The 144,179-nt window shown below is 36.0% G+C and overlaps 3 protein-coding genes across 6 annotated transcripts; 1 reads left to right on the forward strand and 2 right to left on the reverse strand.

The window, feature by feature from the left end:
• Nucleotides 1-16,765: 16,765 nt before the first annotated feature.
• Nucleotides 16,766-64,593, reverse strand: Mttp (microsomal triglyceride transfer protein). Its single transcript, XM_047566667.1, is given in 19 exon segments — nt 16,766-18,133; nt 19,810-19,980; nt 21,941-22,065; nt 26,994-27,221; nt 28,921-29,042; nt 29,134-29,231; nt 31,383-31,594; nt 33,511-33,723; nt 42,814-42,921; nt 43,799-43,967; nt 45,246-45,333; nt 45,336-45,402; nt 47,534-47,684; nt 49,452-49,591; nt 49,908-50,024; nt 51,209-51,316; nt 57,017-57,160; nt 58,420-58,607; nt 64,454-64,593. Coding segments are annotated over 19 exon segments (2,685 nt in total). The 5' UTR covers nt 64,515-64,593; the 3' UTR covers nt 16,766-17,958.
• Nucleotides 64,594-74,582: 9,989 nt separating this feature from the next.
• Nucleotides 74,583-88,228, forward strand: Trmt10a (tRNA methyltransferase 10A). 4 transcript variants are annotated; one of them, XM_047566594.1, is made up of 8 exons: nt 74,583-74,719; nt 78,839-79,032; nt 79,879-80,041; nt 80,608-80,679; nt 81,825-81,899; nt 82,877-83,026; nt 84,056-84,161; nt 85,771-88,228. In XM_047566594.1, exons 2-8 carry the CDS (start codon nt 78,851-78,853, stop codon nt 86,037-86,039), a joined length of 1,017 nt encoding a protein of 338 aa, XP_047422550.1. In that variant the 5' UTR covers nt 74,583-74,719; nt 78,839-78,850; the 3' UTR covers nt 86,040-88,228. The 4 variants fall into 4 exon arrangements, with proteins under 4 accessions (XP_047422550.1, XP_047422551.1, XP_047422549.1 ...); XM_047566595.1 differs by having other exon boundaries at nt 74,628-74,761; XM_047566593.1 differs by lacking the exon at nt 74,583-74,719 and adding an exon at nt 74,994-75,299.
• A 4,602-nt stretch (nt 88,229-92,830) lies between these two features.
• Nucleotides 92,831-113,563, reverse strand: C10H4orf17 (chromosome 10 C4orf17 homolog). Its single transcript, XM_047566000.1, has 8 exons — nt 113,431-113,563; nt 104,547-104,756; nt 102,373-102,437; nt 99,284-99,427; nt 96,700-96,781; nt 95,565-95,772; nt 94,537-94,580; nt 92,831-93,027 (listed from the first exon to the last, which is right to left on the reverse strand). The coding sequence occupies exons 1-8, from the start codon at nt 113,561-113,563 to the stop codon at nt 92,831-92,833; spliced, it is 1,083 nt and encodes a 360-aa protein (XP_047421956.1).
• Nucleotides 113,564-144,179: the final 30,616 nt, after the last annotated feature.

The following is a 144,179-nucleotide window of genomic DNA, read 5'->3' on the forward strand; positions in this document are numbered from 1 at the left end:
ATTTACTGGGATTTTTTTCCATTAACAAATATAATACAGTGCATGTGGAAAAGATTTTCTTCCACTCTGTAGGCTCTTTTTTCACATTATTGATTGTATCCTTTGCTGAGAAAAAGCTTTTTAGTTTGAATCCATCCCATTTATTGATTCTTGCTTTGATTTCTTGTGCTTTGGGAGTCTTGTTAAGGAAGTCTGATTCTAAGCCAACATGATGAAGATTCGGACCTACTTTGTCTTCTATTTGGTGCAGGGTCTCTGGTCTAATTCCTAAGTCCTTGATCCATTTTGAGTTGAGTTTTGTGCAGGGTGAGAGATAAAGGTTTAATATAATTTTACTGTATATGGAGTTCCAGTTTTCCCAGCAACATTTGTTGAACAGGCTATCTTTCTTCCATTGAATGTTTTTGGCTCCTTTGTCTAATATGAGGTAACTGTATTTATGTAGGATTGTCTCTGTGTCTTCTATTCTGTACCATTGATCTCCCTGTCTATTTTGGTGCCAATACCATGCCATTTTTATTACTATTGCTCTGCAGTATAGTTTAATGTCTGGTATTGTGATACCTCTTGCTTCACTTTTCCTGCTCAGGATTGTTTTGGCTATTCGAATTCTCTTATTCTTCCAGATGAAGTTCATGATTGCTGTCTCTATTTCTATGAGGAATGTCATTGGGATTTTAATTGAAATTGCATTGATTCTGTAGAGTGTCTTTGGTAGAATGGTCATTTTGAAAATATTAATTCCCTATCCAAGAACATGGGAAATCTTTCCATCTTCTAAGGTTTTCTTCAATTTCTTTCTTTAGTGTTCTGTAGTTTTCATTGTAGAGATCTTTTACCTCTTTTGTTACATTGATTCCCAAGTATTTTATTTTTATTTTTTGAGGCTATTGTAAATAGAATGGTTTTCCTAATTTCTCTTTCAGAGGATTCATCACTTATGAATAGAAATGCATTAGATTTACACATATTGATTTTATATCCTGCTACTTTGCTGAATTCATTTATTAGTTCTAGAAGTTTTCTAGTGGTGTTTTTTGGATCTTCTAAATATAGAATCATGTCATTGGCAAATAGTGTCAGCTTGAGTTCTTCTTTTCCTATTCGTATCCCTTTAATTTCTTTAGGATGTCTAATTGCTCTGGCTAGTGTTTCAGGGACAATGTTGAATAGAAGTGGTGAAAGAGGACATTCCTGTCTTGTTACAGTTTGAAAATCTTTGCCACACGCACTTCAGCTAGAGCACTAATCTCCAAAATTTATAAAGAACTTACAAATCTTTACACCAAAACTTTAAAGAATCCAATCAATAAATGAGCCAAGGAACTGGACAGACACTTTACAGAAGAAGATATACAGGTGATTAATAAATATATGAAAAAGTGTTCAACATCTCTAGTAATTAGAGAGATGCAAATTAAAGCCAGCCTAAGATTTCATCTGACTCCAATTAGAATGGCTATTATTGGGCTAGGGAGATAGCTCAGTTGGTAAAGTGCTTGCCTTACAAGCACACAAACAGAGGGCCCTGGGTTCAATCCCCAGCACCGCAAAAAAAAAAAAAAAAAAAAAAGGAATGGCTATTATCAAGAACACAAACAATAATAGATGTTGGCGTGGATGTGGGAAAAAAGGCACACTTATACATTGCTGGTGGAGTTGCAAATTGGTGCAGCCATTCTGGAAAGCAGTATGCAGATTCCTCAGAAAGCTTGAAATGGACCCACCTTTTGACCCAGTTATCCCCCTCCTCAGTTTATACCCAAAGGACATAAAATTCGCATACTACAATAACGCAGTCACATCAGTGTTTATAGCAGCTCAATTCACAACTGCTAGATTGTGGAACCAACCTAGATGCCCTTCAACAGATAAATTGTGGTATATATATACACAATGGAATACTATTCAGTCATAAAGAAGAATAATTATGGCATTTGCAGATAAATGGGTGGAATTGGAGAATATCATGCTAAGTGAAATAAGCCAATCCCAAAAATTCAAAGGGCAAATATTTTCCCTGATAAGTGAATGATGATATATAATGGAGGTGGGGAGTGGGGGGGTGAGAGAAGAATGGAGGAACTTTAGATTATGTAGAGGGAAATGAGGGGGGGTATGAAAAATGGTGGAATGAGACAGACATCATTACCCTGTGTACATGTATGTTTACATGAATGGTATGAATCTACATCGTGCACATCCATAGAAATGAAAAGATGTATCCCATTTGTGTACAATGAATCAAAATGCAGTCTGTAAAAATAAAAAAATAATTAAAATAAAACACAAATATAATGCAAATTCATTGAAGAAGCTTTGGAAAATAGCTTAAAAGTTGAGAACTTGAAAAATCAGGCAAAGAATTCTTAAGCACTTAGAGACTCACTATACAAGTTGCCTGTAGAAAATAAATATTTGTAAGTGTATTTCATACTTTACATACTATTTTGCAATCTACTTTTTTGCTTCATAATGTTATAAATTTACCTCTTCTATTTTCCAATATTCTTGGAGGAACAAATATTAATGACTGCATCTTATTTCTTCACATTGCTGCAACATAATAATGTTTAACTAATTTCTTATTTTAAGTATTTGGCTTTTCATAGTTTTGGGCTATAAAATAATGCTGTGATGAAGATCATTAAATTTAAATCTTTGCAAAAGTCTCTGAGTATTTCCATGAGATTAAGTTGTCTAGTTAAAATTATTGAATAAAGACCATGAGCACTCTTAAAATTATGACATGAGGGCTGGGGATGTCGTTCAGTGGTAAGGCACTTGTCTAGCATGTGTGAAGACCTGAGTTCAATCCCCAGCACTGAAAAAAAAAAAAAAAAAAATATATATATATATATATATATGACACAAGATTCCCAATTCCACTATTTTCAATGCACTTAAATTCTCAATTCTTTAGACATATTTGATTCTAGTGAAGAGTTGTCTTGTGAACATCCCAGTTAGAAAGGTCTGTCTTTGTATTTCCTTTGACATTATCCTGCAAATGGAAGGATAAGAGGCTCCTTGTTATTTGCAGAAATACATATGTTACTGCAAAAAGTACAGACTTTACTTTTGGGTCTACCCACCACCATCCTGCAGTTTATAAACATCGGAAAGACTAATAATCTTATGATTTTAAGTGTCTTCCTTCTTCCCTGGGTCAAATTTCTCTTCAGTAGGGCTCTCAATAAGCAGGGCTCTCAAAGTGTGGTTGCCATGCCAACAGCATGGGCATTACCTGGGAAACTTATCTGTTTTCAGTGCAAATCCTCGGCCCCCTTCAGGCCTGTTTATCAGAAATGGAGGGAGACTGATGAAGAGCAGCAATCATGTTTTAACAAGCCCTCTGGGTGCTTCTTGTGCAAATTTAAGAACTGCTGCTATGGACCACAGGGCAGTGACCACCACAGGTTTTATATTTTTCTGGAGGGCAGGAAGAAGACTGATGTGTTGAGGAGAGAACTCTGCTTTTGACCCATCAAGCTAGTGCAATAGTACCCAATGAAATATTTCCTCTTGAATCTTCTTTTCCACAATTTTCTTTTAATGGAGGCAATAAATGCCTGTCTCTGGATTTTATTTTCTCTTTTTGAGGGGGAGTCTTTTTTTATTTGTTATTTTTAGATATACATGACAGTTGAATGCATTTAGAAACATCATACATACAAGGAGTATGACTTCTCATTCTTCTGGTTGTACATGATGTAGAGTTACAATGGTTATATAATCATATATGCACTTAGGGTAATAATGTCTGATTCATTCTACTACCATTCCCCCCCCCTCTTTTCATTCCCCTCTGTCTGATCCAAAGTACCTCTATTCTTCCTTAGCCCACACCCCCTATTGTGGATTAGCATCCACATATCAGAGAAAATATTCGACCTTTGGTTCTTTGGGATTGGTTTATTTTGCTTAGCATGATGTACTCCAGTTCCATCCATTTACCAGTGAATGCCATAATTTCATTCTTCTTTATGGCCAAGTAATATTCCATTGTGTATATATACCACAATTTCTTTATCCATTCACCTGTTGAAGAGTACCTAGGTTGATTACATAGTTTAGCTATTGTGAATTGAGTTGCTGCAAACATCGATATGACTATGTCACTGTATATATGCTGATTTTAAGTCCTTTGGGTATAAAACGGGGAGTGAGATAGCTGGGTCAAATGGTGGTTCCATTCTAAGTTTTCTGAGGAATCTCCATACTGCTTTCCAGAGTGGTTTCATCAATTTACAATCCCACCAGCAATGTACAAGTGTACTTTTTCCCCCATATCCTTGCCAACACTTATAATTGCTTATAGTTTTGATAATTGTCATTCTGATTGGAGTGAGATGAAATCTTTGAGTAGTTCTGATTTGCATTTCTCTGATTGCTAGAGATGTTGAAATTTTTTTCATTTATTTCTGGATTTATTGTGTTTCTTCTTCTGTGAAGAGTCTATTCAGTTCCTCAGCCCATTTTTGACTGGGTTTTTTTTTTTTTCTCTCTTTCTGGAGATTAATGTTCTATTTGAGGTGCATGTGGTAAAGATTTTCTTCCATTCTGTAGGCTCTCTCTTCATGTTCTTGATTGTTTCCTTTGCTGTGAAGAAGCATTTTAGTTTTCTTGCATCCCATTTGTTGATTCTTGATTTTACTTCTTATGTTTTAGGGGTCTTGTTAAGAAAGTCGGTTCCAACCAATGTGGTGAAGATTTGGGCCTACTTTTTCTTCTATTAGGTACAGGGTCTCTGGTCTAATACCTAAGTGCTTGATCCACTTTGAGTTGACTTTTGTGCAGGGTGAGAGGTAGAAGTTCAATTTCATTCTGCTCCATATGGATTTCCAGTTTTCCCATCACTATTTGTTGAATAGGCTATCTTTTCTCCAATGTAGGTTTTTGGGTTCTTTGTCTAGTATGAAATAATTATTTATGACTCTGTATATGACTCTGTGTCTTCTACTCTGTTCCACTGGTCTTCATGTCTGTTTTTGTGCCAATACCATGCCATTTTTGTTACTATAACTCTGTAGTATAATTTAAGGTCTGGTGTTTGTGATGCCTTTTGCTTCACTTTTCTCCCTGAGGATTGCTTTGGCTGTTCTAGGCCTCTTATTTTTCCAAATGAATTTCATGACCACATTTTCTACTTCTATGAAGAATGTCATTGGGATCTTTGTAGGGATTACATTAAATCTGTATAATGCTTTTGGTAGTATGACAATTTTGACAATATTAATTGTTGGAAGCCCTAAATGGATTATGCGTTTGTTTGAGCCACTTGCAGAAGAGGGAAGCCGCTCTTCTGGGAACTCCTGGGTAAAATTCCCTGGTTCAAGAAAGACTAGATCATGCTGGCTCCCTGTCTTAGCTCACAGACTGAAGATCAAACAGCCTCCCAGAGATGAGCAGAACCTACCAAACATCAAACAACTGTTTACTGCAAGACCCCTGCTACACTGAAAAACAAGCACCAAAATAAGACTCCTACACAGAAACCTTATCCCTGCCTTCGATTTACTTCCCCTTAAATAAAGAATTGGGACCTTTTTCATTCATTCAGTTCCAATTCCTATCAGGGTTGGAAGATCACCAGGTGCCTTGCTTTTAAATCTAATCTTCAACTTTGTCCTTAATTCTTACTGATTATTTCAGACTTTTTATTTTCCCAGGTGGCTCACACCTCTTGAGCAGGAACCTGCTTTGCCAGGGTGTTGTTCACCCTGTCAGTTAATTCCACCTATCCAAAAACGTGTGAGTTCTTTCCATCTTCTAAGGTCTCCTTCGATTTCTTTCTTTAGTCTTCTCTAGTTTGTGATGCCTTCATTTTGGTATTAGGGTGATTAATACTAGTTAGCTTCATCAAATGACTTCAAGGATCCTTCCTTTTCTATTTCATGAAATAATTTGAGAAATATTGGTGTCAATTCTTCTTTGAAGTTCTTTTAGAATTCAGTTGAGAATCTGTCTGGTCCTGGACTTTTCTCAATTGGTAGGTTTTTGATGGTGTCTTCTATTTCATTGTTTGAAATCGATCTATTTAAATTGTGTATGTTCTCCTGATTCAGTTTGGGTATATCCTATGTCTCTAAACATCTGTTGATGTCTTCAAGATTTTCTATTTTATTGGACTATACATTTTCAAAGTAGTTTCTGATAATCTTCTGTATTTTAGTAGTGTCTGTTGTGATATTTCCTATTACAGCACAAATTTTAGTGATTTGAGTTCTCACTCTTCGTTAGTGTGGCTAAGGGTTTATCAATTTTGTTTATTTTTTCAAAGAACTTTTTGTTTTGTCAGTTTTTACAATTGTTTCTTTGTTTCAGTTTCAGCTCTGATTTTAATATTTCCTGTCTTCTGCTTTTGGTGTTGATTTGTTTTTCTTTTTCTAGGACTTTGAGATATATTGTTAGGTTATTTATTCATTGATTTTCTATTCTTTTAATGAATGAGCTCAATGCAATGAACTTTCCTCTAAGTGCTGCCTTCAAAGTGTCCCAGGGATTTTGATATGTTGTATTGGTGTTCTCATTTAATTTCCTCCCTGATTTCTTCTGCTATCCATGCATTATTCAATAGTATATAAATTAGTCTCCAGGTATTAGAGTAGCTTCTGTTTCTTATTTTATCATTGATTTCTAATTTCATTTCATTATGATCTGATAGAATGCAGGGTATTATCTCTATTATTTTTTGTGTGTGTATTTGCTAAGAGTTGCTTTGTGGCATAAGATATGGTCTATTTTACAGAAGGATCTGTGTGCTACTGAGAAGAAAGTGTATTTGCTCATTGATGAATGAACTATTGTATATATGTCTGTTAAGTCTAAATTATTTATTATATTATTGAGTTCTATGATTTCTTTGTTCAGTTTTTGTTTGGAGAATCTATCCAGTAGTGAAAGAGGTGTGTTAAGGTCACCCAAGTATTATTGTGTTGTGGTCTATTTGATTCCTGAAATTGAGAAGAGTTTGAATTACTTAGATGCTCCATTGTTTGGGGCATAAATATTTATGATTGTTATATCTTGTTGATGTATGGTTCCCTTAAGCAATATGAAATGTACTTCTTTGTCTCTTCTGATTAACTTTGCCTTGAAGCCCACTTTATCTGATATGAGGATAGAAACCCCAGCTTGTTTACACAATCCATGAGAATGTTATGTTTTTTCCCATCCTTTCACCTTCAGTCTGTTGAGGTCTTTTCTATGACATCATATTGTTTGGAGACAACATATTGTTGGGTTTTGTTTTTTAATCCAATCTGCCAGTCTATGTCTTTTTTTTTTTTTTTTTTGGCAGGGCTGGGGATCGAACCTAGGGCCTTGTGCTTGCAAGGGAAGCACTCTGCCAGCTGAGCTATCTCCCCAGCCCCTAGTCTATGTCTTTTGATTAATGAGTTTAGGCCATTAACATTCAAGGTTATTATTGAGATATGATTTGTACACCTGGTCAATTTGGTTTATTTTTCATTTTTCGTTTGAATTAGTTTCTCCTTTGAATCACTATTCCTTTAGTGTAGTCCTTTCTTTTGTTTGTTTTCACTTTTTTTTTTTGTCACTTCATCTTCATGGAATATTTTGCTGAGAATATTCTGTAGTGCAGGCTTTCTAGTTGTGAATTCTTTTAACTTTTTTTGTTATCATGGAAGGTGTTTATTTCATATTCAAATCTGAAGTTTAATTTTGCTGGATATAGGATTCTTGGTTAGCATCCATTTTCTTTCAGTTTGGTATATGTTATTCCAGGACTTCCTAGTTTTGAGGGTCTGGGATGAGAAATCAGCTGATACCCAAATTGGTTTCCCCCATATATAATCTAATATTTTTCTCTCACGGTCTTTACAATTCTATCCTTATTCTGTATGTTAGAAATTTTAATTTTAATGTGTCTTGCTATGAGTCTGTTGTAATTTTGTACATTTGGGGTCCTGTAAACTTCTGGTATTTGATTTTCCATTTTGTTCTTTAGGTTTAGGAAATTTTCTGATATTATGTCATTGAAAAGATTGTGCATTCCTTTGATTTGTAGCTCCATACCTTCATCTATCCTGATAAATCTTAAATTTGGACTTTTCATGACATTCCATAGTTCTTGGAAATTCTGTTCATGGTTTCTTAATATCTTCTCTCTGTAGTCAACTCTATTTTCAAGATTATATGTTTTGTCTTCATTGCCTGAGGTTCTGTCTTTGAAGTGATCTAGTCTGTTGGTGATGCTTTCTATTGAATTTTTAATTTGGTTTGTTGATTCCTTCATTTTGAGCATTTCTGCTTGGTTTTTTTCAGAAGTTCTACCTCTTCATTGAAGTGCTCTTTCACTTCATGTATCTTCTCTCTGATTTCATTTTTTATACCATCGTTTACTTCACAGATCAGTTTAACTATGGACATTCTAAACTCCTTCTCTGACATTTCTTCCACTGTCGTGTTGATGGATTCCGTTATAGGAGTACCTTGGTTTGTATGGGACAATTTGTTCCCTTGCTTTTTCATGTTGTTTGTGTGTCTACTCATTTAATAGTATGGATCTGAGGCAGTAGAGTTTCTACCCTGTGGACTTATGGTGTTCCTGAAGGTTTCCAGTACCTCACTGTTTAGGGGGAGACAAATAATGACGACAACCAATACAAACAATATACAGCATTAAACCAAATAGTTCTTACTATGATGCCTACAATGTTAACTATCACAATACACAGAAATTATATAATCAGTTATTGTCTACAATAAAAACAAGTTTATAAAAGGGTTTATAATTTCACATGGTGAACAGGGAGAGAACAGAAGTGATATAGGATATAATGATTATGAAGGAGGAGGAGAGAAGATAGAAGAAAAAAAATTAAAGGAAGAGCGAAAGATAACAATAGAGATTGGCTGTTAGAGGAAGAAAAGAGAGACTTGGAAACAGGTAGGAGAAAAAATAAGTATGTAAAGTAAAACTTTGAAAAATAAAAATAAAAGAATACAAAACAAAACTAAAATATCATAATCAAGCATACTAGTTCACAAAAAACTAATCCGTGAAAAATAACTGGCTTCAAAAATGCTAGAATTGAGAAAATAAACAAATATGAAAATGTATAAATGTCCATGTACCATTAAGGTCACAATTAAAGAGAGAAAAAGAATTTTTGAAAAGGTGGGAGAGGAACTTGTTGAAGAGTTAAAGAATTCTTTCCATTGAAGTTCAAAATATTCTCAGCTTCTCTTCTCAGAAGTTTTAGGTGGGGTCATCCGGAGCATGATGCCCCACCCTGTGGATTGCTGGAGTGAGGAGGTAACCCCATAGGTGGAGTTCCTGGAAGCAGGGTTTAGGCTTAGGTGGGCTCCAGGCTCTTTGCTGAATGCTAATTGGTCTGGAGAGTTTAAATAAGCGCACCTCCAGAGCCCAGTAATTGCTGGTCCATGCTGGAAGACCATACCCTAGGAATCTCCCCTGGGTTCCAATCATGTGGTGGGGGAGCCAGTTTTTAGTCCCCTACATCACTTGTGAACCCCACATTTCCTGGTCTCAGGTTTAGTCTCCAAACGATCGCTCATGTCCCTACCTTTCTGCATTCCTGGCCAGATGCAGCTCTCCCAGCAGGTCCTGCAAGCAGTTGGACTGGAGGGGGAGGGGTGGAGCCAGGTGGGTTTCCACAACCAGTTGTCCCCTGTGTAAAACTCTCTGCACATTCAATTTTCTCCTTAAGCACACTATGTTGTGCAGTGTGTGTTTACAAGGCCTGTGTTTCAGGTCAAACTCGGGTTTGCCAGGAATCTGCTCCCTCAGCTGCCGGCTCTTCACCACAGCTGCCAAATGATTTCTTCCTTTGTCCTCCACATGCTGCCTGGAGAAATGGAGGCTTCTTTCTCCGAACACAGGTATTATGCAGTATGTTTTTCAGGTTTGTTGGACATTGTCCCTGACCTCTACATGCTGCATACCCAGACACACCAGACTCCCCCAAAATGTGGGTTCCTTTAATTCCCTTTTCCTTCCACTATGCTCACACAGGGACTGCTCTGGCTGGTGCTTCTTACCTGGCCATGGCAGCAGTTGTCGATTTTTTTTCATGCTTATTATATCCAACCTACTGTGTTCTTGGTCTGCTTTGAATGTCCAGTTTTAATTCCAATAGAGTCCTCCTTTTTTTTTTTTTTGTTCACCCACCTTGCTGAGAAGCTGTCTGTCTGCTTTCATGGTTTCAAGCCATGGAGCAGCCAGGAAAGTGACCTCCTCTATTCCTCTATTCCACTATCTTTCTTGTCAATTTTAGTCACAGCAATACAAAGCTGACTAAAATAGTTCCTTTCTTTGTCAAGTTAATCTCATCTTTAGTTTTTGACATTTCATTTAGTTTTATTCTTTTGAGGGGAGTGTAAGAGCACTGTGCTATGGAGGCAGGGTACGTGGCTTTGCTATGGAGGTTGTGATACAAGTCTGTCCTCTTCAAATGGCACCTTAGCCATCTTGAAGAGCACTTCCAGTTAAGAATGCCCTGGGAGTAGTTTGGTAGTCATTGAAAACCGGTCACCCACTGCATGGAGGATACTAAAGACTATATGTATGGTCCTAGCTTGAGAAAGTTACATTTTATTTGGGAAGATAAGATTCTTACATAAGTAAAACAAATACATTAAAAAACAAAAACAAAAACAAAAACAAAAAAAAACCCTAGAATCCAACAACAGGAGGTAACAGAGGATAGTCATCCAAGTTGGTATGGTTAATTCCCATGTGGGTGTATGTATAAGAATACCTGGGAAGCAGGTATCTTTGTGGCTGGCAGCTTCTATACACAGGAAGTGTGATGGGAGCTTGAGCTTTAGGCAGAAAGGAAGAAGGATGAGAAAAGAGGAGTCATCAAGAGTAAGGTCTCTTTGGGAGAGATACCCTGCAGGAGCAAGGGGGAATATTGTTCATGACATCATGCATTCTAGGCTGGAATGAAATGCAGAACCTCACTAACACTTTATGTGTTTTGGTTCTCCATAGACAGAGGATATAGTCCTTATCTGATTTGATTCTTTAAAGTGCCTATAGCAATATCTGGCCTTTAATGTAATATAAAATGTTTGCTAAGAAATAAAGATAGAGGGAGACTTTAGTTGGGCATAAATAGTTATAATTTGGAGGACTCATCCGATCATTCGAGTACTTTGTATTTACCATGCTTCAGATCTCATTAAAGATCTGAACTCTTCTTTTCTTGTTAAGGAATATATAAGAACATCTCTATCTTTTAGCATCTTTGTATATCTCAACAATCTGAATGTTTCCTCTCACACTGACCTCTTACTTCATGACTATGTTAACATAGTTAATCTTTAAGAAAATGAAGTGGGAGAAATGCATTTTTAAAAAGTAGAAATAGGTACCCTAAAACAGAATGGAGTTGATTCTCTTTCAAAAAAAAAAAAAAAAAATCAGGTAATTTAAACCTGAAACCTATTCTGGAAAGAGATGTCCACACTTTTTACATGTAATCCTAGAAGATTATGGCAGGAATCTTTCTAGTAAAAATAGAAGGGTGAAAATAGTTTATAGGTCTATGTGATGTTCCAAGTCAACTGTGAGTAAATTAAACTTTTATTAATAGGAGAACTGCAAAGGATTACTAATGTCATTCTAGAGTAACCATAATCCCATGATGAAATAGCCAATGTACTATCAATGGTGGAATTTTTATGAATCTAAATTTTCATATTCTTTTCAAATCTCATCAAAAAAGTTTTACAATTGTATAGCAGGATCTCTGAGAGTGCAAAATTTTTACACTCCCAAGTGGAAGATAAACAGGCCTGACTCCACCCTGGGGTTTCAGATGCCATGGATAGTACAGGAAGCTGATCCACACAGCCAAAGCAAGAAGCCAGTTCTGGGTGAGTAGTAACTGAGGTAATGACAAAGAAAGCATGGGACCTAGTTCAAATATCGCCACTTCCATGATGTTTTCTTTACCTTTTCCCTCTTTGTGCTGCCTTAAGATTTTGAACTCATTTGTGGGGTGACATTTATACCATTGTGCCAAAATGGCACAAAACTATTTTTAGTTGTATTGCTTTCCTCATTTCACTGTTTCTTGAGGTAAGGCAAGATATCTTCCTTCTATTTTTTTAAATCTAGTACATTCCTTTATCCTAATGGACCCTCCATGTTGTAGAAGACAAATAATTTAACAAATTAACAAATTGTAGGAAAGGACCCATCACATGCTTGTGCTAGATTTCTCCCATTTTCCCCCTCCAAACCAGTCTTGCTCTCTCCACAGGCTTTGTGTAGTCTGGATCAATAAGCACTTTTGCCCTCTGGCTATTTCAGTGGGTACCATCCTCAGGTATCAGAGGGAAGAAGTTGAAGTCAAGCATTTTGTTTCTTCCCTGGTGGAGATAAGAAAGGCTGCTTGTTCCCTTAATCCCAAACCACAGCTCCACTCAACCTGTGTTCTCTGGGCACCAACAGTTCTTCCCTCTCTTGACTTTTCAGGCTCCTTGCTGTTCTGAGACTCAAGGTGCTCATCATCCCCTGTGGTTTCCCTATACCCTGCACATATCTTTATAAAGTTTACTGAGCTTTACTCAAATTACCCAGTTTTGATTTCATGTAGTAACCCTATTTTTTGCATGCACCTTGACATAGAAAAAGAAACGGATAGTGAGGGAGATAGTGATTAAGAACGGCAGAAGTTTAGACAGTCTTATGCTCAAGTCCTGAGAAAGATAATGATTAGGCTGGAGTCTGGTTTTTCAAAAAACTATCCACTTCACTTATGACAATGTTTTAATCAGCATTTTTGCTGCTGTGATTAAAAGACCTGACAAGAACAACTTTTGAGCAGGAAAAGTTTATTTGGGGGCTCACAGTGTCAGAGGTCTCAGTTCATAGACTGTAGGCTCCATTCCTCAGGGCCTGAGGTGAGGAAGGACATCATGGTGGGGAAGAAGCAATCTCCAATTGCTTACAAGGAGGAAGTAGAAACAAAGTGCAAAGAAACCTCTTTTATCAACTGACCCTTGATAAGAACCCTTGCTCACTACATCTCTGAGAGCACACGCATTAACCAAATGCTACTGTGTGCTGTACCCCATGCTTTACAGGCATTTTCTCCATGGATCCTTAAAACAGCATAGTGAAATAGAAATTATCCTACCTCTTTCAGCAGTGACAACCTGAGTCACATCACATGCCCCAAATCATTTAACCAGTAGGGAGTGGAGCTGAGATTCCAGGCCAGGCCTCTCTGTCCTGCTCCCTTTTCTTCTCCACTGCCTTATTTAAGCGATGACTATCCTGGTAAGGAGCACTGAGGTTTCAAATTGATGCAACAATCTGAATCTTGAACAGATTCTGAGTGCTGGGATAGGTATTCCCCGAAGTTGATCCTAAAATTCATATTATATATGACAGTAGAATGCATTTGTGCATTTTGATAAATCATACATGAATGGAGTATAATTTCTCATTTTTCTCGTTGTACATGTTGCAGGATCACATCAGTCATGCAGTCATACATGTATGTGAGGTAATAATGTCTGTTTCACTCTACTATCCTTCCTACCCCCATACCCCTTCCCCTCTACCTAAAGTAACTCTATTCTTCCCTACCACCTCCCTTATTGTGAATTAGCATGTGGCCATACTACCAAAACAATCTTGAAAAAAAACAAGATATGTTTTGGTTGCAACTTCCCATTTGCATTATTTGGTTGCAATAGTAAGTGTGAAACAATAGTCATCAAGACAGTAGAACAATGGCATGAAGATGGCACGTAGATTAGGGGACAATCCAGAGGTGAGCCTGCCTGATCATGGTCAACCAATTTTCAGCAAGGATCTCAAAACAATTCAAGGGAGAAAGAACAGATTCAAGGTTGCTCCTGGGACAACTAGATATACATAAACGAAGGAATGAATTTGGACCCCCTCCCACATATCATAGACAAAAATTAACTTAAAATGAATCTGGTGCCTAAATTTTAAAACTAAACCTATAAAATTCTTGGAAAGAAACATAGGAGTAAATCTTTGTGATCTTGGATTTGGCGATGACTTTTTCTTGATATGACACCAAAAGCACAAACAAAATGAAAGAAACACTGGATTTCATTAAAATTACAAAAGATACTGTCACTGAAATGGAAAGACACATAATGGTAGAAAATATTTGCCAATCATATATATCCTAAGGGATTTTTACCTAAAATATGGGAAGGACATTAGCAACTCATTTAAAAGATAACTAACTCAATTTTTAAAAGGGCAAAGAATCCTAATAACTGTTTCTTAAAAGAAGATAAACAAATGGTCAACAAGTACATCAAAAGATGTTCAACATCATTAGGTGATAAAAAAGTACAAATCAAAACCATAGTGAAATGCCAGTTAATATCCACTAAACTGTCTCTAATAAAAAAGAAAGACACAAACATTGGTGAGAACCTTTATGTGCTGCAGTTGTAAATGTAAAGTGGTTCAGTCACTTTAAAAAAATAATCTGACAGTGCTCAAAAAGTTAAACGCAGAGTTACATTTGATAGGGCAACTCCACTCCTAAGTATATATTGAAAAGAGATGAAATAATATGCCTACCCCAGAATCTGCACACAAATGTTTATAGAATTATTCTTAATAGTCAAAGCTGGAAACGAACCAGAAGTCCATCACTAATGAGTGGATAAACAAACAGCACATCCATATAACAGAATAGTGTTCAACCATAACAAAGAATAAAATACAGATACATACTACAATGTAGAGAAACTTTGAAACATAATGCCAAGTGAAGGAAGTCAGCCACCAAGGAACACGGAAAGTGTGATTGCAATTACATGAAATGTTCAGCATAAATCTATAACCACAGAAAATAGGTTAGTGATTTCCTAGGACTGGGAGATGGGGACATTGGAAGTAAGAGCTAAAGAGCACAGATTTCTTATTAAAATGATGAAAATATTTTAAAATTGATTATGGTGATGGCTGTACAGCACTGTTAAATGTGCTGAAATATTGAATTCTTTACTCTAACAGTGAATTTATATAGGGTGTGAATTATATCTCCATGAAGCTATGATGAAAAAATGTGCATTCATTATTGTAAATTCATATTTGCCTCTGGTACCATCACAGAAAGAGACTCAGGACCCATGGAGTAAAGGCAATGACTCTCAGAACTTTGTAACATAAGGCTTTGTAGCCACAGTCCTGTTTGTCAATTTCATGACCTACCATTTGCATTCTCTTAGAAATAAATCTTTAAAACCAAAAGAATCCAGCAAATATAGCATAGTGGGTTAAGAAAGCAGATTCTGGGGTGAGACCACTAACATCTGAATTCTTGTTCTACCATATTCTAGGTGACAAAGTGTCTTCTGTGGGGTTAGGTAAATGTCTTCTGTGCCTCAGTTTCTCCATCTGTAATTACTTTGCTCAGTACAGTGGTCACTAGCCACATGAGGATACTGAGCACTTGAAATGTGCTGTATGTATAAAAGATGTCACATTTTGAAGACCCAATCCTTCCCCCAAAGTAGAATATCCCATTAATGATTTTATATTAATTGCATGTTGATATGATAATACTTTGAATGTATTGAGTTAAATAAAATGCATTATAAAATTCATTTCACCTGTTTCTGTTTACTTTTAAATGTAGCTACTAGAAATGTAAAATTATTTGGCTCACATTATATTTTCCTGGATGGTGCTGATCTACAACACGGAAATACTACTACCGCTTTTTAAACAAGGTTTCTGTTGAGGGTTAAATGATTTGATATATGTAAAACACTTAAAAATACCTGGCAAATAATAAACACTAAGTAAGTGTGAGTTTTAACACTTCTTTGAAGGTGAAGACATGACAGGGAACAACAGCTCATAGAAGAGAAGCGTGGCTACATCCATAGCACTCACAGGAAGGAACTGATGGGGCAGAGGCCTGGAGACTCACTTTAGAGGACCATGTGGTTTCCAGACAGACATCTGCACAGAAGGCAGAAGCTGTCTGACATTTGTAACTGTGAAGTGGTCAGAGCTGGTTTGGAAGTGTCATTTCCAAATGTGGAATATAGTCCATCCCTTTAAAAATTCTACCTTGTTTATCTAAAAAGGAGTCACTGTTTATCCTAGGCTTATGGTTTCTTGTTTCGTTGGAGAATGCTAAAGTTGCCAGCATTTCCTGTCTCCAGTGGGTGAGCAGCTCTTTGGTTAAGTCTGCTAGATAAGCAGACGGGAGGTGGCAAAGCACAAATGTTCAGGGCACCACAGTCTCATTTCTAGGGAAGTATTTTACATTTCAAAGAGGCAGCTGTGATTTGTGATCTGTCGGCCCCCTCCATCTTCGGTTCATGCCCTGGGTCAACTTGCCCTGCTGCAGCATCAGTATCTTTATGGATGCTTCCTCTATGGCCAGGGCCACCCCTCACTGTGCTCCTGCCAGCCTCAGTTTCTGACTCCTTTCTCCCTTGTTAGTAGCAGAACAATAAGATGCAGGATTGGAGTTTTCTTTTCTTTCCTTTTCTTTTCTTTTCTTTTTTTTTTTTTTTTTTTTTTTTTTTTGCAGTACTGGGATTTGGAGCTTTCTGAAAAGTGGGTTTACACTGTTTTCAGGCTCACATGTCCCAACTGCCCAACTGCTACCGTGTTTAGTGGCCTGTTCTCCAAAGGGCTCTGACTTCCTATCTAGTGACCTTGGCCAGCCCTATACTGCTGTGGAGGCTTAGCTCTGTGATCTTGGGCTCATGGTGTTGGAAGTAACGAAAGACACAAGGATTTCAATAAGATTTATTGAAATTTATTTATTACATTACACTTCATTTTCAATTTGCAGCTCTTAGTGGGCTAGCTAAACCTTCATGGTATGTGTGTATGTTTAATGGACAAATAAGCACCTGTCATTTCTTTTGGGGTTTATCACAATAACCCACACATCAATTTTATTAATAAATATTTTTAAATGTTTCATATGGCTCTTTTAATTCATACAAATGAAGACACTCTTTATTTGATTTCATACTTTTGAAATCCAAATCCATTTCTTGAAGCTATGTTCTCTCAGACATGGTGGTTATCATGCAGGATGTCGTCAACTGACCGGAGCTTTTACCACAAAACACACAAGGCAGAGGTAACCGAGATTACTACATGAGGAAGTCCCTTATAGGAAACAGTGTGCCACGTGTCTCAAGCAGACATGGTATAGAGTACTCAAAAATGGAGTTTCTGAAATTAGTTTTTTTTTAAATTCCTATGTGCTAATTCCAGATTTTTTGGATAGGAGGTAGAGATCTGAATGGATTCCCAGTAGCCTCACTACATGACCAGCAGAAAGATAAAATGATATGTTTTAATTCTGTGTGCTCTCTACCTCTTAATGCTTAATAAAACTAACAATAGCAGAAGATGTACATATTAATTCTAGAAGCTGGATAACAACATTCTTTTAAAGTCTTATCCTCAGCCTCTTCCTGCAACCTCCCCACCCCCCCAAAGAAAAAAGAGAAGAAAAAAGAAACTGGTGTGGTTTTTTTCCCTTAGCAGACAATATGCTTCATAGAAAGCAAGACACGCTTAAGGTTCTATCAAAAGCTTCATATCTATTGACAGCAAACTGTCAAAACAAAACTGGATTCTCCTGAGTGTCTGTGGTTTTTTTGTTTGCTTATTTTTGTTTTTAACACTTGTTTCTTTTTAGAGTAGAACTATTTTCTCTGTGCTGGATGGGATTTGAGAGAGATACAAGAAAAGTAAAAAAGTTGTTGAAAGTATCACGTGATGACTCACAGTGACATTGCAGGTTAGTGTATTGAATAGGCCCAAATTTAATCAATTGAAGTTTCCATGACTTCTTACAAAAATCTTAAATACAGGTAAATATGTAAACACTGTGCTCTCAGAGAGCAAGTACTTCGGCATGTCACATTGTTTCCCTTTGGAGGAGACAAATTCAAGTGAAATATCAGCGGTCACTTTCAAAACCATCCACCTGAAGAAGCGCTCTCCGGTTGCTGGGGGAACACCACCTTGCACATCTCAGAGTTCTCTTGGTGGAGTGGGAGTTCACATCCTGCTAGTAGGCTTTCTTTTCTTTTCCGAGAGACATAGCCTCTGCCTGTGGACAGCCTTTCATACTTTGTCTCATATTGCCTGCATAACGACAGTAGCAACAACAAAATCACACACATTTTACTCACCCATACCATCCCAGGTTTCTGAGTGTGCACTTGAAGCTTCTGTCCCAAAACAATTTGAGAAATGACCTGAGTGCCAAAGACTATTGTGCTCCACTCCCTCCAACAGGGTGGTTTTCTTCTTCCCATTTCCTTGTATACTACGCATTACAATCCAAATGCCTGGGATGTGGGAGTCCTGCCATATATTTTTCTGGAATGAAGGACTGAATTCCTTTCGTTTCTTTGGGGATGCTGTTAAGCTTCACAGGCTTTCGATGTTCCTCATTCCAGAAGCCCCACCTTGAGGGCGCTCCCCTTTAGGGTAAATAGCAAGTCCACCCAGATTTAAGCTGAGAATGCTGACAGGAAACATTCCCAAGGCTCCGACCCAAGTGAAACAAGTAATCAAACCAGGTAACCATGTGACTGGGTTCGTGGCCACTGCATTTGGCTATTAGAAGGCTGATTTTTTTTTTTTTTATGCATGTATGGAGGGTTATTCTAGGGGTAAGTTACTATAGGTTAATGATGGCTTAATATTCTAACTGTAAGACCACTATCGTTTATCATGAAAATATAACCTATTCATATTTTGTACTTATATTAGTGATGCATTTCTTATATGGATCATGAAATGTCAGTAAAATAAGACAGTTATCAAAAGATGATGTAAATTGTGACTTGCTATTTTAAGTACACAAATTATGTTACGGACAGATAGTTTATGTCAAAGAGACCTCTGTAACTATCACTGAAGAATCAGTGCTACCTAGACTCAAAGCATTCTAACTCCATGGGACAGTACTGCTCCAAATAATGGTTAAAAGGTTCAAGGACACAGTGTTAGTGAGACGCTCTAGAACGAAGAGGATGTTGTGAAGTTACATGAACAAGTATAATATTTGTTTATTAAGCATTTTAGTAACACCTTTTTAAAAAATCTTAAATACAGGTAAAAAAAAAAAACTGCAATTTTTTGAATTTGTTTTTTAAAAAAATCTGAAATTTTTTAAAAATTTCAAAATCCTAAACACTTAAGCTGGAACTCAAAGTTAAACAAAGTCAAGTTGCTCTTATATGAGACAACTAAGAACTGTGAATTCATTTGATCCTTTAAATCATTGTAAATAGATTGCCAGGTGTTTTATTTTGAACTTCTGTCCAGAGGGAAATTGTGAAGAATATCAGACAGCAAATGTACATCTGGTCTTTTGGCTGAAACTATGTGGTGACTTCTACAGTAAATCAAATCCCTTTGTTATCCTGAAAAGTTATTTGTGGATTAGAATATGATTTAATTCAAAATCAAATGAACTAGTCATTGGAGTTGCTTGGTATCCTAGGAACTGACTTCTTAGTTTTGAAAACACTTTGAAAAAAGAAGATAATTGGTTCAGTAGGAAGCCCCAACTTATGTTGTTGGTCTCTGACCATCATTTCCATTTCTCATTCTTTGGTTCCAAGTGTTCTTCTATCTAATTCTTTAGAGAAAGTTCATTTTTTGCTTGATTTCTAATGCTTGGTGTTTGTGGTTTTTTTTGTTTGTTTGTTTGTTTGTTTGTTTTTAATTCTGAAACTGAATGCTTAAAACTGAATGCAGTTCCTGGTGAGCACAGATGGTTCTGGAATATTCATGAGCACTCATCTTACCTGAACGGAGCTTCAGCCCTATCCATCTGCATGCAAACTAAGAACGGGTACTGAGAAAACTGCACTGTGGAGATGAATTCCAGGCCTGCCTCTGATTCTACCCTGGTTTCCAGGCCAGCTTTTACAAAAGAGGAGTCCACTGTGACGTCACCAGTTATTACCACAGCCACCCTAAAGATTGAGAAAAAATATACGTTCATATCAGAGTTAGTGGAGCTGGATTGATAGGCCAAATATCACATTGTCTGAACTTATGACACTAACAACTAGAAGGAAATACTTAGCAATTGAGAGGTGACCTGAATGGGCTTAGGGTCCTGCTGCTAATCAGGGACTGTTTGTTTGGTGTCAGAGATCAGTCAGGGAAATTTGCTCTACTCCTCCCTCCAGTTCTAGACATGGGAACCAAGTGTGTACCAGGTCTGACATTGTTTATCCTCTTAGGAGGTCAAAAACATGTCAGTTATCTTAAAAAGAAGTATAAAGTCTCCACAAAGACAACTGGTGTTTATAACAATATTCTTGTTAACTATTGCTCTGCTGTCTTCGAGGTAGCTATTTAATTCCATTTCATTACTTCCTCCAAAGAATTTCTAGTGGCCTGAGTCTAGGTTGCCATGATATCTGAAAGAGTATTCATTACAAAGAACCATTCCTATAATGGGGCATGTGCAAGGCATCTCCAGGAAGGTAGGTTCAACAATGGTCATCTACAGAAAGAGATTGAGAGAGAGAGAGAGAGAGAGAGAGAGAGAGAGAGAGAGAGAGAGAGAGATTGGACTGGCTGGGAAATGTGGCTTGAACAGCAATAAAGAGGATAAAAAAAATTTCCATAGGAGGTTTACCACCAGGATCACTAAGGAATTATAGACTTTAATCAAACTGTGGGTAATTACTCCCATAATCAAATCAGAGTCCTATGTCTATACTTTTCCTTTTCAAAGAAAAGGGATCATCTTAATTTTTGTTGTACAAACTAAAACCCCTACTGCTGTGATTGCCAGCATAAAAGTAGGTCAGTGGTTGTTTTAATCCCTGAATCCCTTACAGAACCTTCTAATGTCCTCTACTCAGCAAAGGCTTAAGAGATATTTTTTAATGAATGAATAAATGCAAAATGGAGAACAGATTAGTTACAATATGGATGCTGGCAGTTTCTTAGGGATATTGTGTCCTCTTTAAATATCCAGACTATTTTTGTTGCTGTTGTTGATTTCTCTCTGCAAAGAATCCAATTCAGTTTAATTTGGGGAAATTTCTATCTAGAAAACATTTTGAAAAGAGAAGATAATTGGTTCAGTAGGAAGCCCCAACTTATGTTGCTGGTCTCTGACCATCATTTCCATTTCTCATTCTTTGGTTCCTTCTGTTTACAGTATGTGTCGCCCTCACATTAGATGTGCCACCTTGGATTGATCTCAGTTGCTTCATCCATCATTCACAATGAATAAAAGTTTAGTTTTATCATTCTTATCTCACTTCTGCCCCCCTAAATATCCTAAACGGTGAAAATAAATTGAATTTCCTCTTCATATTCTTTAATTTTTACAACAAACAAAATAATAGTTATTTTGATTATCATTGGCTCAAAGACATTGTTTTACATTCAAAGTAAAATATTTTCATTGAATCTCATGCTAGATTAGAAAAACTAAAGGAGATGAAAAAAAGTATGTTGATTAAAAAATTTAAAAAGTTTAAGGACTCCTAACATTTAAAACTTATATTCTGCATAGAAGAGATTGTCTTTTTATTTTAATCTATTAAAAATAGCAAAAGAGGAAAGGTTTTAAAGTCCAAAAAGTGGTTAAGGCTAAAAAATTTGTTTGAAGTGAAATTTCCTAGCAACTTTGTCAATTACTAAAATGGAATAGAAAGAGAAGAGGAGCCCCTTTTTCACTGGGCCCAATGACACTGTCTTTAAAACTTGGATAATTCTCAGTTGAGTTCTATTAAGTACTAATCTACTCCTAAGAAGTTATGGACAGAATGACATCCATGGTCAATTCTAACTCTATAATTTAGTGATTACAAACAGAAAGCATAGATTTTGAAAACTGTAAAGGTTGAACAATTCCCAAAACATAGGTCTGCCATTCTTTGCATAGAGTATTAAAAATCTTTTGCTTACCGATTTTTCACTCGGGTTTTAGACTCACGATACCACAGACTAAATTCCATTGCACCCGAAATATCAATAGCTAGACCACCCTGGACCTCTATGTTAGCCTTTAGGCCAGATTGCAACTGAAGCTCCTAGAAGAAGAAGAAGAAGAAGAAGAAGAAGAAGGAAAAAAAAAAAAATATATATATATATACACACATATATATATATGTGTGTATATACCCCCACACACACATACATACACATGTATGTTAATAGTGGTAACAGTAATAAGTACAGTTTAGTCAACTCTTTTTCCCAAAGTACATTCAAGTTCTTGCTCTAGATAATGCCATTTGACTTGTGTTGATGTGAGAGTCTTTCTCTAGGCTTGGAAACATGTTGGTCCTATTTTGATCACCAAGAGTAGCTACTGATTTACTAAAATAATCAGTCCTTTAAAATACTAGAGAAGGGTATTTTCCTTCCATGGTTGCCTCACTTTGGGAAGGCCAAATGGTTCTCAGTATGTGGTCTAAGAAGCATCATCAGCATCACCTGGGAACATATTCAAATGCAGATTCTCAAGTCTCCCATACCTACTGAATGAGGAACTCTGAATTGAGGCCTAGTGATCTAGGTTCTAATGGGCCCTCCTGTGATTCTGACATGCCTAAATTTGAGAAATCAGAAATCCAGCTGTGGCTTTTCCTTTTTTGTGGTGGTGAGGGATGGACAAGATGATCTCTTCAGGTCCTTTAGCACGTCTCTAATTATATGCTGTGTCAAATACAGACACTTCATCTTTTTGACAAAAGGTAGGATTAAAAACTCCCAGAGCAATATACAAGTTCCAGGAATTGCCTAGATTAAGCTTGGAAAGGAATGCAAGGCATCTCACTAAGCTTTAATGCCTTGCTTTCTGACATTTGAAATGACATTGAATTAACAGCCAAGTCCAATATGAACTCAACAGCATTCTAATTTCAAGGTTGTCTGAAACTCATTGTTTTGTGTAGTTTGCCTGCATTTAACCTTTAAGTCTTGAATTTTCCATGTACATCAGGCAGGTTGATGTTGGCTGAAACTTTTTTCAGCCAGATTGGAATCAGATTGCCTAAGGGAAGTGTTGAAAGTGATAATGATTCTGGGAAAAAAGTTCTGTGTCCTTAATTTTGATATTCCTCCAAAGATTGTAAGTTCCTGGCAACTTGCAGCATGACTCATTTCTTTATGTAACTGCCTTACTCAGCCCAAACAACCCATGCATTTGCCAACTATAAATGCCATGATTTCACTTTCTGGAAAGGATTGTGTTGATCTCCCTGAATTTCAAAAAGTGTGGCAGGAAATCTTAGACAAAGAACTTGGTTGATGATCAGGTGCCCTGAGAGGGTATGGTAGTAGCATGAAACTGCTCTCATTCCGAAGGGTCCTCCTGGCTGGAGGCATGAGAGTCTCAGTGCCATGCTCAGGACACATCAGACATCTCTACAGATACTTAAAACTCTGTTCAGTCTAGAGTTAAAATGTGGTTGCTATAGGATACAGGGGTTGCATCATGTACCACAACAAATGAACACATTTTGCCCTGAGAAAACCACAATAGTCATGCCTAAATTTTAATCTATGCCAATGAATTACAGGGCCAGGAGATCTGATCTGCATGTACACTCTAACTGTGGTTATGTCAAGCAAATTGTACCCTGCCTGAGAAGTATTTCTTTCTTTACATCTTCTCCTCTCTTCCTGATTTGAAAATCATAATCCTGTTAGTCCTTCCAGCCCAGCAGGGACCTGTAAAGTGGATCTTGTCTTTCCCACTGACCATACATTAGGTGGATGTCAAAATGCTTTAAGTGCTATGGAAAAGAATATTTTATGGTTATTAGACAATCCACCTTTATAAGAAGAGAGCATTTATGTTACCACGTGATTTTGAGGAGCACCTTGGATTTCTAAGAAGATTCTTTTTTTTTTTCTCATGCAAAGGGACCATGGAAGAATCTTATGTTGATGTCATAAAGGAATTTTCTTGGATCTGCAGTATGTGGTTTAATCCTCTTCAAAAAAGGAAAAGTAGTAAACCACATAGTTCAGTGGTTCTAATTTTCGAGGTATAAAGTAAGTGAAACTAGTAATTTTGAGGGCCTACTATGTGCCCAAAACTCTACATTTGGTAACTCATTTAATACTCATACCAAGTTTCCATGGTAGGTATTATATCCGAAGGCTGAAAGGACAAATCAGGCCCAGCGCCTACACTTGGAGGCAGAATAAATCCCCAGACTGTCTCAAAAGTGGAGATTTTTCTACTATTATGTGTGGCTATCCCAAACTCATAACTCTTCTCCTCATGTGCAAGAAAGTCTGTTCTAAAAATACACTGCCAAAAAGAAAGAACATAGACTTATGTGCTCATTTGACCCAGAGTATGTATTTGTTTCATGTTTTACCTAGAAACTAGAACAAATTACTAGAACTTTGATTTGTAGTTAATGTGATCAAAGGCTTTTACTTTGAGCCTGAAAGGTGTTTCTTACTGATCAGCCACCAACATTTTGACAACTGATCCCATTGCTTCCATTTATGAAAATATGTTCTTGGCTAAATAAGAGCCCCTTATTAAACTGACTTTATCAGACATCCTTTCCTGAAGAGTAATCCAATTATCCAGAGAGAAAGAGAGAGAGGGAGTGTTCACAGAGTAATTCCATCTGTTCCAGTGGCTGTGACAGGCCACCTACTGCCAACATTTCCTTCAATGTCAGCACTTGACCCAGAGTGGTATGTGCCTACAAAGCGAGGATGACATTACTGGAGTGCTCTGCAGAGCCAGGGGACCACAGACAGCTTATTTGTATAATAACCTCAGATCTGCCAAACACTTCAGCCTGACACATGCAGACATTGGTTATGTTTAATAGCTAGGGGACCAGCTTTCTCATAGTGCCTTGCCGGAGGCACCCAAATTAAGGAATAGAAAAATCACATAAGATAGTCTCAATCAGGGTCTGAAGGCAAGCCTGGGCCACTGGCTGTTTTTGTGAATAAAATTTTATTGGACCACAGTCCTACTCATTTGTTAATATATTGCTGATGGCTATTTTCACTGTACAACAGAGTTGAGTAGCTGCAACAGAAACTGGGTAGCCCTTAAAGCCTAAAATATTTGCTTTCTGCCCTGTGTTTATAGAAAAAGTTTGCTGACCCAGATGTAGATTACTTGCATTGCGTTTTACACAATAAATCATTAGGCATTGTTAATGGTGATACTGAACTGTTGTCCGGTCTTAAATTGTGAACTACTTCCTTGACACTCTTGGGCTCCATTTAGAGCTTTCTTCCATTAAAAGTGTGTTGGAATTGCAAATGTAAACTTTTGATGTCATGTGAGAACTGCCTTTCATGGGCGATTTGATAAAGAGATATCAGAGACGCTCTTCATTCATGTTAACAGAAACATGGTTTTGTTTGGAGTGTTCCTACCCCTGTTACAAACTATATTCACCAGCTTCCCTTGTAGCTAGAGGCAGTCAGGTGATACAGTTTTGTCAATTACATTCTAGACAGGGCTTTGAAAAATGTTCTCCTTTCTGGAATGAGGAGGCCATGCTGCAGATGGGACAGCTGTGTCATAATCACAAGGGGACAGGTCCGAGGTTAGAAGCCACATGTAAGGGTGGCTGAGTTGGAGGAAGAGAACTTGGATTCTGATACCATAGGTTTTCCATATTAACCCTGGACCACCTACTTTCAAATATATATTACACTATAAAGTTCAAACTATTTGGTTAAGCCACTCTAAAATGTTTTTTTGTTGTTGTTGTTTTTGTTACATATGGCTATCCCAAACTGATATCAGGAATAATAAAGATAGAGAATTAATATTATTTAGTTTTCATTATTAATGTTTTGGAAGCTTTAATAAAATCTGGTAGCTAAGATTTGTCCAGCTCTTAAAACCTATTATTTCACCACCAGAATCTAACAAATCAGAGTTGTCAAAGAACAACAAAGGTGGTAAAATCTTTGGATCATCTTTTCAAATGCCCCACTTTATTAGTAGGAAGTCATGACTTAAAGCTATTAAGTAACTGCCCAAGAGCATACAGCAAGGAAGTAGGGGAGCCAAAATTCAAACCTAGGCTTTTACCTATGAATTTAGTAAACCACCAAAGCAGACTTCACAAGTAAATTCTACGTCTATAAATTTAATGTTCATTCTCTTTATACAGCTTCAGTATAATAAGTATTAATCAGAATGTACCATGATTTCCCTTAAGATTCTTATTTAGCCACCATTCCAGTTTTTCTTTTTGCTTTGCTTAGACAGGAAATAAAATCAAGCCATTAAAGGAAAAATATTAAGCATGAAACATTCAAACTCAGCATTCAGAGTAACCCTCTTCTGTTTCTCTGAAAATCCAATTAAGCAGACCAACTCCCATCCCATATAGAATCTTGGTCACCTCAATCTTACCATAGAGATTTAGGATCAAGGACCGTTGAAAAATATTCTAGTTTGGGCTTTGAGTGAGTGAAGTACTCCTTCCTACTCTCTAAGAACAAACAGCCTTTCAAAGATTCTATGATCATGAGAATTTTGGGCAAAGAGTCTCCATGAAACATGTGGCTGGCATCAGTGGTCGCTTGTGCAGGGTCAAAATGATGCTCTCTGGGATCTTCATCATTATCATAATTATGAATGTTACTGGTAACTTACGAAGCCATGTGGCTCAGCAACTCAGGATAAATACCCAACCTCTCATGCCCAGGTAAGCCCAAAAAGGAGGCAATGCCATTCCTGCTCTGCTACATCCTAGGCAGTCTCCACAATCTTGTTTCTGTTAGCATCATATTTCCCATTTATCTCAAAGTAAAGAAATCCCAGAGTCAGCTAACAAGTGCAAAAGAAAATAACAAAGGAGAAAAGGCAATAATATCAAGAGGGTCAAATGCTTAGAAGGTGAGCTCCAAGATGGGCAGAACTTGGTCTTGTATCCTCCAGACATACAGCACATTCAAAATGCACCTTGCAATTTAAGAGACTGAATAAATACTTGCAGACTTGAATTACCTGAGAATGATCGACTAGAAGAATAAGTCCTTTCACCACGCTGACAGGGTCGCTGGATGCTGATAGCATTTTGGACATCAGATCACTGTATCCATTGAAAAAAGTGACAGGTCTGAGCTGAACATCAAAAAGGATGGCTGACATGCCGGCGTAGGAGTCGAGATTCTCCTCCCCCTCATCAGGAGTGGCTGCAATTAAGGCCTCCAGCCCTTGGGCTTCAATGACCACCTAGGGAAAAGTGGATACAACGGTTATGACATACCTGCTCTGTAAGTGATGGTGAGGCTTCTGAACTGCAGCTAAAACTTTTCTGGTGGTCAAAACCTCAAATGTCTGCAGTAGGTAGCCCAAAACACAAACTAAAGTCAAACAAAACCTCTGTGCCCAAATATAAAGCAAATTAGTCTCTTCCATGTCATCTTCACAACCATTCTTTAAAGTGCAGATGATTTTACCCATATTTTAGGTGAGGGGGGGAAAAAAGGCTCAAGTTCACTCATTTAGTAAATGGTAGAGGGATACAAACTTCTGCTGTCAGACTGCAAATCCATGAGTTCTCTTTTCTTTATTTTCTTCCTTCCTTCATTTCTCCCTCCCTCCCTCCCTCTCTCTCTCTCTCTTTCTCTCTTTCTTTCTTTGTACTGTGGATTGAACCAGGGGTACTTTATGACTGAGCCACATCCCCAACCCTTTTTATTTTTTATTTTGAGACAGTGCCTTGCCAAGTTGATGAGGCTGGCCTCGAACTTCCAATCCTCCTGACTCAGCCTCCTAAGTTGCGAGGATTACAGGCATATATGTGCCACTGAGCCTGGCATGAGCTTTCCATCTTATTGAGGCCCTTGGTCTTCTCAGGACTGTTACATATAATAATGAATCAGCTATACTGGAGAGCTCTGAAAGGAGATAGAAGGGTATTGGCACAGTTGTCCCAAGGTTGCTGCCATGAGAGGGCCTGAACTTTCCAAGCCATGACTCATACATTTCTATGTCAAACTTTTCTCCCTTGCCAAAAATTAAAAACATTTTTAAAAAGACGACAAATACCATAAGAAGGTTCACAACCTGATTTCTACCACACAGGAATTTTAAACATTTTCTGTCCTCCCTACCCAGCCCCAAACCACTGGGTGCTTGACATTTCTGAGCACATATCAGAAAACAGATGGCGAGTCCTCTGGACAGAAGGACATGGTATTCTAACTACAGTACAAGTAAGAAGGGAGGCAATTGAACATTGAAGGGAACTCAATGTTTCTGTGGCCCTGGATCACTTCTAAAGCTTCACTATCTTCAATTAAGAAGGTTATAATTTGATAGTCATAAAAACTAAAAAGAAGGTATATTTCATAATAGGGTAGACTTTGCAGGTCATCACCCAATTTTGGATAAAACTAACAGAATGAAAGCTGCCAACCAGTTGTTAAATGCTTACACTGTATTTTTTTTTTTCCTAGCTGTTTTGAAGAAATACAGATGGACTCCAAAGTTAGAGTCATATTCTATTATACAGTTTCATTTATGTTGAATCAATCTATCTGTAAAGACACTCGAAAAGGCAAATACATCTTAGAATTAAATACTCACGGGGTCCAAAGAAATATATTTATGAATACAAATAAAATATTATTTAAAAAGTTTAAGTGAAGAAAACAGACACAATTTCAATTTTGTGAACATGTATACCTTTGAAAGACAAATGGATCTCTGGGAAGTTGTGCACATCAATTACTTACATTCTAGGTTCATATTTGAAACTTCCTCTGGGTTTACAAACCTATTTAACCTTTGCAGCTGATGGAATCATGGCAACATATGACAGAGCCATCATTAACTGACACATAGTGCTACCATCAGGATATTATATTTTACCTTAGACTCATTTCTTACACACTTTGTTAAGCACAACCCATGGAAGATGAGTTACCTGGCTACCGTGAAGACCAGCCTTCCCAATGTACTGCAAGATGTTCAGGTTACTTCTTCTCAGAATGCCAGAACCCGAGTAAAGAATGTCAAGGCTGTAGGTAGATGCTGCTCGGGGACTACCTAATGACAAAGCAACCAGCAGCTTAGCAACAGTTCCAGCATGCCAACTTGGGGATGGGCGTGGAGGAGAACCCCTCTGTGGGTTACATACGTTCTATGTAGCCCGTGTAGGCAGAAGAGGATCCACTCTTGGAGAAACGGTCATAATTATGAGTGGCCATCTCCTTGAGAACTCGACGGATCATTTTGCTGCATGTAAGAAGAAAAAGCTGAACATTCATTGTAATGGCTGTTTCCCAAGTCGAATTAGGAAAGAAATCAAATCCTTAGAGGAAAAAGAAGGGGGTGGAATTTTCCTCATGCCACTCCAAGACTGGGGGAGGTGCCAGCTGGACATCAGCATCAAGATTAGGGCTTTCCCCTTCATTCCACAGATATTTGAAATTTAGTTTGGTATCCAAATGACAGCAAGGCAAGGCTTCCCAGCTATGACAAGGCTTCAGCTGACAGTGGACACAGAGTGGAAAGCTTGGGCTGAGTCATCACTCTTCTGTTGTTAACTTGTATAAATGTTTAAGAAAAACGGTACCAAACTAAGGTGGTTGCACACTGTGTCTTCAAACATTTTTCTATTCCATTTAATGTTATCACTGGTTAATAATATATAACAGCAAATTTCCAGGATTTCTTTGTACCTGTGTAGTTTTCAATTACAGACACAGCTCAATAAAACACAGAAACGAACCATTGTCTCCAAGTCTTCCTCCTTACTCCATGTCTCTGTCTTTTCTGTGTAATTAGAGTTGAGATTTTTTCATTTTTTACTGTGTAACACTAATAATATCAGTCATAATAAAATTATGACATGGTAAACATCTAAATAATCAGCCAAAGTAAACTGGATCTAGATCTGAGGTAGGAAATTTTTGAGGGGAGGAAATAGCAATTTGATATACTCTCCACCCTCCAATATCACTAGGTTATAAGATTTCAGCAAAGAGAAGCAAAGAAGGGGAGGATCATAAAAGATGCCCTTAAAAATTCAAAGGGTATTCATGTGGCTGAATGATTATACATGCTTTGCTTCGCTCCAGAGATAAAACGAGAGACAATAGGAAGATTTCAGTTCATACAGAGACATGTGGGCAGAGTCTGAAGAATGAAATAGATTTCCTCACAGGTGATGAGCTTCTTGCCACCAGAGAGGAGCAGTTGAAGTCTGGACACAAGATCCCTACACTGCAAAGTGACACTAAGCAAGGTGGCCTTTACTGACCCTGCCCACTGTAGGGTTTCTGGTCCTAAGAATCTGACCCACAATGTTTGTGATTGTTTCTTCCCATTTCCTAGGCTGCTCTTTACCCCCATCTTCTTCCCTGTGCTCTGATTGCCTCTTCTTTCCCATTCCTAAATTACTAGACTCACAAGACAAAGTCAGCAAATGTGCCTGGGACCTCCTTCACAAAGTCTCATAAAAGCAACAAGGAAGTAGAAGCAGAATCACATCCATTCATCTGGAAATCAATGGCTTCCCATAGACTTGGCTTCCTCCTTCCTCCCTCCCCTGCTCACCCACTCCTTTCATTTCTCTTTGTCCTACTCTTCTCTCAGGTCTTCTCACGCCCCCTATTTACTCTTCTTACTTCTTATTTCTCTTCCTTTCAATCTTTTACTTTCTTCTTTTTAAGTTTTCTTTGCCTTTGTTTTCCACCCTCCCTCATCTGTTTTCCTTTTCTTTGGGGACCATTAAAGTTTGTTCTTTCTTGGGGGTCCTATTCCGCAGGTACCTCTGGGGAAATGGAAATTCCTTCTCTAGACCTCTGATTCCAGTGAGAAGGAGCTTTGAGGGTAGCTACCCTGAAGAGTGGCATTGGTGAATTTAGGAGGAAAGACTTGGGGACCTGAAGGAGATGAGTCCAACAAGAGTGACTGAAAGCAGCAGAGTCTGCTGTTTCAGACCTTGAATTGACCAAAAATGTAGGCATGCCTAACATTTTAAACCTTAATGGCAAATTTATAAATGAGGCTTCAAAGATCCCAAACATATGAAAAATTAAGATGAAAGACAAATTGGTGAGAACTAACATCACTTTGTTGTGCTACATATAAAAGAGTCCTGCAATTAGATTTTAAAACATTACTAACATTTGGCAATATGTACTTATCAGACTGAATAGTATAGCCAGAGTAAGTCAAACTCAGAGCTCCCAATTAGAAACAGCCAATATGAAGCTATTTTAGCTGATTCACTAAACAGTGTTCTCTGGGTAAATTTGTCACCTTTTTGTTCCATGCAATTTTTGTTCCACGCAATATAACACCATTATTATTAGCCACATTTGTACCATATCAGTATGTAAATAAACTTAAACAAGCACAGAGACATGCAATGTGTCATACCTTGCAGGCATTTCAAAACGCAGAATGTCTTGAATAATGGAGAGCATGTATTTATTCATTTCTTTGGGAAGTTCCCCAATAGAGAGCAGGATGTTTTTTACCTCCATGTAAGATGGGTTGTTTTTTAAAATGACAGTAGCTGCAGTCGTGCGCACAGTCTTTTCATGGACTTTACGATTCTGGTGGTATATCCTGTTCAAGGTCTTCTTTACCTGCTCATAAGATATTCAAAATTAGTGCACAACCAGACCTTTAAAATTGATAGTGTAGCAGGGACAGTGAGTAAATATGTGTATTACTACATTTCCCAGGTTCCTTTGTCATTAGGTTGGAGCCATACAACTAGTTCCAGCTAATAGGCCATGACATGACAGAATCAATATGGATCACTTTCAGGTTGAGGCAATGCTTTCCCATCTTTTTCTTCCATGACTCAATGCACTGATGGCCACATGCTCCCTTACCCATAGTAGACATATCATGATAAATAAACTTTTGATAAACTGCTGAGATTTTGAGGTTCATTTGTTATGCAGCATAGCATGGTTCTACCTAACTAATATATTTTTATGGATACTACTGCCACATGGCAATGAGGATTTGGAGAGAAATGGCTATATGAATGGACCTTTCTTCACAATGAAATACCTCAGAATCTTTTCTTTTCTTTTTTAAATTACTAGGCCTTATTACTTTTTTTTTTAGAGCAGTGTAATAAGGTTCACAGAAAAATTGAGTAGAAATTAGATAGTTTTAATATATCCCCAGTCATATACATGCACAATCTCCCACTCTGTTCACATCCTGCACCACAGTTGCTATGATTTGAATGTGGCTTAAATGTGTCCCCCAAAGACTCATGTGCTAGAAGCTTGGACCCCAGTGTGGTGGTGTAAAGGTGGTGGAACCCTTGAGAGGCAGGGCCTCATAGAAGGTAATTAGGCATGGGATGTTCGACCTCAGGAGGAATTAATGCAGTTTTATAGGACTGAATTAATTCCTTCAATAATAGGTTATTAAAAGGGATCCTGGTACCTCCCTGAATCTTTATCCATATGTGCCACTGGCCACTCTTGCATGCACTTCTGCCATTGTAAAGCTATTGGCCATAAGCTCTTATCAGAGCTGAGAAAATGTCAGCACCATATTCTTGAACCTCCAGAACTGTGAGCAAACTAAATTTCTTTTCTTTATAAAACACTTGACCTCAGGTATTTTGGTATAGTAATAGAAAATGGAATAAGACAACAATGGTACATTTGTTATATTCAGTGAACCCACTTGACACATCATTATCAACCATAGGGTACATTATGGCCTTTTTTCCTAAAAAATATTAAAATCAATGCAAATGTGTCATAATAATTGTATTCTGTGTCAACAACTAATTTTATAGGTCACTAACATTACCTAAGAAAGATATAATATGTGAGGCTCTTTACTAGGCATTTATAAATATTTCTTTCAATTATGCTTCTCTCTGTCTTTTTCTATTTCCCTCAAATCTTGGCCTTCCTTCTCGGGAAGTTAAATAACTCACCCAAGGACAAACGACTAGTCAGAATTTCCAACTAGGTCATCTTTCTCAAAAGCCTGTACCCCTAATGATTATGCTTTATTGCCAATCACATTTGACACAAAACTGGTGGGAAGGGCACTTAGCTACAAACTGGAAATAACATTCTCAGTGTTAGACACTCTACTCAAAGCAAGTTTTTATTAAAGTTAATAAACATTCTCTGCCCTCAAAAATTTTAAGTTAGGTGACTACCTAAAAATGTAGTTATATGAACAAAAGAGGCCAAACTTAAGCCAGGATATTTTTGTGCTGAAAAATTTAACAGCATCTAAAAACTTATAAGAGGAAGTATATTTCTGAAAATAATTTATTTCTTAAAATAAGAGGCTATGCTTCAACAGTTATACTTTAGGATATAGGACATTATCTATTCAAAATGTGAGGCTGCTTTAGAATAGCCTTAAATGCAATTTTAGAGTTATTTCTAAGCACAAGAGAGAGATCACTTGGGGAAAAAATAGAGCGACTTGAGAGGAATTTGCTCTTGACTCATGTTCGGATGTGCTTTTCCCCTTCTGCTTATGTTGCAAATATTCTTGGAGGTCTCACCTCATCTGTTATGAAAGGGACATCATATCGCTGGAGAGTGGTAGTAGCGAGGTGGCTGATGGGCCCTTCTCCTGCCTCCGCATACTTCAGAAGGAGTGGGATGCCTTCTGGAAGCAGAGCATTCTTCAGGGCCAGCAGGTACATCATAGTGTCCTCCTTTTTCTCTGGTTTTTCAAGTCCTCCCAGGATTAACTTCTTGGCTTCAACTACAGCCTAAAAAAGTCACATACCTTAAACTTATTCATAACTATACATAAAACTAAACTCAGGCAAGAAAACAACCTAAAGTTTTAAAAAGGTTTGCACTATTGCTGGACACACAATAAAAGCAAGTAAGTTGAGCTTGAAAAGGAGTTGTGTTTTTTTCTTAAATATATATATCAACACATTCTTAAGAAGCAATGAGTTAATAATGGGCTGATTTAGTTTTAAATGCATTCTGAATTTTTTAAAAAGTCATTTTAAAGAAAGCCATTTTAATTCCCTTGCAATTGATTAAAAATTTTTTTCGTTTATTGAATTTCTAAAACAAAAATTAGATGGAGCCTGAATGTCACCACACACATTTTCTTAAGAAACAACCTGAGTGAAAGTACTTGCTTGACATATAAGGTCTGGTTCTACATATTTTAGAAGTGTTTGTTTTCACTTGAAGTTGAAGTTAATTAATACTGCTATACATTTTAAAAATATTTTTAAACGCTTTCCATGTGACAAGTTCTTTGCTAGGTACTTTGCAAACATGTTCTGCAATTAGAAAAGGTCTTTTTTCCTGGCCTGGTGAGGGGGAAAAAACTCTGGGGATGAGTTAATAGTTTAATGGAAAAGCAAATTAGAAATAGAAGCATCTGAGTCCTTGCCACTATGTAAGTTTTCTGGGCTTTTGTTTCATCATAAAGATTTCTAAGACCTAATTCACCTACAGGATTTATGAACTCTGAAATGAAGCTACAGGTACACACACACACACACACACACACACACACACACAGAAGGGGAAGGTTGGAAGGAGGAAGAAAATACAAAAATCTCCAAACAGAAGGAGACATACTAAACTTCACACATAATTCAAGAAATGACATTTGTCAACTCTTAGATTTGTAAAATAAATAAATAAAGCTTGATAATGTATTTTGTTTGTGAGGCTATGGGGAAATAGGCATTCTTGTGTATTGCTAGTGAAAGCATAATTCATATGGAAGATAAATGGAATTGACAAAAGTTAACAAAACTCCATTTTGATCTACAGCTCTTGACCTGAAGCTACATCCCCAACAATAAAAAACAAGGTGTCTAAAATTATCCATTTCAGCATTATGTGTAATTGCAAAAACAGTGGAAGCCATTGGCATGATAGTATGTAGGAGACATTGAATAAACTGTGATTCAATGGCACAATAGGGTAGTAAGCAGTTGTAAAAAGGGACTAGGAAGGCCTCTATTACCAGTATGGAGTGATTTCCATAATACATTGTTAAGTAGAAAAAGTTAAACTATAGAAGAAGATATATAGAATGGTAATTTTTTGTACAAGAAAAAAGAAATAGTAAAGTGTGTGTCCGTGTGAATATCTGCTTGCTGTTGTGAAAAGAAATGTAAGAAGGAGAAACAAAAAAAATTAATGGTAATGCTTACCTATGGAAAGTAGATAAGAATAGGTGAAAGGGCCATCCTTTTTAAGGATTTTTTAAAATAGTTTTGGCTTTTGAATCATGTTAATATTTTATATCCTCAAGAAGTAAAAGTAAGTTAACAAGGATGCAAAATTACTAAAATCCAATTGAAACTTAAATGAACCTAAATGGATATCAAATTGATAACAGAACTAAACAGAAGAGGACAAAAAAGAATTCATCCAAGCAACTATTGTACATAGGATTCAGACTGTATACCTTGGAAAATATCCTAAGGACAAAAAGAACTGTAATGAAGTCTTGAACTGAACTTAGTTTGTTTTTATAGTGACATGGATGTAACAATTTCAAAACTAATTTGTGTGACTCTTAGAAATGAGCAGATGAATGAATATACTGATGTTCTCAAAAAATCCAGGCTTCTTGCTGGGAAAAAAAAGATAAAATTATATAATGGAGGAAGGAGAGAAAGAAACTTGTATGTTCAATTAGAATTAGAAACATAGGTATGAATTCACACTTTAATAAATTACATGTATTTTGCCCACCAGAAGAGCCTAGATGCAAGGGCACTCAAGTAATAAGAAGTAAAAATATTTTGGAGTAAAATGTTAGATGTCTACAACTCACTCTCAGATGGTTCAATTAAAATAAAACAGAATGAGCTAATGTCAATATTTCAAGACTTGGAAAATCTAAATGAAGAGTATAATGTGTTCATGAAATTGTACTATTCTTAGAACTTTTCTATAAGTTTGCTTTTTGCAAATGCAAATTTTCAGAGAAAATGAAATTAGGATGCAGGGAGGTCAAAATGTAAACAAACAAAATAAATAGAAAAGACATCATTGGCTTTATTAGTACTGATGGTGAACTTGTCTAGCTGCTATTCAGACTGCTGTTGGGCAGATTTCATGCTAACAAATACTGCAAAGCCATAGCACTAGATGGAATAACAGGTACCTTTTGGGTAGCATAAGCATTGCGTTCCCAGAAAGTACCTTAAATTTATGTTAAGGATACATCATTTTCTTTCATATGTCTTTGATTTGGCCAAAAGGTAGATTGGAGCTTCATAGCAGAAAATTGAAAAGAAAATCTGAACATTAACTACAGTCCATTTGGTGGCCAAATCTCATTATCTGAACAGTGCTTAAAATAAAGTAGCTCAAAAACATTAATGAGATTGAATGACAGTGATAGAGGATAGTTTGCAGCTACTTACAGGGTGATTTTAAAAATGTGAAAAGAGCTAAGTTGTCTCATTATCAGAAGAACCTTGATCAGTCACTCAGTTTCCTTTTTATGCCACATGCCTTGGTAATCCTTTTTTCTCCCAGGGTTTCTGACCACCCTCTTATTTCTAGCTCTTACTTCTCTCCTGATCTGCAGTTGTGACCAACTGCCTGTTGAACAACTCAACCTGGTGGCCCAAAGGATTTCAAACTTAATATGGTCAAAACAAATTAATAGCTCCACCTTCCTAAATCAGGCTCTGGAACCCTTGATTAAGTGGTAGGCATTGCCATACCCTGGTATTCGAACCTGGAGCTTTGGAGTCACCTAGATTCTTACCGCTTTCTCATTCCCTGCAACTCATCAATGACTAAACGCTATTGAATCTACTTCCTAAATGGCTCTTGAATCAGTCTCCTTTTACTTCTTTGACCCTACACTTACAACTATTAATTCTTACCAGAGTTATTCCAAAATGTTTTCAGTAAGATCTCACTGATTAATTCAGCTAATATCCAGTCCATATATTATCTTGCTTCTTCCAAAATAAAATTTAAAAAAAGAGTGTATCATTCACCCACCTAAAAACTTCACCAGACCTCCTTGTTGTATACAATGAAGGTGAGACTCCTTAGCTCATTATTAATAAAGATCTATTTACCTTTCTTCTGTCTTCCCCATTTCTGGTATCTTCACCCTAACCTACCTACAGGCAAGCATACCTATTTTGTGTTCCAGTGCCACAGAATTTCTCACTGTTCCCAAGCATATTGGGCCTACTTTGGACCTTTTCATACAATATTATGCTACTTGTAGAATATCCTTTATTCCATATTATGATTTCTTCACTTAAAACCTTCTTCTAGACTAAGCTCAAATACTATTTTGGTGAAACTTTCCCTAACACCCTTAAACAGAAAAGGTCACTGTGGCTTCTGTATCCCCACTTGTTTGTTTCAGTATTACAGTTGTCCCTCAGTATGCATAGGGATTGATTCCAGGACATCTTTGAGAATGGTTGAATGTTTTATATCTCTTTATGTTAAAGGATTAGCATTATACCTAGCATAGAGTAGATGTTCATCAAATACTGCTAACAGGATGTTTTTATATGTGGATTTTGTCTTTAGCCAAGGTATTTAATACATCAATTGCTGAAGCAAATAAGCTACTCAAGTAATTATGGAAACAAAAAAAAATAAGAATTCATAGTTCTCTATACTAAATTTGATTTCTGCCAGAACTGATATTCAAATATTTTCAATGGCCCTCTTTTTAGTAATCTTTTTCATACTTTGTATACAATCTATTTAGGGGTTGTCTCTTATGAAATGATTTGGTTTCAAAAATATTCTCAATATTGTTCTTAACAGCAAGTGTTTAGTAAGCAAAATAATGCAATTATGCCTTCCTGTGGCAGAACAGGATGCTGGCTATATACTAAATATGGACAGAGAAAATGCTTTATTTGTATTATAAAAAAGTGGGATGTATTTGATTTTAATCCATTTGGAATTTCCATTTTTAGTTATGCTTACACAGTGAGTATTTTTGCTTTTTAATGTAAAAAGATGTGAAAATGAGCTCTTAGGAAAACAAAGAAGCTTTGAGCAAATGAGATTAAAAGCAAAATACAAAGTTCTAGGTGATTAGAAATACTTAAATTTCCACTGACAAAACTTTAAACTATAAACTACATTTATTATAGACAAAGTTCTGTTCTAACAGGAAGCCTTAGAATCTATTATTTTCCTAAGAACTAGAAGAACAACACACCATTCAAAGCTGAGTAAAGAATAAAGAAGGCCATTATATTATGTTAAAGAGGTCAATTCATCAAGAAGACATAACAATTGTAAATAGTATGTGCCCAACATGAGAACACTTAAATACATAAAGCAAGCATTAAGAGAACTGAAGAGAGACATACCACAACACAATAAATGTTGAGGATTTTAATATCCCATTACTGACAATAGACAGATCATACAAACAAAATCAATAAGGAAACACTGGACTTGAACTATACTTTAGATCAAAAGGACCTAATAGACATACATAGAATATTCCATCTAATATCCCCAAAATAGACATTCTTAAGTGTACACAGAAACCTGCCCAGGCTAAAAAATTTTTTTAAGCTAAATGTTATTTTTTTAATTTTAATTTTAATTTTTACAGAATGCATTTTGATTCACTGTGCACAAATGGGGTACAACTTTTCATTTCTATGGTTGTACATGCTGGAGATTCACCATTCGTGTAATCATACATGTATATAGGGTAATGATACTTGTCTCATTCCACCACCTTTCATACCCCACTTTGTTCTCTACACAATCCAACGCTCTTCCATTCTTCCCTTTCCCCCTTCCCCCACTAAATCTTAAATCACAAAATAAGTTTTAACAAATTTAAGAAGATTGAAATCATATCAAATATTTTTTCCTTCCACAATGGTATGTAACTAGAAATCAATAAGAGGAGGAATCAAGAAAATTGACAAATACATGGAAATTAGATAATAGGCTTCTGATAATTCTTAAATAAAAGAATACATTAAACTGGAAATATAAAGATATTTTGAGATGAATGAATATGGAAACACAACATACTAAAACTTATGGGTTGTAGCAAAAGCATTCATAAAAGGGAAATTTATAGCACTAAATGCCTACATAAAAACAGGAGAAAGTCTCAAAAAAATATTTTACCCTAAGTTAGTAAAAAAGACTAAACAAGCTCAAAATCAGCAGAAGGAAAGAAATAACAAAGATCAGAGGAGAAGTAAGTGAAATAGAAACATACAAAAGAAAATGAAACTAAGGAGTCTTTTTTTAAAACAAAATTGACAAGCCCTTAGCTAGACTAAGTTAAGAAGATAAAAGACCAAATAGGCAAAATCACAAGTGAAATAGGAGATATTACAACTTACAGGTAAGAAAGATCATAAGAGACTATTATGAACAATGTCTACATACACAAACAAATTGAACAATGTAGGAGAAATAGATGAATTTCATAAAACATTTAACTTACCAAGAATGAATTATGAAGAAATCAGATATCTGAGCAGAGTGATAATGAGAAAGAAGATTGAATCAGTAATTAAAAGTTTTCCATCAAGGAAAAGTCCAGGGTCAGATGGCTTCAAAGCAGAATTCTTCCAACTATTTAAAGAACCAATACCAATCCTTCTCAAACTCTTCCAAAAAATGGAAGAGGAGAGATTACTTCCAAACACATTTTTACAAGGACAGCATTACCACGATACCAGAACCAGATACCACCAGAAAAGAAAAGTCAAGGCTTGTCTCACTGCTGAGCGTAGATTTTAAAATCCTCAATAAAATACTAGCCATGGTACTTTAAAAAAAAATCTGTCACCACAACCAAATAGGATTTATTCCTACAATGCAAGGATGGTTCAACATATGCAAATCAATTAACGTGATTCACCATATTAACAGAATGAAGATCAAAAACATAATCATTTCAATGGCAGCAGAAAGAAGCATTTGACAAAATTTAATGTTCCTTATTATAAAAACTTTCAACAAATTAGGTATAGAAGGAATATTCCTCAACACAATAAATCCATATATGACAAAACCATTACTGACATACTCAACAGTAAAAAGTAAAACTACTCCTCTATGATCAGAAACAAGACAATAATACCTGCTAGCACCATTTCTGTTCATCATCATATTTGAAGTCCTATCCAGGACAATTAGTCAATAAAAAGAAATGAAAGGCATTTGAATGGGAAAGGAAAGAAGTGAAATCACCTTTGTTTTCAAAATATATGATTTTATATACAGAAAACCCTAAAAACCCCATCAAATGGCTGTTAGGACAGATAAATGAATTCGGTAAGTTGCAGGATAAAATATCAACTTAAAAAAATCAATCATATTTCTATAACTAACAACATACTATCTGAAAAAAGAAATTTAAAAAGCAATCCTATTTATAATAGAATGAATAAACACTTAGGAGTAAATTTAACCAAGGAAGTGATCTGTATACTGAAAACTATAGAACATTGATGAAAGAAACTGAAGATGACACAAGATGACAAACTGAAGATGACAAATGAAAAGGCATTCAGAAGAATTAATATTGTTAACATCCATGCTACCCAAAGCAATTTAAAGATTCAGTGCAATGCCCATCAATATACCAGTGACATTCTGGTTTTTTTGGGGGGGTGGGGGGACAGGGGAGTACCAGGTATTGAACTCAGGGGCACTTGACCACTGAGCCATATCCCCAGTCCTATTTTGTATTTTATTTAGACAGGGTCTCACTGAGTTGCTTAGCACCTTGTTTTTGCTGAGGTTGGCTTTGAACTCCAGATCTCCTGCCTCAGCCTCCTGAGCCACTGGGATAACAGGAGTGCACCACCACACCCAGCCCAGTGACAGTCTTTAGAGAACTAAACAAAACAAAAAAAAAAAAAACAAAAAAAAAAACCAATTCTATGACACTTATGGAACTACAAAAGACCCTAAATTGACAAAGTAATCTTGAGCGAAAAGGATAAAGCTGGAGTAATCACACTACTGGAATTTTAAATATATTACAAAGCCATAGTCATAAAAACAGCATGGTACTGGCATAAATATAAAAAAAGACCAGTGGAATAGGTTAAAGGGCTCACAAATAAACCCACACAGGGTTAACTGGCTTTTACACTGGGGTGCCAAGAATATGTAATGGGGAAAAAATCATATTTTTAATAAAAGGTATTGGGAAAACTGGACATCCACATATGAAAGAAAAAAAAATGTTGTCTCCCCCTTTATAGAAGAATTAACTTAAAATAGATTAAAAATTAAATGAAAGACCTGAAACTGCAATACTATAAAAACAACAACACAGGGGGACACTGATATGGGCAGGGAGTCCTTGGATAAGACCCAAAAGTACAAGGCAATGAAGGAAAAATAGACAAATGGGATTGCATCATATCAAAAAATTTATGCACAGAAATGAAACAATTAATAGAGTGAAGAGAAAACCAATAATCATGGAGGAATTATCTGCAAATTGTATACCATGGTTGATATCATCATCAAGGGCAAATATCTAAAATAAACAAAGAACTAAAATTATAACAGGAAAACAAAGAGTCCTATTACAACGGACAAAGGACCTGAACTGACATTTCTCCAAGAACATACATGCAAATGATCAACAGATACATGGAAGAATGTTCAACATCTTTAATTACCAGAGATACCAATTAAAACTATAATTAAAAAAACCCACAATACGACTATCACCTCACCCCTATTATGTTGGCTATTATAAAAAAGTAGAATGATAAAAAGTGTTGGCAAGGATGTAGAGAAAAGGTAACCCTTGTGTAGTTGGTAGTTTTGTAGATTAGTCCACCCATTTTGGAAAAGAGTATGGAGATTCCTCAAAACACTAAAATTTGAATTATCTTATGATTCAGCAATCCTACTTCTGGGTATTTATCCAAAGGAAATAAAATCAGTGTGTTGAAGAGCTATCAACATTTCCATGTTCTTTCCAGTTTTGTTCACAATAGCCAAGAATGAATGGACATTTAAAATGTGATATACATACATGATAGAATACTAAATCCTTTAAAAAGGAAACATGGACAGACCTGGAGGACATCATGCTGAGTGAAATAAATCAGGCATAGGGAGATAAATACCACATGATTTCCTTTGTACATGGAATCTAAAAAAGTCAAACTTATATAAGTCTGTAGAGTAAGAATGGTGGTTGACAAAGGCTAGTCAGAATAGGATAAGGAAGGGGGAACCAGGAAACGGGAGATAGTGGTCAACCATTCACAGTATCAGACAGGATTCTGGTGATCACACAGCATGATAACTATTTAATAAAATTGTGTCATTACTTCAAAATATCTAGAAGAATGGACTTTAAATTTTCTCACCATGAAGAAACAGTAAGTATTTGAGGTGATGGATATATTAATTTGATCATGCCACAATGTTTAGATGTATCAAAACATCACACTTGACCCCCCCAAATATATATAAATATATACAATTATCATTTGTCATAAAACAAAGACCAAACAAATCTGAGTATTTAATGGGCGCTCAATAAACATATGCTGGTAGGAATATTAATGTACTATTCCCTTTCTAGCAAGTAGTTATTGATCTTTATCTAGGTATCAAGCACTATTGTAGGCAACTGGTACTGAAGGAAACAAAGATACATTTTTGTATGGAGTATACAGAAATAACAATAAATATAATAAACAATGGAATTTCAAAATATGTTAGATGGCAGTAATTGTAGGCAAAAGGGAAAATCAGTAGAGTCAGAGGATAATTAGGAGTGCCACTGGTGGGCAGCAAGATGAGGATCAAATATGGCGGTTCGAGTGATGGCATGCAGGACACTGATCCGTACTTACTTTGAGTTTGCAGCCTTCATTCTGGCACAGCTTCCTGACAAGGGCTCCAATGATGATCATAACAGTTTCTCTGATGTCGTTGCTCGCAAAGGAACCTTTGAACTTACTCTATTAACCAAACAGGGATAAAAAGAGGCCATCAAGACATTTAAGTACTTCAGAGGGACATTTTTTGTTAAGGATAAAGTAACCAATAACTTGAGGGAAATATTAGCAAACTCAGAATTTTGCTTTTGAAACATTTAGAAATTCACTTTCTAGTTTTGAATGAAGAGTTAAAAGAATGTCCCTTGTCCAGGTATTCCTAACCATGGTCTATGAACTCTCTAAGGGTTTGTGGATTAGGTTTGTCAGGTTAGTCAGTGTTCTACAAAAATGTCTTTAAAATTTAAATATGAATGAAGGTGATCTTCATTGTTTTTACCAGATTCTCAAGTAGGTGTGTTTTCCAAAAAGATTATGAACTTATTATCCACCAGGTAATAAGTGGATAAGTGTAATTTTAAAAAAAAAAATCTTGGACTCAAGAGAAGTCAGTTTTGTATGGAATATAAAATTTTAAATATTGAAATAATTGTATCTTTTCAATGTATCTATACAAATACCATGAGGATTTCTAACTCAAAAAAAAATTTTAATTGCTTATTAAAGCCTAACCTAGATTTCTCCCCTCCAAAATGTTGTCCTATCCCACATATGAGAAGTGAACACAATCTTTAAGTTTCTACAATGTATAGTTTATGCTAATTAGTGAGACTGGAAAGACACTAAGTGAAATAATTTGCTGTGCAGTGAATGATCTATGAATAGAAATAGTCCAGAGAAATCTGAATGTGACTATTTAGAAGGTATTCACAGTTTGCAGTCTTCATTCTGATCTGAACAACTTTTAATTGCCACTTATATTCTTAGGGGTTTTTGGGTTTGTTTGTTTTTGCTTTTAGCTGCTGAGAGTCTTTATTTTCCCTAAGTCTGCTCGACTTACAATGAGTGTTCTCAGGAGCTCTTCGTCTGGATGGGTGGCAAATCCACAGGCGTAGAGAAACCTCTCCTGGAGGACAATGCTACTGTCACTTTTAAAATCCAAAAAGTCCAAAATGGCTTCTAAGGAGGCTGGAGTCTGAGCAGAGGTGACAGCATCCACCAACTGAGGTCTATGAAAAAGGCATTGTCATGCATATCAGTGCTTCAGGTGCTTAAGGAATTATTAAAAAACCTCTACCACTCACAGACATTTCACTGATTTGACTTTCTTGAAGAAGTGAATTCTTTTTATTTGAACAACAAAAAAATAAGATTTTCTCAAAAAGATCCCCTTCCCATTTTATTTAAATCTCTCCCTTAACCCTTCTTTTTCTTATTTAAACAATATATACATAGAATATACAAGCTAATTTTACTATATTAACCTAACCCAAGAATAATTTGAAGATTCGTAAATTTAAATTATATAAATAGCATTATAAATTAGGCTCAAATTCTTCTCTATACCAGTAGTATATAAAAGCTGTGGCCCATCAAATTGATAATTTTTCTATTTTTTAGTATCCTCAAGGGAACTAAATAACAAATATGATCAAGAATAAACAGACTTTGCAGATCAAAAAAACAAAATTCTCTTCTTGAGAAATTGAGTCCTTTGAACCCTGACAGCTGCTGTTGCTGGTGTGTGTGTGTGTGTGTGCGCGCAACCTGGCCAATTTCCACTTTTGATTATGTTAATGGGTAGGTTCCACTGTTTGTCAAATACTAAGTGAGCCATGTTCTACATAATCAATTAGGGTAATTGACATTATACAGATGAATTTGTATTTATAAATTGTGTACTATGTATAAAATTTACTTACAAACAAAACATATTTGAGAATTAAGTCAATTTTCTTTTTCACACATGAGAATGAATCACTTTCACCAAATTCTACAAAATGTGTGAATTTCTTTTCACTAGATTCTTTTGGTTGCTTAATAGTTCTCAATTTTCTGTATAAAATGAGACATCAGTTGGATCGTTAATGAAATCACATTTTCAAAAGAAAAGTCATAACTTTCTAGTTTGTTTCAGTCAACTCCGAAGTCTTTTCAAACATAAATTAATAGCTTGCAAACACGGTTGCAAAAAACAGAGAGGCAGCCACGTGCTGGGGTGTCATGATGAAGCCCTGGCCTCACCTCTCTATGTGCTAATCTAGCACTAATTTCAACTCATAAGTATAAAAATATGTGCATCCTGAGTCACTGTTGAAAATTTGTTCTTGGATTGTTGGTCAAGTGACCATTAAGTTACTGCACGGTGGCATAATTGTAGAACAACAGAATAATTGATTTGGAAGTGGGACAATTGATTTAGAAGGAGTCTTTCTTGCTTAATAAAAAAATGACAACCAGCAATGGTTTCCTGACAGATGACCCCACACAAAGTTTGGGGAACTTACAGTACTTCTTTCTTTTCAGTCTTCAAAATTTGGAGGATGTCTTCTCTCTTTGCAGTCCTGAGGTGCTGAACAAAGGCCAGGAAGTTTTGACAGCCTCGGCATTGGAGAGGTTGTCAGGTTCCAGGTGTTTCCTGATGGACTGCCAGTGTTCTGAGAGCTGCAAACACAGTCACAGGCTCATGTCCTGATCGCAGTTCTGATAACCCACATTTACAAAGGCCATTCTCCCCAGAAATAAAATTTTACTTGTATTTGACAAGCAGAAGATGCTTTTGTATCTTTGCTCAGTATGGTTCTTGTCTCCCTGCCCAGATCAGACCACTCGTGAAGCCCAGGGGCAAAAGGAGAGGCATGCTAATCCTCAGTGCCATTCCTCTGTAGGAGGACCATTTTTTCCTGTTAGTTATAAATTTGAAGGACTTTGGGAAATAAATAACTTGTGTCTGGGCATATGGTCATCCCGTGGCTACACCAAGGGAATTACACCAAAGACCAGATTTTGACTACCCTAGTGAAACTGTCCAGAATTTTAATTAATGGGAGGATATTTTGGAGGGAAAAAAAATCAGAACTGCTGAAGTATTTTAACAGGTTTCTAATTCACCTGCACCTCACTGGAAGTCACTTTTTATAATAGTTTGAGCTCCCTACTCTTTTTATAGTATTGTTTGTCTGAAATTTAATGTTTTACTATTACTGAGGTCTTAACTGTTCATTACTTATATCTATGTTTAGTAGCATACTATTTACATTAAAGCAATTCTCTCACACACACACTGCAATTATTCTACTTTTGTTCTAAAAAATAATTCTAATTGTTGACATATTTAAAAATAGTAAATAATTCTAATTGATGACATACCCTGGCTTGGAAACAAACTAAAGAACTTATTTTTCATACTTGACTACTTTTCACCTAGTTGTACAGAATATGTTAAATTTCATCAGTGACCTCTAACTTTTTAACTGTGTGGTAATCACCATGCTTCTGGTTTTTAAATTATTTATCCCTTCTTCTAAGCAACAGACACTTATTTTTCTCTTTTGCAAATCTCTTTTAGCTATCTCATCTAAAGAGGATACTCCAGTGCAAAATTCCAGCTATATTTAGCTTCATATTTCCTAGGTTGTTTCTAAAGGCAAAGAGCATTTCTATGTGAATTTAGATTTTTTTTTCTTTAAAAAGTTACAGTAGTAACTTTATACTGAGGTTGGAAAAGCAAATTCTTCAATAACATAAACCCTTTCTGCAATGAATAATCTTAGATGGCTCATAATGTTTAATAACTATGGGGGATTAATAGGTCACAACATAAGAAAATATGATTCCTTTCATTAATCATTTCCCTAAATAATTTTTATTTCATAAGATACTGGAAAATTAAATGGCTTATGGAAGAAAAAAAATACAATAAGAAATAAAGTCTGAAAATTATAATTTCATGCTTTGAAATGTTTCAGTTTTCCTCTAAGTCAATTTAGTAAATTTTATAAATTAATCAGGTATTAGCATGTTGTACTTTAAACAAATTGTGGTATTAGTTCCTGATGACTCCATTTTTCTGAACACCAGTAATGTTTAAGGAAAGAGCACTTTACAGTAGCTACACATAGAACCTGGAGCCAAGGTTTGCTCCAGACAAGTGGTTAGATATTAGGAAACACTAGACCTTAAAGTCATTTCTGTGACCATACAGCACAACTGATTCATGTAATCAATGAAATTTCTCTTCATTATATTGAAAATCTTACAAGATGGTCTATAGTTTGCCTTTGAGAAGGAATATCCCCTTTCTGGCTATACTTGTAGGAGACATTGAAATATGGTAGGAGCTTATACTCTAATTCAGGCAGAGAATTTGGAATCCTCTTTAATTCCCAACAGCAATACTTAGAACATCAGGGTTAATAAAGTACCTGTGAACAAACCCATATACAATTCTGCCCTTACTAAATTCAGACCCTTGTCCATGTTCTTGATAAAATTTATTTCCCCCAGCTTCATTAAATCTTCCCTCACCCCAACCTAAATCTCAGGTTTGATTTTCAAAAGGTTGTCCTTAAGTCATAGCATGTTTTATTAAAGATAAACAAGTAGTAATTATTTCTTCATTATTGTTATATTATTTGCATCATCTCAGGATTATATCAGTTAGGCTACTATCATCCTAACTTGGTGGTGGCTGATAGTTCTTTAGAAAATTCATAAAATTAGTTGATGCTTCCAATGGAGACAAAAGAAAAATAGAATTTTAAGCCGCTATTAGCCCCAATTTATTCATACTTACAGAAAGGCATCCTTTGCACTCGCTCTGGAAGACCTGCCCCACAATGGGGATGGCTGTGTACTTTGAATCAACTGCTTTAATTACAGCTGCAACCTGCTTTCCAGGTTTCAGTCTTGGGCCTGCTTCAGTTGTCTTCAGCTCTAATTTCTGCCTGCATAATACCAAAAAGAAATAGCACATTATAAGTATTCTTTTGAGTGAACAATATACTAATTATCATTCTTTTGAAAACCAAGATAAACAGGTTATTTGGGTTATAAAAGTTCAAACTTGGGTATTTCCAGGGCTAACTGAAACCTCCAGATAATTATGAAGTCTTCATAGAGCAATGATTTTATTCAATAATTTAAAGGTTTAAGTCTCAACTTTTAAAATATTATGACAAGAAAATAGAAGAGAGAAAATTCACCTGGATGCTGAACCAAATATGAGATGTCAGCCCTTTAGAATTTAGCCCAGCTTTCTGAAAGTGATATTTGAATACAACCACATGTCACTTATTAACAAAGACACTTAGGAAAGTTTATTTTCCAAAAATGGACTTGACAATATTTTCATCTACTATTGTCTTCCAGAATCTAGTCAAAAGAAAGGAACTAGAGAGAAGGAGAAGAGGGAAAGGAGAAATACTGGGGAATGATACTGGCCAAATTCTACTGTTATATTGAGTGCATGTACAAATATGTAACAATAAATGCCACCATTATGTACAACTAATATACCAACAAAAATTTGTGGGAAAAAAAAAAAGTCTGGTCACCTGAATGGGCCATGCCAAGAGAGAAAGAGAGATTCGTAAGGAACCAAAGCTATCTGAGTCTTCTTAGCTCAAGCACCAGACACATGAGGGAACAATCTTAGAATAATTCTAGCTCTAGCCTGTCACTGTCACTGTCACTGTTTAGCAGACACTAGGCAAGGCATGTTCAGCCAAGCCAAGGTAAGTCCAAAATTATGAGAGAGAATAATACAGTGAAAAATGCTTTCTATTCCATTGAATTTGTTGCTTGTTGTAAGGAAACAGAAACCAGATAGACCTGATAAGCAATTAAAAACATTTATTTTACATGAGAATATAAAAAAACAATAAAGAGCATGAAGTACAATGCAAAATTCTACTCCATATAAGACTTGAATAAAATTTCAAGGTTTAATGGTTTGAGACACTTCTATGATTTTGTATTCATCTAATTCTGATGTTAGGACCAGTTCAAAGGAAATTTTTGAGAAGCAATGACATAATATATAATTTACTTAATGTTGAAAATGTCCTTTTTGAATTAAAATATTAAAACAAACAGATTTGAAATTTCAGTTCTTAATCTTGTTAGAACCATTCTGATCAGAGAAATGGTCTTAAATTGATACAACAGGCTTAAACACTTAAATGATAAATCTCATAAATTGTGTCACATTTCTTTACTATGGAACTTTTAATGTTTCTTAACAATAACTTTTAAAACTCTCAAGGATGCTGGGGGTGTAGCTCAGTAGCAGACTGCTTGCCTAACATGTACAAGACCCTAGGTTTGAGCCTGGTACCACCAAAAAAAAAAAAAAAAAAAAAAGACCAGAAAAATCTCCCAAGGTGATAAGATACAAATGCCACCATTTTTTAACCTTAACATTAAAAAACACTCAAACAAATTAGAAAATGCACTTAGAGTTTGTCTTTTTAAATTTTAAATTCAAATCCATAAATGGTATTTACTTTGTGCCATGTATTATTATTATGGATGATGTGAAAAATAAAGGTGATCCAGGTGTAATCTCTGTTTTCCAGAAACTCACAGTCAAAATGAAGAAGCACCACACACACACACACACACACACACACACACACACACACATTTATAAACCAAGTATAATAATATGTCAAAGAACAGTAAGGAAAATCAAAATTTCAGCATTATCTTACTTTGACACTATTTTTCCTGTGATGGTTGGGAGGAAATTCACCGCAAAAGCATGTGTCTCTTCTGCAAGCACTGCTACAACAAAACTGTCTTCTATCTTATAGGTAGTGACAGATGTGGCTTTGGAACTGACACCCAACACCTAAATAAATAAAAAGATAGATAAATATCTATTTTTGTAAAAAAAAAAACAAAACAATTAGCTTTTTTATTCTTTGAATTAAACCAAATACAAAACTATCTTCAAAAGAGCTACCCTTTTATCCTCTTCCCCCATCACCCACATCCATAACCTATTTAACTAAGTCTATTTATTTGACATGTGTGAAACTATGACTTAAACTAAAAAATATAAATGTTTACAAGTTATATTTCTACCTTATTTTTCTATTATTTAAAATTAATCTCTACAACATGTAATTATTTGACTGCCTCAAAGAAAGTGATACAGATCTTACCTGATTTTGGGTTGTAAATCCAGACCTCTCAATTTTGCATGAATCCAAGGCCTTAATTTTTACCACTTTATCTTGATGAGCCTGGTAGGTCACTTTACAATTTCCAGAGACATCTTCCTAAAAAGAAAAGCAAAAATATAATGTTTGGGATTTGGCAGGGATCTTTTAATTCTAGTGGGAAGTGGCCTGAAAATTTAGGTCCTTAATACCTCACAATAAACAGCTTTTTATTTCAGGATGACAAAACAAAAATAGAGAATTTAGTCCCCTATAGTCTGTTCATTCTTTCTCACCTTCTTTGGCTGAAGATTATAGTACCCTTTTGATTGATCCAGAAATAACACAGCATTTTCTATTTCTCTCTATGCCCAACAAAAATGGCCTGGCAATAAATAAAACTCTAGTAAATAGATAATTATGTGGCACAGAGAGTTGATTTTTAAAACTACATCTAGACCGCGTGTGTGTGTGTGTGTGTGTGTGTTTGTGTGTGTGTGTATGTGTGTGTGTGTGTTACTTTGACTAGCCTTTTACGATGCTTAAAAACCCATGGGATTAATTAGACTCATTGTTAGTCCATCACCAATTTGAATTTAGGCAAATGTTTCCCAATATAGACTCAGCCTAGCTTCTCTGAGCTTTCCCCTGGGCTCTGCCAGCCTCGTCTGCCTCTACTCTAGCAAACTAGCCAGCATTCTCTTGGCCCAGGCCTGCCATCAGATTTTCTCTTCCATTCGTGGGCTAGTTGAATTCAAACTAGGAAAGTAGGAGTCCAGCTTTGATTACAGGTGTGATACTAGTGGATCTGCTTAACTTCTCCAATTGACCTCAGTTTCTTCATTTGCAAAATGAGGGAAGTTGGTACCAATTAGTGGTTCCCCACACTGACAGTTAATCCTAATTATCTGAGGAGATTGTTAAAATACAGATGTTCAGGTCCTCCCTAATCTACTGATCACAATCTCTGGGCTAATCCTCATAGGATAGTGGTACACAGTGATGTCTGGAAACCACTGGAATGATTCCCAATGTTTTCTGTATTTCTAACAATTATTCTAAGTTCTCTTACTTATTAGAAGTGGTTCTAAATCCCTTTACCTTGTATTTAAGTAAAAAAGCATTGGGGTAAATGACAACTGTTTCATATGTAAATGAGATTTGAGTAACCAACTCATCTTTTCTGAGCGATACCATTATAGTAACTCATCTACTGAATTTCTACAAGAAGAACTACTTATAAACAGTTTTGGCAACCCTATTGACAAACAAGATGCAGACTCCTTGGTAATGTTAGTAAGTACCTCATCGGTGGTTCCAGAGCTTAACTGCATCTGAAATAGGCTAGCCAAGCCTCTCTTGAGATTTGCTATGGCCACTGGCTCATTTGGATATGAGAAGAACTCCTTGACCTATGAGGAAAAAAAATAAAAAGGAACATATATGAAGCAAAAATGCATCATTTATCAGATTTAGTTAAATAAGTGACTAGAAAGGTGAGATTCTCACCTCCATTAATTCTGGGAGAAAGCAATCTGTTACTTCAAAGCTGTGATTTCTCTATGTGTGTGTGTGTGTGTGTGTGTGTGTGTGTGTGTTTGTGTGTGTGACAAGAAACTATTTAGATTTCTATGAAGATAGATCACTAAGATGTGAAATTTAGAGGGCTGATAGTGAAGGTTCTAACATGATGGGCATTGCATAGGGGAGGAAAGAGCACTAATCCAGGCTGGGATTTCTGTCAAAACAAGAATCGTTCAAGAAAGAAAAATTAGGAACAGTCCCTCTGACTGTTCTTTATCTGCAACCCTGTTGAAATGAAAACTAACCAAGTTTTACAATATCAGCAAATAAAAAGGTTCTTAGAAAAGAAGGGCAATTGTTACCCTTGAGACTTCTGAGGTGGCACAGCCTCTGAAGGCCATGACAAGGACCCAGGCATGGCTAAGATGCCCATGGATAAAATTCCAGAGGAGCAAGGTTTTTCCAGGGCATTCATGTTGACCTTGGGTAAAAGGAGATACAGAAAGTTGGAAGATTTGAGACAGAGTTGCTTACAGGCTGCTCCAGGTACTGCTCTGATGTTCCTTTAGAAGACAGGGAAAAGAAGAGGAATGAGGTGACTGTGATTTGGTAGCAACAATATGTAACTTCCCTTTGTTTTACCCTTGACATTTATAGCTACAGTGTCTTTTATTATTTGGATAAGTTAGCCAACGTTTAAGAAAAGGGCAAATATACAAAGAGAATATTCTGGCAAGTAGCCTGCTGTTTTTTATCCTGTATTGACTCCAAATACATCATGAGGTTTAGAAATAGAGGCTAGATATGTCTTCCCTGTAAAGATTCCCAAGGTCTGTGTTAATTGTAGCAGAGAATTTCTACCAGAAATATCTGGAATGCCTTCCTATTCATCTTTAAAAACAACCATGACTTTTCAAGTAAAATAGAAAGTTCAGTAATTATGCAACGAATTCAAATATAACTGAACAATTCAGTCTACGTAAAAACCTGTCATGCATTAAAAGAAGAGAATATTTTGCTAAATTATCCAAACAAGTGCCTCAACCCTTTATTTTTATTTCCTACATATACTCTCCCTAGTGACATATTTACTAGATACTTTATCTGACAATCAAGTTTAGTCATTACACTGGACAAACCTATAAATGTTGGAATAGTGTTGTTTGTCCCAGTTAAAAAGGAACTGGAATAATGACCTCAGTGTCTGAAAATCCATGGTATCATGTTCTCAAACAAATCACTGGCAATTTCTCAAATCCAAGCTGAGTTTCTGATGTTCTATATTGTAAATGGGGTCTTCTTTCCTTTAGTACACTGGGTCTCCTTTCCTTTAGCCGTGACAGTATTATTTCCTTTGCAAATACCTGGGGGTATGATATCTCCAGATAACATGCCTATTAGAGATGCTTAATGGGATTGTTTGAGCCCAGGGGAGGAAGTGCTCCCTCAGTGGTGGTGTGATTTTCTGGTGATATTCTGGTCTGAGACTTAAATACTTTAGAAAGCAAGGGGATCCATTAAGTGGGGAAAATACCTGTATCATTATCACTTCAGTTTCCTTCCAGGTTGCAAAATGTGCCTATTTTTAGATCTATTTAAATTTCACCTAAAATTTTAGGAAACCCACTTCTTTAATTTTTTGCTATGCAGAAGATCTCTTCTCTTACTGGCTTGCTTTTATGAATCAATCTTTGATCTTGATCTCTAGATACCAAGAAAATTATGTTAGAGCATTAGTTTTTCCTCTGAAGTCTGAAGAATGTAAACTATGAGACACAAAGAAAAAAAATCAATTTTTTCAATTAGTTTTATTGTTTTCCTAGAAATAGGGAAGGGGACAAGTGTTTTTAGTTTTTGTTTTTGTTTTGTTTTATTCTTTTTTTTTTTTTTTTTTTTTTTTTTTTTTTTTTTTGGTATGACTACTGTCTCTGGGGCTTAAATTATGATTCTTTAGAGCAGAACAGTGAAATTCAAAGTGAAGATAATACTTGTATCCCTAATTGCCAAGAGTCAAAATTATTTTAGAAAATAATAATACATCAGAACTTTTCAGTTCAATCCATGTGGCTGCCACAGCCACAATAATGAATAAATTCATTATTTCACAACAGGAACTAAGTTTTATTATACCCAGGCCATAAAGCTGATAACTTCCTTCAGTACTGAGATGGTTCTGAACATCCAAGAACACAAGGTTCTTATCTGAATCCATAGTCTCCAGACTTTCCAGAGCACGACAACAGGCACAACCAGGTTATAAACTAAGCCTTTAACCCAAGGAAACCAAATCTAGGAGACTGGGAAGGTTGTCAGTCTCCTAGTTGACTAGTCAAATTTGGGCAGCCATCTTCCAACATAGCTAGGAAATGGCACATTGGAAAACTAACAAATGAAGATATATGAAGAATATGAAAGCTCTCAAGGTGTCCCAGTTCCTTCGAAGGTTCAGTGTGTGTCCAGGAGTGAGGCTGCCAGATTCATAGAGCAAATTACTGTCTGGAAACAATGCAAAATAAGAGGCCAACTCAGCAGCCATGTGGTTAATTTAATCAATACACACAGCTAAAACCAGGCACGGAAACTTGATAATTGTCTGATTAATTAGATTAGCATTTCAGGCTAAAAAAGAAAAAAAATTAGAATTTATGCTGTAACTTGAGGCTCCTTTCTCTTGTCAATGTTAATCAGTTCAGCCACATAACTGTCAGATTTCCAACTTAGTTTATGATTTGTAGACAAAACTAGAGTCGTGCCCAAACACTTACGTAGGAAAAATGAGGAGCAATGGAAAAAGGAAAATGTGCAATGAACATGCATCTGGGTATTTTGATGGGTTTTCTTTTATAATGTAAATACAGGAGTTTTATAATGTAAATACAGGGGAGAGGAGAAGGGAGGACCTCTCTAGAAGGACAAAAATATATGCTGATGAGCATCCTTCAAATCACAGAAATTTCCAATAAAACTTAATTTCAGTAAAAAAAAAATGCTCTTTAAGAAAATTGTACCTCAGCAATTTACCCTGTCTTTGCATAATTTCTCTCAGAGTAGGTTGTAATCCCAAAGTAAAGATCTTTCTAACAAGGATGTAGCTCAAAATTCCACTTTGGCTTTTTAGTCTCCAGGGTCAAGTATTTTCCAACAAGTACTTTATTGTCTAATTGAGAGATATGACGATGTACTTTAACCTGTGGCTACAGTAAATCGTGACAAATCAAAGCTCTTCTAGAACTGGCACACTGGCATCACTGAAATAATGACGTGGCTGCTCCAATCCAGCCTTTGAACAGAGAGGGCAGTGAGTTATTTTGTGCATGTAGCAAAAGACTTTGTACTCAACCGCAAGTGAAGGAGCTATAAAATGACTGGGTGTCATTAAGATTATAAATGCAATTAATATTTTACGGACTCAAATGTCTTGCTACATTGGAAGCCCAGAGAAGAAAATAAGAGGATTTCATATTATTAACCAAGTTGAGACATATGCAGACCAAGTAAATGAAAACATACAGTAAAGAATGAAATAATGAATACTACACACCAACCAAAGAGACAGTTTTACAAATGCTTTCCAGCTGTCAGATAGTAGAACCAAGAAGTTTGAGCACAGATTCTGTTCCAAGTTCCTGCTCACCAGGAGTGTGACCTTAGCTGAGGTTCTTAATTTCTCTTAACTTAGGTCCCTATCTATCACAGGATGATAAAGCAGCACCTGCTTCCTGAGACTGTCACCAAGATAAGAGACTATACAGGTGATGTCTTCACTCAGTGCCTGGCACACAGGAAGTGCCCAGTGAGGTTTTGCTACTATTATGGAAACAATAAGGAAAATCATTCTCAAAGTCTGATTTATTTTAGTCCCAAATAATCTTATTTATCCATCCCTTTATTTTATAAACATTTATTGAGTTCCCACTATGAACAAGGTGTTGAAAATAAAGAGATATAGACATATTTTCTCCCCACAAGAAACTTAACTCTGAATATAGACAGCAGATAAATAGAGAAGATTGCGATACACTTTGATAAAGACTTTGCCAGAAATAAACTTAGGGACTCTGGGGCTGTGGAGTATGTTGGGGAAGGCTTTATGGAATACCACGCCAGTCAGTGCAAGGAATGGTTCTGAGTACTTGGTGAAGAGAGGGAGTGGGAGGATATGAAGTGGAGGAGGGGTTGGAATACAAAGAGGGATAGGAATTCCCTCCACCCTAAGTCGCAAGCAAGCAATGAACACAAATGATCAAAAGAAAAGGGATAAGGGCCACCAGTGAGCTACATGTGCCAAGAGTATTCTAAAGAGGGATGGTTATTTCCAACTGGCTGGAGGGTATGAACTGTACAAAGTAACAGGCCTGTGAGCAAAACCCACACACAGAAAGTATCTTGACAATTGGAGAAGAAAGAGAAAGCATTCCTGAAGATGGGGATTTATATTTGGTTATGGGAAGAGGTGAATATATATATTCCTTCTTGTGAGTCTTTTTTCAGTACTTTACAAGTACAAATGTGTATCTTGATTAACAATAGAGATATCTGAAATTTCTATTTTAAAATATTAGTTTTCATCTTTAATTTGAATATGAAAAATTTAATTTTAGAGATATGCAGAATTATAATTGTAATGTTCCTGTTCTGTTTTTCTACTTTGGTGCCTAAAATTGAGTTCTCATCTTCACTGATATATTTTTGTGTATGCCAATGACATATCTGTAACTTCCATATACCCACACATATAATGAGGTGGTGCACGCCTATAATCCTAACGACTTGGGAGGCTGAGGCAGGAGGATCAAAAGTTTGAGGCCAGCCTCAGCAACTTAGTGAGACTCCATCTCAGAAATAAAAAAATAAATAAAGGACTGGGGATATAGCTCAGTGGCAAAGTGCCTGAGGTTCAATCCCTAGTACCCATGAAAAATTGCCTCTTCATTTCAAATATATTAAGACCATTTAAAATAGACAAAGTTCAAACCATAAGTAATGACCTGTAACAGAATTTTTTGAGCAGTTTTTCAAATAAATATTATAAAATTCATTCATTATTTTTACCATTAAATGATTTTCCAAGTCATAGCTTTTAAAGAATCTCTAAGTACTTTTTAAAAAATCAGCTCTACCTTAGACATTCCAGGCTTTTTAAAAGCTTTGACTTTCTACTTTGCCTAGATATTGGTACCCTCAAAACAATTTAATATCACTTATCTAAGATATATCATTTCATTCTAATTTGTCTACTTACTTGAATTCATCTAATCATGCTGTGATAACCTGCTGTGTTATACCATCTCTGCAACTTTCTCATTTAATAAGGAATGTACTTTTTAATAGTGCTTCTCATCAATAAATAAATACTTTATTCTACTATAAAGATGAGTAGAAAACAAATTGACTAAAAGTATAAGAGAACTCAGAGTATCTATTTACTTTGGAAACATTTCATTTGCAATTTTTGAAATTTGTTCTTGAAATAATTCCATTTACCACAAAAGTAGTGACAACATGATTCCCTCAAAATAATATCTAATGAAGGGAAGAAAAATAGCTAGTTGGAGAAGAAAGATGTAGAACCTCCAAAATCCCTTTACCTTTCCACGGATTAGATGAAGGAGCACAGGTCTTTGCAGAGCTTCCAAGTTTGCCTTTCCTATGATTTTGGGTGGATTTTTTCCTTTGAAGATACTCTTCTCTCCTCTCTGCTGATTGACATTTTCGACCTTTACATCCGTTACCTAGAGTCATGTACGAAAGCCTGTTAGAAAAACTTCGATGTCTGTCTCTTGGAAAATAAAATGACGAAGTAATGGACCAAAAAAAGGTTGTCATTTTTCAATCCATGATTCATAGGACCTTGCCACTTTCACTTAAAAAGAACGGAGAAGGTATTTAAAAATTAGATTTTTAAAATTAGGCAAAATATCAACACTTAAAAATCCTGTGATCTCAGACTGTAACTGTGATGTGGCTATGGTTTTTCCATGCCACTCTCACTCTTGTCACTTGTTTGAGCCATTGCTATTGCCTGATCACATCACTTTCTGTATATTTGTCTAAAAGGACTCCTTCCCCATTGGACCATATCTGTATATAAAAAATTATAGGTAAACAGTCTGAACAAGGACGTATATATATTTTTTTTTCAGAATAACTTATTGTTCTCTTGAGAAATGGCTCAGAAAAATGGGTGATGACACTTTGATCCAACTTGAAAAATACAACAACTATCAGAGACAGCCAAGCAAAGATCACTTGGAAAATGGGTTGCAGTGAACCTTATTATAAAGGACACCAGAAACCACTTGTTTCAAGTACTTGGTTCTGTGTACCTAATATGCAGAAAAATTACTGACTATATTAAAGAAATCTATTACCTTTAGGTTTTAGAAAAGCAAGTATATAGTCATCAAATAATAAAATTGTAAAAGGTTCTACAGACCATCTAATTGAACTTCATTCTCAACATGTGAATCTAAACCATCATAATTGACCAAATACTGCCATGTGAGGGAGGTCTTTGTTCCTTTGGAGAGAATACAAAATAGGTGTACTCCTTCACTGGTGATTCCTCCCGTTAAATCAAGAATTTCAGACACCTCCTAATTTAACTTGCCTTTCACTTAGTCTCAATTGTTTTTCAAATGATATGGAATGTAGATCCCTCACTCCAAGAACATTTTGAATGGATTCTAGTTTAATGCCCTTATTAACACGCAGAATTGAACATCATACTTCAGTTGCCCACCAGCATATATTGCCTGTTTCAACATCTTGGAAAAATAAAATCACTTTTGATCTGTAAAAACTTCAAAACTGAATCTAGCACCGATTTAGAGAAAGGTAGCAAATGAAATAGTTATATAACCAAGAGCACAGCACAAGTACTGTCAAATGGTATATTTCTCAAAGACGTTGCTGACAACTAATCCGTGTGTGTGTGTGTGTGTGTGTGTGTGTGTGTGTGTGTGTGTTGTTTTCAGCAGAAAATGCTCACTGTGATTTGGATTAGTTGGTCATCATCACCATCAGGGTTCCTCCACAGTAAGACAACATCCACACTGGAAGAGACTCGGTAGCCCACACTGTCTTGGAGTTTTCCTTTGCCCCCATCAAGGAACACTTCAGTGGAGTAGGTGAGCTTGTATAGCCGGTCATTATTTAATGAAAGACCAGTTGTGTGACCTGCATAAAGAGAGTGACACAGTCAAGTTTTAATTGTAAGACAGTCATTAGGCCAGGGAATGTATTAACTTAACACCAGTACTTTCCTCTACTTCACTGGTGCTCACTGGGAGCTTAGTAAGTAACTGCTGAAGCAAATATGGTCCTGCTTCTCCACCTGTGAGAGATCAGTGGTTGAAAAACATAAATTTTAAGACAACCAACTAACAAACTAATTCCCATTTCAGAAAACCAGTTTGTACCTCTTGTCAGTTATCAGGTTATCCAAATATTGCCCTGGTTGAACGAAAGAACATTTTTTCAAGAAAATGCCATTGTATCATTTCTTATTATGTAAACATGAGTTCAATTAACTAATTGGAGTTGCTTTATAAATTTATTAAAAATCATATATAATTAACAAGAACCATTTTGTAATTTCCATATTTTTAATGCCAACAGTTGAATGTCAAAGTAGTGATAGTAGTTCTATAAGGGCATTTCTTTAATTTGTATATTTTTGATATTTAAGAAATAAGCCCCCAGTATAATTTACTCTATTAACTTACTTAGTAAACTTTTAGTGCAAAGGTACATTTTAAGACTATACCTAAAAAAATTTAAATTAGCTTTGCTACAATAAAGGGATTTTTACTAAATAAAGTCCTAGCATAGGCTTAAATTTGATCAGGGACAATTTATTTATTTACTTATATGCATTCAGTTTTTCAGTACTGGGGACTGAACCTAGGACCTCATGTATGCTAGGAAGCCCTTTACCACTGAACTACATCTCTAACTCCACCAGGTGCTGTTTAATATCAAATAGTGCACATATACATCAGTATTGTGGGTCAAGAAACTGACATATGAACTGTTTCCAATTCAGTTTAACTTATCTCCAAGAAATGTAAAGAAGGATCAATATGTCTTCCTCAGAAATGACTTGAAGTTTATGGTCATATAAAATTTTGGAGGGTATATTTTCTATGAATGGCTTTCAAGAGATTATCGAGAAAATTTCAGTATGCTTCCTTTAGGACTAATGATGTTACACTGCCAAGTTAACTATAGCAGGCAACCATTATTTTTCTTCCTGAAGAACTATATGTATGGAGAGAGGGGCAGGGAAGAGAATGAAGTGGCTAGATCAAAAGTGAGGTAGTTGAAAAAGGAAGTATAATTACTTTCAAAAACCAAAAAATTAAGAAAGCTTCTAAAAAGCCTTTACCATCTATACAGTAATAAACTATTCCTCCAGCTCCAATACCTGCTAAAGCACCTATTGCCTGGAGGGCATTTTTATGTATGAACATAAAAATCTATTGTGTTAAGCACTAGTATTACTCATTTTACAGATGTGGAAACTGAGCAAAACTGAGATTATACAATTTACCCAAAGATCCCCCGGTAATTAGTTGTGGAGACATGATTCGAACCTTAGTCATTTGGTTGCAGAGACCATGCTCTTGCTTATACTGTATATTGTGGAAACTTTAGATTGAATTATTTGCCATTTCTAGGGAGTGAGATAGAAATTCATTCATTCATTGAACAAGGATGTACCAAGTTCCTGTTGGATGGTAGGCAATTATCTGGACTCTGGGGCTATACAAAACTATAAGGAGACAAAATTCCTACCATCATGGAGTTTTCATTTAAATGACAGGGAGATGAGCAGTAAAACAAAAATAAGTACACAAGCAAATTATATACTATGTTAGAAATGCTAATGAAGAAAACTGAAGCAGGGAAGGGAATGGGGATGCTGAAGGAAAGACCTCTGTGGGAAGGTAAAGGCCTTAGGCTAGCCACATAGTCATATATGGGGAGAATATGCCCTGCACTACTCCCACTATTACTCCCTAGTCCCTCCACAGAAGTAGCAAGTGCAAAGGCCTGTTGCAGGATTCATGCAGGTGTGATGCAGGACCAGCCTAGAGGCCAAAGGGACTGGAAATGAGCAAATGAAAAGCACAGCAGAAAGAGATGAGCCAAACAGTGGAGACGTGGGGGAACATCTGCATTGACTTGGAGTTTGACTCCGAGTGAGATGGAAAGCTTGCCAGAGAGTTTTAGGTGGTGACCTGGTTTTAGGTTTTAGGTATTTCATGATCTGATGAAGTTTCAAAGAAAGAGGACAAGAATTTAACAGGATTCAAGAGGTGGGTAAAGGAAGTATGAGAGTAAGTATCTAAGTGTGCACACACAAAACCAAACTGTCCAAACATCAAGTTGAGGACCTGAGGTCTGACACACAGAAGGCAGAGAGAGTCAAGAAGGAGATGAAGTCTGTGATCCCTCCAACCTCCCATCTCTGCCTCCTCTGCATTTTAACTGGGGATTCTGCAGGAGGTTCAAACACTGGCTTTATGTCCAGGAAAGATATTTTGGCTGGGGAAGCTTCTTCTTCTTTTTCTTTTCTTTTCTTTCTTTTTTTCTTTTCTTTTTCTTCCTTTTTTTTTTTTTTTTAATGACACCTAACAAATTCCACATAGGACATAAAGGAAATAAATAGATGTTTTCTTATCTAATCTTCATAGCAGTTCTAGAAGGTAAGCATTATGTGAGAGCTGACAGAAACCAATTCCCAGTGTGACCCAATAAAGCAAACATAATGCAGAATTTGATATTCAGATTCAACTGAAATCCAAGTTTGTGGCCTACATGAAGGTGCCTTCTGATTAAAATAACTACGAAAAAAATTGGAGGAAGCTAGTCTGTCTTAAATTTCAAAGCTTTCAAAACTATCATGCAGTTCATTTTTTCTTACTTTTTCTGTTCAAAGGAACACAAAAAGGAACAATAGATCAATTCTTGATTATGACTTGAAGGGAATAAAGCATAGGGAAGAAAGGGCCCTGTTGGTCCAAAGCTTTTTTCTACCTCATTCAATAGGCCTAAAATGCTTGTTCTTTTGCCTAATGCTTAAAAAGCCTAAAATAGTTCAAATAATTAGATTGTGCCACAGTGTTCTTCTGTTATTCCTTCCTCTTTCTCTGTTACGTTATTCAGAGGTCTGGAAACACTGGGCGTTGGCGGCGTTATATTATTGACTTGGTTTCTTTGTTAGGGTATTGCTCTTCAGAATATGCATAATGGCATTTTTGGGGAACCAGTGTCAGTGAAACCAAAACCAAAAGTCAGAAAGGAGTCAGTACCTCTTCAATTTGTTCCTTCAACTGCATTTAGAGTTTTTGAAGTGACTGAAGAGCAACAACACTCTTAGTCTGGAATGCTTTAAGAAATATTTTAAAATACAATACTCATTTGGAAAACTTAGGTACAATAGCACTGCTAATTGGCTTAAGCATGGGACAAAGCAGAGGTAAACTAAAATGAGGTGTGAGGCGCTGGGCAATGGTGATAAGGGTGAGACGTGACGAGTGTAAGATGCAACACAGAACTATAAAGTCAGAGGTAAAAGACGAGGAAGAGAAAAATAAAATAAAATAAGGAAGATGATTCACATAAACAGAGCAAAAAATAAGGATAGAGTCGGGCTGAAAGTGAAGTGAAGGAACCATTCAGGTTTAGAGGTGGTGACAAAGTTAAACAGAAAGTAAAAGCATTACATAGGGGAAACCCAAAGACTGTACTGAGAACAAACCCACCATACAAAGCATAATTATGAAAAAGTAGGAAGGCTGGGTACAGGGACCCACACCTATAATCCCCAGAATTGGGAGGCTGAGGTAGGAGGATTACAAGTTTGAGGCCAGTCTCAGCAATTTAAAGAGAACTTCAGCAATTAAAATAAAAAATAAAAAGGGCTGGGGACGTAGGTCAGTGGTAGAGGGCCCCTAGCTTCAATCCCAGTACCCATTTTCCCCAAAAGTAAGGAAAATTTGAGTCTTCAAAAAGTTCATACTCAGCATATCAAATAATCTCTTCTACTAATATTAATCTCAGTCCTCTCCTCCATTCTCTTCTTGTGCCAATCTGCCCTTAACATCCACCCAAAATTTAGAAATTACTAAACAGTTGTATTGGTAAATTAAATTACAGATGAGTTTTGATGTGATGCACAGGATCGGAACATTTAGAATGGCCTAATTTTGAGAGAGCTTGTTGGTTAGATGTCAATCATCATGAAGGCAAAGAATCTATAATGAAATCGTGGTATTATAATACCAAAGGTCATTTCATCCAAGAAGAAAGAACTAGTCCTTTTCATTTGTGATATTTGGAATAAGCAATGTACACTTAGAAGCCAGTGAAGCTTAAACTTAAGGTTCCTTCCAGGACTTTGGAAGGGAACCCTAGTGATGTGTACACATATCTTATCTTTTTGCAGTAGCCTTTGAAAAAGTAAGATATTTTTGTACTCTTTTTTCAAAGACAGACTCTAAATTGCTTAAGTTTCAGGTTCTAAAATCTGGATTTGCCACTGAGCTTGCATATAGCAATCTGTCATGTTTTCCCTGTGTGCTGTTGAATGTATATGTGTCTATATAGTGTGTGTGTTTAAATTCTTTATAAGTGCATTTGCATTTTCCTAGTTTATAGAATGGAAATAAGAGTAGTCCACCATAACAGCTATAATCTCTATTATTTTTCTCAAAATTATCATGGTAGTAGGGCTGATATTATGGTATTTATATCATTCATATTTCAAATATTTTAGAGTTTGACAGTAAAATAGCTCTAATAATTCTCAGATATGATTTACAAATCATTACTTTTCTCTCATTAATTTTTTTTTCATCCAAGTAAGGACCAAACTTACTTTAAATACAGTTTAGAAACTGGTGAAAATGTATTATCTTTCACTCAGGAACCTAAAGTACAATTTACTTGGGTGAAATAATTTAAATTTAGTCCTCTACTCATCGTTCCAATGACAAAGTTTGTCATTTTCTCTCACGTGGAAATTTTCCATATATCTTGACACAAATATCACTTTATGATCAAAAGCCCATTTATCCCAAACAGGTATTAAAAGTTTATCAAAGAGTTCTTTTACATCAATTACTATGAGTTAAGTAGTTTTAAAAGCAGACCCATACTAAGTTGCTAGTTAGATTGATGGGTTTTAACAATCTCTAAAAAGTGACAATTTTACACGGAGCAACATTCAGAAATTCAAGTAGTTTATAATCTATCTGATATAATGTAAGATTCCATATTAGTACATTTCATACAGTCCTTTGAAACCATTCCTCATAAAACGGTTTTTTTTTTTCCTCTTGCTTTTTCTGGAGATAATGATATATAAATATATATATATATATATTTTTTTAATCACTTCCATCTTAAAATAAAAACTAACTCACAACACTATTTTTCCAAAGATAAGTCTTGTTTCTTAAACCTATATCATATTTTTTTTCTTAATTCACCAACTGTGATTATTCTAGCACTTTTGAATGGTAATGGATTAAATATATTGCCATTTCATTCATAATTCTTTAGTAAATCAAATGCCCTTTTCATTGGGTCTAATTCTTCTTGATGTCACATTGCTAAGCAACTAGAAGGAAATCTAAGTACTGAAGTTTTTTTTTAAATCCTCTTTTACAATTCAAATGAAGGAGTTGCACTGGGCTTTACCAAAAGCAGTGGGTAACAAAAGCTGGCTTCTTTTTCCCCTCTTTTAAAAATAGACTCGGAATGAAAAACTGAAGCAAGAAACACACTGGTAAGAAAGAAAAAGAAAATGGAAGCAGAAAGTTGAATTTAGTTTTCATGTCAACCTAGTCTTGCTTTCACAAACATTCCAAAATTACACGGCTTTGAAGATGGTTTAGTTAGGAACTCTTCCACTGCACGTGCACACACACACACACACACACACACACACACACACACACACTTTCTCCCTAAAGACCAAAATTAAAGTTTAGCAAAAGACAATACAAACTTACCTTTAACAGAAGCTGAATAGGAGGAAATGAAGCAGAGAAAAAGCACAGCAAGAAGAATCATGTTGACTGACTACCTTCTACTGCATCCAGTCCCAAGCTAGGAGTCACTGAGAGATGGACTCTTCAGATGTTAGCCAGCAAGGGAGTGACCCTCCTCAGAACCTGCGACAATAATGTTTATCTTTGGGGAAAGGTCAGATTCCAAACTCCAAAATCAGGACCTAAGTTCACCAAAGGGCTCATTATTAATGATTAAACAAATGTAGGTGGGCTGTAGTTTTCAGCTTCTCACTCTTTTTATTTTTTTCAATCCATAAGGAAAATTCAGAAAGTTTATACATTTGAAAACTAAACCAGGTCAGTCTACCTTCCTATAAATACAGAAATACTGAAGGACATTTCAAGCAAAGGGTGGGATTTTTTCTGCCCAATACATAGTCATCATGTCTGTGATATTAACTGCCTATATTCACATTTCACTACTTCATGTGGGAGGGTGGCAAGGATTCTCAAACTCAGCTAAGCCTAATTAAATTTTAATATGTCTTATATGGTCATTTTTAACTTTTTTGTATTATTTTATGCCATTTTTAAAAATCATCGTATTAGAATTTAAATTTAGACTAAGATGTGCCACTACCAATTACTTTAAAATAAGATTAAAACAGAATTTTCATTCCTAAAGCAGAGATGAGTCTCCTTGTGTGTGAAACTATAGGGGGTTGAAGCAAATCAGTGTTGTGCATCATTAATGGGCTAGCAGACCAATTGAGTAGGTCATGGTAGACCTCTATTTGTATCTAAGGTAAGACATACTTGTGTGAGTTCACAGGCTGATTAGCTTGTGCTTTCTGATTTCTATTTCCAGGAAGAGATTCAGAGGGCAAATCACAGTTCTCAGCAATTTTGCTACAGAATATTAATTAGGAAATTTCTCTAGAATTAAAATACATATCCTGGTATGGCTAAGGCCATGCTAGCTGAACCAACCCTTGTCCCTGGGACCTCCCATGAGAAAGACCTGACATGAACAAAACCTGTTAAACCAAAGCGGCATGGAGAAGGTAGTGGGGGAGGGGGAGAGGGTTGCTGGTGGAGTGTCATTTCAATGTACTTGAAAATACTTATGGCCATGTTTCAGTATCATATGGATTCTTAAATGTACCCTGATTGCTCTCGAAATCCTTTTGTAGAACCCCAACCTGAAGTTTGAATCTTTCAAACAACTAGGAAAAAGATAGCAGACTTAATGGGGCCACAAAATAAAATAAAAATTTAGAAATTTTCAAAGCGTTATTTCTTCTTCAAGTATATTTTCACATGAGGAATAAAAAGATGAAATTCTTTGTTTTATTATCTATCGAGATTAAAACTTAATATGCCATCATGTTTTTTATAATAATCTTGGCTGAAGTACCTAATAAAAAATAAGTTGTTTGATTAGGAATCTCCTTAAAGCTATAAATACTAAGTTTTCCTGGGATTTAACAGAAAAGGTCACTTTTTTTTTCCTGTAACTCCTTATAGCAGAGACTGTCAAGTGTATTTCTTTTTGCTCTTATTTTTCACTTGTTCTTTTTAGATATACATGACAGTAGAATGCATTTTGACATATTATACGTTCATGGGGTTTAACTTATTCTAATCAGAATCCCATTCTTGTGGTTGTACATGGTGTGGAGTTTCACATAGTGTATTCACATGTGAACGTAGGAAATTTATGTCCAATTAATTCTACTGTTTTTCCTATTCCCTCACCCTCATCCTTCCCTTCATCTTGAGAAAAAATAATTTTGTTGAGAAAATAAAAGTATTATGAATAGATGGGATTACCAACACAAGGTAATGTGAAAGTGCTCTTTGCTTTCCATTTGAATAGACATCTAAATGTTCCCACAATTTCTGTATTATACTTGTGGGGATATGAAACAATTATAATCACTTAAGCTTTACTTCCACATATCTTTAAATTAAGGACTAGTTTGCTTCTTATTTGATTCTATAAGAACTGTCTTTTGTATTTTCATTGGAGACTTGCAGTTAAATAGACTTTTAAAGTTTGGGGTTATACTATGTGGTTCATGATACGTGTCTCTTCGGGTAAAGTACTACTTGTTGTCAGGCGTTTACCAGAGTTCAACCAATAAAAGGCATATCACTATTGCCTAATAAAATAACTGCTGTTTCAGGTGAGCATTTGATTTCCACTAGAAAGCGCCTGAGAGTCATTGTACTAGAGTTGTTTCAACATAGGATGTTCAACAAGGCTGCTTCTATTGGTTAAAAATAACATCACCCTTTTATATTTTGTGTATAACCTTTTCTTTTTACACAAACATTTGAGAAAAGACTTCCTGTGATTGCTTCACCAAGGTGAAATAAGAATGTCAAATCCTTTCCACATTGAATAAACTCTAGACCAAAGAAGCATCCTCTTCTGTTGCTCTGCAGATCAAGCAGAACAAATGCTGTACAATATATGTTGGAGGTACCTCCTAATACTCCCCAGTTATTTTACGTAGCATGTGCGGCAGGGTAGAAGCACAGGACAGTATAAAAATAACAAGAGTTCCTGTCTGTGGAACAATTACCACACATAATACACTATGTTAAGTGATTTATATTTTTTATAATATATCATCATAATAATCATCCCACATATTAGAAAAACTAGGCTCAGATTAATTTAGTAAAGCCTTTTAAGAAATATAGGAAAACAAACCTTAAAACCTATATCCAATGTTCTTCTTACATAAAACCATTAAAGATGGGAAGTAGAAAAAATTAATTTCTTATGTATGCCATGAAATTATCAGTAGGAACTGTCTTTTTAGTAAGTCCATCACAATTGTACATGGAAGCTCATGAAGCACCTGATTTTTGTAGTTAGATGTTCTAAGGTCACAATACAGGGGAAACACTGATTTATACTAGTTAGGAAAAATCATAGAATACATTTTAAAATAATGCTGTTACCATGAAATTCCTTTGGTGGTATGTGACACTGAAATATTTCCTGTACTACCACTTTGCCTCAATAAGTAAGGGCACAATGAAATAAAGATGGATGACTAATTCCAAAGTGCAGTTGTTTCTGTAGAGTATCATACGTTATTAACAGGGGTTAACTTATTTTTGTAGATTAGAAGATAGATGAACTTTACCCACTAAAGGTTGAAAGGAAATGTATTGCCCCACTAGATACAGATATAGTAAGTCAGGGTGTATGATCACTATATGAGAAGAAAATCATCATCAGAACACTTTGCTTTGTTCTTACAAACATGACATTGTTAAAGTGGTATGAATCTACACCATGCACAACCATAGAAACAAAATGATGTAACCCGTTTGTGTACAATGAATCAAAATGCAGTCTGTAAAAAATAAAAATTAAAAAAATAAATTTTAGGAGGATATTTCCCTAAAAGGTCATAATGGTTAAGTCTAGTAATATTTTCAGTTTAATAATGGACTTAGCATTTTGAAGGAATTCTGAAAAGTAATTTTTGTTAGGTTAAGAATATTCTTATAATATATGACCTCATTTATACCAAGGTAAAATCATGGAAGAATAAATACACAATTTTAACAGGTGTTGTTCAAGAGTTGTCTTTGAGAAAATATTCATTAAACTCCTTACCTTAAAAGTCAAATTTAGACTTAGGTATAGTTTTTTTCAAGATAGAATTATGGAGCAAACTTGATCCCATCATACACATACATATTCACACATATTTGATAACAATAAAAAAATCCTATGTATCATGTTAGCCAACTATGAGGATTCTACCTTAACAATTGTCTTTGGCCACGCAAAACTAAGTTGCTAGCACTTAGGAAGAAAATTGATAGAAGCACTTTCAGTAGACTACTGTAAGAGAATAAAATTTAAATTTTGATCAAAATTGGTAATATATTAACAGTAACAATGAAAATTTGAAGACATAATATTTTCAATGTGATGAGACAATGACTGTCAATTGACAATTATCAGCAATTGTCATCATAGTATTGTATGCTCTGTAAATATGTCTTTTAAACATAAAGTTGAAGTAAGATATTTCCAGAAAAAGTAAAACTGAGAATGTGCAAGACCATACCTCCATAAGGGATCTTTAAAAAAATCTACTTCAATCAGAAAAAAAGTGACTTCAGCTGGAATCTGAGATTCAAGAACAAACAAAGAATAAGGAAAGTGGTAAATAATGTGAGGAAACACACTGACTCTTGAAACTTTAATAATTATGTCTTGCGGGGCTGAACCCAACTTAAAGTAGGCAAGAATAATTATGTCACACTTCGTGGTATAGTGAAAATTTGGATATTATAATATTTGTTCAATGATAAGAAGTAATTAAATAAATTATGGTACATCAATTCAACAGGTAGCCATTTAAAATAACACTTTACAATTATGTTTATACATGTTTATGATATTTGGAGAGCAGACTGCTAAATAGAGTTAGCTGTATTTCTCCTCTTTAAGAATGGGATAGGTATTAATATTATAAGGAATGCTTCTGTATAAGAGATTTGTCTTCTTTTTCCCATTCATTTATTTAATCATTTATAGTAGTATGAACTCATGGATATTTTATACTCAGGGATATAACCCAATACTACCTCTTTTAATTTGTTGCTACAATTATTTCATTTTAGCCATTAGGAATTCTTTCAATTTGGCTCCTGGATTCCTTTGAACGTATCTCATATTAATGTGTTTCTTTTGGTTTTTGTTTTGATTTTTTTTTAAGTATTCCTATTCTTTTTCATTTGTGTATTTTTATCCTAATCTAAGAATCAATCATTTTTACCAGAACTTCTGGTTCCTTTTATTGAAGAATATCATTAAAAACCAAGATCAGGGTACTAGATGTGCTCTAGGTCTACCTATGCTTTAAACAATATTGAATTTATATTCCACAAACATAATATTTCTTCATTTAGCTATCATTTGATTTCTTTCATTGGAATTTTGTAGCTTTCCTCATATATGTCCTATACAAACTTGGTTAGATTTTAGACAGTTATTTGTGACTGTCACTAAAATCTGGGAATGGAGGGACTTAAAGAAGGATTTATTGTGGCTCATGGTTTCAGTCCATGGTCATCTTGTTCCATTTGCTCCATCACTTTGGCCTGAGGTGAGGTAGAACATCATGATCATGGCCATAATTATAGTAGAAGAAAGCTACTCAGCTCTGACAGCTGGTAAGCAGTGAGGTGGGCTGGGGACAAGAAATTCCATTCTAGGTCATGCCCTCAGTGACCTGCTTCCTCCAACTAGTATCCACTTCCCAATAGCACCACCAGTTGCAAATCCCTCAATGGATTAATCCACTGATGAGAGTAAAGCTCTCATGATCCAGTTATTTCCCAAAAGCACCACCTGTGAACACTGCTGCATTGCAGACCAATCTTTCAACACGAGTCTTGGGAGGACAATCCAGAGCCAAACCATAATAGATTTATATCAATTATGGTTATAATCTAGTTATTTTTCAAGTTAAAATTGTGTATTAATGATATATAGGAAAGCAACTGACTTTTGTATCTTAACTTTGTATCCTGTGAGTTTGCTATAATTGCTCATTTAATAAGGGTTTGGTGAGTTTTTTTTTTAACATAGATAATATTATCATCTGCAAACGGTTTTATTTTTATTGCCTTTTCTTATTGTGCTGGCTAGGATTTTCAATACAGTGTTAAATATAAATGTGTAGTTTTTATATTTCTTATTCTTTTTTGAGTTATCTTCTTTAATAAAATCTTTTCTTTAATAATTATTTTGGTTCCTTCATTATTTTCCATCATTTTAAAAATTTTTTGCAAATTTTCTTAAAATATTGGATTATAGTTTTCATCTTTTTTTCCAGCTTCATTCTCCCCCTCCTTTATTTTTAACTATAGCAACTTTTAATAGAATTGAATCATAATCCTTTTCTGTGGCTTATTTTTAACTAAATGTTATTTTGTAATTTTAAGAAAGAGAGGTGTGTAGAATAGTTTTTTTGTTGTTGTTTTTTTTTTAGCTTCATGATTCTAAGATTCTTTTGCTGGTATTTTATAACATATGTTTATCTCGATTTTCTGAACTCTTGTCTCTTAGCTCTGACTTTTGTCTGGACCTGCCTTATCCTTTTGCCCTCTATTGTCCCCATCCTATTCAATTAGGATTTTACTTCTTGTAGTTTCTCCTTGGTGCTGGGCACTGTTCAAGAACATAGTTCCTGTTTTTTGGTTTTGAGAGTTTCTAGACCTCACATTACTGTGGCACTTTAGAACTTCTGACTCATTCCTTTACAATTGCCCTAAACTTATTGTCTACTGGACTCCCTGCCCATTTTGCAGTTGGTCCCATATTGGTCTTCCTTGCTTTTCAGCAAATAATCGGCAATTTGGGGGCACTCCCATTTTCAAGGTTTTCAGGGTCTTTGTTGTGTTCCCACTATTTCCTTCTACACAGATGCTAATATTTTGAAGTTTATAAAGGATTCCTTTTTTTTTTTTAACCTAGTTATGACTATTGTCCAAGATTGTTGTTGTTACTTATTTTTGGCTATTCTAGATGCTTTACCTGTTTATATGAGAATGTTCAGGAAGTTCTCATATTACCCTGTTTCCCTAGTCATCAGTATTTATGTACTACTTGGGAAGATGAGGTACTTTAAAACACATTTCAAACATAATTTTTGAAGTCAATTAAAATGAAAGTGGAAGTAAGTTTAGATAAGAAACCAATACTTCCTTTTAGATACCTTTTCAAGTCGTGTTTAAAAATTGGTTCCATTTTGATTTTCTTCACCTGAAATTAAGTGCTTGCAAGTGTTATTCTCTCCTCCCACTTCCCCATTCTCAACTTGCTGTACTCTCAGACTTAAAAATCAGAAGTAGGCTTACAATAGTGGAATCTGTAATGATTGTTCAATTTGGCCAAACATGGAGGAGCTCTTGATTGTATTTACTACCATATTTTTGTGCACCAAAATTCTGATTCTAGCTGTAAGCTCCTTCTTGTTCTACAATTTGCAGTCCAATTTAATACACTGACTGCCCATTGTCTGAATGTGGTCCACAGATGTTTTCTTTAGACTGCTCTGTATTTATTGGTTTGTGGTTAACTCATATACTTTGTTTTTTTTTCTATTTTTACATAAATTTGTGTATACTTAAACAATGTGATATTATGCGGTACATATATCAACAGCTGAAAAGGTTACCAGTTAGGCAAATTAAATACCCATCATCTCACAGTTACCCATTTTTATTGTTTCTGTGGCAAGAACAGCTAAAATCCACTTATTTAGTATGAATCCCATATGCAGAACAATTTTGACCTAGTACTCATGTTGTAAATCAGCTCTCTAGACCTATTCACCCTATGTTACTTTGTATTCTCTGAACTATTGTTTTGCACTTTCTCCTCCCGCAACCTCCCAATCACTCCTGTTAACCATTGCTTTAATCCATATACTTGAATTTTTGAAAATTCAATATATAAATGAAATGGTGCAATATTTTTGCATCTGGCTTATTAGGATCATGTCCTCCAGACTTACCCATATTGTTACAAATGACAAGATCTCATTATTTTTTAGGGCTGAGCAATTCTTCATTGTACATATTCAGCTGTTGCTTTATCCATTTATCTGTTGATACCTGGGTTGTTTCCCCTATCCTGGTTATTGTGAATAATGCTGCAATATACATGGAAGTATAGATATCTGTATGAGGCAGTGATTTCATTTCTTCTGGGTACAGAAGAGGAATTTTAAAAATTTCTTTTTAAAAAATCTGTATCATTTTCTATAACGGCTGATCAGTATTTTAAAAACCAACAAAATAGTTGCCAACACTTACAACCAAATTTCACATACAAATTTGGATACCTGACTGCTCTTACAAAAACCTGAAGCCCAATGTCATAATGCCCACGTTATCAAATGGTACTTGTGTCCTGATTAAAGAGGCAATGCAGCCTCAGGCTCGTGACACTTTTCTCCCAGACAGCTTCTCTCATTTGTTACCTTCCAGTTGCGATAGACATTATAGACTTGTGAATCATGGATACTTTATCTTTTTGGCTTAAACTACAAACATGTGCTGTTCATTTTTAAATCTGTTTGTTTAGATGTCCTACAGACTCCCTAAAATTCACATATTCAAACCAACCTATTTTTTCTAAAACCTAATTTTCTTCCAGTGTTCCCTTAATGATCCAGTTAATAGAGTTACATTTTTTACAGCTGTCCAAATTAGAAAAATCCTTAGGGTTATTTTTTCTTCTTTCTTCTATGCACAGATTTTAATCATGTGTAAAAATGTGACCCACTTAGGTCTTTACTTTCACTGTTGCCTGTACATTAAATTCCTTTCCCTTCCTGATGTCTGGAAAACTCCTACTTACTTTCCAAGATGGAGTAAAATTACAAAATTTGAAACTATGTTGTCTCAAGAAACATTTAGTTGCTCTTTTCCATCTATAGGTATCTCCAATGCATTGTATATTGTATATTATTTATTTACTTCCAGCTCTTCTACTAGAGGAGGAATTCCTTAAGGACAATGATAATGATTTAGCCATCTTTGTATTACCAGAACTAAGGAAAAAAACATGGAACTTGACAAATACATCAAATAACCATGAATTTTACAAATCAATGAGAATTGTTTCATGTCAGATAATTTCACCTTAATCTTTTTATATGCTTCATCTTTGGTTAAATACTTTTTTTTTTCTGATACATTTTTGTACTTACTTTGAATTATTCTAGAGTCTATACATTTTGACCATAAGACTACAAAATTAAATGGTTAAGTAAAAATTAACAGACTCCATTACTAAAATGAGAACTTTTTAATAACTTACAAAACTTTGCTTTAAATATCTAAGGATGCCAGGTATTATTACCTCTGGAAAAAAAAGTATAATTATTTATAAAACAGATCCCACAGGGGCAACTGAACAGCTGTTGAAAGATCTGGCACATCACTGTGCCAGCCTGAATTTAATGACCTACATGTGAAGGGCTACATATCCAATTACTAATCCTCCCTCAGCTACTCTTTGCCCTGATATGGAGGCAGCTGAAAAAAGATGCCCTACTAACAGATCAGAAATGAATCCAGATTTCATTGCCAATGTTCAGTTAACAGAGATCTTTTAGATTTCAGATGAGGAAAAAACTGAGAGGAACTAAAACTGTTTTACAGTTCACATAGTTTTTCAAATAAATTTAAGAGTTTAAAGCAAGAGTGACTTCAGTTATGTGACTAAATTCAGAGAAACTGCAATTATTTTAGAGAATCTAAAATTCTGAATTTAACTTTCTATTCACTCAAGTCTTTAAACACATTCAAATATGTCTACAAACATCCAGAAAAAACTACTTCAAAGTTCTTTATATTAAGAAGGCTAACTTCTATTGAAAGATTCAAACCTTATTTTTTTATCTTCAAATTTTACAATAATCACCTATTAGAATTAGGATCAAATAAAAAAAATAGAAAACGACAATCCATAGGATTGTGTTTCACTTCTCCCTCAGGTGACTTGGTCTATATATAGCCCAAAGATTATATAAGGTCAAACATTACAAACAATGAAACATCACCTGATGTTTTGCAAAATAACCCAGGAAAAAATGGTCAAAGAATGAATGAAAAGTAAAGCGTCTGGCTTTTTTTCCTTAAGCCATTAAAAAAGTCTTAGAAATTCCAAATTTAAATGCATTTTTATTGTGAATTTGACTCACTTCTCGAACTCTGATTTTCCATCTGAGTCATGTAAAAATGCCACCCTGGTAACCTTTTTTGTATAAAACCAAAAAATAACTAAGGTAAGAAACGCTGTTCTCTACTCTTCGACACAGAAGAATCTTTCATCTGTTCCGCATTTTTAATTTTTAAGAGTGGGACTATCTTAAGCTGCCACTCCGCGGCCACACGAATATATGAATGAATAAATGCCGGCACGTACACCTCTACCTCTTTAAGGGGAAAAACTGATGTCACCATAACTACCTCCCACTCCCCAAATCCTAACTCCAGACCCCGCCCATATAAAACCCCTCCTTTTTCTCCCGTGCGAGTCGGAAGTTAGCGCAGTTCAATGACGTAAGACGTAATCGCCGTAGCCTCCACCGTGTAACTTTCGCCTCTGCCTCTGGGAGTTGAAGTTTCCAAAGGAGGACTCGCCAGCGGTATCGGAACACACCAGAGGCTTTCTGAACGAACTATCACGTTCCCCATCAACTCAGTTTGGTAAATTTCCTGGCACTGCGGATGGCGCTTGCTTTCCCTTAGGTATCGTTCGTATACAAAGGGGACGCGTGCCACAGCACGATCGACTGGCAACAAGGGCTTCCGGGGCTTGAGGGAACGGGCCTGTGGAAGTGGCCGTAGCCATCCTATTCCCGAAGGAAATGACGTTGGCTAGGGCGCGCCCCTGCGGCCTTCACAGCTCTCTGATTCGCCGGCTGCATCTTAGTCCCGCCTCTCCGCTGTTGCGTGGCGGAAGATGTAGAAACGGGGCGTGGACCGGGCTCTTCCGGTTCGCGGTGCCTGGCTTACAGTTCAAGTTTTTTGTGGGTGGGCGGTCGGTCCTTAGGATGTGAACAGTATGGTCTTACAAAGGATATCGGGAGAGGGAATCTGGACTCTGAAGGGCCGGAAAACGAGTTGTGGCAGCGCCACTTGTGACTAGAGACCGTGGGCGAGACGCTTACCTCTGTATCTCCCTTTCCATCTGTCTCCTACGGGAGCAGACTGAGGTAGCTGAGCCCTCTGAAATGTAGGGAGCCCGAGGGGGAAGTTGCTGCAGATGCTGCTAAGTCCCATTGTGGTGAGCTGGCGACTATTAGATTGGAAGTGTTACTTGATTTCACTGAAATACTTTAAGAGTTTAAAATCTGGGAATTTCTCCAGAGATGTGAAGAGATTAAAAACATCTCTCCCAGGGGAGATCTTTGGCCCTAGGGTCTTGACAATGAAACAAAGGGCTTTTGCAACCACAGAGTTGGCCAACACGTTCGGTCTTCTCTTGCTATCACGGTCAGGTCATTAATTCCATTGTTCACTTATTCCAACATTAAACCTTTCTCGAAGGGAGCTGTGTTGTAAATTACGAAGACCTTTTAGTTCGTTTGATAACACGAAGTTTTTAAATTTTCTTTTTCCTTTTGGCTTTGATTATGAGGTGTGTTCTCCCTGCTTTAACTGGCAGAAGAAATGTAAATATTGAGATGCCTTTTTACCTATTCTGCCCACCCACACCAAATATAATCACTTATATTTAGTTCTTTCTTAAGCCCACCTGATAACCTATATCTGTGAATCTCATTATTTTATGCTAAAACAAAATTTCACAGAAATATTTCTATACTGTAAAATATTCTTAAATATTTGTTGGACTTGGTTTAATGACTGAAAATGTACTGTGAGCATAATTGTAGGTCAGAGAGGAACACAAAACTCTGCCATAGAAATTTTGTAAATTATGACCCAAACAAAAACAATTAGGAAACAAGTTGCCTTATAAAATGCTATATTTTGCATAACAGGTAATCCAAACGAGCTAGTACAGAATGAAGTGATAGTCGGGGTTGGTCCATCTTTGTATACACAATAATATTTATCAAGCTCGGATTTTTTCTGCATTTAATGTTTCACTGTATCTACTATGTTTATAATTTTGAAAATTCACTACATTTTCTTTACTCAGAATAACTAAAAAACTGAATGATGATGATGACTAGTTCATGACCTTTTCTTGTTTTTTGATAGGCTGTTTAAGAACGTGACTATGCTGTGATAGGTCAAATTAAATTTAACTTGAGACTTCTTAAATAAGAAAGGCAAAAGCTCCCTCTGCTGTACATGGTTGTAAAACACTGCTTTATGTTGCGTTTAACATTTTCACATTTTAGAGCTAATCAACACTTGAGTTTTTGAAAAAATAGAGAACTAGCCAGTAGGTAGAAAACACTGATAGAAATGTACTCTCTTGGAATATTATTATTTTATGTCGAGAGCAATTTGTTTCCTGTTAATTTTAATTGTGCTTTTAAGTTTGCATGTTTAGTTTAACAGGCCATGTTTTTCCACTTTATTGCTTTGGATACATGCCTTGCTAAATTTTATGTAATTCCCTGCATATGGAAAGAAGGTAGTTAAAATAAAAGTTGTGTTGGGGATCACAGTATTTATGTTTTTTTTTCTTCCTTTTAATCTTCTTAGGCTTACTGAGTTTCTCCTGCCTCCAGTTTCTTAAACTGAATGCTGCCTTTTAAAAAAATTAATTTAGAGGCATAGAATTGGAACTGGAGATTTTTTTTTTTTTTTTCATCATATGTGACTCAGTCTCAAGAGTCCTCTTTTGTCAGGTTTGACACAACACAACTCTTATGTTCTTTGGAACCCCTCATTTTCTAAATAAGGTTTTGCATTACTAGGAGGTAGTATTAGGTTTGGGTTTGAATCTTAACTCTAGCCCTTCATTCATCTAATTATTCAACCAAGAATTTTAAGTATATACTTTGTGCTAGATTTGCTTCCAATAGCTTGTTTCTTAGGAATTACAGTAGCTTTATAAATCTGGGCAAGTTACTGAGCCTCACTGTGCCTTCTTTTTAAGTAAGAATAAATAAGACAATGTCATAGAGTTGTTTTAAGGAATAAATTAGATAATAATACTTTACTATTACTATTTTCATTGCTTTTTAAAAATCTTTCATCATACTGTATTCACTCATTTACTCCACCAATATATAATAAATATAAACCAAGTACCAACCACCATGTTACTGACACATTACAATGTTGCCCTTTTTTGGGGTACTAGGGGTTGAACCCAGGGGTGCTCAGTCACTGAGCCACATCCCCAGCCCTTTTTTATATTTTATTTAGAGACAGAGTCTTGTTCAGTTGTTTTAATACTGGCTTTGAACTTGCATTTCTCCTGACTCAGCCTCCCAGTTTACTAAGATTATAGTTGTGTGGCTGCACACCCATCCATTGTTGCACTTTTTAATGAAAGCAAAAACAACGTAATAAAACTTCTGCTTAAATTATGTTCTATAAATATTTTATTCTTTCATTATCTAAATTGTGGATTTTTTTTCCTTTATATAGTAACTTCTCCACATAGACTTATTAACTAGTTATATAAGAAGGAAGAATCATTTCCTTAATGTACATTTTCCTTAATGCCAATAGAAATTTAGTGGTGTCATGCCACTAAATGGTATGGATAAATAGTAATTGTGTTTTTAAGCTTTATTGTTACTAATATATTAAATAGAAAAGAAATTTCAGTATTTTAGCCTTACCCTAATCTGAAGGCAAGTTCAGTTTTAGTTAGTAGGTATAAAGATGTGTGTGGGTAAATTGAAATAAAGATGTACTTGGGATGGTTCTAAAGCATTCCACAAAGCCATACTGATTACAGAGTAAACTTTGATGTTTTGTTTTTTAGTCAAGACTAAAGCGTGGAGTATTTATATATGGATAATGAAATATAGTGAAGGGGGACAATGTGGTCTGTACTGTCCAGAATTTATAACACTTATAACAACTTCTGTTAAAAACAGTATGATTATACAACCAGAAATAACATTCTCTTTCCCTCATTCTGCAGCTTTAAAGATTTCAGAAAGATGTTTTTCCGACTCTTTTTTAAAACAATATTTTTTTCCTTTATAAAAACAATGTATTTTCATTATAGAAAACCATGGGTAAGAATTAAATATATTTGTGCATGCTTTTAAAAATAACTAGATGTGATGGATATGTTGGTTTTGTTTTGGTCTTCTTATTTAAAATATTATAACCCTTTTCCCTTATCACTAAATAATTTTGGAAATATGATTTGTACTGCTTAGTAATCCTAGTCCATGTTATAGATGAGCCATGATTTGTTTTTTCTCCTTTTGCAGGCTTTTAAATATTTCCTAACTTTTCATTATTCAAATAAAATAGCAGTGTATACACTCTGGTGCATCTTTTCATGTATATTTCTGATTCGTTTACAGGAACTTATCCTAAGAAATTACTGGGTTGAAGGGTCTCAATTTGTTAAGCTCTTATATTACCTTCTGGAAAAATTGTGTGATAACTACCAATACTTTATAAAAATACTCCATTTCTTCAGACTTCTACCAGCATTTCCAATGATATTTTAATTGGTATTCAATGTCATTTAAATGATCTTTGCCAATAAATGACATTTAATTATCTAAATTTATATTTGTATTTATTGCTGATATAGTTTAACATTTGTACCAATAAGTTTAACATTAATCACATCTATAAGTCATTTGGGTTATTACTTTGTATGTTTGTAAATTATCTGTTCATGTCAAAAGTTGCTTTTCAATTTTTCAGAAACATCAAATAATGTCATCTGAAATGTCACCAGCATTTATTGAGACTTCTAATGTTGAAAGGAAGCAAGACTTAAGTGAAGATCAGGAAAGAGAGAAACCAAGATTAGATGAAGGAATTGAACCAGTATCAAAACGACAAATGAAAAAACTGATAAAACAGAAACAATGGGAAGAACAACGAGAACTTCGCAAGTACGTGTTTAAAAATAGTATGCTCTGACCCCATTCAGAAATATGGAATATTGGACCTTGCTTACCCCTTTAATATATTAAAACTAATTGTGTTAATTAAAATTGAGGTTCTGCATATTTTTAAAGACTGTCAATTTACTTAAAAGTTATGTGCCTTGAATTAAATTATTTTTTTTAGCAGTATTGATGAACTTACACTCAACGCTGTTCTCATCCAGAATCTTTTGTGAGTAGCAGTATAGTTTCTGAAACAACTAATATAGATAAAGGATATAGTTAGTGTCTATGTCCTACATATGGAATAAAAATAACCCAATTCCAAGTGATCAAATTTTGGCCCAACATGGATTTTGCTAGAATAAGTTTTTATGCAAGCAGTTAGGCTACAGCTGTTATTGCATAATGCCAACATTTATAAGATAAAATAAACTACAGTTGATGTAGAGAAAAAGTGAGTTTTGTTTTTTTAAAGGAACAATTTTATTTTATTTTTCTCTGCTTTTTGATGTTGCTTGAAAACCATGTAGTAACCCATATAGTAAAATCCATCATAACTCCAATTTGGTATTTTTAAAGTTTTCTTAAGGATAGTGTGAAACCAATAATAAATGAAACTATTGAGTAGTAAGTATAGTTAAAATTAGATTAAAAGCCTTAAATTGTGCAATCACTTCCTTCCTAAATAAAGCTATTATATGAACTACATAAAGTTTCTAGTACTTGATCATTTTTGACCCATGGAAGTGGTAAATTTCTTATGGTTCAACTAAAAATTTTATCTTTTAGAAGAGTCTTATGAATATCTAAGTATATAAATAACAAAGTTATTTCAATTACTAATTTTAGACAGAAGCGGAAAGAAAAACGCAAGAGAAAGAAATTAGAGCGACAGTGTCAACTGGAATCAAACTCAGATGGAAATGACAGAAAACGAGTTCGAAGAAATGTTGTTCATAGTACACTCCGCCTTATAATTGACTGTAGTTTTGATGATTTGATGGTATTAAAGGTATCATGAATCATTGTCAGAAAAATCCTGTAGGTGACCTAGGTTGAATCTCCTTATTTAAATATATAATATTGCTGATATAAATGTATGTGTTAAAGTACATCTTAAGTCAAATTTTCCTCTTCACTTAATTTAGTTAATAAGTCGGTTTGATTTATGTGTTCATATTTATGTGCATGTGTGTTTGTGTATGTATAGATGGAGAGACATATTTCATAATTATGTTTGACTCAGTAATTTTATTTTAATTCTAAAGATTTGTGGGCTGTTACCAATGACATTGGTAAAGCATGCAAATAGTAATGCCATGGCTCTAAAAGAATTTTTTTGTTTCTGAAGAATAGATGTTTTTCATGAACTAACATTTTGTATGGATACAAAATAGAAATGATGTGTCACTTATAGATTCTTAATTTTATTAACATGTAAGGTAATCAATGAAAGTTGTCAAAATTGACTTGTATTTAAAGAGAAAAAAATGCCTTCTACTTATTATTCTATTTCTTTGCATCATGGAATGACCATAGGTGATTTTAATAACTGTTTTAAAAATTTGTCTTTTATAGGACATTAAAAAACTTCATAAGCAAATCCAACGATGCTATGCAGAAAACCGACGAGCACTGCATCCTGTGCAGGTATGTCTGAAGAATTTTAGAAAGATTCCTGTTTTCTTTTCTGTCTTCCATGACAAAGGCATAAATAATTCCAATTGCCTTTGCAAGATAATTTTGTTTAATGCTTATTTGAAAAATATTTTTTCTGCAAAAATAAAATATTTTAAACTTCTTTTCTTATGAATTATTGTCTCACACACTTTCAAGTCATCATCAGTCTTGTACATGTTGACCTGTTCATTGCTGTGTAGTTCAATGTCTTCATTATTGGACATACTCTTTTTTTGGTACCATTTTCGTAACTTTTATTTTCTAGAAATTCTGGGAGGTAAAAAGGGACTTGAGAGGGAGACTACCCTTGCCCAGTGTGAGCTGTAGTACCTGTTTTAGATTTTGTCTACTTACAGGACTTTAGTTTCCTTTTGATTTGCTCATAATTTTGAAAAGTATTTAAGCTGGAGTGAGGAAATGATTTGTAAGACTAGTTTGTTGATGATAAGAACAGAATCTTTTTGTTTGTTTGAATTCTAGGTAATCTAAAAATTAACACCAACTCACTAATGTTAAAAAGCAGGAACTCTTAATGTATTTTTGGTTAGACATTTTATCTTTTTACCAAGTGATGGTAGTTTTATATTTTTGCATTTTTATATTTCATAATTTATATTATACTTCTGTGATAGTCTCTATAGTCTTTTTTTTGTCCATAATAGACCCCTTATTACTCTGAATTCCAATTTAAAAGAGGTGTCAGGGTTTAGGACCAAAGAAAATTGTGAAGGTTTTAGACTGATTTTTTTTTTTTTTTTTAAGACAATGGTGGCAAAAAAGGAGGGGGGTAATGGTAAGAATGACACGGAAGAAGGAAGTTTGCAGAGACATGATTGTTAGTGGAGAGTCAGGTTATAACTACTTGAAAAAGAATTGTGATGAAAATGTAAGTTGAATACTGAAGTTAGTGGGTTATAAGATATAACCACAAAACATGTAATTTCTACCATGAATTTCTTATATGATCAAAGTATGTCACAAATTATTTTTTTTCTGGGTCAGTGAGAATACATTTTGTGTTTCATGAATGAACAGATGTACGTAAAAGGGAAATAAAATATTGGACTTGAATCATCATTTTTTTTCTCTTTATCTGCCCACCAATCCCTTATTAGTTTTACTTGACAAGCCATGGAGGCCAACTAAAAAAGAACATGGATGAAAATGACAAAGGCTGGGTCAACTGGAAGGTAATTAAAGCCAATCCACTCTCTCATAATTACAAGTGTTCTTATTCTTCTAAAGTTCTACATTTTTTATCTAAATTTTAAATAATAATATGTATACAACACTTTTCAAACCCTGTGGGTCACTGAAACTAAATCTAAATTTACAGATGGAAAATGCTAAAGAGGTTTGTCTGTTAACTTGTACTTGTTATTCTTAAGTCTTGCCTGCTATTTTACTGCCAGTCTTAAAACATTTTCAAGAAAGGAAAAATTTTGAAGATCTTTATATAACTTTTCCCTAGAAAACTAGCTGTACATTATTTGTAAGAGTGAGGTCACTTTAAAATTTGAAGAGTGCCTGCATTCTGTTTTTTCTCATCAGTGCTAATATGTGCCACTAGTCACATGTGACGTTGAACACTTGCAGTGTGATAGTCTGAATTGTGAATTGAGATGTGCTATTAATATGAAATACATACTGGATTTCAAAAACTTAGAACAGACATAGATCTGCATAATTTAAAAAATATATTATATGTTTATTGATAGTATTATGGGCATATTGGTTTAATATTTTAAATTAATATCACCTGGGGTTTTTTCCTTCAATTTTTTAAATGTGACTACTAAAATTGTGTGGCTCATAAATTTTTTTTTTTTTTGACCAACTGTTCTTACTCATTTGTAAAGATGTAACTAGATTGGCTTTAGTATCAATCCCTGAAAAATTCTTCTATTCAGAGAAGTAGTGGCCTATTCCTATACTTTTTAAGTTTTTACAGCGACATACTTTCTCTCACACTTATTAATCCCACAATGGCTGCATTTATTTTATTAATAGCCCATAACATGGAGATTTTCTAAGTCTGTTTAAACAGTATTCTTTCATAATTCAAATGTTTTTGAATAAGATTGTTATGAGAAAAGAGGATAGTCATTTTTAGCCAACTTTCACAAAATCCTGTTAATTAGTAACGTCTTTCCCTTTGCTTTAAAAGGATATCCACATCAAACCAGAGCACTATAGTGAACTCATAAAAAAAGAAGACCTGATTTATCTTACATCAGATTCACCCAATATACTAAAGGAATTAGATGAATCAAAGGCATATGTGATTGGAGGATTAGTGGATCACAATCATCATAAGGTACTATTAAGTTTTATTTTTGGTTTTGCTTGTACTTAAAAATCCTTATTTCAGAGTTTCCTCATAGTAACAAAACTATTAATAGCTGATCTTTCAAGAATTTTACATTTATTAGTTTACTTAACCCATAATATGACCCAATGAAGTCAGTGTAATTATTATCACTGTTTCACAGATGAGAAATCTGAGGCACAAAGAAATTCAGTCTAAAAGCAGCAGTGATTAGTGTCAAAGCAAATTACTTGAAACAAGACAGATAAAGCACTCTGCTGTATTGGAAGAAGATACTGTTGCAGTTTCTAAAAGAAAATGTCATTTTGTATTTTGCCAACTTCTTTCCATGCTGAATTCAACCCAGCTAAAGAAAAAGCATGATTTTTTAAGTGTCTGAGGAAATATTATCATTAGTAATGAACTAATTCTTTATTCTTGAAAAGTAGTACTGTGTAGGTGTAACTTTATGCAGTACTGGAAATACTCATATCTGCCTGCCCAGTAGGTAAATTGTGTCACTGTTGGGCACTTGAATGTGCACAGTATGACTGATGAAGTGAATTTTTAAAAATTATAGTCAGTTTAAATTTAAGTAGTCAGATGTAGTTACCAATTAGTGCAGGTTTTTAAAACATGTTTTACATTCATGGAAAGAGCGATAGTACTTCTCTCAAAATTTTGTATATTTTAAAGTGAGAGGAGGGTAGTAGGGAATGATGAAGATATTTTAGTCAAAAGAAAGGGAGCCAAATTTTTCTTTGGGTTCTGTTACTGAGGAGCTTTGTAACTGGATTGGAAATATTTCTTTGAATTCTTCATTTGCAAATTGAAGATGTTAAAAGAAATGCTCTAAATATCCTAATTGTAAGAGAATGTTTCCAAATTAGCAGTTACACACACACACACACACACACACACACACACATCCTTCAAATAATATTCTTTGAACTAAAGTCTTTTTAAAAAATCTATACTATTATAGAATTTAAAATAATTTAATGTTCTAGTCCTAATATAGTTCTGTCTTTGTTTTAGGGATTCACATATAAACAAGCATCAGATTTTGGAATTGATCATGCACAGCTCCCCCTTGGAAGTTTTGTGAAGATGAATAGTCGAAAAGTTTTGGCAGTTAATCATGGTAAGGTATAGGGAGTACTGAAAATATACACCAGTGCACATTGTGAAAAGAGCATTACATTCAGATTTGAACAAATAGAAAATATTATACCTTGTTGGAGAGCCAAAATTATATAAAGAGTAACCATTTATTATTTATTTAATTCATAGAAAAAAATATGCATATTTTAGGAAATTTTGAAAATGTACCAAAGTATAAAAACAATTAGTTGTAATTTTACAACTTGGTATTAACTTTTTGGTGTGTTTTCTTGCAGTTCTTTGCCTGTGCATTTATATTTATTATATAATTGGATTCTTACTGTAAGACAATGTTATTAATTTGGGGTATTTTCCTCTTGTTTTAGTCAGCTTTTTTACTGCTGTGACCAAAAGAGCTGACAAGAACAATCTTTGAGGAAAAGCTTGTTTGGGGGAACAAGAAATAGAGCTAGTTTCAGAGTTCATAGTCCTTAGATAGCCAACTCTTTTCTATGGTCTGAGGGGAGGCAGAACATCATGGCAGAAGTGTGTGGCAAAGGAAAGCAACTGGGAACATTGTGCTAGGAAGCAAAGAGAGAAAGATCTCTCCTCACTAAGGATAAAATATGTAAACCAAAGTCATGTCCCAGTGACCTACCTCCTCCAGCCACACCCCACCTGCCTACAGTTATCACCCAGTTAATAATCTCTACCAGGGGATTAATGGACTGATTAGGTTAAAGCTTTCATAGCCCAGCCATTTCACCTCTAAACTTTCTTGCATTTTTTCCTCACAGTTGAGCTTTTGGGGACACCCAATATTGAAACTATAAAACATCCTCCCCCACCATCCACCATAATATTTTTCATGTCATGGAATGATTACTAGTGATTATAAAATATTCCATCATCTCAAGGTGCAATAATTTAACTATTCTCCTATTATTGAATTGTTTTAGTTTTCCTTTTTCTGCCATAAATAACATTGTAATGAACTTTCTTGAACCCAAGTCTTTGCCTAGGGTTTTCCTTTTAAATATTCTTAAGGAATCCTAAATACTTTCTATAGAGTTGGCTTTGAGGGGTTATAAAAATGAAATTATTGATTTAAGGAATGCACTTCTTCTAAAATCTTTGGTACATAGTAGAAATTACTTTTCCAAAAAGTAATCCAAATTAACCCTTCAGTTCTTCATTGAAATGAGAGTTTCTTATAGACAGTATTGATATTCTTTACTCGTAATATAATACACAAAACAAAAAATCAGACAAGAAGTTCCTGAAGAGTGCCTCTTTGTAGGAAAGAAGAAATATAGACAAATGCTAAAGATTTGTTTGTAGTTGTAAAGGATAAAGAAACAAAAGGAAAAAAGAGTAGGAGGGAAACTAAAATGGTCCTTGGTTATAATTGACAAGGCATATTGCTTAAGTTTTTAAAGTGTGCTTAAGAACCAAATTGAAGAAAAGCTGAAAAGGAAGTAATGGCCTTGAGAACTTTGGGGCATATTGCCCCTGATAGCCAAAGGAGAAGGAAGAAATAAGAATAAACTTGTTAATAGAACAAATAGCTTTGCTAACACAAAGGTAGTGTGTTTTTAACATTGTGATGAACTTGACTAAAAAATGTATGGTATTTGGCTTTATTTCAGTATTTGAGATTATTCTGGGATACTTGGAAACAAGAGACTGGCAAGAAGCATTTTTCACTATCTTACCCCAAAGGAAAGGTGCTGTTCCCACAGACAAAGCCTATGAAAGTTCTTCCCACGACAAGCAGTCTGCCATAGTTGAAGGTGGATCGGACAGTGATTCCAGTGAAGGGGAATATAGTAAAAATGAACCAGAGTCACCACATAAAGACAAACAACAGGATAAGGAAAATAGCACTGAATCTACAATGCCTTCTGCACCACACTAACATTACCTGTTTTTCTTTTAGTAAAGAAAAATTAGGAGAATGTGAGGTGCTTCAAAGAATATTCAAATTGGAAACAAATTACTTTCTCTTATTTCTTCTGTGAATTTTAAAAACTCCTTAGAGCTAAATGATAATGAAAAACACTTTAAACTCTGTAAGAATTTTTTGTTTATGTATGAAAAAATTATGTATCTTTTTAAATTGCTTTTTAAGCTTAATTAAGAACTTTAGAGAATTTTGCTTTATTAGTATACCCTATTTCTCTTTTATTTGTTGCAAAGTCTTCTTCAGAATGTGCCTTCTGACCTTTCAGTTCATATCAATGACCTTTATATCAGTGTCTTTCTAATCTGTTGTGTATTTGTTTGTGGAGGCAGATATTCTTAAGTGTCGTATAAGTCTATTAAAATGTTATATATGAGAGCTTATCCTCCATTTGCAGCTTTTACATTCAGTTTATTTAGTTAAAAAATATACAGTAATCCTAGGAGGAAATATCAGTTTGCTACTTAATAATTCATTTCTTTTGGACTGCAGAGTGCACACCTGTGCCTCCTTTGTCACCTTTTCATGGTTCTGAAATAATCACAAAACAGTTGAAAAATCTCTTTAATTCATTTTACTAATTCCTATAATGGTAACAAATTATTTCAATTATAAAGTTGAATTTTTGCCTAACTTAAAACATGATAGTCCTTATGAGCTGTCCTTTTCGTCCATATATTTTTTAAAAATACTTGTTGGCTTTTAAGGTGAATATTGTGCATCTATGCTATAAGAATATTCAAACTAACATAAATTTATGTTTCTGTAAATAACATGTATGTATAAAAATATGCATGCAGTTGTCTGTCTATCCATATCATGTATGGTTCTGCTATTAACTGATAACAGGACTGATTTGTATTATTTGTGTGAATGGTTGTGTTGAACACATAAGAGCAATTTGAATTTCATTAACACAAAACACAACCAAACATTCATTTGGAAAGTTTAGCAAAGGAGTATGGGGCAAAAAGGAGCTGTTTTAGTCTCTAAACAGTGATTGTAGAGAAGTAGAGAAGTTGTGTTTAAAATAAAGTGATTGTTCTCCGTCATAGCTAAGGATGTCAGGAAACTTCACTGAGTTTTGGCAAAGTAAGTTTCTTTTCTTATCTTTTTTTTTTTTTCTTAAATATGTCATAGATGTATTTAAACAGTTACATAACTTTTGCATAAGTTATATATTAACATATACACATTTAGTAGAAAGTTTATTGTAGAATTGATGTTTACTATTTTCGTTGCTTTATTCTTAGTAATCTTTTATAGTTATTTTAAAGTAAAATCTGTAAGCAAGGTATGTCAATAAAGAAAAGCCCTACACTTCTAAAAGAACAAAAGCTTATGTTATAATTTGTGTTTTTCTGAAATTCAGATTTTTCTGAGTACATTTGGTTTGCTATTATAAAATATGCCTTTTACTTAAATTATTCCTTATGGAATAGAGCACTGTTTATAATTATGAAAGGTAAAGAAAATAATTCAGGTTTAACATAGTTTAATTTTCATTAATTGTAAAAACATGCTGTTTTTGTTTCCTTGGGGTGCCATAAGAAATCACCACAATTAGGTAGCTTAAAACAACAAAAATTTATTCTCTAACAGTTCCAGAGGCCAAAAGTCAGAATCAGAGTGTCACAGGACTGTGCTGCAAATGCTCTAGAAAAGAGTCCTTCCCAGCCTCTTAGCTTTTGGTTGTTATCAGCAATGCTTGGTGTTCCTCAGCTTGCAGGTGGATTATTCCAATCCCTGCTTTATTGCAAATGTTCTTCTGTCCTCTGTGTCCCATGTCTATATCCAATTCTTTTTTTTAGGACACCAGCATTACTTGTTCATTGTAATCCAGTATGACCTTATTCTAACTTGACTATGGTTTGCAATGACCCTGTTTCCAAATAAGATCACGTTCATAAGTAGTACATATTAGGACTTGATATATATTTTTGGGAGATACAACTTGACCCATTATTTGCCCCTATCTCATCTAGGCTGTTGATGACAGGAAAGCAATGATTACCACCACATTTGAAATAACTGATTTCTGAGGTACTTCAAAATTGGTTTAAGAATATTATTTAATCTTAATATATAATTTCAATACTCTTTGGTTTATTTAGATGTATTATTAATAATATTAAAGTAATTTACATTGGTACTTAATAAAGGTAAGGAATTAATTTAATAAATAAATGCATCAAAAGGATATATGTCTGCTGAAATAATGGGATTTCTCCTCATTTAATTTCTTCAGTAACCTGTGATCATCGTAAAGAAAGTTCATTTTTAAGGAAAGGAGCATTCTTTACGCTGATATTCCAGAGATGAGTGATTGACATCTTGTAGAATTTGAAAATGCTTAGAATGAATAAAGGAAAAAGGAAAGCAATTCTACTGAAAAAAATGTCTTTTAGGAGATAACTAATGATGAAACCCACCAGTAACTGGCAATTACCAAGTAAAGTGATAATTAACTTTATAGATGGAAAGGATCACTGAGATGGTACAGATAAGAGGCAAGATCTATCTTCCATAGACCACTGAGAACATGTGGACAACACGTATAAAGTGAGATAAGAAAGGAAAAATGGAGAGAAGAGAATGACATTTAGAATTAATGGCAGCAGAGCGTATATAGTCAAACTTTTGTCTCATAAAGCATAGAGATGTTTATCTTTCTTTTCCTAGCTCATTACCAGACACTTAACAATAGTCTTTCAATAAATGTGGAGGAGAAAATCAGTGACAGAATTGAGAGGGAGTATAATTAATGGAAAGAGTGGGGAATTGGACTAGGCTGAGACTTTGGCACTGCTAATTGGTAGTTGTGAGGCTTTGGCTAGGCTTTGCAACCTTTCTAAGTGTTGGTGTCTTATTTATAAAGTAGGAATGTTATGTCTTATACCCTTTTAGAGTTTGAGCAAACAATTGTTTTTAAATGAGCAATAGCTAATTTAATAAGTAGTATGGCAATACACTCTAGTACTTTCATTTCTTGTCTCATTGCCCTTTTTTCTCACTCTTCCCCTTGACATTGACCACATTAAAAAAGTTAGTAATACAACCATAGAAAGAAAAAGATGTGTCCCATTTGTGTACGATGAATCAAAATGCAGGCTGTAAAAATAAATAATTTTTTAAAAAAAGTTAGCAACACGTAGGCTTTTGTTTCAGGTTCTACTTTCTAAAGAACTCAAGCTTAGCAAAGACTGAAAAACTGTAAATGTTCTATTCTAAATGAATACTCACTGAACAAAACAAATGCAGATCATTTAGTGAAACACTTATTAAAGCAATAAAAACAATGTTAACAAAAAATAACTGCACAAAATCAAATCTGTATATCCTAGCAGCAAATGTAAGTGACCAGATTAGACTTTTATAAAGTTAATGTATGCAGTATTTGAATAAAGTTAGTAATGTTGAAAAGAAAAAGGACATAGTAGGCTAATGGAAAGAAGTTACATTCCTAGCATTGGATGAGGTTCAGCACTTTGCAAATAAGAAAAAGAAGGGATATTATAGTCAAGAACACAATCCTTACTACAGATCAAGTTTTACATAAATCTATGCACTAGGTAGCACAGTATTCAGATGAGAAAAAAATTTAGAATTACATGTAATATTAAGAAATATGAGCATAAGTAAAACTTAACCATAATTCATGCTTCCTGGCCCTTCATAGCTCAAGTAGACAAAAGACAAACATGGAAAATACAAGTGCTATTAATAATAGATGTAAATGATATGTATCAAGATCTATGGGTGGAAAAAAAAATACATTGGTTATGGATCTTCCTAAGAGTAGCAATTTTAGGCTACAGAGGAAAATAAACTTCCAAAAATAGAAACTTCTCTGATAATAATACATTAATCTATAAAATAAATTTGATGGCATAGAATAAATTTTAGAACTTTTTAACTTTCTCAAGCAATTTGCAAATGAAGGGAAGTCAAAGTGTAAAATATCTTGGCAATAGGACTAAAAATACATATTAGAACTACAGTTCTAACTAAAGCTGTGATTAGAAGAAAGTTACCTTAAAAACAAGCTAATAGAAGAAATTGACTTAAAACATTCAAGACAATACAATAATAATGGATCTAAAGAAATGATAAAAAATTTAAAAAGTGAAATACAAATTGGAAAATTGTTGAACATATTTAAATCCAAGATCCAGTTCTTTTAAAAAATGATAGTGAAATGTAAAAAGTCATTAACTGAATCAAGAAAAAAATTACACATACAAAAAAAAAAACGAGATTTCACAATAAGTATAGGAATTTAGAATAACTAGAAATTTGAATTCTGTGAAAATAAATTTGGAAGCCTGGATGCAAATTTTAAGGAAAACATTTAATTTCAAGGTTTATGCCTTCAAAATACAGAAAATATAAACTGACCAGTTACCACAGAAGAAATAATATTATCAGAGAGTTACTACTCCCAAACACAAAACTTAGTGTGATCTGATAATTTTACCAACATTTCAAAGAAAAGGAATCTATAAAACTGCATCCTCTCTGTAACAGCAAAGAGAATGCAGCATGGTCTTAATGTGTATTAGTAGCATCTAGTGTAAACACATAGATTGTAGCCATTTTAAGCAAGTCACTAAACCTGTATCAGAGATAGTTAACTGTCCATAAAAATGCAATTTTTCCTTTCCATAGCCTAATTGGAATATAGTTTCTACTCAAAAGTTTTTACCAGCTTCCCTTTTAGCTTTCAACCATGGAATATGACTAGAAGTAATGTTTACCATTTTGGAACCAAGACTTTAAGCACAGATATACCCTCCATGGGGAAGGCAAAATATAGTCCACAGTCACCCTGGAACCTGTGACTATGTTGTGTTACATGATAAAGTAGAATTTAAGGTTACAGATGGAATTAAATTGCCAATCATCTGACCTTAAGGAGGTAATCTTGGATTAACCTGGACAACAGGCCTGATGTTATAACAAGGATCCTTAAAGTGAAAGGAAGAGGTGGAAGAGTCAGTGTCAGAGTGATTTGTTGTGAGATCACCTTGACTGGTTGTTGTTGCCTTTGAAGACAGAAGAGAGCCCTGAACTAAAGAAATGTGGGTAACCTCTAGAAGATGGAAAAGATAAGAAACCTTTTTCTGTTAGAGCCTCCAAAAAGAATGCAGCCTGCTTACACTTCATTTCAGCCCAGTGGATTCATTTCAGACCTCAGCCTCCAGAATTGTAAGAGTAAATCTGTGTTGCATTAAGTCCCTAGGTTGTGGTAATTTACTACAGCAACAATAGGAAACAAATACTTTCCTCCACCCTTATTTTCCTCTTTTGCCAGCTGGATACCATTGACAATGAAGCCCTAGGTGATGGATGAACCACAGATGGAAGGATCTTGGGCCTTCAGGTCATGAAGTAAAGCCAAAGTTATCCGTTGACTATAAATACACACTTGAACTCGAATGTGAGAAATAAACCTCGCTGTACTTGAATGATGACATGTTACAATTTATCCTATCCCAATGAATGCAATTCTACATGCCTCAGTTTTCTTATTTTAAAACATGGTACTGCTGGGTGTAGTGGTGCACACCTGTAATCCCAGTCGCTCAGGAGGCTGAGGCAGGAGGACTAGAGTTCAAAGCCAGCCTCAGCAAAGCCAAGGCACTAAGCAACTCAGTGAGACCCAGTCTCTAAATAGAATACAAAATAGGACTGGGGATATGACTCAGTGGTCCAGTGCCCCTGGTACTCCAAAAAATACCCCAAAAAACATCAACAAAGAAAACATGGAAATAATAATAATAGCAGTTACTATAAATAGTTAATTGTGAAAATTATGTTACTATTATCTAAAATGTTTAGAATGATTCCTGATATGATATAAATGTTGTTATTAAGACTGCATGCACACAAATTGACACACGTGTGCACACATGAAAATTACAGTATTTCTTTCAATATCAATACAAGCATTCTAAATGAAAACCCGGATAAGTGGTAGATAAAATCCAGCTCCACGCTAATAGATAAGGCCAAAGAAGTTAAGTTTTTTAAAAATATTTTTCTAGTTGAAGATGTACACATATTTTTATTTACTTATTTATTTTTATGTGATGCTGAGGATCAAACCCAGTGCCTCACACATGTGAGGCAAAGCTCTCTGCCATTGAACTACAACCCCAGCCCAGTCAACTTTAAAAATACAGAAAATTCAATTTTAAGAATCTGTTAATATTCAACATTAGTAGTGAATGCAAAATAGCTCCTTTCTGGCCCATGAGTTAGGGATGATTTTTATATTCTTTGTTTGCAGGGGGAGCGGGGTGGGGTGGGAGGGAAGCGATGAGTGTTTTTCCATAATAGGCTACCAGCATTGAAATACTGTAGATTGCAAAACTTAGTGCAAAAGTTGAAATTCTCAGACTGGGCTTTAAATTTTTTTTTTCTTCTAACAGTTTGAGATAAGTCTATCTTATTCTGGTTATGGCTGTTTTTCTGGTATCAGAGCCCTATACTTATGTACTGGTAATAATAGTGCAAGATTGGAAATAATATTTAAATAAATATGCTTCCTTTACATGTAGTATTACAATTAACAACTACAAATTAAGCTTTTGTCTTTATTAACATTTATTTGTAGCATTATATACAGGTGTTTTGAGATTTACCTGTGCCACCATAAAGAGAACTGCTTGATTTTTTAAAAATCATTTGATGTAACAATGTGCAACTCAAATTTATGAAAGAATTAACCCAGTCTTCAGTTTCTACCTTTGGTATAACGGATAAGATGAGCTTTGAGGGCAAAGATTATATCCTTGTATACTCCTTGCTGACACTGGTTTTGCTAACCCACTCTCCTGAGTATTAGACCTGAAAGGAGACTTTGGTTTGCTGAAATATTCTGCAACAGGTATTTTCATGTTGTTTCTTCTTATAAACAATGGGGTCTTGTGCTCAGCTCCTGAAATAGAAATATATATATATATATATGTATATATGCATATATACATACAAATAAGACCACATTTGAGACACTGAGTATAGCTTCTGCCTTGTTTTAGTAGCAAATGATATATCAAAAACAAAACAAACAACCCCCCAAAAAGCCCATCATATGAAGTTTAGGTGAATCAGGAACACCCAAAATTCATAAAAGAATTTATTCTCATATGTATTTCTTACCACTTACTCATCTTTAATGAGCTATTTGTTTTATAACATGCAGGTTATGTTCTTTCACTCTTAGAAGCAAATGTGATTCTGATAGGAATTATTTAAAATTGAAGATGGATAAGAGGGGTGAGCAACTATGGGACCAGTGAGAGAGAGGAGAAAGGTCTGTGGTTTGGATAGATAAAATAAGAGAATAGATAAGCAGGTTAAAACACATTCATTGTACCGTATGATCCTTCCAAAGTCTGCATAATTGCACCCAAATAGTAGCACAAATTTGGAAAGATGCTGAATATCAACAATGGAGATAAAGGGGCATACCTTGAGGGATTTCTAGGATCTAGCAGGGTAAAATGTATGTGGGGCCTAAAGATAAGACAAAGTTGAAAGACGCAGTCATTATCATCATTTTACAGTTCTAGGGTGGGAAGTTTGGTAGACGAGGCAAGATGCAGTAGATTATCCTCAGAGAGTAAAAAGAGTGCTTTGTAATTTCCAAACTACACTTACTATTACCTGTTAGCACATAAAGCCACTTTTGGGTTTGGTTAACCCCAATGGAACCTGTTGGGGTCTAGAGTGACCCCATGGAACTCTAACTACCACATCATTCCTAGTATGAGGAGAACTTGGAGAAATAACAAAGCTTGTAGATATAGTTGACAGTTTGTTTCTATGTAGTCATATTTGCCATGCTTGTTTTAAAGTTAGAAGCTGCCAAATCCACAGGGTTGCTTCGCTTGGACTATTCTGAATCAATATAGGACTTCCATAATAATTCTCTCTGGTCCATATTGTAGGCTGGTACTGGACATCTGGTGGGTACACAAAACTGCTCTTTTCTATTGTATTTCACCTGTCTTACAGGGTACTTGCTTGTGGCTGGTTGCCATTTTATTCTTCTCTCTGGCTGACTTTGTTTCCAGTGAAATCATCCAGCTCCATGACAGTTAAGCTGTAAAGAACCAAAACTCTGAGATCATCATTCTTTTGTAGGTCAGTGCAAGGTTTTCCTTTTCATTGAGTTTGCATGAGTATACCTATAGTTCTCTTATCCTGCTGTCTTGCTTCTAAGAGTGCCTGATGAGGTACTTTGCCTTTCAAAACAAAGGTAAATTTATTTTAAATTCATCTCTATGAGAAATTCAGCAGATGTGGTCCCTTAACAGTTGAGATGGAAATCAGTCTTGTATTTTTTTTCTTATAAAATCCCAGATCCTTAAAGTTTATGCCCCTAAGTAGTTAGTACTTGCTGGTTTCCTTATAAACTTAGTAATTATCACAAACTATACTTAACCTTTTGCTACTTCCTTATTTCCTTCAGATTCTTGGCTTGATGCTCTGAATTAATTGAAGAAAGAAAAAAAATTAATTTCACAGATACAAATTAGACTATACTATCAACAAACTCACCATATATCTATCTTAAATATGCTATCTCAGTTCTACAGTATTAAATTTACTTTCTAACAAAAAGTTCTTACTTGGAGTAAATATCTAACTAAAACATCATATGCTAGTCACGAAGGTGGAGACTGGCTCTAACAATCCCCTTGTTTCTGATTTCATGGATACTTTATGATAAGAGACAAATTACAATATAAAATTCTTCTCTATCTTAATGCTTTTTCTAAGTGATGAATTATGTTTTTAATATTAGTTGCTCTGATCTTAAGTTTTACCAACTTTTAATTTTAAAGCAACAAAATTTTCTTTCTCAGCTTTAATAACACCTTACCACACATTCTTTTAATATGATATTATACATAATGAATATGTATTTGTCTTCTGTTCTTGAAATTAAATAGTTTAAGAAATATTTTTTTCTGAAATAATTTCCAATTTCCTTAGTGGTTATTTTTCTCTCTTAAAGCCCCAGCAGTGTCAGAATAAATTAAGTGAAGCAATTTATTTTTACCTTTATTATTCTACACAAAAATTCATGCCTGTATAATATTCATTTAACAAAATATACAATAACCATAAGTCTATACTTTTAGCTTTCTTTATGGTTCGATTTTTATTTAAACTGGAAAAAAAAAGTTGTCATGTTTTCTTAGGTTTCTTAGGTGGCTACTCTTGATTGCCCTTCGTGGAGGGGAATTTTCCTCAAAGGAACACGTAGCCCCTGCCAAAATGTTCTGAACAGCAGACTTGAAAACAATTCTCATATTACATATGAAAATGAAAGAAAACATATATTGCAATCATTTACTGAGGAGAATTGAGACTTGTACCTCAGCATATTTAGCATTTTGAAGGATAAAAAAGAGAACTCAAAGTCTTTATGTACTATAGGCCCTTTAAGTGACCATATATAATTACCTGGTTGATTGATATCCATCCTTAGCTCCAGTCGGCACCTTTGACTTTGCAGGTGAATTTGGGGGAGATTTGATCATAGGGGGCGATTTAACTGAAAGTGGCTTCCCAGTCTCTGCTGCTGGTTCCACTGTGCTGTTTCTTCTTCGGTGAGTCAATAAGGGTATCTCAGCCAGTTCAGAATGAATCAAAGCTGAGACCCACTCTTTTTCTGATTAAAAAAAAAAGTTTGGCGAGTGGAAGTTGTAAATTTCATGTTGACTCGAAGCACAGGATTAGTTCTTATTTCCAGCACACCAGTGTAAAAGGCTGGTGATCTGTTTTCCAGGTAAGTAACTATATGTGAGTAAATGTTTCTGCAGAAAAAGTTGATTCATTTCAACCTAGTTTCTGTTGACCTATGATAAAGTGCCCAGGGTACTTAAGTCACTGAAATACTTGTCTTTGAATAGAAGTAGAATAATTTTAAAATATTATGTACAAAAGCCAGCTTTACAGGCTGCTGTAAAAATTTAAGGATACCTGATAATGCAGATTCTCTTAAGAAGTTATGCTCTAGTCCATCTGATGACTAGGTAAGTTTGAGGATAGCTACTCTGTGTCACTTATGGTCTCCTTGCTTGTTGGGAATTTAAGGTATTTTCAAGGGACAGGTTGGTTAGAGCCCAAAGGAGGCTGAGGTATATGTTGATGACTGAATAAAAACAGGCAGAGCTGTCAACTGAGTCTGGAACTTGGAAGGCTATGTTACTGTCATCCATACTAATGAAAAGAAACAGGCTCTGTGTTCAGAGTTCACAGCAGGTGAGAGGATGTGCTCAGGGCAAGTTCCGACTGCGTAGAATTTGAAGAAACCCAAACCAGCTGTAACTGAGAATAAGGCCTCCTCTGGACATAGGTGTTTCATATCTTCCCAATGAGTTCAGATAGAAACATACTGTATTTTGGGTTCATTAAATGACCAGTATGCCTGCAGTTGGAAATACAATACTATAATGATTCTGATACTGAAACACGGAGGAAATAATTATAACCTTATCTTTGCAAATCCAAGGTAGAAAACTTCAGATATTGGCATATTCCCATTTTATTTCACTAACCCAAGCTCAGTGTCTACAAATGCTTATAGCAATCTCACCTTTTGTACTTGCACGAAGCAGCCACTGTGTAACTTCTGCTAGAGAATCAGTACGTATAATGTCACAGAGCTTTGCCAGGATCTGACAGAGAACATCAGAGTTACACGGTGAGCAAATAAATGGTACAAGTTTTAAAAGGTTTCCTTAACTTCAGAATCTCATCTCCCTGCATCCATGATGATCAACTGTCAATTGGGATCTTAATTCAGGAGGACCCCATTTTCAAAAAGTACACATTGGAATCTTGGCAAAAACATTACCAGTACAAGTAATAATTTAGACTAGGCAATGCTGTGTGTTTATCTCAGTTCCAACATCTTCTGGTAGGAGAAATTCACTTCTTCTGGGAAATTGGTCCTTTCCTACTATACCATGGGGTTTTAATGGGAATCTGAATCTGAGGCTGAAGCAGTGACCTTTGTTAAAACGTAATATCTAGTCTATTGATCTGTCTTTTTATTGGATTTTTTAGCCTGTTCATGTTCTGCATTGGTTCAAACATACTATCTTGTCAGTTTTTAAAAATTTCCTTCCATTTCTGTTCTACTTTTTCTTCTTTCTGCCTCCTTTTGGATCAATCAAGCATTTTTAAATATTCCTCTTTATTTTCTCCATTAGCTTTCTAGCCATACTTTTTTGTTGTTCGAGGATTAAAATATTCATCCTTAACATATCATAGTGTTCCTTGAATTAATATTATGACAACTCATCTATAATTTAAGAGTTGTGAGTTATATTTCCAATGCTTCCTGCCTAAACTTTCAATTAATCTTCTCCACAAACCAAAAATCTTGATAAGACCTGTTTTTTCATGTTGTTCCTTCATCCTTAATTTATTTAACAAATAGTCAACAACTATCTAGTCAAATGCCATGTTGTATGTGCCCATTAATATTTTTCAAGCAGTGATGAGGGATGAGGAATCAGTTTTGAATACAAGATCCCTGCCTTCAAAGAGTTTACGTTGTGGTGGGTTTTACATCAATCAGAGTCCAGTTAAATTGATGTCTGTAAGATGGAAGATGCCTGTAAGAGGAACACTTTTTAATAGATACCTAAAAAGTCAGTTCTATAGGAATTTTCTGATCTATTGATGTGCCCAAAGACACAAGGCAGTCTTACTAAAACTGCATTCAGCTTATAAAAATTAGGGTCAAACCTATGTAGTTTAGTTTATTTTCTACAAATTTACCTTGGTCTTCAATGCATATTTCTTGTATTTTATTTATTCAAAATTCAACAAAAATTTATTTTATAATTACCAGGTGTTTAGCACTCATCTAGGTCCTGAAGAGGAAGTAGTAACCAAAATGGACAACTATGAGATCTTCTAGGACTCAACTTTTAGTAAGAGTGGGGTAAGAAAAGAGACAATATTGAAACAAATAAATACAAACAGTTCAGATAAGGTCTGTGTTAGGCTCAAATGACAAAGGATAATGTCATTGAGGATGAGTGGGTAGCTACTTTAGATTGGGTGGTCAGGGAAAGTATTTCTGAGTGTTATTTAAACTGAAACTTGAATAAGAAGATGACTACACAGGGGTTCAAGGGCTAAAAAATTCTTACAAGGGCAAGCCTGTGAGGTAGGAATGGGCACGTTATAGAAAACATCAGTGTGGCCATAGTTTTATAGGTAAAGGTGGACAGTGATTCTGAAGACTCTGTAAAACATAGTCTTTAGCCAGAACTATCAGTCAAATCTACAGAAACCCTCCCTTCATATTTTGTTTTATTATTTTTCCCAATATTAACCACCACACAAATTATTATATTAATAACAATGCTCTACTTCTATAACATTGCTCTACTTTACTTTTTAAGTAATTATTTATTAGAATTATTCAAAGACCATCTTTACAACATATTTTATTATGTATAATTATTACTACAGATACTGATTACTTAAAATTACTATTAGAGTCATCATTACAAGAGTCTTGACCCTTAATTCATTTTAGTGGGTCTTATAGTGGAGCAATGTATTATGCACTGAAGTGATTCAAAGAAAAAAAAACAGCAGATAACAAATATCAAATGGTTTATTTATCCTTGATTTTATGTCATTCTCAGAAATAACTGTGACTAAGGAGAACCATCCAGGAGGCTGATATGACATATTACCATTAATGTAATTCACTTCATAACCTCAGGCAGATAATATTGGAGGAAATAATTTTCCAAAAATAAGAGGGAGACATGAATGTTGATTGAAAGAATATGCCTTAAAATATAACAAGGAAATAAACAAAAGTGACAAGAAGTTAGGGGTAGTGCTTCTCAAACTTTAGGAAAATAATAAGTCATAGGAAGAACTGGGCAGGTTTGGTTGGTAAATGCCAACCTTTTCATTACATCTAAACCAAAGCTTGTGTTTATGTATGAGTGACAGGAGTCCAGGGAAATGTAAGATGATTGGAAATGAGAACAGGAACAGGCCTTGCATTTCAGGCTAAGTAATTTTAAATAAATTCAGGTGTCAATAAGGAACCATTCACAAGTTTTAATGACAATAGGTATATGGGTTTTTTTTGTATGTTCATGCTATTCCCAAGTTATGGATTTAATAAACCTGCCTCTTACCTTTATTTCTTGATCCAGATAGTTTGGTATGCAAACAGTGTTCTCTTTGACATCGGCCTTGGTGCTCATTGCCTCTGAATAACAGGAGCCAGCAGTAGAGCATGCAGTTGGTGGTGATGGTGACTTTTTAACCTTAATTTCTTCCTGAATCAAAAATATAATATAATCAATATACATTTCCCACTTATATTTTCCATGCAAATTAAACATAAAATGAATGAGAAACACTGTGGTAAATAAGAGAGATCCACGGAAGTAAAAGGAGGATAGTTTTGATTCTCCTTTAAATTCTATCAAACATTTGTATTTGGAGACAAAATAAATAGTGATATAATATCAACTTTTGTTGAAATCACATAAAACCCATGATTAAACACCATAATAATTGTGTGTGTGTGTGTGTGTGTGTGTGTGTGATCATCCTTGAAGAAATACAGAATGAAATTAAGGTTTGAACTTGGTTTAAGTTAGTCTAAGCTGATAGAGCCTCTGGGTTCCTACAGAAGTAAACTCTCTGGGAAAAATCCATTTATTTTTAGTTTCAGATTCCTTCAAATAATGTTTCATACAAGATGACAAACAACTGGGTCATGAGCGAAAGAAGAAATTAACAGTGAGAATTGGAAAATATTTTGAACTTAATAAAAATGTTGACTAGCAAATATTGTGGAAGCAGCTAACGCAATATTTAAATAGGAATTTATAGCTTTAAAGTACACATATTAGAAATATAAGTTAGAAAAAAATTATGTGTAAATAGAAAAATTGATAATGAGAAAAACTAACAAAATAAAAATATACAACAGAGGATTAAAAAAGTCACAAAAAGTTTTTGATACACTATTAAAATACATAAAACTTATTAAAATTAATCAAGAAAAATAGTGACATGTTATAAAAGGGTACTTCTTACAAATCCTAAAGATGTTTTAAAAAGATTATAAGAGTATTATACAATAAATCTAACCATTTAGATGACAATTTTTAGAAAAAGAATATATTACTAAAATTGATTCTAGAATAAATAGTCTGAGTTCTAAAGTAGATTTCAAAGCAAAGAATATTATCACGAGTGAAGACAATAATTTCAAAATGATAGCAAGGTCATTTCATCACAAGAACATAACAAACCTAAACAGTTATATACCTTAATAAGAGGTTTAAAAATATATGATTAAAATTGGCAGAAATGATGAGAAATATAGGAATCCACAATTATAGTCAGAGATCTCAATACCCCTTTCTTGATAATTTATTGAAAAAGTAGAAAGAAAATCAGTAAGACTGTAGATGACTTGAGCAATGATATCAACCAACATGACCTAATTGATGTTTATATTGCACTGTATCTCAAAATAGCAGAATAAATATTCTTTTCATGGGAAAATGGAAAATTTATCAATTGACCATACTTTGGTTTATATAACCAGTCTCAATAAATTTAATGTCTCAAAGAATGTAAAGTGTGTTCTCTAGAGTGGAATTAATAAGTAACCCATGGGTCAAAGAAGAAATTAAAAAAGAAATTAGGAAGTGTTTTTAACAGAATGAAAATGAAAATGCAGCATAGTAAAATTTGGGGGCTGCAGCCTATGTGGGAAAATTTTATAGTAAAATTAAAATAATTCATGCTTATAATGGAAAGGAAAACTTTCTCATTCAATGACTTAAGCTTTTACCACATATAAAGGTGAAAGCCAGAATCGATGAAACAGAAACAAAGAAACAACAAAGATAATCAATGAATGTAATTATTTCACTATATTAACAGACATAAAAGAAAGATCATGTGGTTATCTCAGATGCAGAAAAAGCATTTGGCAAAATTCATCTCCCATTTCTGAGAAAGCTCTATAAGTAGAAAGGAATTTCCTCCACTATATAAAGTGCATTTATGAATGAAATAAACTACATTGTACTTAATGGTTAAAGTCTGAATGTTTTCCCCTGTGTTCAGACTGCAGGCAAGGATGTCTGCTCTCATCACTTCTATTCAACACTGCTCTAGAAGTTCAGCCATTACCAAAGGCACAATAGAGAGAAACAACAGATCAATTTTGTATACAAAAATTATACAGTTAGGCCTAATCAAAATGATAAATTTTGTTTTTTTCAAGAAACACCAATACACAAAAAATGAGCAAGTATCAGACTAGAAGAAAACATTTGCAAAATGTACATGCAACGAGATATAAGATTGATATCTGGAATATAACAACTTTTATAACATCATAATAAAAAGGCCAACAACCCAATTTCAAAAATAGGTAAAAGACTTGAACATATACTTCCCATAAAAGAACATATGTATGGCAAATAAGAATATGAAAAGTTGTCAACCTCATTAGTTATTAAGAGAATGAAAATAAAAACCACAATAAAATGCCATTACATACCAAATAGATTGGTTAAAAATAAAAAGATTGACTAAGATTTGGTTTTGGGAGTCTGTGGAGGAAAGCAAATTCTAAAACACTAAAAGCAAGATGTAAAAGGTTGCAACCACTTTGGAAAACAATTTGACGATTTCTTAAAAGTTTAAACATACAACTCCCATATGACTCAATTTATTCCCTTCTCAAATGAAAAGACTTGTACCAAATGTTCATAGTAACTTTGTAAATATTAGAAAATATAGGCAAACGGATAAATGGAATAATCATACAATTTAATACTAAGCAATAAAAAATGAATTATTGATGCATAAAACAACATGAATGAATCTTAAAATAATCATGCTGAGTTAAATCAGATTTTAGAGAGAACTATTTGATTTCATTTATATAAAAATTTTAAAATCCAAGTGATATAAAGCCATTTGGGAGGGGCTGAGGGCATGAGGAAACTTTGGAGGTTAAACTATACATATGAATTCACTTGATTTGGGTGCTAGTTTCATGGATGTGCCAAAAACTCATCAACCTGTGTATTTTTTTAATATATGCTTTTTAAAATCATATTAGTTATATTTTAGTAAAGCTTTAAAAATATTGTGTAAGGTGGTGATTTTTCAGAAAGATATGGGAAGAAAAGGACAGAAAATGACAGAATCCAACTAAAGAGATAGCTGTAAATGTTTGTTTCTTTACCTTTTTAATTATTAAGGGATTTTCACTGGAAGTTTTGAAGCACTCATTGAGTTTTCTGCAGGGCTCTGAAATGAAATTTAGGAAAAATATATTTAAATTAAACTAAAAAATAATCTTTATCATGTAATAAGTGTCAGTTGCTGAAATATATGAGAGAATACCTGAATTTGATTAAGTTCAACTCAGGGATGTATTTATAGTGGAATTGCATTATAACAACATAAGAAAAGTGTTTTATATTAAAATACTAATTCTATTCCCAAACAAATCGTATAAAGACACACTGGAAGTGCTCCCTGGATTCAGTTAAACTGATTTAAAAGTATGTGTCTTACAATTGAAGATGTTTTTCTCTGTTTCATACCCATAAAGCTGTCACATTCTCTAATTAGAAGAGAATTTATGTGTTTGTTTTCCCTGAAGACAGAAGAATATTTATGTTGAGTTATAACTGCATTCTTTATTTTTTCTTGTTTCATTTGTCTCTCAACTCTACTTTGACAGTCATTGAACTAAATATCCCTAAATTACCTTAAAACCACTCGAAGTTTGCTCAACTTTACATTAATATAAAGACATATTCTAAAAAAAGATACATTCTATGTAAGTGATGCTATCTCTTTTACCAAAGCCTTAAGTAATAACACAACAGTTTGTTTAAGATGAAATGATTTTGTACATATTCCCAATACTAACTAAATTCAGTAATTCTAGCTGAAGAAAGATAAATGAAGTTTAATGTTACCTCTCCCCAAATAATGAAAACAAAATTGTGGTTAGTGAGTACATAATGTTAGTGTTCACTCATTAAAAATGGAAAATACTCAATTTTAAGTAAAATGTAAATAATACAGATAATCAAGAGTTTTTAATAGTGTTGGAAGGATTGGGGCTATGAACTCTGGTCTCAACCTTCACAAATTACTCCAAGAGCAACACCGTGGACCTGAACTACCTTGGGAGGCACAGCCTTAAACAGAGACAAGAGGAAGGGGAGTCGGGAGGCCAATACCATTTGAATTACTGCCCCACATTTATGATGCTGAAGATCAGGCACTGGAATACTGCTACAGTTAGAAAACCACAATATCTGCTGACCTTGCTTGTTTACATTCATAAATTAAGAATCTAGGACATTGGGATGTTGTAGCTAGAAAATTCAAGTATCTAGACATGCTTGATGATATAAAGCAACCAAAAAGGGTGACTTTACCCCTACAACTAACAAATCCTACTAGGTTGCAACCACGAATTCACTAATTGCCATGAAGTCACTCTGACTTGAAATGTAATTTTTAAGTTTCTAGGTGCTACAGGATAGGAAGGGACACTAGGAAGAAGGTGGAATAAGCGGGCTTTAACTCTTCATTGCCAGTAGAAGAGTGGGAGAAGGAACTCTTGAAAGAATGAAAGGAATTAACAACTATGAATACCTTAGAACGGCATGTATCACATGGTAATTATTCTACAAATGATTTACCAACTTTAGGAAAATATGTATGTTACCACCATATTCCAAAATAATTTTCATATATGCTGAAAGTTTTAGTAACAGTATGTGATTATATATAGTAGGAAAGAGGGGACTGGATGTAATTTTTACCATGCAGAATTCCCTTCTTTGATTGTACTTACCCCTCGGATTTTTGCCACGCTTTGCTTTCAATTAAGATAACCAACTTCATTTCCAAAGTAGTAATTAATTGAATTGTTTTGTTAGTATTCTGCTGGGACCTGAGGACAAACTAAGAGTACAAAAACACAGAAGGCCATGACACTAAGGCATGACCTTAAGGAGATGACAGCCCTGCGGGGAAGATGTAAGCAAGCAATTCCGTTTCTACTGTGTTCAGGACTTGCTTTTTTTCTGCTGTAGTTTTCCTTTTGGTATCAGCTTAAACATTCATATCGTTTCTCTTAGCTAGTTTTGTAGGGATTAGAGACTACAACCATGCCAAATACACGTTGGACACAATAACAGTTATAATATTCATTAATGTTATTACACTACTGAATTGAAGTTAGAAGAAATAATTTTATAATGAAAATCATATTTCATAGTGAGAAAATTCTGTGACTATTTAAAAAATCACTAGTTATTTTAGCTATCATGTAGAACCCCACCAGTAATTTGTAGGAGATCCAAGATGTTACATCAGTTGAGAGTGACTTACCTGAATGAGGTCGTGGGGGCACTTTGACACTGTTTAGGGCTGGTGACATTCCTCTGACAGGGCTTTCTGGGGCAGCAGTACTGGGTGGGTAACTGCATTTGGCAAGTGGTATCTCATCCTTCTCTAAGGGGTAAAACTGACTAACACCATACAGTGTTCTGAGTGGAGTCTCATCGTCATTCACAGTACAGATTGGAATGTTATTCAAACCTAGGTGGATAAGGTTTAAAAAGATCAAACAACCGGATTAAGGTTTTGACAGTTTTTCTTTAAATATTGACAATTTTCAACCAAGTATTGTTAAACGTGCAGCAATGGACTTCCAAAATGTATGAACCAGTGCTAGGTGGACATTCTTCAAAATTTAGCAAAGGCAATTTCGTTTGCAATACATCCTTCCTTAAAATATTCTGGCATTTTATAAGCCTTGAGAACCAGGCCCACATCTTTAATCTTGGTCATAAGAGTCAAGATTAATAGGCATGCCTTTAACCTCTCACTTCCCAAGTCTCTCACGAATGTAAAATTTCAGATTTTTGAAAGCATTCAGGACAAGACCTTTTAAAAAAGATACTCTTGATTTTTATACCAGCAGATGATAAAAAGCATTTGGTGGTAGGGCTAGAGGGTGGATAAAGGTGATTGTAAGGGTAGTAAAGAAGAACTTGGTACAAAGGGACCTTACCTCTCATGTCCAGAGACTAGAAGTCAACTTTATTTCATTTACTCTCCTCTAACAGGTGTTTACTTTTGATTCCAACATAGAAATTTGCTCAAATATTAAATTATAGATAAGTCCTTTTGTCAATATCAATGTTAAATCATGTGGAATTGAACAGCTTAGGAAATGGGGATGTGCAGGACCTTGATTCATTATCAGTGAGTAAGAAGAGATAATAAGAGATAGCTACTTTACACCCCAAGAAGTTACCTGGCAAACTTCTGGAGAATGTTATTCAGTCTTCCAAATCTCCCCATAGTACTGCTGGTCTACCCCCTTCTTATCTTTTTGCTCAGATGACATAAATATGTTTTTGCTAACAACTCTGTCTGAAATGCATCCCATTTCTCTCTGTCTCCTTATGCTCCTATTTCTCTCATTGCATTGTCACTTGTCACAGCATACCTACTTGCACATTGCTTGTCCGAGCTGCACTAGAACATAAGTGTCATGAAAGCAAGGATTCTGTCTGGTTTGTTTTCTCTGTATTCCCAGTATCTAGAATAGTGCCCATCAGAAATTAGGTGCTCTTTGATTATTTGTTGAATGAATGAGAAAATCAAATGTAAGGCTTTTTTTTTTTTTTTTTAGCCAAACACTTGGAACTTTACTGAAGTTACTGAATGTAACACTTTCTAAATAGAAATGAGAATAAAACTTTTTTGCATCATATCTTATCATTATAACACCTAGGTTAGTGATTGGTTAAGGTACTTAGTGAAAAAATGCGTATCAAGTGAGCTATAGAAAACTATAATACAAAAACAAGTAAAACAGGAAAAAACCCCTGCTTTCTCTGCAGTCTCCTTGAATTGATTTTAAAAGTGTGTTTATGTGCATGTGTGTGTTGGAGAATTTTGAAAAACAAACCCCTCAAACCCTCTTCCTTATTCCTACATTTTTTTCTCCTTTTTGGTTCACAATTTCTTCCACATTTACACACACACACACACACACACACACACACACATATATATTATCACAAACCAGAAAAGTAATATGGAATAATTCAGGTTTCATCTACTAAAGAATTAGGAAAGAACTATTAAGGGGGAGAGGGACCTCTAATGGAATAGCATTAAATTGGCTTCAGAGTCAAGTGGAACAATATTAAATGACTTAAAGCTTTGCATTTCAGTGAAATATGAAATTTAACCCTACAGTGGAAGAGATTAGCTACAGTCTTGGTGGGAGTTCCAATAACTTCCTTGATTATATGGAAGGATTAGGTAATGGAGTCTTGGACTCAAGCAAGACTAGCTCCTCCTGTAGAGCCTTAGTTTCTGTTTTTGTAGTGATTACAAAGAATGGTTTGAGAGTGTCAAAGATTCAATCCTCATGGTCCTTCCTAATTCTCTGATTGATAAGCAATCTTAGTTTGATGAGAAAGTAATTAATTTCTTGTCGAAGGTAACTGTTTCTTTTGTGGATGAGTTTCCTGTAACACTAGGGATATTTAGAATTAAAGAGAAATGACTAAGTAACAAATGTATACTATTCTTATTCATGGAGTAAGTTGAGTAAAGACCATTGCATATGTGTATTTAAAAAGTAGATAATATGCTAATTGGCATATTAAAATATCTGACAGATTACCTTTGGAATTACAACTTAAAATATGTATAAAATGATTTAATATTCTTACCGCTCTCCTGAGCCTAACTCTAAACCTAACCCTAAACCTAATGCTAGCCCGTCCCACCCCCCATTATATGTCCTCATCCGCTTATCAGCGAGATCATTCGTCCTTTAGTTTTTTGAGATTGGCTTATCTCACTTAGCATGATATTCTCCAATTTCGACCATTTGCCTACAAATGCCATAATTTTATCATTCTTCATTGGAGGGGTGGGAGGGGTGGGAGGGGTGAGAGGGGTGGGGGGGAGGGGAAAAATATAATAAACATCATTACCCTATGTAAACGTAAAAAAAAAAATTAAAAAAAATGATTTAATATTTTTAATATTTTAAGTAAAAAATGTTAGAATATTATGAAGTTGGTAAACTATAAAAATGTTTGAAATAACGTATTTATAAAGTTTATTTAATATATAGAATTTATGTGCAGCTTGGTAATAATTTGCATGTTAATAAAATAAAGGTCATTTAAAGCTTTTAAAAGTATTTAATTACCAAAGTCTGTAAATGGAACCAAATATTAATCAAAGACTCCTCCAGTGATTGTTAAAATTTACTAGATTTATAAGTAAGATTTGTCAGTTAAATTTAAAAGTTGAGGAGAATGAAAGGGGTTGAAATTCTTAAAATTTTAATTTAAAAGAAAAAGAAACTAGTAGTATAAATAATCTTTTTTGTGCACAAAAGTCTGAATTAAGAGTGCCACATATATAATATTATCATAGTTGATACCATACAAGTACTATATTTGCATTCCATTTCATCTCCTCCTCTGCCGGCCAACCCTAATTGACTTGTACATACCAGCAGGACAGAAGAGGGGATGTGGTCTGGGTTTCCTTCACCTTCTTTTCCACCCTTCCTTCCCACTCACTGCTTCTGACTCCTTCAGTGTTGGGGTAGATCGATTGAGGAACCATACAGGGAACATGGTCTTATGGTATTTAAACTTAGTGTTGGGGCATCTGTGAGGCAGAGAAGAAATGTGGCTCTTCCTCTTCCTCTTCCCATTTTTGTGGGCTTTGGGGAACCCTGGCTGAGATCTCAGACTCATGGATAGTGTACCCTCCTAACACTCCCCACACCAAGACTTTCTCACACAGCCTCTTTTGGCTGGAGTTGCCCTGTTATAGCCGTGTTCTTGAGCTGGGTTCTTTCAAGATATTCTAGGACAGCTTTCTTCTCAACATTGACTCTAGCTCATGAAAATGAGATCTTGGCCCAATCCTCTGTGGGAGAGTCACTTAATCTCACTTGTGGCTCCCCTAACACAGGTACCCATTGTCTGTATCCTGTAGAGCATAGAGTTCCAGACAAGTTCACCCCAAGAAAAGTCTCCCCAGACTCCACTGCAGAAACAGTGTAGGGAAGACCAGTATCCAGCTAGCAATGGTGTGTCAGTCTCCCTTTCTATAGGAACATCACTCTCATAAATAATTTCTTGAAAAGCCCTCAGATGCAAGTAAGTGGCCACTGCTGCTCCTCAGAGAGGAAGGGAAGGTTCATGGAAATTCCTCCTCTCTTTCAATGAAAGAGCAAAGTCTCCTTAGTAAAAGAAGAACCTGGAGGTAGGCAATGGCTACCTTGGCAGGGACAAGTTTGGGGTTTTTTTGTTTTTGTTTTGCTTTTTTGTTTCTTTTTGGGGGGAAGTTAGGGATTGAACTCAGGGTCACTCAACCACTGAGCCCATCCCTTGCCCTATTTTATATTTTATTTAGAGACAGGGTCTCACTGAGTTGCTTAGCACCTTGATTTTGCTGAGGCTGACTTTGAACTCTTGATCCTCCTGCCTCAAGCTTCCTCAGCCACTGGGATTACAGGCATGCACCCACACGCCCAGCTATTTTTTTGCCTCTTAACAAGTGATATATACATGATCTCACAACTTGGCTTTGGCAAACATTCTGAAACCAGCTATGACGTTTACTTATATAGCTTTTTTGCAACACAATAATGATACTCAAACTTCTTTACCTACTGTTTCTGTTGTTCAGAATCATTTTACTCCACCTGTGTCTGTTGCCTGGTTTTCTAAGACTTATCAGAATATAGCTTGAAATCTTCTACCAAGCAAATGTAAGATTTTGACATAGTCATGTGTATAGGTTCAAATGCCTCTTATTCTCTTTAATGGAGCTTGAAGAGATTACTAATTTGGAAAATAAATGGAAATTTTTCATTTTTTATATGTATTGGTTTTGATTCCATTTACTGTTCCCTTTCTTCCAAATTGTTTCTATCTGTTCTCAGAGACATTTTACTGGTACTATTCGAGCATATCAGACCATTTGTTTTCTGTCTGTTTCACTGGATTATATGTAGTCAGAAGTTGCAATAATTGCTATAGTGTTTGCTGTGGTAGACCCACCACCACTTACCTAGATCATGGATTCAGGACATAGGTGCTCAGCTGTCCAGCTGCCACGACCATCAGTTACTTGTGACTAAGCCTAAATCCCTCTCTGGGAATTGCTCTTGACTGAAAGGAGCTCTCATGCACAAGAGAATTCAACCAATGATTGGTGGATGGGAATTAATAAAAAGCACCGTGTCTTTGCCTGGAATTGAGATATCTCTGAAGGATCATCTGCCCCTTGTGGGATTGGTTGAGGCCTCTGTTGTATTGGTGTAGCATTTCAACTTCTGTCTGATTCTGCTTCCCTTGCTTCCTCACATCTTTTAATTCCCAAAGACTCCCCAATAAAGCTCCTTCACACAAACTCCATTTCAGAGTCTCTTTCCAGAGAACCTGATTCAAAAAATATTGCTCTGTAGAAAAACATAGGGTATCATGATAAAATATCATATAGGGAAATCAAATTAAGATAGAGAATATGGAGCTTAGAAAGTCTCTTTGAAGTGATGTTTAAACTGATACCTGAAAAATAGAAAGAGCAAACAGTGGGGGAGATTCATGGCTAGAGGGAGTAGTATGTATAAAAATCCATAGGGAAGGCTTGTTAATATTCAAGGAACTTAAGTCCAGTATGGCATGTATATAATGGGGGTGGGGAATTTATGAGATGCCATAAGAGATAACCAGAGTCTACATTATAGAGAACATTTTATTTAATATTAAAATAAACAATCTTATCCTAAATGCATAGCAAGTCTCTGAAAGATTTGGTGTAGGAGTTTTAAATAAATTTACATTTTAATGTTATCTTTTTGGTTGCTCTATGAGGGTAAGAATGGAAATAGAGCAGCAAGGAGGCTAAGGATAGCAAAAATAAGAATCAGAGCAAAAGGTAATAGTAAATGACAATGAAATTGGAATATGACCATGGAGATAATTTTTGAAACATTTAGGAGAAAAAGTGAAATGTTGCAAAGGGAAGAGAAGGAGTTGGAGGAGTGAAGGACCTCAAATTGGTAGTACTGCTTGTTTGTTAGTGTAGCTGGGAGACCACACTTCTGAGAAAAGACTAAGAATTTAGTTTTGAAGAGCAAGTTTGGGTGCCAATGAAGCATTCCATGCCTCACAAGTAGGCAGTTGAATATTTAGGTCTAAATTTTAGGAGTCTAAGATGTGTATTTGAAAATATTGCCTCTATACGATATTTGAAACGTGTGAATGAATGTATTTGCCTAGGATTACAGTGTAGATTACAAAGAGGAAATGGTCAGGGACTGATCTGTGAGGGATTCTAAGATTTACTGCAACTGGGAAGTAGCAGCCAAGGGGTAGAGAAAAAAACAACCACCTAGAAACGAAGGATGCTGCAGAAGCCAAATAAAATATTTGGGGTGGGGGAAGAAAGAAGGAAGGAAGGGAGGGAGGGAGGAAGTTAGCGAGCGAGTAGGTGGGTTGAAAGGGAGGGATGAATGAAAGGTGATGGTTAGCTATGTCAAATACTAGTAAAAGGTTAAGGTGGAATTAAACAGAATCTGCAGTGGATATTTGTCAGTTGAGCTCAGTTCCTTATCTTTCTTTTCTTTACTGACAGTAGGCAGATATTTTGTTCCTTTATCCTCCCCTTATCTACCAGTCCACAGCCCATGCCCTTGGGCAAGATCGAAGCTACTCCCCTTGCCCTGTTCTCCCACCATGGCCTCCGGATCTGTACAGGCCACTTTCCTCCTACTCTTCCCAATGGAGATTTATTCTGCGATAGCATGTGACTTGATGTGTGTTGATAAAATATGTGGAGAGTTTTTCCAGGATCTACTGGGAAAGAAGCCACTATGGCAAGCAGAGGTGAAGCTCAGAACTGTTATAACCACATTGCCACCATGAGAGAAACAAGCCAGCTCTAGGATGTGGCTGACACTCTGCATGGCAGGGTGGAGACAAAAAACAGTCCAGGATTTTTCTGGCTCTGGTGGGGCATCATATCAAAAACTCAAAGCCTACCTTTACTGCTCGATTTCCCAGCTACATAAATAGATCCTCTTTGTCATACAAACCGATTTGATTTGTTTTTCTGTTACTTACAGCCACAACCATCCTTGCTGATAATGTTAAATGGATTTGTTAAAATAAGGATAGTAGTAACATTAGCAAGTGCGGTGTATGTGAAATGGCCAGACTGTCAGTAGTGACTTTTAATGGTAAAAAGGTGAAGAACTGAAAACCATGAGTATGGACATCACTTTTCATTGTGAAGGAATATAAATTCCTTAGCATGATATACAGAACCTTTCTAAATTTGACTTCTTACCCACTTCATGCACCCTGATCCCAATTAGCCTTTTCCTACCCCTAACATGCTCCATAACAGGCATGCCAATCTCCTTCTACTTGGTTTTCTAATGCTCCTGACTATATTGAAACTTAATGTTCCCATCATCTTCCTTGTTCATATAGTTTACCATGATATAAGTATTATTATTGTTGTCATTTTACAGAGTAGTTTGACCATCCAGGCCATCCAGCTCCTGAGGCCAGGCTCCTGCCTATATTTTAACTTCAAATAAATGTTTGTTGAATAAATGAATGGATGGATACATGGATGACTGAATGAATAAACAGAAGATATGTATTCATGTCTTTAAGTACCACTGCTGTATCGATGACTCTCAAATGTACATCTATACTCCTGACTTCCCATTTGAGACTTAGACTAAGATTTTCCCAGATTCTTTTTTTTTTTTTTTTTTTTTTTTTTTTGTGGTGCTGGGGATTGAACCCAGTGCCTTGTGCTTGCAAGGTAGACTCAGATTTTCACTTGGGGGCACAACATTTCCATTTGGATGTCTGGTGTTTTTACACATGCAGTACATGTGCTGCTGAAATGATTTAATTATCTGACTAGAATATGAGCCTCATAAGGTCAGAGATATTTTTATCTTCACCATTATACCTCTCATATCTATAAGAGTGGTTGGTATGTATCAGAGATTAAATAAATGTCCACTGAATTAAATAACTTCACCTTTTCTTGTTCCACTTTCATCAAAAGCAAGACACTTTTTTTTTTTTTTTTTTAGTTATGATAACCTAGAATGGGAAATGGGGGCAAAGGGCATGTTTTTCTTTGATTTGTTGTTCCTGTCTATTCATACTCTGTACGGATCAGTTACCAGGACTTTTTAATATTTTCCCTAGAAACTCTCCCCAGTCTTGTATTCTGCCATTGCTTAGTACCATCGCAGAGCAAGCATGTTTGTCCTGATGGGTCTGGACAACTGAGCAGCCTCCTAATATTCTTCTTTATTTCTAGGCTCAGGCCTTTTCTCAACAAAGATGGCTCATTTATATTATAATAATAGTTTTCAGTCTCACTTTTTAGGAATATGATCATTTTTATCTGCTGGGGGCTCACTGTAACAATGGTTCTTATTTAGGAAGCGGTGTGTCTCTCTGAGGGATAAAAATCCCAAGGATGGTCTGAGGATCTACTGATGAAGTCCAACAACTAGGCTATACACTCCCATAATGTCCCACAGTTACCCCATCCTGGGCAAAGTGACAAGTTCATTCTAACAAGTCCCAGTAGTTCTGCTTGTTTTCCATATATTTCATAATCTTAAGAAATCTACCTCTCAAAACAAAATCTACCTCTCTTTTGTTTTATCTAGAAGCCAAAATATATGTAAAACCTATAAGCATTTTATTATACAATCCAAGATAAATTGAGAGAAGCTATTGTCACTAATATCCAATTTCCAGAAAGTCTATTGCATAAAGTTAAAGGAAGAAAGAATAGAAAAGAAGGGAAGGGAGAAAGGAACAAAACATGCATTTCCCTAGGGCTTGCATTTATCACATGGCAGTATTTTAACGTATTAAAATACTTTCAAACCAATTGCACAATGCTGCCATTATCCCCCTGAGTGATCCCCATTGCCCTGGTCACTTTGACCCCTTTCCAGGATCCTGTTCTAACAATCAAGCAATTCAATGGCTAATGTCTACTAGAAAAGGGGCTGGCTCCGTACTGGCATTTGGTCGTAATTGCCAGTGAACATGCTTCACCAGTGGTTAAATATTTTGGATAGCTGCCTTTCCTTTACTCACCAGGATCATCACGTAACCCAAATGTGGAAGAGACAGACACATCCTAAGACCTTAGGTCCCCTTACCTTTGATATGACAGACTCTTCTGGGATGAGGGGTGTGCCTAACTAGAAAGCAATTTCCATTTCTAGCCATAATAGGGTTGCCTTTGTTCTCAAACTGAAGAACAGAAGTAGACGATTTGAGATTCTTCTGCATAGCCTGTTGGTTTACTCCTCTCCACTGTTGCCAAAAAAGTCCTCAGGGTTAACTTGATTGACCTCGATTTCAGATGTGCTCAGACCCTGAAACCACAGAATGACAATCGTTCTGACAAGAGGTTTTTGACATTATCTTATACAGTGAACATTTTTCCATAATCTTTGTACTGAATTACTTTTCATGTCAAAACAATATGAGGCTCTTTTGCTTTCAGATCAGATTTTTGTAAACAGTAAAAATAGTATAGTATGAGTAGAACATAAAAAGTTTTTCCCTGAACAAATCAAACTATTTGTGACAAACTCTATTCAATTTTTAATTGCATTTAAAGTTATTCTGTTGGCTTACCAACAAAAAAATCACATCACATGATTACTACCAATTTTGACTTAGTAAATTAAAGTGATGGCTTTAAAATACAATGCCCACAAATGTGCTTTACATCAAATTAACTTTTCATAATGTAATTTAAGAAAACTAGCATTTTAAATTTGTATTATCCTCTGAGAAGATGATAAAACCTGAAGGAGAAAAAATTCCAAAAGAATGAAACTGCGTCCACAGATGATAAACTGAAAGACCTTTGTCACGTTCTTGTTTGCAATATTCAGTAGTATTTAATTTTCCTTTCAATCATTTAGCAAACATTTATTAGATACCTACTATGTCATAGGATAATGACTTGCTGAATTCACAATCAAGTGGGAAAGAAAATACTTGAATTAAGAGCAGAAGAAAGAATTATTACTTTCTTGAAGATATTATGTTACTTTTGTAATCTAAAAAGTTTTTTTTTTTTTGACTGTTGTGTATATTTCTCATCTTACACAGATGCCAATCATCATAGTGGATTGGGAAATACATGCTTTTATTTCTAATCATGGCAGGGAGTGTTTTTTGGGCCAGACTAATATTTGTGGTGTCAAAACATGTTCTTACACTTGCTGGGTGTAATGATACAGGCCTGTAATCCTGGCTGCTGAGGAGGCTGGGGCAGGAAGAGGCCAACCTGGGCAACTTAGCAAGATCCTGGCCCAAAAATAAAAATAAAAATAAAAGGACTGGGGATGCAACTCAGTGGTAGAGCATCTCAGAGTCAATGCAACCCCATCCCCAAAAGATCCATGTTGTAGAAATTGAACTCAGGATTTTATTGGGGTAGATATTTTTTAGCTGGTTGACTATCTTTATATATCATAGTCTAAGTTTTCCAGGGTATGGGTTTAGAGCATATAGTGTATAAATTACCAGTCCTGTTGCCACAGAATATCTGACTTCAAGAATTTCAATTTGGTACACATTAATTCTAAAATTATTATAAGTTAGATAAAATATATTTAAATATTAAATTTAGAAGATACGATTATCTGATAAGTATGTTTTTTATTGTTCCTTATGACTATCACAATGGGGGTTTAGTTCTAAACTCCTTATACAACCTCTTGATATAATCAAACCTCAGATTTATTCTTCTTATGTTAATTGCATCTTTTTAAAATATAGGAGCAAGAGGAATTACAGACTTCAAGGAAGCACTGGTATTTTCATAAGAGAAGAAAGAGAACCCTCTGCTTTAGTCAGATTGTTGTTGCTGTGACCAAAATGCCTGATAAGAACAACTTAGAAGAAGAAAAGTTTATTTGGGCTCACAGTGTCAGAGGTCTTAGTCCATAGAATACCAGCTACATTGCTCTGGCTCAAGGTGAGGCAGCACATCATGGGGGGAAGGATGTGGCAGAGGGAAGCTTCTCCCCTTATGGCAGGGTCAGGAAGCAGAGAGGGGGTAGGAATAGGGAAGAAGGGCCTTACCTGCCCACAGTAACCACCCAGTTATTCAAAAGAGAACTGATTAGGTTGTGACTTGTAATTCAATCCCTTTACCTTTAAACTTTAAACTTGACGCATTAGTACAGGAACTTTTGGGGTGACATCTCATGTCCAAACTGTAACACTCTGCATTGATATATTGTTGATCTGTTATACCAAACTTTAAAGTATGTCATTACCATTCAAACCTATCTAAGGGAATTGATGTGGGACAGACACACATAGAAGAACTGAATATTCCAGTTGATATATAAATCAGTCCCATCAGATTACAGATGAGTAACTAAAATCTAGACAGTAAATCATTAAATCTGCAGTTGCTTTGCTAGTTAAAGGCAAAGAGGGGACCATAAATCCAATTTTTATTCCAGTTTAATGTCCTTTCCATCATCCAAATTGCCCGTTATATCTTTTTACCCCAAGACAGATTAAATGAATTTACTGGCTTGATTATAGAAAAGGTCCCAGAGAGGAAGAATAAATCTACTTTTGACTTACAGAAAATTTAATCTGATATTATGCCTTTTTATTGTTCACAAATTATGTTTAAGGAATAAAGGTAATATACAAATATTTTATATTCATGTATCCCTGAAAATTCTGCAAAATATAAAATACACATTGTTTGCTGAGATCTGAATGTGTCCCTATGAAATTAACATGTTGAAGCCTAATCACTAATGTGATAGTATTAGGAGGTGTAACCTTTGGGACATGATTAGGTCATGAGAGTTCTCATGAATGGAATTGGTGCCCTATTAAAAAGATCCCAGAGAGCTGCTCCACCCTTCCCACCAGGTGAGAATGCAGTGAGAAGTTACCAGCTATGTACCTCACCAGGACCTTAATCTGAGTGCCTTGATCTTTGACTTCCCAAACTCCAGATTTGTGAGGAAATCACTACCTGTTTATAACCTACCTCGTTTATGATATTTTGTTATAGCAGCTAAAATGGATTAAGGCAGTGTGCTTTTGAAAGACTGGTTTAAACCTAAATCTTCAAAAATGCAGTAAATGAATAATTCATAGTAAATTTTTACCTTGAATTATCTTAACAAATGGGCTAATATTGAAAAAAAAAAACAGAACTAATTTAAACCTGAAGAAAAGCAAAACTATGTTGATTAAACACTAATAATGACCCACATCTTTCTCTTCAACCTCATGCCTATATTGATTTTAAAAATCTGAAACCAACTAATTATTCATTGCCTAGTGACTAGATGTCTTTCCAAAGCCCATGGATTGAGTTAGTGCAATATTTGTTTTTTAAGATTTCTTTTTATGATAAGCATTAAGTCTGAGTGACACCATTTCAGGACTTATGAACTCAAAAGTAACAAAAAGATCATTCATCCTCATACAGAAGAATTAACTTTTTTCAGAAGGCAAGAAATATGAAAAATTAAAATAATTGATGAATTGATGAACTCATAGATGAATAAATATTGTCTTTTCTTGGAGAATCAGAGATATTTATTTGTAAGATAGAGACTAAAACTTTTGCTAAAATCTATATTAGAGACAACTATTAATGCAAATTGGGTCCATGTGTATCACTGATGAATTCCATAGACTGAAGCAAAGTTTTGACCACTTCTAAAAATGTGTCATTAATTAATTACCAGGTTCCAGATGGAGTCCTTTGATGAATAATGGTATAGAATACATACAGAAAACACTTATTTTCATACATACTTGTTTCCAGTATTTTAACTTAATGGGTATTTTGCTTTATGATATAGGAAAAGCAGTTCTCAGCCTATTTTCCTGCCATGATACACATGACAACATTCCTATCACATGGTCAGATTTTAAAGAATGCATCCCAAAATTATGGGGAAACTGAGTATTAAAAACTCCTCACGCAAACTTGGTTTGTCAGTGTTGCTCACAGAACTAATTCTAACACTAATCTTTCCGGTCAGGTTAAGCACAAGGTATTTCCACTGTACACAAAAGAGTAACTTACCCTGCTCTGTACTAATTTCCTTTTTAAAAATAAATAAATTGCAAACATGAAAATTTTGGCCATATTTTTTCATTCCCCAAATTAACTAAAAAGATTTTTCTGCCTGTGTAGCATTAGAAAGATCACTGTTATCATATATACAAGGCTACAAATACATAATTGTATTTGTGACTAAATACACAATCTGGAGGTTGACATCTCACATATATAGCTATCTTGACTCTTACCTTACTGCTCCTGTGGCCAAACCTAGGCTGAGACTTTATGGCTTAAAGCATACCCCCAAGAGATTTCCTGACTGAGGGTAGCTGAGTTCTGTTTATACTTCCACTTTGTGATATTAACACTCTGCTTTCACTCTGAAAAGGAAAAGGAAAATCTGTATTGAGGTAAACCTGTGGGAAAACTTAATAGAAATTGATGATAGTCATTCAAGAATTGTGCAAATACTTCTGGGAACAATATTTCCTCTCTATAGTCTCTTTACTTCTATATCAGCAAATTACTGAATTTTATTTAGAATAAATGACACATAATCCTCAAAAGAGGAGGTTTTACAAGACTTTCTAATCTGCCTAATCCCAACCTTAGCCATTGTTACTTAGGAAATACTATGTAAATCTGTATTATAAACATTCGTATTCTTAGTCAAATATGCAAAATATATGCTTACAAGAAGAGAATATAATATCTGATTAATGAATAGCTGAAAATTATTTTGAATTCATAGGAATATAAAGCTTAATATTTCAGTGATGAATACTGAGTCATTTTGCACGTGCGTATCCCCTAACCTACAATGCACACCACTCAGATCTTCCCCTGCTTCTTCCCTCACTGTGTTCACGGTTTACATGACACTTTCTCCAAAAGTCTTCCTAGCCCCTCTCTGAAGTAGTTCCTGCTATCACTTTACCCTCCATCACTCTCTAATCCTTTTTCTCCTTAAGCTCTCATCATAGCATTTATCTCCCCTAATATTATTTATTCATTTATTTTTACATTTCATATATTCCCTTGTAGTGATTAAGCAGACTATGATCTAGGCCAGTTTTTCACAGTGCCTACAACACAGCCTGCCACATAGTATATGTTCAATAATTACTTGTTAAATGCACTAAATATATTTCACAGAGTAAAGTGTCTTTACTCCACAGATTCAGTGTATTTATTTATATGATCCCCTAAAAAACTGGTGACTGACTTTACAAAATTAAATACCCCATTTTCTTCAAACAGATTTATTTGACCTTTACATGTCTTGAAACCAAGATGAACTTGAGTACCATCAAGTAAATCAAACCTAAACTTTTAGAAAATCCTTTAAAGCATGAAATTTAAATTATACCTGAGAATAGTTTTTAAAGCAGATGGTCTGATTGACATGAACTCAAGTCTGTTGATACACTTCCAGCCTCACAATAGGTCTAGACTGAGTTTTTGTTGATTCCCCTAAATCCTTGTACTTAAGCTGAGAAATTTTGATTGGCAGAAACAGCTTATTATCTAATGCCTCCAAAAGAATACAGCTGTCTCCCTCCAGTTTCTCCCACTCACTCCAAAGAGCCTGTATGGCTCTGGTTGTTAAGACATACTTCCTAGCTTAGCAACACGATAACATTCCTTGAGGGAAGTCTGAATTCTAGAACCTCTTTACCACCATTTCTCTCAGATGTCCATTTACCCTCAGCTTGACAAAACCATGTAGGAGCAAGTGACTTTTTTCAATTTTGGACATAGGATAGAGTTGCATCAAATTCAAGAAAAAGAGAGAGGGGAAAAAACAATTTTATTAATGATTCTCACAATTCTGCTTAAAGAACACTTCTATGTGGTATATTCAAACTTAGCTCAATTAAAAACCTATGGAGAGATGGCATGAGTGATTTCGAAGGTTTCCTAGTAGAGAATGAAATACACTGTTCTGTTCAACTGCCTTGAAAACAATATCACAATGTTAATTAGAAGTCATGGAGTAGCAGACACATGTAAACATGTATGCACATATTGCTGTCAGGATGGTATATACTGGTGCTTCCCAGTATTTTTCTTTTTAAAATTCACATGATTTTTAATTTCCTAATTTTAATCTCTGCAAGCAATGTAGATTATTTCTGAAAGGTAAATACTAACACAAAACAGTGCAAAGAGAAAACCTAATTTAGTCTATTTGCATGACTGGTTCCAAGAATTAGAGGCTTCACATCTCCCTGTACCTATAACTCCTTCATGGCTTATGCCTCACTGCTTTACTGTATTGGGAGCAGGCAGAATTGATTTTCTAAAATAATTTTGACATTTTGAGATTTTCCTACTACGGTTTGTATCAGTTAGGAAGTTTCTTTTACACAACTAATAGCAGAGACCATCTTTCTTAAAAGATGGGTATTTCTCCTCCATATAAAATAATTCAATACTCCCGGGTTGTCATGGATGCTTCATGGTATCATTATGAATCTCAGCTTGTTCTGGTTTAGATCTATCTTCCATACTATTTGACTTCCAATTTTGAAGTTATCTTTTGTCCAAAATGGAAGTTTCAAGCATCGAAGATGGCTACTGTATTTTGAAATGAATATGAAATGTATTCTACGGGCAGGAAACAAGAGGAATGAGCACATGCTATCCCTCTGCTCCCTCAGAAAAGCTTTTCCATGAGTTCCAGATGATAATTTATTGACCGGTTGCATTGACCAGTTCTAGCTTATAAGGGAGGATAGAAAATATAACTTCTTAACAGGGCACATTGCAACCCAATTCTAAAATAGACATTAAGTTACTAATAAAAGGGAGAGGAAAATGTATATTGGGTTATAATCAGCAGTCTCTGCCACAGTTCCTGACATTAGTACTTATCCTGTGTAGGAGAGATCTGCATCCTGTGTAGTTGTGCCTTCCCTAGAGGAGGCCATTAGAGATAGGCAGCTTCCTGGCTGTGTAACTGTGGCTCTGTTTTATTTGCTTTATGAAGACCCACGGGGACCTTTCTTGCTTGAGTGAGGCAGGTTGTGAAGCACATAAAATGTACTTGTGGGCTCTTGGGAGTGTGTTATGGTTATGGACTGTGTGTATCTTGGAGCAGCAAGCTAAGTAGGCTGAAGTCCAGCTGATGTGCACTGGATGGGTGTGCAGCCTGTTTTCAGCTGTCTTTCCTAGGGGGTTGGTTTTTGTACCATACCAGTTACTATACATCCTTCACTGTAGGATAATCTCTGCCTTCATAATTTTGAGAGATAATTTTAAAATGCCCAATAGACCACTTTCTTAGGAACAGTGGGATGTAAAAGACCTTAGGTGGAAGCTCATATGGAATAGTGAGGAGGACATGGAGGAGAGAGGGCGTGATCTAGGGTATCATGGCATTTTATAATGCAGTCAAGGTTTCATTCCCACCTACAACAAATCCAAGGTCATTTGGTGGGCAGCCTGTCATATCCAATAGAATTGAACTTGTAGGAATTTAGAGATGATTGTCTAAGGAGAGGCTAAATAAAGACTTAGATTTTTTTGCCAAGATACATATGTGAGTTTATGTGTGTATAAGGGCTTGCAGGAAGAGGAGGCAAGTGAGCACCACCGTAACTTCACTTTTTTGTTTTGACTCTGTAGGTGTCTGTGCCATATGTCTCTCAAGGACATTTCAAAACGATCTTTCTCTGAATTGTACTTAGGAGATGTTACTGGGTAGAATCTGAATGTGATGAGAGAGAGAGTTGACACAGAAGACAGAAAGAACTCAGGTTCTGCTTCCTTTCTGGCATCAACCATGCTCATGGCTATCTCCAGGTTTCAGCTTTTGTTCTCACTGCAGCTGAGGCCTCTGCGTGGCTGCATTTTACTTTCTCTCTTACTTTTCTGTTAATAATCTGGCTTGTTTTAATAAATGTTTCACTCCAGCTACTGCATATCATTCATAATTTTCAGAAACTATTTTTGTGGAAAATCCAGTTTGGGCCAGGCATTGTGCAAGTTGATAATGCACAGTGGTGAAAAAAAAAAATGATGGTCTCTTTCTTCCTGAAATGCACAATCTAGAGAAAAAAAATACAGTATTGAAGAAGTAAATACATAAGAATACACTTACAGATAGAGAAAGAACTTATATTTGTTAGGATGTGTTTGGCTGCCAAAAGTAAAGACAGTGGCTTTAATAAATGTGGCTTTTGTGGTTTTTTTTCACCCAAGTTTAGGTAGGTAACCTCAGATTAATGCAGAGAACCCGAGATATCATGGACCCCTGGCTCAGTCTCTCTTCCAGCTTCCCCATCACCCTATCCACTGTATCTTCTGTTCTCATGGTCCTGTGGCACCTGCAAACTTGGCATCTGCATTCCATGAAGAAAAAGCAACCTGGAGGAAGCAGTGGCAAGTAAGTGGAGAAAGCAAACATTACTCAGGAATGTGCAGGACCTTTGCTTGTGCTCCTGGGATGGGATAGTCACACAGCTGCCTCTGGTCCTATGGAATGGTAGCAGATGGAGTGTTTCCTGCCAAGAATATGACTACCCTATGCAAAAAGTGGGAATCTGAGTAAAAACTGGGGCTAGTCAATAAAGAAGGCAGTAGATAACACATCTGGTCCAGCAAGAAAGTAGAGGAACAGGGTCCCTTTGAACAGAAAATTGGAGGAAATCTCTGTTGGGCTGCCAAGGCAGGCCTTTCTGAAAAAGAGTTGAGACTTTTGACAAGGCACAAAACTAGGAGGGAGAGTTGTCCAGCTGAGGCCAATCAACATTTTAATTTGAAATTTAAATGTCATTGGTTTGTTTTGTTGAAATTTATTATGTTTGCTTTGTATCACTGTCACAAATACCTAAACAAAATCAACTTATAAAGAGAAAAAGTTTATTCTGGTTCACAATTTTAGAGGTTTCCATCATGATCAGTTGGCCATATTGCTTTGGACTTGTGACCGGATAGTATATCATGACAGGAATTTGTGGCAGAGCAAAAGCACCCCTGTCATGGCTAGGAAGTGAAAGAGAGAAAGGGACCCAGATCCCACAATCCCTTGACCTGAAACCCCATCTCTTAGAGGTCCCACCCCTTTCCAATAGTGCCGAGCTGGTAACTAAGCCCTGTGCACCTGGGCCTTTGAGGAGCACTTAACCAAATCAAAGAAGTCATCTATTGTAAACTTAGTTCCAGACGCCATTTCAGTTAACTTAATCCTGAAAAAAGAGATCTAGATGTATTCTTGCATGTGCTTCCATGTAAGAAAGAAAAACTTGGAAGTTGCAGAAGTAACTTCAATCTAAAGTCCTTTCTTGGGAACAATTAAAAGAAGAGGACATTCCCAGTCCTGACTGTCAAATTCTACTTTCACCGAATTCAGGTAGCATGTTCATAAATATAGAATTTAGGCAAAAACATTTTAATTGCTCTAATTTTTAGATTTTCTACATTTACATTGAAATCACAAACTCATATACTTGAACCTATATTATTACCAAGATTGTTGATCAAATATCAATTTTCCTAAATGCTATGTGATGTCTTGGATTGGATAATTGAACACAAAAAAGGCCTATACTGCATCTTCTTTGGGGATTACTCCACTCCTGACTTTTCCCTCATATACTTAGCTGTCAACTGGGCATCTCCACTTAATGCCTAATAGGCACCAAAGAAGATGGTTTTTACACAACTCACATAGTAACATAATAATATAAAGTGTGCTTGTAATTAAATCAGGGGTCCTAATGTAGGAAAAATTATTAAACGTATAATATTTAACTTCCAAAACTCTTTATGGTAGATATTATTCTTATTAGATATTATTATTCTCATCTTGTGTCAGACAAAGCTCAGGACTGGGAAGAGTAAATAGTGTTCCCAAGTTCACGTGGTAGTGCTGTCAGGGCTCTAACCCAAGTCTGTCTGAGGCAAAACGTTTTTGTATCCACACCTGCCTGCCTAACACAGTTAGAAATGGTCGTTTAAAACAGTGAAGCTAAAGCTACTTAAAACCCTATACACTGTATGAATATGTGGTAATGGACCCCACTATTATATATAATCATAATGTACCAAGTGATAAAAACAGTAAAAAAAAAAATCCTGTAAACAGCTGTACAAGTGACCACTATCAGATTATAACCAGATCACGTTCAGTTATAAAAAAAATTATAAAACCTTATTGTTTCGGTCAGCTTTTCCATTGCTGTGGCCAAAACACTTGACAGTAACAATTTAGAGGAGGAAAAGTTTATTTGGGGCTCATGGTTTCAGAGTTCAGTCCAGAGATGGCCAACTCCATTGGACCCCAGAGGAGACAACACATCATGGGGGAAGGGCCCAGTGGAGGAAAAATTCTCAACTCATTGCCGAGTCAGGAAGCAAGGGGTAGGAAGGGTGTGCAGGGCAGATGCGCCCTTCCAGGGAAGCCCCTGGTGTGGCTAGGGAAGTGGGTCCTACACCTGCTACAGTTACCACCTAGTCAGTCACTTCAAACTAGGACGGACAGATTAGGTCACAGCTCTCAATCTAGTCATCTCATCTCTGGAGGTTCCTGCATTAACAGGACCTTTTAGGGGACACCTTACACTCAAACCATAACATTGGGGAATCAGTGTAACTTTGTGTGTGGTGTATGTGTGTGTGTGTGTGTGTGTGGTGTGTAAAAGTCAGCAGTAATCTTAGAGTCTATTTCTAGTGTTTCCAATTGAAACCCAGAAAGTGTGAGCAGGCTCTCCAGGGTCACCCAGAGTTAGCAGCAGAGATGGCCCTGTGCAAGAAAGAGAAATCTGGATCATCAGGCTAAGAATGCTGGCAGCCTCTCAAAATCCAGACTATAGAATGAACTGCTTTTCACTCCTCTGTGCCCTTACCTGAGAGAAAAGCAGAGGCAGAAAAGTGCATATTGAACTCCTCTGGGAAAATGTGGGATGGACAATGTTGCTTTGGATTACCAAGCGCCAAGCCTGGGAAGAGGAGACAAAGCATTGATGGTTTCCCTCCAGTGGATCTGTTTCCTATCGATCCCTGCCCAGTGAGCTCTCTAAAGGTGAATTCATTTCTATTAGAACTCAACACAGAGTATCTCTGAAGAATTCTTCTCACTCTGAGAAGAGACATTTCTTTCACTGGGGAAAGAGCTATAATGTAATATTTAAGTTTTGATTTAAAACATTTAAAGAAAATTCTCAGTTCCATGTATATCTATGTTAGATATTTCACAGCCATTGAGGAGTTAGGTGATAGTTTTTTCTGACTTTAAATAAAGGAAAAACTACTAAGGGTGTGAGTAAAGAAAAGGGGCATGGTCATGCCTATTTAAAAAAATAACTGATTACATAATATTTAAACTTGTCAAAAGGGGGGAAGTTCAGGACTATTTTCAAAGCAGTGTTGCTAATCTAATTCTACACATTTATTCTCTTCTAAGTCATGGAGTTTCCATGCCCTATTCACCACTAGGTGGTGGCAACATGCTGTACACAAAATCACTGTCCACACTCAGCAAGGGCAGAAAGGAGCCAGAACAGGACTTCTGGAGGCAGGAACTGGTGTGGCCATGTCGTTCTCTAAACTAACCAACCCCTGAGACGGCAAAAACAATAAAGGCTTACGTATAGCCCTTTCAATAAGATCAATAAGACACTCCAGGTAAATTGGAATGCTTAGAAATAGATTGCTTCCATTGGTGGAGTAGACACTGTACATCTTGACCTGGCCCTTTACTAGCAATCTACCTCAGCCATCTTCAGTTTTTTCTTCATTAAAGTTGAATTATAAATCCTTATAATACCATGTCTCAGGGAAAGCAGAGTGAACAATTAATTCTACAAAAATGCCTTACACACCTCCAAAGTGCTAGAGAAATATGGGTTGCCACTGACTCCTAAGTTATTCTTCCTGGACAACAATATTTAGAAGAGTGATTCTCAATACTGCATATACCAAGGGGTCACTTAGGGACTTTTTTTCCTAGGAGACTCTCCAGATATTTGGATGGAATTCACCCTCTATGATAGCTCAATAAATATATACCGAATGAGTGAATGGATGAATGAATGAATGCACAGGTCAAGGGTGGAACTGGTGAGATGAAGGAAACTGTCTTAGAGAAAGACTCTAAGCTTTGATGAAGGGCACACCAGGGAAGAGGCAAGCACTGGAAATTTTCAGGCAGTGTCAGGACTTAGACACTAACAGACCATGTGGAGAAGTCAGCAGTTTTTGTTTCCCCAAGAGCACCAAGTTTATTGATATCTGATGCCAGGCATTGAAGAGACCACTCCTATATCTAATGTATGGCTAGTAACCCTGCCTTGAGAAGCAAATGTTAGTCTCCTTATCCTAGAATTTTCTAGATATTCAGTTTCTTTATAGGCTGATATGATTGGTCTCTCTTTTACTATAGACAAGAGGAGAGCTGTAAGGCACAGCCAGGGCCACCTCTGTCCAGAATGGTACCAGTGCTTGGGCTAAATAGCTATGTTTCTTAACCCAAGCTGAGAATCAAAGGTACCAGAGGTGCTTTAAAAAATTCTGTGGAGTTTTGCATCTACAGTTTGCATCTTAAAATTCTTTCTTGTGGGTTGATGCCGATCAAGGTTGAGAAAAATCACCCACAAGCCTGATCCTGAGCAGAGACTTGTGCTGATTGCTTTTCCAGCAACCAACCTCCCTGTGCCCTCAGCAGGCTAGGTTCACATAATAACAGATTTTTCAGTTCCTCTGCCTTTCCTAAAATGTTACACTACCAAAGGAAGTATTGACAGCTCAGTTGTTCATTTGTGGTCAACTGGGTGGACATCCTTTTTATTCTCTTGGCATAATAATATTAAGTGCTAACATTATTATCTGAACAATTTCCATGTTCAAGACTGTGTTAAACAGTATATATGTATTTATTTCATTTAACTCCCACAACCATCCTAGGAGGTAGGAACTAATATTATCTATATTTATAGACAAGAAAACTGAGGCTTAAAGAAGTCATAGATGAATCATATAGCTTGGAAGTGACAGAGTCATGAGCAGAATCCAGTTCTGTTTGAAACCCAAATTTCTGTATAGCCAAACCTCCACCAGAACACATATTGCCTTTAGCTTTGATGGAAAGCCTCATGGAAGAATCAGATTGATAACAAAATATATACTCTGCCACTGAAACAAAATTTAATGAAATTTTGAAGTGTAGTAGCAGAAAGCGTAAAAATTATTGTGTCATTCCTAGTTCAAGTAGGAAATAAATGATGTCTTTAGGCTGAGTTATTGGGAAAATTTAATAGATTATTAATAAAACTATGGACAATAATTTTTTTTAAGCAACAAGAAATGATGTAGTATCCTGGAGACAGTAGGAGTGAAGAGGGGGACATTCATTGTGCTACATGGAGAAGTTCTCATGACAGACAGTGGCCTTTGATAGAGTGTCTAAGCACAGAGATTCCTGGGGAATAAACACCCCATCCTGACTCTTTACCTCATTCTTCTGCCCTCTGACCCACCGCATATGACTGACCCTCCCACAGTAAAAACCCAGCCAGAATGTAAGAGAAACCTTGACTCTTGGTTCCTTTGTCTACCCTGGGGTCAGAGAAGGGTGGAGAGCAAACAGATGAAACCGTAAGTCTTATATTAACTGAAAAGTTTATCTGTAGGCATTTTGGTTGAAAAGTTAAAGGTATTACATTTCAAAATAATGATTAGCAATCACAAATGAATGAAACTATCCTAATACAAGCCTATTACAACATGCATTTCAGTATAGTACATTAATTAGACCCCTTCCGTACTTGCCTTATTTGTTGAATCTCTAATATAGTACTGTTGGGCTAGGAAGATGATACCCCAAAATTTGTGCTTTGACATGCTGAGCTGCAGAAATAGTCTCACAATCCAATCTTCCTTTGCTTCTTTCACAAGCATAGAAAGCAAGAGTTCCTTTCTATCTATCTATCATCAATCCATCTATGGCAAGTTCCGAAGTCTGACTGACTGTTTCAACCAGTGAGACCAAACTCTCAGGTCCTGCAAGGGGCAAAGGGGGATTGGAAAATGAAGACTCACTAACACAGATTTTGAAGATTAAGCTGGGATCAGGTGGAGTTTTGCTCTCTGATGTAGATGCAGATCTAAAGAGTTACACCAGCAATCTTTATTTATATATGTCTCATTATCAGGTTAAAGACTATGCAACCATTATCCTTTGTATTCAGGAAAGTTACAGAAACTAGGACATCTATGTAGCTTTTCCACAGTTTTCAATCCACAGTTGCAAAGTGCAATGTTAGGAGCTTTGAGTAACTCTCAAGAAAGTGCATTGTTTAAAGTTACTGTAAGGTGGGCAGAAACTACAGAAGCAGAGCTGGTGAAACATTGTGGTTGTCTAGCATAAAAGTTCCTTCCTTCCTGGGAACTGTGTGCCTGAGATCAAGGTCAGAGCTGATAGGACTCTTGCACAGAGCCTCCTCATGCAGGGCATTGCCACAGCAGGTAAGCATTCCGTGCCCTTGCACAGAAACATTCCCAGGCACCAGGCATGCCAAAGCCATGAGGGCATCAGAGACCCCCAGTCTCAGTCACTGCTCTGCCATCCTCTGTCAGGACTCTTCACAACTGAGGAAATTTCTTCCAAAAGAAATGAAATTGTCTTGATATCTCTTCTAGCAATTTCAACTAATAACCAGGAAAGATGATCACTGAAAAAGAGTAAGAAAGAGAGCCTCCATTTTTCATTTCATCCTCTGAGGGAGGCTCTGAGAGATCACCTGGGAGACTTTATCTGAATAAAAAGACACTTTTTGCTCACAGTGAAGTTCCACCCCTCATCTTCCCATAACTTATTGATATCTCCCTCCCCCATTTCCTACCTCCTTTATTTCCATGTTCCCTATGAAGAAAGTTATCTAAACATCTAGACCTCACTGGATTGTGGACTGATTCCTTTCCTGTGACCTCCCCTTTGCTTATGTACATTGATGAGTCTGTATATCATCTTCTCCTGATAATCTGTTGTCAACTGTCACTGGTTCTTTGCGGTGCCAAATCCACGGGTATTTGTCACCACCTGCAGCAACAATTTGCACGGGTCTTTACTGGTGGTGGACTGGAAACGAACTGCTTCTATCTTTCTTTTAGTGGGCTGCTTTCTCGCTTATTCGCTTGTTCCCTGGGCTATTGAGGAAGAAAGACTTTTCTTAGAGAGAGAGAGAGAGAGAGAGAGAGAGAGAGAGGCTTTGCATAAGAGAGAAAGAGAGACTTTGCTTAAGAGAGAGAGACTACACTTTCAGAGATCTAGATCCTCTTAGTTCTGCTGCTTCTTCTTAAAGGTGCGTCCTGCATCCTGTGAACTAAGGGTACGTCTGAGGTGCCTCCTAATGATGCATCCCGTGATCTGCCTATCTGTGATCTTCAACCTAAAGATGTGTTCCCAGTTCTCCGCTCTGCAATCTGCCTTCCACCGCTGCCCCTACTTGCTGCTTCTATCTGCTTGCCGCTTCTTCTTCTTCCTTTCTGCTAATGGCTTCTCTGCTTCTTTCTGCTAGTTGCTGCTGCTTACTTTCTGCTGCTCCTTACCGTTGCTCCTTACTACTGCCCGCTTATATTCCCTCCAGGAGACGGAGGGCGGGGCCACGCCAGTTGCGATCAGACAAGGAGCCAGCTGCCCCATCACAGCAAGGGTCAAAACGAGCAGGCCCAAGCAGGCGCGCCCGGGAATACCTGTGCACGCGTTGTGCGTGTGGACTTAACTGAATACGGCCAGTGATAAATCACCTGAGTGTGCTTATGCCAATTAACCTCCTCACCGCTGATGTGATCAAGCGCCATTCTGGCTGGCACAGCCCCCAACAGTCAATTCATTCATGAAGGGAAAGTTTTCCCTTTGTCCCTATAGGATCATTTAATTCATAAACCAAAATCAGTTTGTCAAATGGATTGGTGAGATCTCTCCTCAAATGAAGCAAAGCAAGAGCAGAAACAAGGACACAAGTTGTAGAAGGATATAAGAAAGATTCAGATTCCAGCACAGGTCAAAGAGGGAACTCTACTTTTGGGACTCTGAGTTGTATGGAGGAATCTAGTGTGAGGTAAGCAAAGACATGAAACAGGAGATTGATGACTTAACATGCCTAATTATATCTGGGGCAAGACTCAAGGTAAAAATCATTCTATAGGTTCATGTTTCTCCAAGGACACCCCAAACTTCAGGGTCCTTTCTCTCTGAATTAATGCAACACTCCTGATTGATTAATTTAATCTTATCTGTTTATATTCTTTCTAAACTTTCCATGTAATTATCCTTGCATTTTTTACCATATTGTAAATGAATCTTTTGTTTTGCATATAGTATAAAGTTGAGTCAGTATTGGGAGAAGGACCAACTAATGAATGGAAGGAATGAAGGAATGATGGTTAAGAGTCTTCTCTGGCAAAGGCAGATATGGGGAGGTGTGAGGGTGTCAAATTTCACTTTGCAGTCTTCTTTCAAAATAGTAGCTCACCAGACAATGCTAATTTCCTTGTTTTCTTCGTTTGATTAAATACACATGGGTCTCCTCTCAGAGCCAATTCACAGAATTGGCACCTCACTTGCTCAGTTACTGGCCTTGACTCCACAGCTGTCTTCTGCTGTATTCTTCTGCCATGCCCAGACTTTCCAGGGCGGGGTCTTAGCTCCTCCATCTAGCTGCCGGTGGTGGTGTGGGGGTACTGTTCATGAGAAGTAATCAATAGAAGCAAATACAAGGCTGGTTCAAGATGGCGGACTAGAGGGCGGCTGCATTTCACGTTGCTCCAGGACGCAGGATTCAAAAGAGGAGATAGTGAGAGGCTTGGGACCAACTCAAAGCCTCCGGGTGAGTCTCTCCCTTTGGGGAGGCATCCCGGATGGGACAGTAGCCCTGGAACGCAGGGAACTTTGTGAAGTAGAGTTGTTCAGCGAGACGCACCTCCCCCCACAGGAGCGGTAAACACGGACAACTGGGATCATCGTAGAGGAGGCAGCTCAGCACAGCGCTTGGACTCGGAGCAACCACTGGGGCTCCGGGCGGCTGCTTGAGGAGGAGCTGTATGGCGAGCTGTTTGAACTCAGAGCGAGCGCTCCTGAATACCGGGAGGTTGCCCGGAGGAAGAGGAGGAGCGCGGCAGGTCACTTGACCTAGGAGTGACTGCATCAGAGCCACAGGCAGTTGCCAGAGGAGGAGCTGTGTGGCCAGCTGTTTGAACTCAGAACGACCGCTCCAGAACACTGGTGGCCTGCCTGGAGGAGGAGCACAGTGGGTCGCTTGATCTAGGAGTGACTGCATCAGAGCTACAGGCGGTTGCCAGAGGAGGAGGCGAGTGGTGAGTTGATTGGACTAAAAGCGACCGCTCCTGAACACCGGTGGCCTGCCTGGAGGAGTAGCGCGGTGGATCACTTGGTCTCAGAGCCACCGCTCCTGAACACCCGGGGGGCTACCCCGAGGAGGAGGAGGAGGAACAGGGCGGGTCACTTGGACTTGGACTGACTGCCTAGGGCTACGGGCAGTTGGCGGGAGGAGGAGACGCGAAGTGAGTTGCTTGGACTCCTGGTGACTGCCTTGGAAACCGGGCCACTGTCCGGAGGAGGAGGTGTGTGGCGGGTCTCTGGGTCTCGCAGCTATTGTACGGGGCTCCAGGTGGCGGCTCAGAGGAGGGGCCGTATAGCCAGGCAATTAGGTGCAGAGCAGGGTCCCAGGAGCTAGGTGGCTTCTTGCTGGAAGAGCCACACAGAGACACGCCTAGGGGACACGCACAGGACTGCGAGCAGATTCTCTGGGAGAGGCAGCCTAAGGAGACTCGCCTGCGAAGGGTGAGGCTCCCAGGCCCAGGAGGTAGGTCCGGGCCCCTGGGATCATTGCAGAGGAAGACAGCCCAGCCCAGGTGGTAGTTGTAGATTGAGGGGAACCTCTAGGAGGGGAACTGACCAGTGAGACGTCCCCACCGAGTGAGTCTTCCCTGCCGGGGGAGGTTTTCCCACAGGGACGGTAAAACCAGAAACACAGGCACAAACAGGCCTTGCCTCAGCCCACAGCCTAGTTCCCCATTGGATGACCATTGGTCAACAAGTGGAGGCACCTCTGCTCACTAGCAGGGAATATACACCACCTGAGGGTCACCACAACTAGAGAGGCAGCTTCTTCGTGGAGCTCCGCATTATCAACTTCCTCCAAGACTTCAGGCTACTGAAGGATAAGAGGGGATATACTAGCAATCTTCAGGGACATTATAAGTCGATAGAGGAAATCTGCAATAGCTTAATGACCCACTGATTACTGAACAATATGAGAAAACAAGGGAAGAAAATGCCCCAAACAAATCTAGATGTTACATCAATAAAATCCAATGACAGCATGGAAGAAGAAATGACAGAAAGGGAGTTCAGAATGTATATAATTAAAATGATTAGGGAAGGAAACGATGAGATGAAAGAGCAAATGCAGGCATTGAATGATCGCACCAATCGACAGTTAAAAGAGCAAATTCAGGAAGCAAAAGATCATTTCAATAAAGAGTTAGAGATATTGAAAAAAAAAACAAACAGAAATCCTTGAAATGAAGGAAACAATAAACCAAATTAAGAACTCCATAGAAAGCATAACCAATAGGATAGAACAGCTGGAAGACAGAACTTCAGATATTGAAGACAAAATATTTAACCTCGAAAACAAAGTTGAACAAACAGAGAAGATGGTAAGAAATCATGAACAGAATCTCCAAGAACTATGGGATATCATGAAAAGGCCAAATTTGAGAATTATTGGGATTGAGGAAGGCTTAGAGAAACAAACCAAAGGAATGGACAATCTATTCAATGAAATAATATCAGAAAATTTCCCAAATCTGAAGAATGAAATGGAAAATCAAGTCCAAGAGGCTTATAGGACTCCAAATACACAAAATTACAACAGACCCACACCAAGGCACATTATAATCAAATACCTAACATACAAAATAAAGACAGAATTTTAAAGGCTGTGAGAGAAAAGAACCAAATTACATTCAGGGGGAAACCAATACGGATATCAGCAGATTTTTCAATCCAGACCCTAAAAGCTAGAAGGGCCTGGAACAACATTTTTCAAGCTCTGAAAGAAAACGGATGCCAACCAAGAATCTTATACCCAGCAAAACTTACCTTCAAATTTGATGATGAAATAAAATCATTCCATGATAAACAAAAGCTAAAAGAATAAACAAAAAGAAAGCCAGCATTACAGAACATTCTCAGCAAAATATTTCGTGAGGAAGAGATAAAAAACAAAGAAGCAAATCAGGAAAGGGAGGAGATATCCTAAAGGAACTGTCAAATAAAGGAGGAACCAAGATGTGTCAAAAATTTTAAATATGAACCAAAAGACCAGGAATACAAATCATATCTCAATAATAACCCTGAATGTTAATGGCCTGAATTCATCAATCAAAAGACATAGACCGGCAGATTGGATTAAAAAGAAAGATTCAACAATATGCTGCCTGCAAGAGACTCACCTCATAGAAAGAGATACCCATAGACTAAAGGTGAAAGGATGGGGAAAAACATACCATGCACATGGACTCAGCAAAAAAGCTGGAGTATCCATCCTCATTTCAGATAATGTGGACTTCAAGCCAATGTTAGTCAGAAGGGTAAAGAAGGACATTTCATACTGCTTAAGGGAAGCATAAATCAGCAAGATATAACAATCATAAACATCTATGCCCCAAACAGTGGCTCATCCATGTATGTTAAACAAATCCTTCTCAATTTTAGAAACCAAATAGACCATAACACAATAATACTAGGTGATTTTAACACACCTCTCTCACCATTGGACAGATCTTCCAAACAAAAATTGAACAATGAAACCATAGATCTCAATAACACAATCAATAATTTAGACTTAACAGACATTTATAGAACATACCATCCAACCAAGAGCGAATACACTTTCTTCTCAGCAGCACATGGATCCTTCTCTAAAATAGACCATATATTATGCCACAAAGCTAATGTCAGCAAATACAAGAAGATAGAGACACTACCTTGTATTCTATCAGATCATAATGAATTGATTTAGAAATAAATGAAAGAGTAAAAAACAGAAACTACTCCAACACCTGGAGATTAAACAATATGCTATTATATGATGAATGGATAACAGAAGATATTAGGAAGGAATTTAAAAAATTCTTAGAGGTAAACGAGAGCAAAGAAACATCATATCAAAATCTCTGGGACACTATGAAAGCAGTACTTAGAGGAAAATTTATTTCATGGAGCGCATTTAATAAAAGAAGTAAAACTCAAAAAATAAATGACCTAACACTACAGCTCAAAGCCCTAGAAAAAGAAGAACAGACCAACACCAAAAGTAGTAGAAGACAGGAAATAGTTAAACTCAGAGCTGAAATCAACGAAATTGAAACAAAAGAAACAATACAAAAAATTGACAAAATAAATAGTTGGTTCTTTGAAAAAATAAACAAAATTGATAAACCTTTAGCCACACTAACAAAGAGAAGACGAGAGAAAACCCAAATTACTAAAATTCGGAATGAACAAGGAAATATCACAACAGACACGACTGAAATACAAAACATAATTAGAAGCTATTTTGAAAACCTATACTCCAACAAAATAGAAAATCTCGAAGACATCAACAGGTTTCTAGAGACATATGAATTGCCTAAACTGAACGAGGAGGACATACACAATTTAAATAGACCAATTTCAAGTAATGAAATAGAAGAAGTCATCAAAAGCCTACCAACAAAGAAAAGTCCAGGACCAGATGGGTTCTCAGCCGAGTTCTACAAAACCTTTGAAGAAGAGCTCATTCCAATACTTCTCAACGTATTCCATAAAATAGAAGAGGAGGGAACCCTCCCAAACTCATTCTATGCAGCCAATATTACCCTGATACCTAAACCAGACAGAGACACATCGAGGAAAGAAAATTTCAGACCAATATCCTTAATGAACATCGACGCAAAAATTCTCAACAAAATTTTAGCAAATCGCATACAAAAACATATTAAAAAGATAGTGCACCATGATCAAGTGGGTTTCATCCCAGGGATGCAAGGTTGGTTCAACATCAGGAAATCAATAAATGTCATTCACCATATCCATAGACTTAAAGTCAAGAATCACATGATTATTTTGATAGATGCAGAAAAAGCCTTTGATAAAATACAGCACCCCTTCATGCTCAAAACACTAGAAAAAATAGGGATAGTAGGAACATTCCTTAACATTGTAAAGGCTATCTATGCTAAGCCCATGGCTAATATCATTCTAAATGGTGAAAAACTGAAAGCATTCCCTCTAAAAACTGGAACAAGGCAGGGATGCCCTCTTTCACCACTTCTATTCAATATCATCCTTGAAACTCTAGCCAGAGCAATTAGACAGACCAAAGAAATTAAAGGGATACGAATAGGAAAAGAAGAACTCAAACTATCCCTATTTGCTGATGATATGATTGTATACTTAGAGGAACCAGGAAATTCCACCAGAAAACTTTTAGATCTCATAAGTGAATTCAGTAAAGTAGCGGGATATAAGATCAATGCACATAAATCGAAGGCATTTTTATACATAAGCAATGAATCTTCAGAAAGAGAAATTAGGAAAACTACCCCATTCACAATAGCATCGAAAAAAATAAAATACTTGGGAATCAATCTCACAAAAGAGGTGAAAGACCTCTACAATGAGAACTACAGAACACTAAAGAAAGAAATTAAAGAAAACCTTAGAAGATGGAAAGATTTCCCATGTTCTTGGATAGGAAGAATTAATATTGTCAAAATGGCCATACTACCAAAAGTGCTATACAGATTCAATGCAATTCCAATTAAAATCCCAATGATGTACCTTGCAGAAATAGAGCAAGCAATTATGAAATTCATCTGGAAGAATAAAAAACCCAGAATAGCTAAAGCAATCCTTGCCAGAAAGAGTGAAGCAGGGGGTATCGCAATACCAGATCTTCAACTCTACTACAAAGCAATAGTAACAAAACGGCATGGTATTGGTACCAAAATAGAAAGGTGGATCAATGGTACAGAATAGAGGACACAGACACAAACCCAAATAAATACAATTTTCTCATACTAGACAAAGGTGCCAAAAATATGCAATGGAGAAAAGATAGCCTCTTCAACAAATGGTGCTGGAAGAATTGGAAATCCATATGCAACAGAATGAAACTAAACCCATATCTCTCACCATGCACAAAACTAAACTCAAAATGGATTAAGGATCTCGGAATCAGACCACAGACCTTGCATCTTATAGAAGAAAAAGTAGGTCCAGAGCTTCAACATGTCAGCTTAGGACCAGACTTCCTCAACAGGACTCCCATAGCAAAAGAAATAAAATCAAGAATTAATAACTGGGATAGATTCAAACTAAAAAGCTTTCTCTCAGCAAAGGAAACTATCAGCAATGCGAAGAAAGAGCCTACCGAGTGGGAGAAAATCTTTGCCACTCATACTTCAGATAGAGCACTAATCTCCAGAATCTATAAAGAACTCAAAAAACTCTACACCAAGAATGCAAATAATCCAATCGACAAATGGGCTAAGGAAATGAATAGACACTTCACAGAAGAAGATCTACAAGCAATCAACAAACATATGGAAAATGTTCAACATCTCTAGTAGTAAGAGAAATGCAAATCAAAACCACCCTAAGATTCCATCTCACCCCAATTAGAATGGCAATTATCAAGAATACAAGCAACAACAGGTGTTGGCGAGGATGTGGGGAGAGAGGTACACTCATACATTGCTGGTGGGGCTGCAAATTAGTGCAGTCACTCTGGAAAGCAGTATGGAGACTCCTTAGAAAACTTGGAATGGAACCACCATTTGACCCAGCTATCCCACTCCTTGGCCTATACCCAAAGGACTTAAAATCAGCATATTACAGAGATACAGCCACATCAATGTTCATAGCTGCTCAGTTCACAATAACCAGATTGTGGAACCAACCTAGATTTCCTTCAATTGATGAATGGATAAAGAAAATGTGGTATATATATACAATGGAATATTACTCAGCCATAAAGAATAATAAAATTATGGCATTTGCAGGCAAATGGATGAAATTGGAGAATATCATGCTAAGTGAGATAAGCCAATCTCAAAAAACCAAAGGAAGAATGATATCACTAATAAGTGGATGATAACACATAATGGGGGGTGGGAAGGGTTAGTGTTGGGGTTGGAGTTGGGTTTAGGGAGGGGGGCAGGAATGGAGGAAGGAAGGACTGTATAGAGGGAGGGGAGGGGTGGGAGGGGTGGGGGAGAAGGGAAAAAAATGGCAGAATGAATCAAACATTACCCTATGTAAATTTATGATTACACAAATGGTATGCCTTTACGCCATGTACAGGCAGAGAAACAACATGTATCCCATTTGTTTACAATAAAAAAAAAAAAGAAGCAAATACGAACAAGGGAATACTGCCTAGGACAATTTTCAGTGTGTTTATTATTTTCTTGAAGTCAGTTATTGGATTGAAAAGCCGTAGTCTATACATTTTATTTCTGAGTGAAGGTTTTTGCACAAATCATAATTAGAGTTTGTGGGAGATTTGGAGTCCATGTTTGTATCTATTATAAAAAAGAAGATTAGATTCCTGGTTTTCAAAATTTCTTTAGTCATAAAACTCTCTCCAACTTCCTCTTCCTAAGAGAACTGAATAAAGAATACTTGAAATCTTTTTCTAGATGATTGGAAAAGATAAAACCCCAAATACAGTGTCAGTTAGTAGGATAGTTGGTAGCAAGAGAGAAATTCTGAGATATCCTATTTACAAAGGGTCAAAGGATAGAAGAGGAGAGATGGGAGAGGTTAATCAGCTAACAGGTTCAGAAAAGACTATTTTACATTCCTGAATGTACATTAAATCCTTAACTCAAATCCCACCACAAACTCTAGGTAATACCACATCCTACTTGTAATACCAACCAATCAAGAAGCAAGTACTTCTTATAGATTGTCCTCCTATTGATCTTCTTATCTATAGCCAGAGTAAGCTCAATGTAAACAGCTTATGCTTTTTAAAAAACATATTTTAGTTATACATGACAATAGTTCTACATGACAGTAGAATGTATTTTGACATATTACACATACATGGAGTACAGTTTCCCATTCTTCTGGTTGTACATGATGTGGAAATACATTGGTCATGTATTCATATATGAACTAGGAAAGTAATATCTGATTCATTCTGCTATCTTTCCTATTCCCATTCCCACTTCCTTCCCTTCATACCCCTTAGTCTAATCCAAAGTACTTCTATTCTTCCCTACCTGTCCGCCCCCTCTTATTGTGAGTTAGCATCCTCATATCAGAGAGAACATTTGATCTTTTTTGGAGGGGAGATTGGCTTATTGCACTTAGCATATTAGTCTCCAGTTCCATCCATTTACCATCAAATACCATAATTTCATTTCTCTTTATGACCAAGTAATATTCCATTGTGTATGTGTACCACATTTTCTTTATCCATTCATTTGTTGAAGGGTATCTAGGTTGGTTCTATAGCTTGGCTATTGTGAAATTGAGCTGCTATAAACATTGATGTGGCCACATCACTATAATATGCTAATTTTAAGTCCTTTGGGTATATGCTGAGGAGTGGGATAACTGGGTCAAATAGTGATTCCATTCCAAGTGTTCTGAGAAATCTCCATACTGCTTTCCATAATGATTGCACCAATTTTCAGTCCCACCAGCAACGTATGAGTGAACCTTTTTCCCCACATCCTCGACAATGTTTATTGTTACTTGTATTCTTGATAATTGCTATTTTAACTGGAGTGAGATGTAACCTCAGTGTAGTTTTAATTTGCATTTCTCAAACTTCTAGAGATGTTGAACATTTTTTTCATATATTTGTTGACCCATCCTGTTTCTTCTTTTGTGAAGTGCCTATTCAGTTCCTTTGCCCATTTATTGACTGGAATCTTAATTAGAATGAAATGTACTCCATGTTTATATAAGTAATTCAAATTATACTCTACAGTGATATGTAACTAAAAGGAACAAAAATGAAAAAAATACATTTAAAAAAGAAACTAGAAAAAAATTAAAGACAAACAAAAAGAAGGCAAAAGGAATGAAGTGACAATGTGACAATGAATCCACAATAGTAAAGAAGCTGTAGTTACTCAATTTAAGAGTCTTGGTTATGTTTGCTGTGTAACAAACTAAAAGCAGCCTAAAACAACTATAATTTATCATCACGGGCAATTTATGACAGTCAGGAATCCAGGAAAGGCTTAGCTGGATAGTCCTGGCTAAAGTATCTCTTGAAATTTCATGAAAAAATTAATGTCAACTGGTGCTTCAGTCCTTAAAGACCTAACTGGAGCCAAAGATCAGCTTCCAACCTCACTCATGTGACTGTTCACAGGATGCATCAATTCCTTTCCACAGGGCCACCCCCAACATGGCTTTTCCCAGAATGAGGGATTCAAAAGAGAAAGAGCATGGGAGGAACCAGTTACAATGAGTTCTTTGATGTAGTCTCAGAACTACACACTGCCACCTGCACCTTTTTCTGTTTATTAAAATTAAGTCACTAAGTCCAGCTCACTCAACAGTAGTGGAAGCTCCACTTCCTGAAGGGAGGCATATCTAAACACTTGTGGATATACCACCACATGAGGAAAATAGAACATTTGTCTATTTTTGTGATTCGAGGGGTGTGTGTGTGTGTGTGTGTGTGTGTGTGTGTGTGTGCGTGTGCACACATGTGCATGCACATGCATGATCAGACACAATTGCAAAATGGCCATGTTCTGCCTTATGAAATAGCAGTTTTGGGTAATGTTGGTATTCTGTGAAGTTATTTATGTTTTACAAAAGAACACCCCAAATCTGTGGGAGTGTCAGATAGACTCCTAGGTACTAGGGACTGATTTATTCCTTCCAACATTAAAGAATATGGTCCTGGACACAGTGATATTACCCACCAACAGGTCATTTCCCACCTACTCCTCTCCTGCCTAACTCGTATAACCTGGGCTTTGGGTACTGAGCAGTGGCAGACATCCTCAGGTGAGCTTCCCACCTGCCAATGATCTGGGGCTACATTAAGTGGGATCTGGTAAAGAGTTGTAAAGCTTCTTGAGCAAGACTATTTTCCATGAAAAGAAAGAGGCAGATGGACAGGAATGCCCTACTCTGTGCCTTTCTGGGTTCACATGTTGGTGTGAGGGTGCAATGTCTGCAGCCCCAGCAGCCTTCTTGCTAATATGATAGGGAGGGTGAAGGCCAACCCAATTCTCCATCCTCATCCAGGCTCTAGGCCAAGGTGAGCAATCACCAACCTCTAAACGTCCTCTACGTGAGGTTAAAAAACAAACAACAAAAAAACACTTCTTATTTTAGGGTATTCTGTTCCTTGAATGAAAACAGTTTTGTTATACAGGATTTACTGAGGGTAAATTTGAGTTGCTTATCTTAGGAATTCTATAAAACAATAAAATAGAATAAAAACTGTTTCTATCATGCTGTCACTCTGTGACAGGCCCCTACGTACTTTACATAGTCTCATCTCATTCTTACTAAATCTCTGTATGGTGGTCAAACATTCCATTTTTACAGAAGCATAAACTGAAATCTAGGGAAGATTAATAACATGCTATGGTCAGCTGCTAAGTCTCAGATCTGGAATTCCAACTTATATCTGTTAGACCTCTGACCTCAAACTTACTTGCTAGCACTAGTGTGATTTGAAGCATCACATGATTCAAATAATAATCTTCAGTAATCCACCCTTGCCCTTGGTTTTCCTTTCTGTAATTTCAGTTACGCATGAACAGCTGTGGTCTGAAAATATTAATGGATAATTCCAGACATAAACAATAATAGGTTTTAAATTGCCATCCTGAGTATCATGATAAAATCTCATTCTATTTCACTCAGTTCCACCCCTCACAGTGTGAATCAGCCATCTAACCACAGGATACCCTACCCACCCCACGGCAGTTGAGAAAAAGAGCAGAGGAGGGAGAGAAACCAGACTGGCATCAGGTTATGATCGTCCTATTTTATTAGCAGTTGTAAGTATTAATCTCTTACTGTACCCGATTTATAAATTTTAACATAGGTACACATATATGGGGAAAAACAGTTTATATAGGGTTTGGTATGACCTGTGGTTTCAGACATCCACTGGGACTCTTGGAACATCTCAACCATGATAAGACAGGGCTACTGTAGCTGTCTTTCTGATAAATGACATTGCCTAGCATTCCTTCATAACTTCTTTCATCTCCAGGGTAAAAATTGATGATGAAATATGAGAAAATCAAAACTACAGGCACAGTTGAACTTACAGAAATGCCAAGGGAATTTAAAGGGATTTGGAAGCAGATGTGCTTTAAAATATGAAAGAGGCCACATTTTAATCAAAACTGGCATTACAATTTTAGAGACTCAAACATGAGGTTCAAGAAAATGTCTTTGATGGAAAAATGTAGCTAGGAGATGCACAATTCTTCAAAGGATATGTTTTTGTTGAATATAAGTTAGTTCATATTTTATCTTCACACTTGTTTTACACAAGGAGCATTTTGGGGGACAGTTATATTCTAAACCACTTGTAATTGAAATGACTTCACAATCTTTGTAGTCCCTGACTCTACCACCATTACCTTTGACCATAATAGAAAACTAATAAAACCTTGTTGAATGAATGAAAGATTCATTGGCTGACTGAATGAATGGTCACTTACACTTGTGACATTTGCGACTTTTAGGAGATCCGGTTAAACTGAGATTCCCAGTCTCTGATTTGATACCGTTTTTCCCCCTTTTTTCTTTTGTTTTGAAACTGGGGATTGAACTCAGAGGTGCTCAACTAAGCTACATCCCCAGCCCTATTTTGTATTTTATTTAGATACAGGGTCTCACTGAGTTTCTTAGCACCTCGATTTTGCTGAGGCTGGTTTTGATCCTCCTGCCTCAGCCTTCTGAGCTGCTGGGATTACAGGCATGTGCCAACCCACCAGGTACAGTTCTTTCCTTTCTGTTTTCCCAGTTCAGCCTTCTTGACACTACGGTGACCATCCACCCTGGAGGACTAGTCAAGCATATGGTCACATCCTTTCCAGCTGTTGCAGGGAATTTTCACTCTTATTGGGACTTAGGGACTAAGCTCTTCTCCACTGTTTGGTTGATTTGCCATTTGTTGAATATATCTGTTTGAGTCTGGCAGGAAAGCTTCCCCAAGAAGTGCTAAAATGAGGTCTTTTAAAATATCTGCTGGACATTTAAAGCAAAAACCCTCCTCATAATTTTGGGGCGGGATAACATGCTATCCTTTGATTAAAATTGTGGGCATTGGATTCAAAACTAACTGATACAACTTTCATTTAACTCAGTAATTTAAATTCAGGTATTGGTGTTGTCTTTGAAATAGAAGAAGATAGTTAGGTTTTGACTACATGCTTTAAAGGACTTTTGTGTTGATATTGCCTGCAGTGCCCAGGTCATGAATCTCTCTGGTGGGTCATTGATAAAACAGAACACACACCTGCCCCTGCGATGCCTCCTGGGATCCCATTTCTGAGGTTTGGTAAATGGGTACATTCAGGACTCACATGTGCACATCTTCTTCACCCATCCTTGCTGACCCTGCCTGGAGAATACATGCTGTCATACTTCATTTTAACAGGAGATCTCTCATATATTACTTTTGAAGGCTTCCATAATAAATTACGCAAACTTGGTAGCTTAAAATGACAGAAATCTATGATAGTTTCTGGAGGCTAAAAGCCCAATCTCAAAATGTCAGTAGTGTTGGCTCCTTTTGGCATCTCTGAGGCAGAATTGGTTCCATTTCCTCTCTCTTAGCTTTGCGTGGGTATTGACAATCCTTGGCATTCCTTGGTTTAGATACATATCACTCTAATCTCTGCCTCTGCAGCCACAGGTCACATGCTGCTCTCCTCTGTGTATCTCTATATCTTTATATGACCTTCTTATAAGAACTCTAAATATTGAATTTAGTACCCACCATAAGCTGGTATGACCTCATGTTAACTTCCTACATCATATCTACGAAGAAACTGTTTTCAAGTAAAGTTCTGGTGGACATGAATTTTTGAGGGACACTGTTCAACCCAGTACACCTCCTTTCTTCCCAGCTAGGTCTTACAAGAGCATTAGTCACCACTCAGGCTTCTTTGAGATTTTATTCATACCCTAAGCCTCTGTTTCTGTATGTAAGCTCATTTATCTAGACAGAAAAGAATTAGGAAGCTAGGCTTTCATAATTTGGATATACATTTCAGATTGACAGCTCAGAGAAAATACTGTACATATAAATTACTCAAAACTCACCAAATGGTATCTTAATAAGTGTAGTTACTGTGCACTGGGAAAGCTAAGTTGTACCAGCCCCTTATCACTGATCTTCAGTAATAAAAAGCAAAGCTAACACTTGTTTATCATTTATAGTCTGTCAGGGAGTATTTCAAATAGTTCAACAATGGTATTTCATCCTCATAATAATTCTATGAAATGAATGTAATTATAGTATTGTCCTCATTTTAAGATGAAAAATTTAAGATTTGCAGAAAATAGATAATTTATCAAAGGTAACACTATTTTAAAATAGATGTCAAAGTCTAGAGAATGAACTTTTCTCCCCCAGTGCCGGAGATTGAATTCAGGGGTTCACACACACTGGGCAAGTGCTCTATCACTGAGCCACATCCGTGGAGAATGAACTTGTAAACACTGTTCCACATACTCTCCCTAAAAGAAAAACATTATCTTTTCCATTTGAAATTAAGTCATTTGCCCAGACTTTCATAGCCAATAAATCTGAAATACAAATCCTAGTCTATTCTTCTTTAAGTCTAAATTCTTTTTATACCACCTGACAAGCAGTTTGGTTCTACCAGGGCCCTGGTGATGATGGAAATGTAGAAAAGAGGTGGTTGGCTTTTTGAGGATTCAGCAAATCATAAAAGAGGAGCTTGAAAAGCTGGAAACAGAGATAAAGGCATAGATGGTTTTTCCAAGAGTTTATTAAACCCATTCTAGACTAACTGTGCCTGCATTTATTCAGGACTTCTTTTCACTTTTAATGTAAGATTCTGGGCAGGGGTGAGCAAGATGATAAGTGCTTCCCTCTACTCTCTGCTCCCTGGATGTGGGACCACAAGAACACTGATATAGGGGGCTTCATGCAGTGGATGATGGCTCAACTTTGACATTTATGTTAGTGTTCAAACCACTTGTCTGTATCCAGCTCATTTTCTTTCCTTTTTCTCCCTTTCTTTTTTAATTTTTCCCTTCTTCTTTCTCCTTTTTGTTCATCTATTTCACAAACACTTGGTCAACCCACTTATAAGTTTCACGTCACTCAGGTAGCATATACATGACCCCTTTGAGATCACCTCTGGTGTGTACTTTAAAATTCATCCTAGAGAGGGCCAAGATGGCGGACTAGAGGGCGGCTGCATTTCACGCTGCTCCAGGACGCAAGATTCAAAAGAGGAGATAGTGAGAGACTTGGGACCAACTCAAAGCTGCCGGGTGAGTCTCTCCTGTTGGGGAGGCGTCCCGGATGGGGCGGTAGCCCCGGAACGCAGGGAATTTGTGAAGTGGAGTTGCTCGGCGAGACGCCCCTCCCCCCGCTGGAGTGGTAAACACGGACAACTGGGATCATCGTAGAGGAGGCGGCTCAGCACAGCGCTTGGACTCGAGCAGCCGCTGGGGCTCCGGGTGGCTGCCTGGGGAGGAGCTGCGTGGCGAGCTGTTTGGACCCAGAGTGACCGCTTCCGAACACCGGGGGGTTGCCCGGAGGAGGAGGAGAGGCC

Source organism: Sciurus carolinensis, chromosome 10, assembly GCF_902686445.1.
Source record: "Sciurus carolinensis chromosome 10, mSciCar1.2, whole genome shotgun sequence".
In the NCBI taxonomy this organism is placed as follows: Eukaryota; Metazoa; Chordata; class Mammalia; order Rodentia; family Sciuridae; genus Sciurus; species Sciurus carolinensis.

Excerpts from the sequence above, each read along its gene's own strand:
- C10H4orf17 (XM_047566000.1), bottom strand. The coding sequence starts at position 113,563 with ATGCAGAAGAATCTCAAATCGTCTACTTCTGTTCTTCAGTTTGAGAAC. Across the intron at positions 96,782-99,283 it reads ATCTGGATCAAGAAATAAAG|ATCCTGGCAAAGCTCTGTGA; the intron begins GTAAGAGGCAGG and ends GTTCTCTGTCAG. Across the intron at positions 93,028-94,536 it reads AAATAAGGAAGTAGCAAAAG|GAGCTGAGCACAAGACCCCA; the intron begins GTTAAGTATAGT and ends TTTCTATTTCAG.
- Trmt10a (XM_047566593.1), top strand. The coding sequence starts at position 75,279 with ATGCTGCTAAGTCCCATTGTG. Across the intron at positions 79,033-79,878 it reads GAACAACGAGAACTTCGCAA|ACAGAAGCGGAAAGAAAAAC; the intron begins GTACGTGTTTAA and ends TACTAATTTTAG. Across the intron at positions 81,900-82,876 it reads AAGGCTGGGTCAACTGGAAG|GATATCCACATCAAACCAGA; the intron begins GTAATTAAAGCC and ends TTGCTTTAAAAG.